Below are 144,179 nucleotides of genomic sequence, written 5' to 3'. Positions count from 1 at the left end.
ACTAAGACCATGGTCCTCCAAGGTTAAACTGGACAGCTGTCTGAATGATTTTCAATTATACAGCCAGGAAGCCCCCGACAGCTTTCTGGCTCCCACCTCCCCCTCTTGTCTCGCAGGATCATTTATAATACCTAACGCCTCCCATAGATAATTATGTATCACCACCTCCACAGTGTTATCTCCATTTTCAATTTCCGATCTTGAAGCACCTGGGATCTTCTTATAAAGCCTCAGTTTGCCCCTGCCGTTGCGTTATAAACTGCCTTTGATGAAACATTTTGACAGAGAAATCTCTGTCCAGTAGTGATGAATCTGTGTTATTAGACTTTTGATAGATGTAAAACTTTGAGGGAATATTTAGTCTCATAAAAGACATCCACCCTTTTAATATAGTTTAAATGTCAGTTATTCTTTTTTAGGAACAATTATTATTTTATGAAATCACAAATACTTTGTGATCATATGCAGCTCCCCACATCTTGGTTACATCATACTCCCATGATCACTGTTGTGCTGTCCCTTTACCCTTGGGTCTGCCAGATTAATGGCTCATTTAAGTTTCCATTACATTACATTAGCCCTTTCAGCCAGCGCACACTGTACACTGTATGCACTCCCCAGCAAATAAATCACATCATGAAAATATTAATCAATCTCAATAAGTGACTGCACATAATCTGTTTGATGTTAAAGACTATGACAAAGGTTTATACTCAGAGCAGCAAATTACTGTCACTCACAGGAATAGACCAACTCTAATAGCTCTGGAGCTATTTAAGTGATTGGCTTATCATAGCAATGAGGCTGTGAAGCTGTGGGAGGGAGAATATTCTTGGGTGTTACTGCTACCAGATTTTAAAACCAGAAAGCCAAGTATGTCAGTGTGAGAGAGCGTATTACACTAGTCAGTGGTCTAAACCGATTCCTGTGGTTGGCTGGTTTTGCCAAAAGTCACAAAATGCCACAAAACAATGTTGCTTGTCCAAGCAATTTTAGAAAAGTGATTCTGTGCTGTATAATAGTATGACAGTGTGGCTTCAAAAGAATTCTGTAAATTGCAGGCATTGAAAGGCATAGGTGTGGTGTGAACACACAACAACACCGTTCCCAGCTGGAGGTTAATTCAATCCCAGCGCGTTCCATTTTGAGCCTGCTGTCAGGCTCAGGTCTGCAGTGTGACATTGTGAGCGAGAGGTAATTACATTTTGGTCCAGTCCAGCGACTCAGCGTCTATTCGGAAGGTGCTGTCAGTGCCCTCCTCTTATAGACCACAGTCACTAGAAGAATGTCCAGCTCTGGACACACTGCTGTGGACAAACAGCTTCACGGACTGAACCCCTATACTTTACAGTACAGGCCACAGAAGAGGGACTTTATCAGCACACTTGCCTTTATCAGAATTTTGTCAACACACTGACCTTGTTATGTTTTACGGTAGATTTCAGGGGCTTAACATGTTACTTCAGGTAATTAACAACTGGAAAATTAAAAAATACTAAGCTCTAAGGTTCATCTTACAAAACACAAATTAACAATTACATTACAATCATTCAAACTTAATTTCAAACTATTCTCTGTTAAGTAAAAAAAGATTTACCTAAATTAATGCTATCAGTCAAGTTGCTTCGGCTCTATATCAGTCTTAAATTGGCAGCCTGGAACAGACATATGAGCCTCTCACACAGCTCCTCTGCAATCAAGTCACAAGTTGTGCAACAGATCTGTCTCGTCACAGAGTGATGTCATGGTGAAAATTCTGAATGTAATCCAAGAGTGTTTACTTTCAGTGATGATTTGAAACACAGGGAGGACCCATATGTCAGAACAAATTAGGGAACACACACAACACTTGTTAACTGTCGTCCTTGCACACTGTGTATTAATATTTTACAATGAAATGCAACTGGGCTATTAGTCAAGGGCTGTGGACTTTGCAGTGGAAATGAAACACACCCAACAGTTTTTATAGTTCCTCTGCAGTCAGTTTGAGCACCTGACCACAACACTTCGTGATAGATTTACAGCTTTGCTGATGCTCTCAGTTCATGTGTGGTCATGTTGTACTTGTCCATTGTGTACTATTGATCAGGCCCTGGTGAAACTTGTGACTAAAGCTTAGTCCTATCCCAGCAGAATAAATCACGGTATTGACCCTGTGGTTATCAATAAAGGTAATGACAAACATCTGGCCCCACCTTTAATGAAATCGACAGTCTTCCTGGCAGCAGCCCAACATTGGCCATACATAGATTGCCTTGATCTTTCCAGTGGGAACCCACTCTTAGTATGCAAATGAGAGGAGAAATGCAATCGCCATCTAAAGCTAAGCAGTGCTGCTATTGAATTAGGAACTGAAAATCTACATAAACACCAAAGGTAAAACCTTAAAATGTCTGCTGACAATAAACCTGTTTAGACTGACTAAGATGTATTCTGTTAATGAGCTCTGACACAGTGTATCTATGTCAATGGAGGAATAAGAGAGGAGATAAAATCAATGGTCGCTACACTGAGGTCCAGAGGTGCTGAGCTGGACTTATGGAGCAGCTTGCAGAGGCAGCACTCTGTCCTGTGTGTGTCATGGGTGTGCCAGGCCTCAATCTACACTAGATATCTTATTATTAAGGCCAAGGATCGCCTGTGACAATATGCTCTACCTAGTAACAGAAGCTATATCCATGGGTTCAAATACGAGTGTGGCTATAGCATTATTTGCGCAAAAGAGCCACATTGTCCCTCTGACCTTGGGATCTATGAGTGGCTGAGTGAAGCGCACTGTAGGAAATGTCTCTGTTTTCTTATTTTTACAGACAACAATGAAGCTAAACAGAAATTCATCATATTAAAGGGACAGCAGCAACTGAAAACACAAAGCAGATGGATAGTCAGCAGCCCAGTTAGCGTTTCACTGCAGATGACAGTAAATGACACAGAATTGCACTCTATTGACAGTATTGCATTCCTAAAGGTACTGCAACAGCAAGCAATTACAGCTCTCTATCACATACAATTTGAAATAGCATACACGTAATTTCGCTGTGAGGGAAATGTAACTGACATTTTCCTTCAGAGACAAAATGATAACAACAATCTGGTGTGCCACACAAAGAGAAAAGTACTTTAATTAGAGAAATGCTGAATTTATGCAAAGCTGAAATATGCAAAGTATTAATGTAAGATAGATGTAAAAACAAGAAAAGAGGGGTTGAATGTCTCAAAATGAAAGAAAATAAAGCAATAACATGCTTCAGTTATATCTTTCCTGGAGTTATCCAATGAGACCAGAGCTAGTGAAATTTTATCAGCATGTCATAAAATTCAGTCATGTGTCTCCAGGTTTCTATCATCATTTCTTTTGGGTTTCCACTTCATTTAGTGGATGGCCTGGAGCCCAATGAGCGAGTGACTCATAAAGTAGGGATGTACACACACAACATGCAGGGGGGGGAAACATAAAGGTTTACTAGAGCAATTTCATTATGAGAGGCTTTGGGGCCTGCTGTGTCTGGGATCACCTCATTTAAATCTATGGAGAAGATGCACATGAGCTATACATAAATAAAAGGTATGTTAACAGAACACCTGCAGATAAATACACAGCATGAATTTTCCAAAATGCAGTTAATTCAGAAAAAAGGACAAAAACACACTAGTGAGCTCAGTCTGCTTGTAAAGAAAAATGCAATGAACACAGTGGGATTATCCTGAAGTCTACAATGAAGATGCCAAAGATCAACAATGTTTACACAAACTTGTCAAACTGTCAAGTTTATCATTTTATTTAGTAGTATTTTACATTTGCTTCTGAGCTGGATAATCTGCAAACTATCACATAAAATAAAAATGTTTTTTAAGATGTGAAGTAAACTTTTTCCCCCCAAAAAGATAATGTCTTTATCTAAACAGAATCACTTGAAGAGAATCACTAATCTTCTGTTTGTCTACCAGTAAAACCAAATTGTTTCAGAGTAGATAAACAATACCAAACTCAGGGTGAATATTTTTCATCATTTTGTGTGATTTCTTTCATTTACGGTAAGGTGAGGCGGCCCTGAACCTTCCATTTGCCCACCAATCCTGTTACTGCTGGGATTTGTTCTGCTGGCCCTATAAAGGATTAGTCCTCGAGGAGAAAGAATGGACTTGATTAGCTAGACAGCAATTTAATGGGATTGTCAGAGGGCCTACAATAAATCAGCTTTTGTGATTAAATGGGATCTCCAGTAAAAGTTGTACGTCTCCAAATCAATAACTATTGAATGTTTTTCCCTTTGTTCCAGGCGAAGTTAAAAGCGAAACAAAGCCAAAATTTCCGGTGGCTAATGACCCTGCTGCATGTTCAGTGGGCAGGTGGAGAGAGAGTGCAAGGAGCCACTCAGCCTGGAGACCAAAGGGGAGAGAGAAAAAGAGATGGATAGAGATTTGTATTTAGAATAAAGAAGAAAGCATCAGGGAATAGTTGGGACATTAAGTAATAGCAAATGGCCTTAAGCAGATGTTTTTTGTAGAGTCATAATTGGCAGATACTGTAAAAGCTCTAGACATCTTTGTAATGGCTAACCACAGACAGCTCAGCCGGTCTCTGTTCATTTGCTCACAGGGATGAGTCAGGTCAAAGAGACTCCATGTGTATCTCTCTCCTTGTGATTGAACACTTGGAGAAAGAGTTGGGCTTTGTCTATTAGTAGGAAATAAAATGGTGTGGAGGCACAGAGTCTCCAGATGGCCCGTGACCCTATGCAGCGATGGAGAGCTGCCCCGGTCAATTAAGCAGCAGAGCTTTGATTCCTCCATACATATTAACCACCAAACACCAGTGAGACCCAAAAGGTAGTGCCCATAGATCATCACACCAGGTTAAATAGAAAATATCATTGACCAACGGGTGCTTTTTTGGCTAAATAGATATGGGATTTGGATTTTGCAAGAGGTATCACAAGGTTAAAAGATTTATTGACGTTCTGAGGTATGTTGTGCTTTTTTGCAAAAACACAAAAAGAGAGCATCCATCAAAGAATAACAAATGGTCATATATATCAAAACATCCACACTGCAAGTCACAGACTGCTCTCCATGAAAGTGACCACTTTTTTCTCCATTTCTTCTTCTTGTTTAATGCCGGTTTAAGTCTGGTAACCAGCTGTATGTCTGTGGCCCTGGTCTGTATCTGTATCTCGGGTGCTGTGTGCAGTGCTAAGCTCTGATTCACCCCTCCACTTCACACATCACATCAGATCAGAGGGTTAGAGGAGCGTTCCAGGTCCTACCAGCCCGCCGTACATTCCTGCTGCTTTGATACTGGGGGGGGCTCCCCCGTGTCTGTCCATCATCATCCTCTCCCCTCTCCTCTACCTCCAAACCTCCTCTAATCCCCCCCATACACACACATCACTACCACCACTCACTCTCCTCCCCCAGCTCAGAGGCATTCTCCAGCTCTGGACAATGTTTCATTTCTTCACAGGCCACATCTTTGATAGCTTAATGGCCCCCACAAAGAGGAGACCATGCACTGAGAGACATGGAGCTTTTGAGTCATATCCTCCATATTCAAGTCATTCAAGTCAAAGCTGTATTACTGTTGTGTGGGCCTGCTTGTCACAGTGAAACAATGTGCAATAGCACTTTCTGTTTGTGGTTGGAGTGTGCTGACTTTCTTTCCATCCAAGTGTAGATTGTTCAGCAGACTCTGGATGTACCTTTCACAGACTGAAGCTTGGAACACAAGGACAGCGCACAAAGAAAGAGCAGCTCTCTGTCCTGCAGCGAGTGAAAAACATTTTAAACAATCAAGCCATGTGCATGTGCCTGAACTCAATTGTATCTGCCTATTCACCTCCAATTATCATTGAGCCATGGCAGCTCTGCTCTTTGTCAGGGCCATTTCACTACCTTTACCTTTGACATCACCACAAGACATCATGCACGCCGTCTATGTGGCCCTCTGCACTTTGAAGGTCTGTTCATTTTCTAGGCTTAAGGCATAGCACACAGAAAGCGGCCATGCACATTAATTTTTCCATCTTAAAGAAAGGCAGAAAAGCAATGAAAATCTCTCTCACTATAAGAATTTGCAGTATGGTCCTTGACCTCATAGTCAAGTTATTACCCATTACAGTTTTACTGTACAACTGTACACAACATCATAACTGGCATCACGGTCAAAGACAATTAAAGTCCAACTGCTAAGACAAATAGAAAAGATTTAAATAGATTTAAGAAAGATTTAAACTCGCTCAAAAAGAGCAGTAGAATTTGGTTGATGAAGTGGTGCATTTGTGCTAAGCAAAGACAGCTGCCGGTGTTCCTGGGAGAGGGTTAGAGCACAGCTGGATTACCGTGGCTGGCCACTGACCTTCAGGTGCCATTTCAGGGACAAGTCCATGATGCTACTTTTACAGGGTTGTCACAGATGGTGCTGGATGATCTGTTAACTATGGCCAGGCCAGAGCTCTGTCAAGGACATTTTTACTGCTTTGATCTCCTTATCTCACCCTTACAATGTCAATCAGAACTAGTCCTGCAGAGGTATGGCTTGTCTTGATTATTCCATTTTCTGTAGAAACTTTCTATCAAGTGACACCATATAAATATGTATTATGAAATGGCTGATAATCAAATCTAATGGAAAACAACATCTTGTTCTACAACAATTCTTTTTAAGATAATTTTTTGGGCATTTTCAGCCTTTATTTTTTGACAGGACAGCTGAAGACACGAAAGGGGAGAGAGAGGGGGAATGACATGCAGCAAAGGGTCGCAGGTCAGAGTTGAACCCAGGCCCACTGCGTCGAGGAGTAAACCTCTATATATGAGCACCCGCTCTACCAACTGAGCTATCTGGGCGCCCTCAACAACAATTCTTATCCAACAGCCACACTTAATCATTCTTACTCTGATTCACTGACCATTTTCAAAGCTGCAACTTACTACACAGAGACTGAGGTCCAAAAGCTGAAAGTAATTGAGTCAAAAAAGGTTTTAACATGCAGAACTGTACACACTAAATTAAGTGCGCTTATCAGATGTCACGCTAACAATCTCGGGCTAATAGTTAGTAGTTAGAGTAGAAAGCAGGATAACAATATAATATGTATGGTATTAAATAATCATATCATATTTTTGTACAAGCCTATTAACTGTCCAATACCTCAACAGTGTAGACAGTGAGAATGCATAAATTCTTCACTGATACCTGTTTCAGTGATTTATATCACGTTGCATACCATAGATGTGTGTGTGTGTGTGTGTGTGTGTGTGTGTGTGTGTGTGTGTGTGTGTGTGTGTAAAAACATATAAGCATTACATTCCACTACTTTGGCATTGCAGTAATGCAATAAAATACATGTCAAGGTGATTTCTTTTTTCATTTCCTTATATATAAGGATCCTAATCCTAATCCTACACTCTAAATATCAAAGTAAATCACTCAGTTTAACTGCAGTTCATCTACCATGATTTGCCTTGATTGTTGTGCTCAGTTGTACATGATTTACATATTAATTACTGCATTATAACTGCAATGAAAATCTATATCTATACTTTTATTGTTTTATTGTTACTGTGTGAAAGAGGTTTTTTGTTATAGCAATATCACAGCAATTTTGATGCTACCACACTTGCACAAAGACAAAGCAACAGCAGACAAGTAGCCCACACAGAAACACAGACAGAAAGCAAGAGTGACAGGGAGCAGCAGCAGAATGATAAAGGTCTGTGCTTGCCTCTCATCAGAGCTATTCCAAGCAGCCGCCCTGTCAGAACACGCCCCAGATGAGGTCTCTCAAAGCAGAGAGAGAGCTGTCATAACAGGACGCCTGGAGGGCCGTTCGATCAGACAGGCAGCTCGGAGAGGTGTTAGACACACACAGAGGACCTGTCTGCATGTGAGAGGTCCTAGTTATAGCCACAGAGTACAGCTCTGCTGACAGACAGCCATCAGTCAGGGGGGCGTTTTTCTTTCTCTCTCTCCGTGCCTTTTCCCCCCTTTTTCTCGCTTGTTTTCTCCTTCCTCCGAGAGAGCACCGGGATGGAGGGGGCCCCACTGACAGGTTTACTTAAATATTTATGCTGACAGGGAAAAGACAAGAATGTTATCTCCAACAAGACGTGCTTCCATATCAACACATGCTTTGACTCATCCACTCACATGAAACATTTGCTTCCTACTACCCCTCCACCTTCACTTAGAGCTAGTTAAAATGTATGTGCACTAGTGAAAAGATTGAGAACCCAGATAAGATAAAAATTGATTTAGCTGCTTTCATCGGGTGCTGTGAATATTAACATAATCTATGTGATAAAAATGACAAAACACAAATGCAAAAATGTCAAGGCAGGAATCACGACACTAATAATACTTAAATCACACACTTTACCAACTCTCTCCAACTACGTGAAATGACCGGCCCCACCTTCAACTTATTCAGACACACTCTGTCCTGTTGTTGGGTTCATTTGGCTCTCTACTTACACAACACAGATGGGCTGGTGTTACAGTGCACTGGGCCTCAGGGACATATGCGCAAGAATGAGGCAGCACTGTACACAGATGCCACATCTCATGTGATGCACATCCCATTAAAAAGGAAGGGTGGACAGCTCCTCCAATCAACAGATCACCTTTTCAAACAGCCCTTTGTTCCCCGACCCCCAGCAGCTGGCAGCAATTAGCTGCCAGGACAGGACACAGCAGTCCAGCTTGCCAGTCAGTCCATTATGGAGTAGGGTGAAGCATGGGAGTGGAATCACAAGCGCCTGGAGCTGTAAATTAGATCTGCAATGGATGCTGTGGAATCTCTACTCCCTAATCATACACACCTAACTTGGAAACTTTTTAAGGCTGGTCATACCCAAAGCAGGGCAACACACATGATATTAGTCTTCATACACAGCTGGTTCCTGCTTTATCAAGTTGGCACAGCAGAGGTGATGAGTTCAGTTTACCCAGTGAACTGCCAAGTTTCCCCTTGAAAAGTCTTGTTGCTGACAGCAATAATAAATTGCAATCTGACCAATCAATTGTAGACCAGCTTGAACCCCTTAAGTCCTTAAGAATGAGAGGCTGGGGAAAAATCAATTTGCAATTTACATCAGGCTGATGAGTGTTGAAAACACTACGAAAGAGACAGCTCTGAGGATCCAAGTATAATTACATCTTAGCCAGTGCAGAGCAATAACATAATTATGGGTTTGTTAAGCAATGGCACTGAGTAGAAACTAACAGTACCTACAATAAACTTGTGTCATTCCTGTGCACAGACTGCTCACCACACTGCCAGGTATCACACAGGGGAAATGATTTGTGTCGCATCAACGAGCAGTAAGTGTGTGACGACAACCTCTCAGTGGCCTGGCTTCCTGGAAACGTGGCTACCTGGCTGAAACACAATGGTGCCGGTGGGAAGAGGACACTATTGAGGTTAAGGAGCATATTGAGGCGGGATTGTATCTCAAGTGCCAGAGGCTACTGCCATGCTGTGCTGAAGCAAATGGACTCACATGTGGCGAAATCAGATCTGTTGGAGTGTCAAGAGAGCACCAGACTGTGAGGCTTTTATTTTATGCAGAACAGGATGAGGAGTACAGGAATCGTTTCCATCCTATGTCTCTCATTTCTCTGAAAACACACACACAGCACATAAAGAGGGTCTCAACACATTCATGCAAAGAGCGCAGCGCACAGCTAAAGACAGAGCCAAAACTCATAATGAAAAACAGAAGCAGAGGGCGGTGAATGAATAGTCGCGGTTTCAACTATGTTTTGTTTTCTAGTGGAGACAGAAAGAAGAGGCAGAAAAAGGAGCAGACTCGAAGGGTTAAACGTTGGCAAAAAGCAGGGAGGGGACAAAAGGCCCATTGTAAGGGCCAGAAGTGTCCCCGGAAAGAAGGGGAGAGAAAAGAAAGCCACCACTGGCTGGTCACCCGGACCCATTGTAAGCTAAGGGGAGTGCAGCCACGCATGACAGATGTCCCTGGCCATTGTTTCCCCAGCAGCCTCCTCTCTGCCTCCTGCTCCAGCTCTGGAATTCCATGAGATGGCCTCCGCCTGTGAGAGTCGCTCAACACGCCTCGTCTCTCGCTCCTCGTCTCTCGCTGCTCGTCCCCCGCCGCCATCCTGGCCGTGCGCAGTAGGTGTATATGGGGACTCCACAGGCTACACTTCTTAGGATAGGCTCTCAGTGTGGTGCCAGAAGTTATTCTTACTAGACACTGCTGTTCCCAGCGGCTGTTATAAATGGTATTGCACTTACCAAAGTTGTGTGAGTGTATAAACATATAGTCATTACTAGATACAGAGCAGCTGTATGTATGCACAAAAAAGAAATTCACTTGTACTACATAAGTCGCTAAGACCAGGACATGAATTCTGACATTCACCAACTTAGAAATCAATAACAAAAATAGATCAATTGCATTTGTAATCATCTGAATTGTTTAAAAAAACAAACATTGCTCACCATTTTATTTTAGCCTCAGGGTTGTGACGCAAAAGCAATTACTAAAGTGTTAAGTGAAGCGCAGGTGAAAGCTTTTTCGCAATATAAAGAGTTGAGGTAAGCTGTTTTTACAAAGCAGTGACGTTTTGCATTCCCCATTCAGCGGCCCACCATGTGGCAGACCTACAGAGGCGGCTTGTCGGGCTGTCAGTCACAGCAACAGTGTGCCAGTGGAAAGTGAGCGCAACAATGGCCATGTCTGGTTAATGGGTGAGAGAAATATCAGACAATGCTTCATTTCTATGCCTTACTACCACACTGTCTGTAACCACATTCTACCAACACTCGCTCACTCAGACTCCAATCAGTTACCCCACCCCCGCCCGCCTGTTAACATTCATTTCAAAAACACACACGACACACACACTCGCATTCCAATGCATAAGCATGAGAGAGTGTCAGAGAAAGAGAGAGATCTCTAAATCAAGTGGAAAATCTCTTTGAAAGCAATGAATGTTTACCAGGTGGATCAATGGCTGGCTGTTAAATCATTTGGTGAAATATAACAGTGCTGAGAATAGCTGCTGCTGCAACACCCGGTAACTCTCTGCGGTAATGTCTGAAGCCTTGCTGCACTGACCACCAACTAAACACTGCATCAGCACAAAACCACCAACTTGCCATAAGTGGGAGTTACTTCCAGGTCATAATGAACAATACACATGCAACTTCCACATATTAGCAGAATAGTCCACATTTCTGACACAGATGCTAAAAGAGGAACCGATTTTACACATCAAAGTCTGTTTGCAGGTCTTGGGGAGTTCTGCTGCTTATGTGAAAAAAGTTGCATAAAGCCTTTTGTGGCTCCAGAGACAACTGTGTGAAGTCTGATAAATTACTGTCACACACCAATGTCGGTTGGAGCTGAAGGCTACAATTTTGAAAATGAAAGAAATCTGGGAGTGTTGAGGTAAGTGAGGTTACCAGACCTCTGTAATCCTCATCTCTGCTAGAGGCTAGATAGTGCCTAATTAGATGCTACTAGCATAACACTCCTAAATTATTTGAAAAATAAGTTCCCAACTGGGAAAATTCACACTACATTAATATTGTGAAATAGGGCATGCCTTGGTGGAGGTCTGCACTCTCAGAGTGACCTTCTAGTTGAAAGTAATTGTAAGGGCATTTTGTATATTATATTGTGCTGTTAAAATGATGGCGGTATACATATCAGAATGTATTTGTGTTTTGTGCTTTGTTGTTGTGTTATGTCTAAATAATTTCACGAGAGATGGAACATGGACCATGTAAGTGAAATGAAAATAAAACAATTAATTCATACATAACACTATAATGGGGCTGTACTCAACATTCAGAACATTAATATAGCAGCAAACAAATATTTGCTATGTAAAGATATAGTAATGGTGTCCTGAGCAGAGAATGAAATCACACTCCCTCTGTGTGTGTTCCAATCCAATCTCTCCTGTTCTTTGTTTTGAAAGCCAGTCCGGCCGCGCGTGCATGTTAATGCATGTGGCCGTGAAAAAAAGGAAGTATTTCTAATATTAGGGGAACGGTCTGTGAGAGCCCGGAAATCCCACCCCACTGTTTTTTTTAGTATTTCAAGTACAGCCCCTTTAAACCCCAGGGCCACCAAGATGCCCCACAATCTCAATTTAATTGCAGCACTATAGTACCCAATAACTACAACTATACTACTAGTCATACCTAAGTTAGACTCTTGTCAGGGATGGCTATTAACTAATTAACTAATTACAAGTACTCAATAATTGTTCGTGTTATTAAGTCGTTTCAAAAAATACAAATAAAATATGTATTTTTGTGTTTCATATTTTTGTATGTAAGTGACAGTGATTTCAGTAGGATCGTCTACTGACTTTTCACCTTTGCCCTCAAAGCTGAAAACAGATCTGTTTGTTTCTCTTTCCTCTTGTTCAGTAGACTAACTTTTTATCCCTGGTGCTCTTTTTCTTATCTTTTTCAAGCTCAACTATTTACCATTTCTTTATCTCTGTTCTTCACTGTCACATTTGGCTCCAGATAATTGCATGACTGAAACACTGTGCACGATATACTGGCCTATTATTTTGTCATGACTGTCAGGTTAATGTCGGAGAACGGAGAAGAAACATTGTCCTATATGTTTCTCAACCCACTCATGTTAAGAGCCATGTCTGATGTCTTAGCTGAAAGCCCAGAGCCAAAACGAAACGACCTGCCCACAAAGAGTATTTATTCTAATTAACTAGCCTCCGTAACCTGGTGGGTCTGACCTTCAAACCAGTGGAGAAGAAAAGCATGACATATGGCCTTGCCTGCCTGTCCACAGGAGGACCCTGGATTGGGCCAGCAGACCCCTGGGTAAAGTAAAATGAATGCATGTAAACATTTAGCCCCCTGCGCACTGTGCCTTATCCCCTGCATGGGCTTAGGGCAATTTACAGAATGACCAGGGGAGTATTTGCAAGGATTTGGCAGGAATTAGAGATGCACCAATTGACCGGCTGGTGACCGGAATTGGCCGATTTTCACGTGATCGGCCATGACCGGCGACCGGCCGGTCAGTCTGACATATGCCGATTTTATGCCAGTCAAATGCACTCGGGCGCCACATGATTAACATCGCGCAACATTTCCACTATACGCATGTAGCAGTAGTGCACCGCCACTCCATCAGCTGTTTATGAAATTAATATGTCATAAAGTTGTAATTATACACGGCTCTGCAGAGCCGTCTGCTCTACTGATCTCAGGCGAACAGTCAGCCGCTCTCTTCCCTCTGCAGGCTGAACAACTGGAATATGAAAACCGCACTAGGTCCCGTGAAATATGACAACTACAGTAAATCGGAAAATAGCGTTGGGCACACTGACTTTTGAGAATTTACTGTTTATCAGACCCCAGATGAGACAAGAAGCTAACGTTAGCGAACGCTGCGGTCCCTCCCGCTGCAGGAGACGCTTAACGTTACTGTTTAAAACGCTTTCCAGGTTAGTGGGGGTGCATACCGCTCAAAACCAACATTAAAAACGTAGTAATCTTCCCCCAGCGTTTAGTTTTGTTGCTAAACTGTGTGTAAAATGAGCGGTGACGTTAGATCATCTGTTTCAGGTAACGGCACACTAGTGTACAATCTATTTGCTGGATTGTTCCGAGGTAACCGTCGGTAGCTAACGTTAATAGCAGATAAGCCCGTTGACAGCAACGGCATTTGTTCATATTTATGCACAATGACAAAAAAAGGAACTACACACTGTTTTCAGGTAACGTTAATGTTGACGTTCAAACAGGCCTGTGTGTGTGTTTTGAGAAATATCTTTATACTGCAAGGCTATATTTATTTTATTTTTATTTGTTATTTATTATATTATTTTATTGCCATTACCTGTTTTCCCTGTTTTCATACAGAAGTTTAGTTTGCTAAATATATCAAAAAAATTTTGTTGGATATTGGATGTGAAAAGAAGGAAATGGTTCTTCCATAACATTGCACTTTAGCTGTGTGTGAATTTCCCACACCAGGAGCAATTTATATAGTTCTATTTTATAGCGATCGATTACCTGTTCAAAAAATGTTCTATGTTCTATGCAAAATGTAAAATGTTCTATTAAAGAAAAGTGTGTGTGCTGTAAAGTGGTTAGAAAAAATGAAATCGGAATTGGCTAAAATCGGTATCAGCAGGTCAAACTCAATGAAAAATCGGAAATCGAAATCGGCCTAGAAAATTGTAATCGGTGCATCTCTAGCAGGAATATGATATAACAAGATGAAATGCTTTTTTGGTTCAGTTTAGATAGCCCAAATGGTCACCGCCTCCCACAAGAGTCCAGTACAAATTGTACTATGACAATCCATAACCTCTTTCTTACAGCTTAGCTAAGCTCTATCTCCCAGGAACATGCATCAACTAAATAGACAGACATAGAATTACTGTTCTGACAGCTGCAGGGACAGCATTACCCTATTTTTCTGCATTCTGAGATAAGAACTATCAGCAGAGTACGAAATGCAGAAGCTGGTCACGCCTTCCCTGCTGTAACATGTTGCAGTTAGTATGTTGTCATGCTGAGGTTTCAATCTATCACAGCGGCAGAGCTACAAACCCACAGAGCTAATGACAGTTAGCAAACACTAACTCCTGTGATCCTGTCTGACTGTCAGCAGGAGCGCTGAGTCTGTGAAAGCACTGTGCCTGCATGGGCATAAACACATGTAATCATATGCACACATTCCCATGCGTGTGAAAAAATATATCCATTATTATATAATATAGAATAACAGCACGCTAGATGGTACAGTACGTATCCTCAGATGCGGGTGGCTGTCAGTTAAAATGTCTCGCTCTGACAGCCCTGGCCCCTCATTTCATTACCACTCCTTCTCTCTGCCAGACACTTACAATCCCATTTCCTTCTACAGCTCAGCTCCGGCCTGAGCCAGAGCCTCCCTACATAGACACAAACACATTGATCCAACATCTGAACTAGCAAACATCAAGGGCAGACACAATAAGTCCCAGATTCACAGCCACACAATCAATAGGGAAGGAAGTGTGCATGTCTTCAAATTCAAATTCTGACAAGTTATACCAGTCAGATTTTACAGACATTAAATGTGGATTTTACTTATGATTGACTGCCTCAAACAGGCAGATGACTACCATATTTTTGGAGTGCTGGGAATGAATGACACAGAATGAACTATTTCTAAATAAATCTCTCCCCGCTCTTGTCATGACAGGCAGGTGTTTTCAAATCCTCAAATCATAGAGACTAAATCAATAAATTAATCATCTTTTAAAATTCACTGAAAACATGTATAGATTCAAACTGTTCTGAAATTCCATCCCTTGCTCTATTGTCTCGCCAAGGAAATGACATAAGGCTATAAAAGACTATGAGGCAATAACTTGTTGGGTGAGGTTTGAAACCACAGTTGTCCACAAGCACCCTTCAAAACTGCTGTAAATAGACTTCCTCAGCTGTTCTACAACCATATTCACCCAAGCTACACCACCCCCTCCACTTAGTCCCCCTGTGGACAAAAGGCCTGACTCCATGCTGCAAAGCATTGTTCAGTATTTAAGTTATAAGGAAGAAGGAAATCAAACCCCTCCTGTTCTGGTCTAAGATAGCACAAGACCACCAGGCCTGTCTTTCTTTTTCATTTGCATGGGGATTAGAGAGGACAAGAGATGGAGTAAAGGAAAAGAATAGAATAGGAGGCAACAAAATGTTGTGAGTTATGCAGTGCATGGAATCAAATAATGCACTGAGACAAAATTCACAACTAATGTAAGCTTCTGTGGTCTTGCAGGCTTCCTTTCGTCTCTCCCTCCTCCCCACCCCCGCTCTGCCTCCTCTGTCAACCATGGCCGAGCGTCCATGCCCCGAGTGCGCCCGCTGGAGCACTGGGCTCTGCAAGAATGGAGCCTATTCAACAGCCTGCCTCCAGATGCTCGACAAAACAGTCCTCCAGGCTACAACAGGGAGCAGAAGAGGGGAGAGAGCAGGAAGGGGAGATAGGAATCTGATAGCCTATCATTAACAGCCCAAATAAATGGAAAGAAAAATCTCAGGCTAAACCACTGCCCTCAGTCGTGATGTTTATAGGTGATAGCCTTATTGTTTTGTCTCCTGTGGCATCTCAAAGACCTGTTATGCCTCGCCAGAGAAGGTGTTTGTTGTTGCAGATAAATTATCTAATGTGTAGCGTCCACTGTGATTCACAGACATTGCCCTGAAACACCTAGTGAGGCATGACCCATATAAGAGCACTGTGTGGGAGTTTCTCTTCAATGTAATAATCTTACAGTTTATGTAACATCCACCCTGATGCTAGGTACATTCTTTGTCTTTTTATTCAGATGTAGCTTAGAATAATGACAAAAGGTAACATCTTAATTTTTGGGGTTCTGTTTGTGATCGCCCCCTTACCTAACTTTTATGTGATGCGATGTAAAGGAGTGCCCCTTTGTGAAAGAAAAGGCACGGATCAATGCAATATTAATGTACCAATCAGTACCAGGTTATCATGCAGCATCAGAGAGAACAGCAGTGCAGCCCCTGTCAGCATGACCTTCAGTTATATGATCCCTGTACTGAACGCCCTATCTTCTCTTAGTGATAATATATATGGAATATAGACTCAAACATGTATACCCCTCCTCTCCAGGGGTAATGCCGGATGAGAATAGGGAGTATGAGTTGTGAGGTTGGTGTTTATATGTGTATATTTCTCCAAGGATCCAGCACATCTAACTATAAAGCAAGGAATCTCTGTCTGTCTGCCTGTCTGTTTGTCCTTCGCATATCTCAAGACCGTTCATCCGATCTACTTCACACTTGGCAGGTGTATTGCTGGGGACCCAGTGGCGTGCGTTGTGTCGAATTTGGACACGCAACACGTTCAATGTGAATAAAGCACAAGAACACAGAGTTGGTGTAGCTCCAGGGCCATGCGGACTGACTCATGTCAGTCTTCACCTTCACTCATGTCTTCACCTGGCTGTCTTTTGCGGTTTTAACTTTGCTGTGTGGGAGTGGGCAGTCAAAAAATAAAAAGTAAACTGATGGAGTCAAGAAAAAAGGTTTAAAAGAAGATTAAAGTAGGTCATGAACCGCTCGCCATGTGCACTGTCCTGCTCTAAGCTGGTGTCTATATCAGCAGAACTCTGTTAAAACAAGGAAATAAAAACAAGGGAAATAACAACGTAGCTCCAATTACCGACCAAATATAGGCAAAAAGCATGTGTATTTTAATTATTTCCAGGTATTCACCCCCCACCCCACACACCGTGTTTCTCATTAACGTGAAATGGACAGAAAGGAAAAGCAGTCCGGGGAGAGTGACATTCTCTTCACAAACAGCACTTTGATACAACACAGTGTCTTCCTGATTTCAGCAGCTTTCCCTCATCAACCTCTTTACAAAACTTCATCTGAATTTATTATCATTTTGTGGGTTTTTGTTTTGGAAGCCTCTCGCCATCTCCCGTGCTGCAACAAAATAACTCCTCTAATTAAACCCATGCTCTAACGTTACTTTTCTAACCGCTTGGGTTATAAGCATTTAAGCAACTATTTGGAAATTAATACATTCACTAAGTGGGACTTGGGTGCGTTTTTCAGAGGCGTATTTGTTTTCTGAAGTAAAACTATCAGTATTAATAGTAGCCTACAAGTATTAATAGCACACAGTAAACGTCCTGCTGCTGGTTGGCTGCTGAAGTGAAAAGTGAACGAGAGGCATTCAGCACAATGTGCTTAAATTAAAGGTGGAGCTTTCAATTCTGATATAATGCAGGATAGTTTAATTAATAATAATGCATCATATTTTAATTGTAATATGTTGTGAGTAAAATCTGAATCTGCAACGTAACAGTAACATTTCTATGTCAGGTAAATGTAGTAGTACAATGTTTTCCCAGAAGTAGAAGTAGGTAGTATACAGTTGAGTAACATATTGTGCTTCGTGGGCCTTTTGTAGGTCACTTTGGGATATAATGAGTTAGAAGCCTAATTCATTATTTTTTTAAACATCATAATAAATCTACAGCTGTTTGGGGCCCAATACCAATCGACCTATTCCGAACAGGCATGTTTTGAATGGGCACTGCACTAGTGCTTTACAAATAGTAGGCCTACTGTATATGACTGCACCATCGCAACATGTTACCAGAGCTTCTTTAACAAAGCAAACTGAGCAAATATTTGCCTTTTCCATCAGCGCTTCTATCTCATTGTGTCAGGCATCTAAAAGTCCAAATCAACATCCGTACTAATCAGGTCTTTGAACCTTTAAGCTGCAGATATTAGAGCTGAGTTCCACATGCTTTAGGTTTAGGACCCACATTGCGTTGCTTGAAAAGTAGACAAGATTGCTGGATATGCCTTCAATGGATATGTGTCTGTTTTCTTTGTTATAAAAGTAATATAAATGTTGAAGGGTATCAACATTTTTGTATAATCCATCTGTAGTGCCCTTCAAATGGTTGGTTTGGGTTGGGAGACCTCGCTGCAGTACTGTGGTCAAGTCTGACACCTAGTGGCCATGGCCTAGAATTACGCAACATACAGACTGCGGAACCTTAAAAGCAAGACTAAGATATCTATAACGTTATTTCCATTAATAAAATAAAGAGGTTACTATCTTCAGCTAGAAAAGTATTTGTGGCTGGCAACCTATTTCTACCATATTCTGGTGTTGTTCAACAGAAATGACTATGAGTGACCTCACAGGATCTGAACAACTGTTTACCACCTGTTAAGACCAAATTGATGGTTTAAGTTATTGTGAAAATGTCACTCTTTAAGGTGAATAGTCAGGTGTAGCAACTGCCCTCACAGGATAACCTATTTTTAATTGTGAACATTAAAGAAAAAATAATGTTATTATATCTTTGAAGTGACACAAACATCTGAGACTGATTCCTTTTTTAATCATGGCTACTTGCTAAGTTTTAGTCAATTTTGAACAGAGAAGTCAAACAAGCCAGAAGGGTACATGTAGTTTGCAAAGATCAAAGCTAGCACAACTTTATTGAAGAGTCAAATGTTACCCATTAAAGAAACCACAAATCACTTGTGTAAGAGGCCAATCAGGTCATTTCAACTCTCTATAACTTCTCATTAGACTATACAGTATATTTTAACAATTTTAACCAAATAGGCAGTCTAAAAAACCATGACGTGATGATACTAAAATTAAAAGTCAAACTCTCTCAACTGTGTGAGGTATAAAAATCTAATCATGCATGATGAACTCATAACTAGAGCTTGTTATTTAGAGTATAACTGATATTTGGTGCCTGATTTTGTCTTTTGATTTAAAAGGAAACTTGTGAAGGGTAAGAAATAAAGCATGGAAACATAAACAAATCATAAGTGTGTACTTACATTGTTCAGCTGGGTTGAGTGAAGCTTTGGAGGCTGGATAGGGGATGTCATCCCAGTTCTGTACTCTTCTCCTCTACTGAAGAACAGGCTGCAGGTCTGCGGGGGAGTCCAATTCGTTGCCTAAAATTCAATATCAAAATATCAAGTAAATAACACCATCCTAAACTTCCTTACCAGGTATATAACAGCAACATACATATTCTGGTGTAAAGATGAGTAAAACAAATGGCACGGGAGTTACATATTTAAGTTTGCTAACTTTGTCTCAAGTGGCCGGGTTAGCACAGTTGGTAGAGCAGGCGCACATATGATCGGGCGGCCAAGGTTCGACTCCGACCTGCGGCCCTTTGCTACATGTCATTCCCCTTTCATGTCTTCATCTGTCCTGTGGAAATAAAGGCCTAAAATGGCCCAAAAAAATAATCTTTAACTTTGTCTCAAAAGCCTGGAAAAGAAGGCAAATCATTAGTTGCTATCCTCATTTCTCAGTAACAATACAGTATGTTTTTGTCAATGATTTATGATTTTTGTATAATAGACAATGATGGTCTGAAGATTTGATTGTGAAAGATGCTGAAGTTGCTTTTCTATTTTTGGCCCATGTGGGCTGGGTAGAGTTATATGACACAAAACTAAATTAAAAACCTGCATACCCATCAAGTCCAGTAGTATCTACGTTACCTGGGTAACATCAGCTGATTAATGGGCACCTGCCAGGACCAAAATAGGGACTTGTACTGCAAAACAAAACAAAAAACTTAGCTAACATTAGCTAGCTACAGTATCACGCTAACCTTAGCGAAATTATTAGTGCTAGCTGGATAGCTGTTACGCTAGCATTATAAGTTACATTGTTTTACATTTAGATAGGCTACGGACACAATATTAGACATGCCTATCTTGTTTTCTCCTACAATTAAAGTAAACTGGAATCAAAAGGCTTCATAAGCTACTCTTCAAGACGAGCTATGCGTGGTGGTGTTTGGCGGTCTTGTAAATTCTGCCTGGTTGTTATTGCACACTGGCACACAAAATTGATTCGTGCACGACAAGATGTCTGTGTGATAATGTGCAAAGTTACAAGAGATAGTAATATGTATTTGTGCATGTAATCATGTGCCATTGGAGACCATTTTTGAATAACATCATTGTCTACAACTTACATTGCTGCCCTGGCTTGTATTTATGTTCAGTCGAAAGTTAATGTTGATGTTCCTTATTGGGTCAAATATTGCAAAACCAGTCATCTCTATCTCACACGTGTTTCAAAGGACTTTACAAATGTAGAGTAAAATCGACCTATTTGTCTCATTATGAACAAAAGAAAACCTGACCGTTGAATGGATACACACACACAGGTGAGGTGGTGATGGAGGTGGAGGAGAAGAGGCTCAGGGGAGGTGGTTTTAGTCACCAACATCAGAGATGAGGCTGATTGTCCTACATTAGGCCCTATTCTGGGCTTGAATACCTTTGAGTAGCTTCATATGTTGTCCTTTGCAACAGAATATCCGATGATGAAACTGCAAAGTATTGTAATGTGTTGCATTTTATCAATACAGCAATGGTTGGTTGTCGATAAAACTAGACCGGCAAGGTGTGTATTCAGTCTCTTTCTGTATAATTGGATACTGGCATGTTCAGAAGTTGAGCAGCACGTTTACATGTTATATGACTGAGCAAAATAGAGACATTCTGTGACATCAATATTTGACAGAAAATGACAGCTTCAATAAATACATTAATAGCCTACATTTAGTGTAGCCATTTTTAATGAAAAAAACAGACAAAATAAAATAAATATACTGTTGTCATAGATATTACATACAGTATCTGTTATTAAATGTAGCGGTACAGCGCTACACGCTCCTCTGTGCTTCCTTCGGAGCAGCCACCCATTCATAATCCCATAACTACGGTGTCTGTTCCCCGACTGAGATCGGTAAAATCAAACGTAAACCAACAAGGTGCTATACCTAACAACCTAATTGGAATTAAAACAACCACTGCAACGACAGAACAGAATAGGAGAATCAAATGTGGACTACTAAATAATAGATCTCTGTCTTCTAAAGCAATATTGGTAAACGGTTTGATATCAGATAATCAAATTGATCTATTCTGTCTTACTGAAACATGGCTGGGACATGAAGAATATGTTAGTCTAAATGAAGCCACTCCTCCCAGTCATATTAATACTCAAATTCCTAGAGGCTCAGGCCGAGGAGGGGGAGTTGCAGCCATATTTGACTCAAACAAATCCTAAACCTAAACTTAATTATAACTCGTTTGAAAGTCTTGTTCTTAATCTTCAACATCCGATATGGAAAACATTACAGCCAATTATATTTGTTGTTGTTTACCGAGCGCCAGGCCCGTATTCTGAATTTTTATCTGAATTCTCAGAGTTTTTGTCATGTGTAGTCCTAAAATCAGATAAAATTGTAAGATGATTTTAATATGCATGTGGACGTTGACAACAATAGCCTTAGTACTGCCTTCAACTCACTACTAGATTCAATTGGTTTCAGTCAGAGTGTGCATAAGCCCACGCACTGTTTTAACCACACACTCGACCTTGTGCTGTCATGTGGCATCAAAATTGAAGATTTAATAGTATTTCCACAGAATTCCTTATTATCAGACCATTTTTTAATAACTTTCGAATTCTTACTACCCGACTATACGAAATTAAATAAAACCTTCTACACTAGATGCCTATCTGACAGTGCTATAGCTAAATTTAAGGAAAATATTCCAACAGCATTTAACTCAATGTCGTGCTTTAATATAACAGAGGAGCTTTATGTTAACTTTAGTCCCTCCCAAATTGATAATTTTGTAGACGGTGCTACGGCCTGACTACGGACAACTTTAAACTCTGTTGCTCCCCTCAAAAAGAAGATGATGAAGCAAAGGAAACTAGCACCTTGGTATAACTCCCAAACTCGCAAATTAAAACAAATCTCACCTTTGAATGCAGGAGTGCTAGAAAGAACGACAGGACCTGACATATACTTAGACCGCTTTTTTCCTATAGACCTTTAACAATTAATGCTAAAGGTCTCTTCAGCAAAGCCATCTACCTGTCTATTAGACCCCATCCCAACAAGGCTACTTAAAGAAGCGTTATCTGTGGTTAACACTTCATTACTAGATATGATCAATATGTCTTTATTAACAGGTTATGTACCGCAGTCATTTAAAGTAGCTGTGATAAAACCTCTTCTGAAAAAACCCACCCTCGATCCTGAGGTCTTAGCCAACTGTAGACCTATATCTAACCTTCCCTTTCTCTCCAAGATCCTTGAGAAAGTAGTCGCTAATCAGTTATGTGACTTTTTACATAGGAATAGTCTATTTGAGGACTTTCAGTCAGGATTTAGAAAGCATCATAGCACAGAGACTGCACTGGTGAAAATTACTAACGACCTTCTAATTGCTGCTGACAAAGGACTTGTCTCCATACTTGTCTTATTAGATCTTAGTGCTGCATTCGACACTATTGACCATACCATCCTTTTACAGAGACTGGAATATTTAGTTGGCATTAAAGGAATCGCACTAAGCTGGTTTAAGTCCTATTTCTCTGATCGATCTCAATTTGTCAATATCAACGATAAATCCTCCAAGTACGCTAAAGTTAGCCATGGCGTTCCTCAAGGCTCAGTGCTTGGACCAATTCTTTTCTCCTTGTATATGCTTCCTCTAGGCAATATTATTAGGAAACACTCAATTAACTTTCACTGTTATGCGGATGACACCCAATTATACTTATCAATCAAGCCAGACGAAACCAGTCAGTTAGCTAAACTTCAAGTATGCATTAGAGATATCAAATCATGGATGACCTACAATTTCCTGATGTTAAACTCAAACAAAACTGAAGTTATTGTGCTGGGCCCTAAACACCTCCGAACATCATTATCCCAAGATATAATTACTCTAGATGGCATTGCCATGGCCTCCAGCACTACTGTCAGAAATCTAGGAGTTATTTTTGATCAGGATATATATTCTTTAACATCCACTTAAAACAAACCTCTAGAACAGCCTTTTTTCACCTTCGTAACATTGCCAAAATTAGGAACATCCTGTCTCAAAACGATGCTGAAAAACTAGTCCATGCATTTGTTACTTCCAGGCTGGACTATTGTAATTCCCTATTATCAGGATGCTCAAATAAAACTCTTAGGACTCTCCAGCTGATCCAGAATGCTGCAGCGCGTCTTCTGAAAAGAACTAAGAAAAGAGATCATATTTCTCCTATATTAGCTTCTCTGCATTGGCTTCCTGTAAAATCCAGGATTGAATTTAAAATCCTTCTCCTGACCTACAAAGCTCTAAATGGTCAAGCACCATCATATCTTGAAGAGCTCATAGTACCTTATTGGCCCCACTAGAGCACTGCGCTCCCAGAATGCAGAGTTACTTGTGGTTCCTAGAATCTCTAAAAGTAGAATGGGAGCCAGAGCATTTAGCTATCAGGCTCCTCTCCTGTGGAACCAGCTCCCAGTCTGGGTTTCGGGAGGCAGACACCGTCGCCACCTTTAAGAGTAAACTTAAAACTCTCCTCTTCGATAAAGCTTATAGTTAGGGAGTGAGGAGTTGCAGCGTTCGCCTAGACCGGTGGGGGTGGGTGTGTAGCCACAGTCATGGCGCACCCCCACCCTATCTCTGATTCTCCCCATAGAAAGCTTACATATACTTAGGGAGTAATGAGTCGCATCGTTAGCCTAGACCGGCAGGGGAAGGTGTGTAGCCACAATCACGGAACATAGCCTCCCCATCTCCCCTTCTCTGCAGCTCTTAGTTATGCGGTTATAGTTCTAGACTCTGCTGTGCTCTACGACACCATGAACTATTATAACTAGGGCTGTCAATCGATAAAAAAATGTAATCTAATTAATTACATACTCTGTGATTAATTAATCAAAATTAATCGCATACATAATTAATGGTGCCTGAACCGATACTTTTTAAGAAAGTAAAAAAAGAAAAGAAAAAAAAAGGATACTAAACAACAGTTGGTGATATTAAAGAACGGCTTGTTTATTGCTAAGGCCATATGGTCAAAATTAAATGATTTAATAATAATGTATAACAATAACAATAACTTATTTCACTAGTAAATTGCTGTTGAACAACAAAAACAACAACCAGATAGGAAAAGGACATTTACAATAACTTCAAATGCACCACGAGGCTGTAGTTTACCAGTTTCATTGAACTGAATTGGCTGTGTTGTTTCTCCGACGGCAGCTGCAGATTGTTACATACCGGTGTTGAATCCTCTACAGTAAAACACAGTCACACTTTACACCGTTAGCTGTCAGCGTTTTAACCGTGTTTAATCCAGCTACTAGCTAGCGGTAGGCTAACGTTAGCTGCTGTTGAGTTTTTTGTTAACTAGCGTCACGTGCAGCGGGGTTTGTGTTTCCTGTAACGTCTGTTTCAGAGCATCAGAGAGAAGCGCAGACATATCAGTGGCACCAGATTTTCGTCTGTATGCAAACGTCAATATGGAATGGAAATCTGCGTTCATTTTTTTAACGCGTTATTTTTTCTCAGATTAATTAATCGAAATTAACGCGTTATTTTGACAGCCCTAATTATAACTATTACAATATCTTTATTGTGACTATTATTGCCATTGTTGATCATACTCGCAACCGGCACCGTCAGACACCGCCTACCAAGAGCCTGGGTCTGTCCGAGGTTTCTTCCTAAAAGGGAGTTTTTCCTCGCTACTGCTGCACTAAATGCATGCTCTTGGGGGAATCACTGGGATTGTTGGGTCCTTGTAAATTATAGAGTGTGGTCTAGACCTACTCTATCTGTAAAGTGTCCTGAGATAATTCCTGTTATGATTTGACACTATAAATAAAATGTAATCGAATTGAATTAAATATCTATATATACTGTCAAACAGTTACAATCATTGAGAAGAATATTAGTCAAATATTTCCACTTTTACCAGTAGTGTAGAGCAACTGAACATATATGTGTAATTTTAAACAGTTCACATGTTATGTAAGAATTTTAGATCAGACATATCTTGGTTTTTGTTTGGCTTCAATTCCTTATATTTTACTTGCAGGTGTCATCAAGACCTGCTTCACCTTGCAGCAGAAGTTTAAAACAGCCCAGATTACATGTACTGTATGCCTAATACAGATAAAAGAAGATAAATCCTCTGCAACAACATAGAAAGTATTATAAAAATGAAAGGCACATTTTGTACTTTGCTGTTTCCAAATAAGCAACAAAGTGAAAAAAGTAATCAAGATGTTCAATTTCTTATCTCATCTTACTTTTATGTTATTTATTTATAATCTACAGGCATACTGTTACTTACAAATGCAGTCATGTGAGATACCGACACAAACAGAGACTGCAGGCTTGATTTAGTTTTTTGCTTCATATTTTGATTTTCTCTGCAGTATAAATAAACTAAGATGCAAGATGAAAAACATAACTTGAGATAATGAATTTAGGTTTTTTTTCTAAATGCATTGTGAATTCCCCTGTATGCCTTTGCTGTTGTAATGCACATAAATGTATTTTCAAATTAAGATTTTAGAATGAAATGTTTTGTATTGTCATTGTAAATTGACTATTGACTATACTGAAGTACTGCTTACACTATCCAAATGAAATACACAAGGCAGTATTTAGTGATTTGTATAAAAAAGACACAATTCTTACATACATGGGGCTGACCAGAGGTGGGTGCTGTTGTTCAGCAAATCAGAAACATCAGGCAGCCAAACATCTCAGGCTCAGCATAGGCTGATTTGGGAAAGTAAAACAAAAGGCAGTGTGTGGGTGTAAAGGCATCTGTTTTGTTTCCTTTTTCAGTGCATACTTTATATAGCATACACTTTGTTCACAAACATCTACATTGTTGCACAATAAGGTTATGCAATGGGGCGGGCAGAAAAATACAGTAAGTAATCGGGTTAACATTTAATGGAAAAGAGGCTGGTGAAAAAAAGGTAGGTGGAGAGAAACTGGGCTATAGCTGCTAGTGGTGGTGTAGGTTTTTATGTATATGCATGTGTTGGTAATGGATTGCAGAGGCATTAGTTATGTGTCTGCCTGGTTTCTCATTGAGAAATGTAAGCTGTATGAGGGTTCAGCTGTTGTGGGGGGCTCTTGGCTTCTGACCATGATGGAGAGCTCCCTCTTTGGGCTCCATCCTCCCTCCTCAGTCTGACTCTCTAGGGAGAAAGGGAGACCTGTGGAGGAGGGAGGGAGGAGAGGAGAAAGGGAGGGAACACCCATTGATCTCAATCAAGGGTTGAAATGGCATCAGATAGTAGGAAAACCCCTTTTTACTGTTGGCTATCTGCACTTACTGCATGTCTGACATTTACCAGCAGGACTGCAGCAAAATGGGACAGAGCATTCCAGGTTTCGCATCCCAGCATTGTATTGCAATGGATGAAAATTCCTTGTAAATGATGTATAGCTCTCATTAGTGATTTAAGGACTATAATAATATAATATATACTGTGACCCGTGTAATCGTTATATTTAGCTACGTTCAGATCTACCCACAGAGAAACCACATGCTATGTGGCAACATGCTTCAGAGGAAGGGAGGTGGGGTAAGAGGAAAGCGAGCAGAGGAGGAGAGGGGAGTGTAGGTGTGGCTGTCTAAGAATTAGGTCGAGCTCTTCCGCACTCTAAACACACATTTTATGGTTGGATTTAGCTCCACGACAACCCGCGCTGTCACCTTTCCATCCGATCCCACCCAAGAAACATCAGGGCCGGGTAGAGGATGTTCGTCGGTCTCTGTACCACCTCCAGCACCAAGGACAGCTCCTCTGCATAGCGCGCAGCTACACCGCCTGCCGATGGTGCTTACCCGCTCTTTAGACGTCGTTAACGAGCCCAATTTTGGAATGAAATGTCCTTATTTCGGTGTGATTTTTTTTTTTTTTGCGTGGGAGCCGGTCTCCTAGGGAGCAGTGCATGGCCACACACCGAAGGAGGCACTGGGCCAAACTGGGAGTGTGCTGCTGACTCAGCCTCGACTGCTGCATTAATTTATCTGCACTGCAGTGATCCACCACCTCCATTTCCCTTCTCTTTTCATTACCTCCCCCCATCCTTCCTGACTCGCTCTCTCCTCTCCATCTCACTGCACTCTCACACAACCTTCCTGAAGCATGGCAATGAAAGGTGTTGGAGAGAGAGGAGGTCGATAGTCAATAAGGAGCAGGTTTCCATTGCCTACATGTGTAGATGATAGATAACGGAGAGACACATAGATTTAAAAATATCATATAGAAATCCAGGGAGACAGAGGAAGTGCGGGGGATGAGGGGAAGTAGAAAGAGTCCATGTGACTGAAGGGAGGGAGAGGAGCCAGGGAGACAACATTTTGTCTTGTGACAAAAAAGGGGAGGAGAAAAGGGGAGGGTTGTCCATGGAGAATTTGCCAACTATTCAGTTTCTGAGGACAACTCAATGCATAATTTCCATACAATTCTCCAAAAAGAGTTTCTTAACCCCCCCCCCCCCCTTTGAGAATCACAAACAGATCAATATCCCCCAATGTGGCTATATCATCCATGTTCTAATGAGGATATGAGGGTGATGACTGTAATGTCATACCTCTAGGCTATTTGCTTTATGATGGACCACAAACAAGAGCATCACAGTTCAGATGGACTGCACAATAATGAATGCGGCTATAGTCCATCTTCTGCCTGTGAGGGGGATGTTAACATGGTGCTCTTAACAAATTCAATAAGTCCATTACATTTGAAAGGCTGCCTTTCACGGCCCCATTACCACAACGCCACTCAGCTCCATTTCACAGGATGTTTTGTAATTCACTTGCATCCACATACAGCACTACAAAAGTACAATAATCTGCACAAAATGGTGACCACTACTTAAAGTGGAGACAATTAATCAGAAATAAGCCTGAAGTAAAGTTGAGAAGGAAAATGGAAAATCAACACACAAGTTGTAACTGGAAGGCTGCTTTATTGGTAATAAAAAGGTTCGTGCTCAAATGAAGACAATCTTTCATATATTCTTACCAAGAGTCCAAGTGGTTGTGCAACACACCATCATATTGTACTGTATATCCTCTTTTATCATGGTGTCAAATGATAACTGTTTGAAAAGCACTTTTTAATTTTTCAGCAAAAAGAAAAAACGCCCATAATAAACCATGCTAAAAAAGAATGAGTCCTATAATCAAATATTGATACAAAAATAAATTTCAGATGGAAACAAAAACATTGAAGAAATATAGAAGGCGAGCTGCTTTTTCACAAGCCAAGTGGGTGACACACATAGCACTAAGAACAGGACATTTTTCAGTTAGCTGATTTTCTGTTAACATCACACACTGTTGAATATTAACATCAAGTGGGGTGTCTGGATGATCCTCTGGCAGTATTTCTCACTCAGCATCCCTGATTAATGTTGTGCTCACCCCCAAACCTCCATCCTCCACAGTTTTTCTTGTTTTTTTTTCCTTTTTCTTTTTTTCAGTGTGGAATCGACATCCAAATTTGCAGAAAAAAAAGGCACATGCCATTGAGTGGAACACTAGAAACAAATCATTCAACAAAAGAAATGTGAGGATGAGAAGCAAGTACATGATTGTGCATGTTGAGCTGTAATGGCACTGATGTGTGGGTATGGGAAAAAGGCCTTGGGGGTAGGTACCGTCTCAGTGTGTATGAGGCAGTCATTCACACCAGCTGACGTCCTCAAGGAAGAGATCACTGGTAAAGTTGATTGGCAGTGAGGAGTCACCCATGTGTGTGTTAGTGTCCGTGACTGTGGGTGTGTCCTGTATACTCAGTGAAGGTGAGAGATATGACAGTAAGTGAGAAATGTGCTGGTAACATTATCCTTTCTTCATGATCAGGCTACAATCCATGGCAAGCAGCTCCAGTAATATCGCACATGAGCTATTCCCCAACATAGAAGGGTGCTGGAAACAACCAGTTTTAGACATCCACTGAACGTGTTGCACATAAATCAAATGTGACAAACAGTGTTCTTCTGTTTTATGTATATACATATAAACATATATGTATACATGTATATATCTTTTGTATTATATAATATCTATATTTCATTCAATTTCCGTCAACAAAGTGAAAAGTGTCTCAAAAAATCCAAAAGGTAACAAATGTGACAAAGGGCATAGCTGGAAGCCATTCTATATTATTGTTATTATTCATTTTTTGATTATTAGTAGTAACATTTTTAAAATTCTGTATTTACAAAAAACACAACAAAGCATGCCGATAAAATAAAATATAATACAATATTTATAGTTTCTCTCAAAAAGTTCGTTCTTTTTCAGCGATTGTGCCATTTACATCATAGCCTGCACTGTACATATACTGTATATGTTTTTGTGTTTTTTGTTTATTTTTTTTGTTTATTTTTCTCAAGTGTGAATGTATCATTGTAAAACGTTACATCCAAGATGAATATGGGTAAATTGGATGACATTACTCACTACTCCTGTGGCTCTCATTGGGAATGTATTTGGTTTGAGTGTGCAGCAGCCAAACTGATTCGGAGACTTCATATTGTAAACAGACCTCAGTTATTGTTACAGACAGGGGGTTCTGGTACAGGCAGTGTTAAACACACCAACATGGCATTAGTGGTGTGACGAAGGATGCCAGATTTATGTCCAGTCATCCACTTATAAATAGGACCATCACTCCTGTGTAGAAAAGAAATGGCAGGAACACATAAAGAGGCAGTTGTGTCTTGTCTACCACTTGACGAAGCCTCAGGTTTTTTTTTTATGAAAAACACCCACAAAGCTTATTATTTAACATAGCTGCGTCGATGTGAGGCTTGCTGATGTTTAATCTTGGCGAGTGTTCGCTTTTCTAGTTATTTTTGAAGCGGGTGATCGTACTTGAAAGCCTGCAAGTATGTGAAAAGATGGTGCGAGCCTGGGTCCAACACCACACAGTGTTTAAGAGGTCCCACAAAAGCACAATGATACACTGACAGACATGGGACTTTCAGCACTCCAACTCAGACCAAAGCACTATTGTCTTTTTCTGCTCTTCCATTTTTCTCTTGTTCTCATGGCAGTCAGTCTAAAACCCTGAAGGGAGGGGCTCTACCTATTTATTGGTCCACGTTTGTGTTATTTATCACCCATCCAACTACTTGAAATATCAGACAAAATCCATTTGATTCTACAGTCCAAACCACAAGCCCTTCATGGCCATCCATCTTCCATACATAGGCACGACAAGGCATGTCCTTGTGACAATTCTCTGCTCACTCTGCTGTTTCAGATGGTCAGTGTCACTCTCACTGATCAAATCCTTTTCTGAGAATGATTGCATCACAAGGACATCAGAGAAGGACTTCAAGGTTTTGTTTTTCTAAAGCTGGCAACTCAAACTGTCCGAAAAGCACTACCTAAAACATCACTCACTGGGAAATGATGTGGGTCTGACCGAGTACAAAAGAGGAACTTGAAATGAATGAATCAGTAAGAATACAGTCTGAGTTTTTCATTTTCACTAGCCCAAAACAAATCAACGAAAAGATGATCAAAACAAAAATAAAACCATATTTTCATCCCTTCTTCTGGAACTACAGTAGTAGAGGGGATACCTATTGAGAACACCAGACCCTTACTAGTGCCAGTTATGGATTCCTTGGCGTTAAACATCACCTGCTCTCATTGCTGTAATAGGGACCACAGGTAAGTAAAGAAAGTGACTCTTTGATGGATGTAAGTAAACAAAGAGATGTAAGCTCCAGATTTGGTTCAGGACAACTGATGGTCCTCCAAATCTGTGCATCCTCATCGTGAGGATATTCTGCTTCCTAATACTCATACACTCCACACTCTTTCTGTACTACTAACATTCAGAGCAGCAAAAACAACTATTTTCTAGATTGTGTTGTTGGCTGATCCTACTGAGACTTTGCCTTTGAGTGCTTACATCCTTCATTCACCTGAAATTTTAATGAAGGGCTAAATTTAAAGATCTGTCAGTTGAAAAGCAAAACTAGTGAAGGGCAGGATGATACGACTATCACTCCCCCAATATTCTATCTATCATTATCCAAAATCTTCATAGTTCATAGTTTATTCCCCAGTGGAAAGCCTCAAACTATACTCAAGCCACTGCAGTGGTTGAGAATTAGAGTCTTGTGGACAATGATTACTCATGCATGATTCCTGATCAAAACATGCCTTCATGCAAGTCATTTCTACGCATTGAACGAGCACAATAATTATTATTTATCTGGAACTCGGCCTGAGCAAGTCTCCTTCAGCCCAAGTCAAAACAATAACTAATGACCCCTACCCAGTCAGTGTGAAAGCCCATGTAGAAAATGTCTTTTTCAATGTCAGTATAACAAAGAGGAGATGAAAAGATGAGTGGCATGGGCTGAATGTTATCTGTTTTTGCTGCTCAAAAAATGTAAAGATGCAAGTATACTTAGCGCAAAACAAACAAACAAAAATCTTTGTCTACGGTTCTGGGTTTTCCCCTCCCGCGCTAGCTAAACTTGCTTGGTTTATTATTGTTTTCTTCTTGATAAAGATGGTAAACACTGTGTTACAGACCCTCATTTAGACTGCTAATACAGTTCTAGTAGGATCTGTACGATCCAGTCCCGCAGCACTGGCATTTTGCTGCGGAGGTCCACACTCGGTGGTGGCAGGGATTTTGCAATTTTTCGATCATCTAGCAGAGATTTCTGGGCCTTGGCAGTTGGTCCCCAAAGAAATGTGTGTCATTGGCCAGCACACTGTGAGTCATTTTGTATTTGTTCCTCATTTCTATGAACTTGGTCACTATGCAACAAAGTTCCGTGGTAAACTGATTGTGTTTCGTTCAGCTGTCTTTGACAACATAAGAAACCACATTGCCTCAGTAGCATTGAGTAATTTTTTTGTATGTTTTTGTTTTTTTTCCTTTCTTGCAAATGATCACTTTTTTCTACATTTGTTGGGATTGAGCTCAGAGTCTCATCTTGCTGTGTTTTATTGACTTTTGTGAGTCACTGAACCCTAACACTTTGATTCCCACTCATCTTTTTGGTTTTTGTCCTTCTCTTTCCTGGCCCAGTCCTCCTTGTTTTCATCCTGTTTCTCCTTGTCAGGTTTGGTCACACTGTCGTAGGAGGGGAGAGAGGCTGTGGATGGTGTGCTCTCCTTCTTCTCTTGGTTGGTCCCGCCATTCTCAAACTTATTGTTAGTAAAAGTACGACGCTTGAAGATGATGCCGCGTCGAATAAGGTGGACGCGGTAGGCATTCTGGATAGTTCTGGCAGAGACATCCTCCTGTTTGCGGCGAAGAGTGGAGGTGATGGGTTCATACGACACCTTGGAGGGGTTGGCTGCCACAAATCGCTCCTCCATCTGTTGCCTCAGCATGTCCAACTCCCCACTGTCACCCAGCACTCGCTTTGTGAAGGCAAACAGGATGTCTAGGCAGTGAATGCGATCGCCACTCACCATGGGCAAATCCATGGCAATTAGTTCTATAGTGTTGGGCTTTGGCACACGAAGTGGGTGCTCCAGTGCGTCGGCAAAGTCAGAGAGCTTGGCAAAAGTAATGAACTGAGAGGCAGTGGGGTCAAACTTCTCCCAGATCTCGTAGAAGGTCTCAAAGTCGTCCTCACTGAGTGGATCAGCACTTTCCTCTGTGGCCACACTGAAGTTCTCCAGGATGATGGCAATGTACATGTTGACCACAATCAGGAAAGAAATGATGATATACATGACAAAAAATAAGATTCCCACTGATGGGTTACCGCAGTCACCCTTCACGGATGTACCAGGGTTCTCCAAATTGGGATCGCAGTCTGGTGGGTAGTTGAGGATCGGCAGCAGCAAGCCGTCCCATCCAGCTGACGTAGTGATCATGAACAGAATGATCATGCTGTTGCCAAAGGTCTCAAAGTTGTACAAGTCATCAATTCCCGCTCCGTGTTTTACATAGCCAAAGTTAGACATGCCGAAGATGGAGAAAATGAACATGACCAGGAAGAGCAGTAGGCCAATGTTGAACAGGGCTGGCAGTGACATCATCAGAGCAAAGAGTAAAGTGCGGATGCCCTTAGCTCCTTTGATCAGACGCAGGATACGGCCAATACGAGCCAACCTGATCACCCTGAACAGTGTTGGTGACACAAAGTACTTCTCAATTATATCAGCCAGGAACATACCTGGGAAGGAAATAAGAAAATAAGAAAGGAAGAGAATATCATCAGAATACAACAGACGCCTATCTCAAGCTACTTCCTAATTGCTTTGTGTTTTTCACCTCCCTCACTCACCGACAATAGACAGGATGACCACCACCACATCAAAGATATTCCAGCCATTGGTGAAGTAATAGTGGCGAAGGGCGAAAAGCTTTAGCAAGAACTCGGTGGTGAAGACTACAATAAAGATGAAGTTGACCCAGTAGAGGACGTTTTCTGTTTCATCTGACTGATCGTCCGTTTCCACCATCATAGTAACCATGTTGAGACAGATTAAAATCATGATGGAGATGTCAAAGACCTGCTGCGTCACAAAGTCGAACACCATGCCTTGGACCTTGTTCTACATGAGAGAGAGGACACAAAGAGGGATGGAGTTTAGATTTACTGAGGTTACAACCAAAAGCATCATATTTTGAATAAGCTGAACAAAATAGGAATAACCCAGAGAAACAAAATACCTGTGGTCGAGGAATAGGTTTTTGTGGCTTTTTGGACCCCAGTTTTTTCATGGCATTGTAGTACTTTTTCTGTTCCTCTGTCATAAATATATCCTGACCTCCAAAGTAAAGGGATAAAGAAAGGTTTGGTTATAATCACATTCTGACACTATAATGGAAACTCCCAAGGCAGGATAAAGGTTAAGGAGACAGAACGGGTCTTATCTTTTTCTTCTGCTGGTTGAAGTTGTCAATGATCACACCAATAAAGAGGTTGAGGGTGAAGAAGGAGCCAAATATGATGAAAACGACAAAGTAGATGTACATGTAGATATTGACTTCATAGTCGGGCTGGTCTTCCACCTTGGAGGGAGGTACAATGTTAAAGGTAGTGTTGTTTATTATCAACACAACTTTAAGAAACAAATTGACACATTTGGAAATGCGATTATTTACTTTCTTGAGTGAAATTACCCCCAGCAGCCAGCTAACTTAGCTTTGCACAAAGAGTGGAAACAGGGCAAACAGCTAGCCTGGCTCTTTCCAAAGCTAACAAAATCCTTCTGGCAGCACCTCTAAAGTTCACTAATTAATACCTGTTTCTTTAATCTATACAAAAGTCAAAGGCCATGGTCTGGTCAAGAAATAAGTTTGGCAGTAGCTTCATACTCTTCTCATCTAAGAGTCTTTCCCAAATGTCAAACTTTTCCTTTAAGACCTGTGTTAACAGTCTTGCATACAGTGAAAAAAATAAGCATTACAATATTTATTGAAGAAGCAATAAACCTACCTCTCTGGAATCCACAGCTGCATACATAATGTCCATCCAACCTTTGAATGTGGCCTTTCAAAAGAGAGACATGACTAAATACATTTGTAGAAACCAAAAAATCAATCAAAATCAAAGAAACTCAAACCGAAACCGATGCATGTCCTGTAGTACAGCTCGTGTATGGAAAGAAACAAGTAGATGAAGAAAAGGGCATGGAGAAACACTGAATATATACAATGAAATATTTACAATGAATAAGAACAGACAGCCTCAGAGTACTGTGAAAGCAAACAGAGTTTGAAGCAACAGACCTTCAGAAACAGAAAAGTGCATAAGAAAATAAGAAAAGAAACCATGTTAGCATGAAATAAGAAATGGAGTCAGAAACAGAGGAGACAAGGAGCGACACTCTCACCACTTGCAGCAGGGCCAGGTAGCCGGCGCCCACATTATCAAAGTTGATCTTGACGTTCTTCCACCTGACCTCGGTATAGTTTTGTTGCATGAGGGCCTCACACTGGGTCTTGTTGTTGACCACGTCGACAGGAAAGTATTCCTCTGATGTCTGATTGAAACAGTAGTAGTACTTGCCCGCAAACAAGTTGACCCCCATGATACTGAAAATCAGCCAAAAGATGAGGCAAACCAGCAACACATTCATAATGGAAGGGATGGCACCCACCAAGGCGTTGACTACCACCTAGAACAGACCAGGAAAGACAGGATATGACATGAGAACCAGGAATCAAACAGCTCTTTCAACCCCTCCGAAAAGACACTACATACTGTTATGGCGTTACACTGGGTACTTAAAAAAGCTGTTCAACCCTTTGTTACAGGTGGCGTTAAGAGCAGCAGTTCAATTCTATAATGATGTTATGTAGTCGAAAATAAGCACTGCACACCATTGTGATGTACATACTGAAGTGTGGGGAATTATTGGGAGGGAGAGCCGTTTCAGTCCCTTTCTAATTGGAGCAGCACTGATGTGACTCTGAGATGCTCTTTGATCTGTCGAAGCATGTGGCTAGAAGTGCTTAAGGGACACACACACACACACACACACACACACACACACACACACGTTGTTTTATAAAGCTTTATCTATCCAAAGACTCACAAAACTGTGAAATACTCTTCTATACTATACTAATATTATTTCACCTTAACACATATTTATTAAATAAATATAAATCCAAAAATAATATGATTAAATAATAGGAACATTTGACTGTGTTGTGAGAAATAGTTTATAATTTAAACAAAATAGCTTTTTCACATAGACTTTATAAAGCTTAAATGTCAGTTAAAAAGAAATTAAGTGTTTGCCATACCACTATGAAGTGTCCACTCTTACCACCCCAACCTTAGACAGTCAATATTCTTAATCTTACCGACCCTTTCCCATAACTAGTCAAACAATATAACACTATAGCAGTAAAAGAAAAATCAATTTAAAGTTTAATAATTCCCACCACCAACCCAAAATCTAAACCGTTCTAACAATCCAATCTGATTTCCCCGTAGATTTATCATAGCCAGTAGTAAGCTCAGCACATAGTGAACTGCTCACTACCAGTGTTAGGCAGGCCCATCAGCAGCTCTCAGGCAGACAGCTGAGCATGCATGTCTTTGGCAGACTCGTTTTATGGAGCCATATTCCCTCCTCATTACAGACAGACAGGGAGGAGCTCTAGAGCAGGATTCTCTCAGCGTGTACACAACCTTCATAGGCTGACTTGTGTTGAATCTTACATTTGTGCTGTACAGAGGGCACACTGGTAAAATATTGTTTCTAATGTAAAATGCTTTATGTGATGTTTTTCAAATACAATTATAGGCTTTAAAACCACTCTTTCCCTTACAGTGTTGCCATTGCACTCGCTGAGAGAATGATTCTCTGATGCTTGATCTGAAATACAACTGAAACACTTTCAGAAATTCAGTGTTTAAAAAAAGAATTAGGCCATGCTGTGTGAAAGCATTCTCAGAAAGAGGGAAAATGGCTTTCAAAAATGCATAATGTGCATCGGCAGTTATAGTACATGCGTGTTACATGGCATTGTGCAATCTCAAGAACCGATCAAATCAATAACTCAATAAATAAGAGAAATGTGTGGATAGAGAGATAGCGGCTAAAGAGATAATGGTTGAAGTCTAGCTTGCTTTTGCGTCTGACGAGCCATTCTGATATTTAGATGGTTTGTATGGGTGTCTGACAAATATCTACAGCACAATATGTCTGAACGCTTATATATTATGTGTTGGCCTGCTCATCGTGAAGACAAACCATTAAAGTGATTGAGGTTCAGAGCTTTCATCTAAAGGCCCCATGATGACTAATACCTTTAATAGTGGGCAAAGATGAAACTACCAAAAACATTGTCATTTCAAAATCTTTGGTGGATTAATTTAAACGTCAGCACGTTCGTCAGGAAAAAGGGGGATTTACTGAAAGTGGGGTTAATATGGCAAGAGATACTGTCATTCCTGTATAATGCATTGCTTAATCAAAGTACGACCGAGTTTACAAAGCAGCATTAAGAGAAAGAGAGAGCAAAGTACGTAGTCATGTAGCCCATATCATTGCATGTTAAGCAGTGCAATGTGTCCAATTGAAGCTGCACTGCTTGCTCGGCACTGTTGAGTTGCGATGCGTCTTAACGTAATACTCAACCAGCGGGGATATAAAAGTTCTCATCATTCTAACTTATCACTCATACTAATCTCCTTCATACAGTGTCATCTCTCCATTCATGTACTTCCCTATTCATTAATTTATTGCTTTGACTTCAAATTTTCCGTTATCAGTTCAAACAAAATGGTAACTCAATTGATGAACATATACATTGTAGTAAAAAATGTATACAGCAGGATCAAATTCCTCTGTTTCCCTTTGCGTGACTGGGCTACCCTCACCTCTCTTACCACATACTGTACACCCAGTGAATGGGGTCATTCATAAGGGGCACTGGTATTGGCATTATTACACTCTATTAAAGCAAATGTGTGATGATTTCCAACCCCAAAAATGACATAATAATTAAGAGGTCTATTTCCCCTCCCAGAATTAATAAAAATTATACCCATAAAATTTCAGTGAAACATTCATGGCAGCATCCATAGAGCCTATCCAGGGCCTAAAAGCATTGATGTCTGCTTATGTGCAATGGCATCACATTTTAGTCGCTGGATATCTAGTATGAATGAGACTTCACAACAAATATCCACCCACTAGATAACACAGGCCTTCTTCTCCTGCTGGTCTGTCATTTTTGGGATGTACTAAAGACATTGTCTGTCTAGGGTTGAGAGTGTTGTCCGAACGATTTAGTGCTTATCAACCTATGGGCCACCACCCACCCAGACCCAAACTCAAAGTCAGAGTTTACCTGGGCCTGTTGTTGCCTCCCAGTTTCACTTCCTGTGGGAGTGGAAGGCAACATGAAGCCAGGGCCTGCTGTATGAGCTACAATATGTGGTGCCATGACATGGCAGTAGTAATGCCTTGTGTGAAATGTCAGCCTAGCATATTTGCTAAACTTCTGCCTGCATTCCTGAAGGAAGGCACTAACAATGATTATAAATTATTTCATTTCAAGTAGTTAATATGAACAATGTTTAGAAACATTTACAGTAATATTCTGCCACCAGAATGGACTGTTAGCAGATCTGTCGGTCAGATGGTACGACCTAAAGTGCTGACACTGGCAGAAGCTTAATAAATATTTTCCTCCCAAAGCCACAACACTGTAAGTGTGTGGTTTCTGTCTCAGTCCCTTATGCAGGAGAGTGTGGTGACCCTCCAGCCGAACTGGGTCGAGGTGGAGTGAGTAGTGAAAGGGATAAGGGGGTGTGGAATAAGAGAGGGGGGGGGGCTGCACAGTGCTGCACATGTGGAGCTTAGGAGAAGGTGGGGAGGGGCTGAGGTGAAGAGGAGAAGCTTAAACTAGAAGACAAGGCAAGCACACCAAGAGTAGTGAGTAGTAAAAGAGAATGAGGTCAAGAGTTAGAGAGAGAAGAAGAAAATGAGACAGGGGGGACTATGGGTGACAACAACCAGGTGCAACCTATTGCTACCACCAGTCACAGAGACAACCAATGAAATATTTTAGGAAGAGACGGCTGAAGCAACCAGAGGTACTGCCAAATTCCTCTGAATGGTTGTTTGGCAGCCGTCCTGCATGCATTGTTTTGGTGTGACTGGTTGGGCAGAGGTTTTGATGTCCTGCAGCTCCATTGTTCCTGCTGGTTGTTGTCGATGCAAGATGCATTGAGGGATGGCGTGGGGAGGGGTGGGGGTAGGGGTTGGGGTGTGTGGTAGGGGGTTGGGGGGGGGGTTGTGGGGGGGGTGCATGTGGAGGGGAAGGGGTTTCTCAATTAAAAGCAGTGGTTGAGAATTAGGTCAAATGAAGAGCTAATTGTTGATTTGAATGCTCTATGAAATTGCATGTAAGTTTGGTTAGCTTTGACCAATTTTCAAGAAGAAACAAAGTAAGATGAAATAATCAGAATTTCTAGGTTGTCACTTATGTGATGAGGCAGCTTTGTGAAAAAATATTTCTGTTGCTCTTTGGGTATTTTCCATTATGAAACATCAATTTGCATGTAGATTGTTTTGTTTAAGAAATTCAATTGAAATGCATGTTGTTCTGCTGGCAATACAACTTAACTGTTACTTTACTCAGTCTCCCAGCTGCATCATGACTTGTTCTTTTGCTCTAACAAAGGCATGGTATAGGATTGCGCATGGAAAGGTGACTTCTTGGCTTTATCTCCTGGTTTTAAAAACAATCCCCCAATATTTTTGAGTTTTTAGTACTCTTAGTTTGTTTTTTAGAACAGTTCTAGCATGCTTTAAATTGTTGAATGGGCATGCGGAAGGATCAGCTGCTTAGCTTTGGATCTTACCCTCATCCCTTCAAAACGTGACAAGGCTCTGAGGGGTCTCAAGGCCCTTAGTGTCCTGAGTGATTTAATGGGCCCTAGATCGGAGTAGCCCAGCGCATTAGCTACAAGGCTGACTATAGACACCTACACAAAAACAGAGAAGCAAAAGAGGTTCCAAACTGTTAGAAGTGAGAATATTCACTAGGAAAGAGAGACGGCCCTGGCATAGGCGGAGAGTTGCTTGACATACACACATAAATCTTTGCATGTATATGCATGTATAATATTGCATTTATACATGTATATACACTGAGAGAGAAGGTTAATGTTTAGTATAGGTCTTATGTGCGTAGTATTTTTAGTATCAGTGCGCCATAGAGATTGTTTGTCTGTTATTTTGGGGCAGTTGACGAGATGTGAAAAGTCCTTTGTACCTGCAAAGAAATTTGTGGTTGAGAGAGAAAGAGAGGAGATAGAGACATAAGACTCAATCAGAGGGTAAATTAGGCAGAAAGTGCTACATGATTTAGTAAAGATACAAGCAAAGGGAGTGGGGGAGCAGAGGAAGAGGCGTTGGGGAGGGAGGGAAGGAGAGAGGTTACCCTGTAAAAGCTGATAAAAACCCAACAGACTTGAGAGCCTTACCCTTGCCCCTCTAACATTGTCTCTCCATGTCGTTCTTGGGCTGAGGCATAAAATCCCATATAATTTAAGACAGACAAATTAATGGAACCTAAGAGAAAGAATACAAGTAAACATGTACAAATGTGTCATTTTGCCATTTTCTTTCTCAGACATCAAATCAGATTGTCACACAGCATTGAGAGTCAAATAGGAGAGACACAGTCACATGAACCACGCACAAGAAACAGGGATGGAGGTTAAGGGCAGACCGGATATAGTTATTAGCACTGGATGGCACTGAAAGGACAAAAATACACAGTCGAGTTACACACAGTTAACAATAACAGCACACAACCTCAAAGAAACTGGTGCAGCCCCTCTCACATCCGGCAGCAGCCACCGAGGCATTGCTGAAGCCAAAGAATGCTGCATAGTGTGTGATCAATAGTTAAAAACTCTCACTTTATCATTAAATGAGGTCATTAATTCACAAAACTGTATGTTCCACCATTCACAGCAACACAATAAATGTTAGAACTCTTAGCGCCATAATAAATCAATGTAAATTTAGGAATTATGGTTTGGTAATTGTGAATCCCCTATAGCTGCTCTAAGCTAAACATACATATACAGTATTGAATCTTTAACAAATGAGGAAATGGACAATGGGGATTGTGGTGTACAGGAATGACTTGATCGAGTCACCGCCAGTGAGGCCATTACAAGCTGTCTGCTGCACAGGGAAGCTTTGTAATGAAGGATTATTTGGCTGAATGCACATTATTCTAGATGCAAAATGCAGGAGTGGGCAGCTGTACTAGAATTAGGTCAAATAGAGATAATTTGTTTGTTCAAAAGTTAGTACATGAACAAAGAAATTGTATCCTCAGGAAGTCTTTTTGTTTTTTCCAAACTGCAATCACGGTTTGTATGCTGGAGGGACTGAAACAGGGGGAGTACCAGTTCCTTACAAATAAGGAAAAATATCAACAGTGAACACATGTGAAAGCACCTCCAACCAGCCAACCGGTCAAACTCACCGCAAGAAGTACACAACATCCAAAGCTTACCAAAGTCACGGAGGGAGGTTTGAAACAGGCAAAATCTTAATTTTGACTGATGCCATTATCAACATGGATTAGAAGAGACCAACCTTTTAACCATATAAGGGTGGAATTAATCAAAACGATGGAAAGAACAGCAGAAAAGGTGGCAACACAGATTCAGACTTCTTACTGTACATGTGAATATTGGACCATGTTCAAACATCGTGTCCAGGGTGTCCTGGACAGGGCCTTTATTTAGATTTTGTTGAGTTTTCTCCAAGTACTTACTTTTTGGCACAAAGCCCCTATTTAAATCAATAACATTGTCTCTCAAATAAGTTAACAGCTGTTCTGGTGGGGAGACAGTAAAATAAAGATTTTGCCTTGATCTACACTACAGTGTTTGGGGTAATTGTCACCTTCAGCCTGACCCCTTGGAGAGCCCCCCTTTGGGGTGCCTGGCCTGTGGCCCCCTGCTGGGCCAGCTGTGTGGGTGTGACCTCAGCGCCTCAACGTCCTTCTCACAGAGCTCTGCAAGGCAAGGCCAATGACATCTGGGGCTGTGATCCCATGATGACGCCAGCACAAACCAAACAGAAATAAACCAAACTAAAAACAAAGGGAAAAACACAACAAAACAATGATAATAATCTGAGTGAAAAAGAAAGATGAATGAAGTATGACACCTATCATCCTCACATTCACACACCTCAGTATCACTAGTGCACTAGTATTACTCCCTATTTTGTCACTTTAAACAGCTAATATGAGTAACATATGGATTATTCCTCCTACAATATGAATTATGTGTCCTACAATGTAAGCAAAAATAAAGTAAAAAAAAAACTACTTCACTTTAAAATAATTGGTTGTGTTCTCCCGTAACTATGCTACAAGGTTAATTTTTTTTAACTGATTTAACAAAACACTTTCTAACATTACATTTCTTTCCCCATGCCATTTTAGCCAATACATAACAGTATACAAAACACACTCTTATAATGAAAATCAAGAAGACACTAATCAAATGGGTAACAGAAACATACAGTAACACAAGGGAAATGAGAAGGAACACACTCACACAAAGAGCCAGGCACATCCACACTCAAAGAAAAATACAGGCCGGTCTAATGATGGTGCCCCCCCTTTCTGAGTCCATGGCAATGGTTTCACCCCACAACACAGGACAGTAGAGGCACAGTCAGGCCACAACACAACCCAGACTCATCAAGCAAAAGTCTAATTTTTTTTTAGAGGGGGAGCGCTAGTGAAGACCAAACTTACCGCCGGCCGCCTGTCACCCACCATCATTACATCTCAGCACAATATCACCACATTCCTGAGGTTACACTTTCAAGAGGGAATGAAAGGAGGTTGGGGAAAGAGGGGAGGAGGAATGCCACTCCCTGTGACATGTTCACAACTTGGGAAACGTAGCGCCCTGCACTGTCCCAAATGTTGGGCTTGACAACACACCTACAGGGAGGGAGTCTACAATGGCAATAACCAGAATCAGTACAGTGTGGTATGATTATAATTGCTACAAGCTCTACGTGTGCTGTGTGTCAACCTTGAACATATGATTTAAAAATACCCGTTTACTGAATCTTTTGAAAGTCTTATGTTACAAAAGGCTACGAAGCTAACCTGGGCTCGTTTAGCAAAGAAACACAGCTACTAAAGGCTAACCTAGCGCGTAACATTAATGGTATTGTCTCCTCTCCCTGTGTGATGCATTGAACGTGAAAGTGAGACCTAAACTGGCCTGGATGAGTGTATACTTTCCTACCTAAGAGGGGTTGTGCTGTGTTAAACTGACTCACACAGCCGCTGTTTAAATTCACGCTCTGGAGCCAGGCCTGCCTGCTTCGCCGTCTTGAGCGACCTTTGCTCTTGGTCTGCTTTCCAGCGACCTTCGTCTGGACTCCGCGAGCCTGCTCTCCGTGTTGTAGTTCAGGATTTAAAAAGGTGTATTTAAAAAAACTTGTGTTGTTGAAAACAAGAAAACAGTCTTCCAAAATGTTTGTCTGGCCTGTCTGTATGTCTGTTATGTGTGGCCTGTAGCGACCGTCCGCTTGAGGCTCTCCGCTCTGCTTTTTGAGTAAATTCCTCAATCAATCCTCCACACACCTGCAATGGCTGCGTTAAATCACATCAACAACCCCACACCCCCTCATGTGACGCGTCAGTCTGGCCCTGTCCATCAGCTTACCATGCCCACTTCTCTAAAAACACTACACTGATATCATAACACTTAATATACATATGTGTAATTTTGAGCTGTACAAACTATTTATAAATGCATGAATGTAGAAAATTAGATGTACGTTGTCTATGGTATGTAATAAATGTATGTTTGCTGCATGGAGTCTGGGATAGAGGAGCTTATAATGAATCAACATGGCAACCTCTGGCCATTGAAAGGAGTCCATTCACTGTTATTGCGTGAGGTGTTGGACACTGCGGAGAGGTGGTTAGTTCAAGGAGAAAGTCAGAAATCAGGGAAATTCTTATTCTATCCCAATTCTGCCACTAAGTGCAGATTACCTCTTGATTCAGCATTAATGTAAAATACAGATGCTTTAAGCTTCTAGTCATGAAAATGGTCCCCTTTATTTCTTTCCCAGGTTGGAATCTCATTGAAATCCCTCACAGTCTAAGGTTACGTCATTTTAAAAATAGACAAAATCAGATTAAAATGTGATAATATATCTAACTAACAAAGAATAGGTTGAAGAATTTCCCATGTTCCTGTTTTCAATCTTGACTGACACAAGGAGCAGAGAAGTACACAGAGAAAGAGGACAAAGGCACATCTCAAACATCTTGCAGGTCAGAGACACAGGCAAAGACAGCTTTACAGAGACACATCTTTGAAATGTCCTTTTGCTCTGAGCATGACTTGAATATGGTTTTTATCAATGGTTATTGATTGGCTGATTCAAATTTGTGTTAGTATCCATGCTTAAATAGCTTTGTGTTCAAATTGTAATTGTTTATTTTAATTCTGCCTTAAAACATAATTGGTGTCTGTACCAAGTAGTGAAAAAGACAAACAGTTTATTGCTTGTGGCACACTGATAAAAGTGTTTTAATTCACAAGCAGAAAAATTATGTACATATTTAAGCATCTCAGACTGATAAACCAAGTACAGAATAGGGATTGTTGCGTTTTGGAGTTGTAAAAGGTGACTCCGGCATGAGTGCAGTTGAAATAGACAGACTGCAGTACAGTCTTGTAAAACACTGTCCTTATAGCATGAGTAAACCAAATAAAGAGGCTTCCTATTGTATACAACATGCCATCTCACCTTATGCATGCCATGACGCAAATATTCAATTGATAACCTGACCTTTCAAACCTAACCACATCCAACAGACAACAACACTTATAATTGTAACATCATATCTGGTGTCCATATAGTATATGTAGTGCATATGATGTGATTCATAACAATCTAATAAGGCAAAAGACAAATTATTACAGCAGAAATTAGCCTTAGCTCTGCTGCTTAATAAACTGTATCTTTATCCCAGTGTGTTGCTGTTGGACCAGGGTGTGGTTGAGGACCAAATAACTGCTCATCTTCTCTAATAGATGGAAACAAGAGCTGGACTTACATCCACAATGAAGAAGTCCAGCCAACACCAGGCATTGGTGAAATACTTGACAAAACCGTACGCGACCCATTTCAGCAACATCTCCAGGATGAAGATGTAGGTGAAAACCCTGTCGGCGTACTCCAAAATTATCCGAATGGTCTTCCTCTGCTCAATGTACACATCCTCAAAGGCCTATGGACAAAACAGGAATTAAACGTCAGCCGTGACAAAGACGACAAGGGAAATATTACACCTAATGATTTATGATTCCACTAATGAAATTGTAAACAGCACTACACTAACCGTGATTTACCAAATTAAAAAAAAAATCTGTTCTGCGTGAAATATTTCAAATAACTCCACAGCAAATGTAGATTTGCAGCAGTCTTTGCTCTTATTTTAGTAGCATTTGACATGCTTGAGAACAAGGTCCCACTCCATCCCCAGAAATAGATCCCCTGTTTGATAAATGGTACAGTCCATTAATCACAGGCACTGCTGGCCCTTCCCCCAACACAGCAGCTCAGGGACTGACTGCACCACGTTTTACCTCCTCATTGCCATACTGTACTGTAGACACACACTGGTCTCTGTGAAGTACCTCTATTTTTAATGAGTCATCTTCATTCAATCTTTATCCAGTTTGGATTTTCTCAGGTCAGTAGAATGTGTATTTCATTTGAAGATGAATATAATTTGTGCTCTGGAGCTTTTCAACTGTTTATGTTGCTTTATGTTTTAATTTTTTATGTAACAAGCCTGTAGTAGGCCTCTTTACCAGGGCGCCGCTACTGAGGAGGATCATGAAGATGATGAGGGTTTCAAACCAGTTGTGCTCCACAATCAGGTAGCAGGTTTTTCTCAGGTACCACCATCTCTTCCACCAGCCCGTAGAAATGTCAACATCGCAGCACTTATACTTGGCCACACAACCTGAGGACACAGGAGGAGAGACAACATTTGATACAGTATAGTTAGATCAGTTACAGTCCTGTGTCTAGAATTGTTTAAATGTTAGTCCTAAAATCGATATATGGGTTTTTGAGAAATTTTTTTCTGCCTAGTGCAATATTTCTATTTTATTGTATTTTATTGTCATAATTTTTATTGCATTGATTCATCTTTTTAATCTATTTCATGTAGTTCTTACATCTAGTTTTTTTCACAGTATTTTACTAATATTACTGTTACTTTTAAATCTATTTTATTACATTTTCATCATATTTTAGTGTGCTGTCTAAATTGTTATATTCTTTTGTCTTTTCTGTTGTTTTTACGGTCTACACTCCTGTCTTATTATCGGCTTGCCAGTCATCTTCAAAGGACTTAAAACTGCACCTGTATGAAATGTGCTATACACAATGTTTGATTGATTGATTGATTGCTTTATTTCTATAGTGTAGAACCGCAGTACACCCTCTCCAATGCTAAGGGTTTAATACTTTGTATTGTTATCCTATTTTTTTTTCTTTACAAATGTTTTGACAAAGACTTGCCTACAAAAATCCTAAAGATTAATTTACAGTTTGGAATTACATCTATCAAAATCCGCCTATTTTTAATCAGTTTGACCAGTCATCAGCTTTTTTAGACAAGATGCTACTAGATCCCATTGACAAACTGGAATTGAACTGTTGAAGTGTTAAGATATCAATATTCCTGATTTCTATTACTGATTTTTTTAAACAGGCTTTATCTATAAATAATTCTCTGTAAAGTTATATGTATTAGTGTATCAGTGTATTAGTGTGTAAACAGACAGACAGACTGATAAATAGATGGAGTCTCCATGGGTGAGTGATCCTTCATAATGAATCTGTCCTTCACACCTATCACTGCCCTATCATTTCCAATGAGTCCAAGGGAGTCTCTGTGCTATGGAGTGGAGGTAATGGGTGCCATGGGAGCAGTGGTCTCACCATCTGTCCAACACGCCTCGGGTTCCAAGTATTCCTCCACTGGCTCCACCACCACCTCCTCCACAACATCTGGCTTGATGTCGATGGTACTGCCCTCCGACGAACTGGTGTCATCCAGCTACAGATACGCAGACATATGAGCACACACACAAAAAGAAACACAGGAACAAAGTGTCAGTGAGTCAGAACCATTTCAGTTTTTATTGCTTTTTATTGGAACTGCTCATTGTGGAGAAAGCTGACTCGGGAAATGTCAGTTTCATGTTATGTCATGTCCATTTCCATCCAATTGTGTTGACTTCGTCTTTAAAAAGGATAAAAAAGATCCTCTGCTCTGAAAGTCTTCTAAATGCATTTTGTCAAAAGGCATACGCCAGCAGATATCCATTTCACTCCAGCCACTCTAGACTCTTTTGAGTAATGGAGTTATATCAGTGTCTGAACAGGGCAGAGTAGCCAACCCCACCCATGGCAATTGTACTGTGTAGAGTAGCTGAGGATTATAACAACGAAAACACATGGATCATCACATTTTACATGTTGTTATTCTAAAAGTAAAATAAATTATTTAGCAGTGTGTATAAATGGTTGTGTTATTGTGTATGCTGCAGATTCCAGTCTGTTTTGTGTCATTGCCTGCCTTGTAATACTTATAAACTATTGTGATAAACTATTAGAAGTGGATAAATATATGCACTCCTCTCACTGACCTCTTTGCTGTTCTCATTTTCCGACTCGCTGCTGAAATCCTCCGTGTTAAGGTTCTCAAAGTCAGACTCTCCCACAGCAATGGGCACACAGACGGTCAGGTTTGGGTTGTGGATGAACGACATGTGGTCCTCATCAATCATATACTTGCCCACACTGCTGCCAATACCGCTGGTGGTGCCGTTACCATTCTTGACATAGTCCAGGTCACGGTTGATGTCCACCCCGGTGTGGTTAGCAATGCAGTTCAGCTTCTTGTCATACATGTCATCTAAAGGCTTCTGCTCGTCCTCCATCTGTGGTTTCTTCAGCAGACTGGCCACCAATATCCGCAACTTCGCTTTGATCCATGCAATGCCAATCTTGATACGCCTGACAGAAATCTGCAGGTTGTTGGGCTCACCGTCGTCATCTGTTGCAGCCAAGTTGTCAGCACTGAATGAGCTCAGCAGCAAGGCAAGGAACAGATTCAACACCTTTGGACACAAAATGAGAAATCAGTAACTTAGAACTAAGAATGCTACTTTTTCCATCTCTGACCACATTATAATTATTTAAAGATGGGTTAGGGAGCCAACAGTCTGTTGTTTCTTTTTTTTTTTTAAACTGCACACCCTCCCAGTCTAGACACTCACCACCAGGTTACCGATAACCATGACCATCATGAAGACAATGAGGCACATGGCCTGGCCCGCCACCTCCATGCAGTCCCACATGGTTTCAATCCATTCACCGCACAGCACCCGGAAGACGATCAGGAAGGAGTGGAAGAAGTCATTCATGTGCCAGCGAGGCAACTCACAGTCAAGAGAGATTTTACACACACAGTCTTTGTAGCTCTTGCCAAACAGCTGCATGCCCACCACAGCAAAGATAAAGACGATGATGGCCAGCACCAGAGTCAGGTTCCCCAAGGCTCCCACTGAGTTTCCGATGATCTTGATCAGCATGTTGAGGGTGGGCCATGACTTGGCCAGCTTGAACACTCTCAGCTAAAGTAAGAGGTGGGTGAAAAGAGTAAAAGGGATATAATTTAGTTGAAACATTTTCACTTTACTAACTTGCTGCACACGGTGAATAAAGTCAACTTTGCTAAGATGCTAACTCTGCATGCTTTCTCTATTTAGAAAGAAACTAAAAAATTTGCATTTACCAATCGAAATGACCGCAGCACAGACAGGCCCTCAACGTCAGCCAGAGCCAGCTCCACTAAACTCAGCGTTACAATGAAACCGTCGAAACAGTTCCAGGCCTCCTGGAAGTAGTAGTATGGATCCATAGCAACCAACTTAAAAAGCATTTCCCCTGCAAAGATCCCTGTGAACACCTGGCAGGTAGGAAAGAACACAGATTGAAACAAATGGATTTGAACCAACACCATATTTCACAGGACATGTGAGAATGTGAAGCATGATAGGTAGTGAAACTTGTTGTGACCCATTATCTGAGTTATGCATTATAGATCCATCACATTATAAATTATTCCCATGGTAACTGTATGTTAATAAATTACCAGTAGGATATATCCAATTATTTAAAAAGGCAGCACATATAGTTTGTGTGTGTGTGTGTGTGTGTGTGTGTGTGTGTGTGTGTGTGTGTGTGTGTGTGTGTGTGTGTGTGTGTGTGTGTGTCAATGACTCACAAGGTGACCTACAAATTTCCACCTGTGCCACCCATTGGCCTTTTTTGGTAAATTACTCTGTATAATACCTGTTCACATTCTCACACACACACACACACACACACACACACACACACACTATACAGTGAGTGTTCATTATTGCAATAACTACATGTCAGCTGTGACACATCTCGTTTTAGGACGCTGACACAACATACGTTAACAAATGTGATACTGAAAAGTAAAACAACAATCATGGTCCCAGAGCTCAGATTTACTCTGTTTCTCTAAAATGCTAATAGTGAAAATGGTCAGGTTGAGTTATCCAAGCCATTATTCAGGCACCATGAAAGAGAGCAGCTCATCGATCAGGCTCCATGAAATATTAATGTAGGCCTCCCACCAGTCAGCCAACCAGCAGAGAGGCAGGTTGGTCCCAACGAAGCTAACAGCAGCTCCACACAACCAGAGGAGAGAAAGAGAGATAGCAGGAGAAGACAGGGAACATGTTTTACATACAAACAAAAATTAAAATGGATAAAAGAAAACAGAAGTGGGTTTCGAGAAAGAGATTTTTTTTTTTTACTCCTTTTAACTCTGAATCAGCAATGAAAGAGCTGCCAATTACGGTTCCAAAAGTAACAACTCTCTATGAGCTGCAAAAGAAGAAGCAGAAGAGATTCTTAACCGGCTATTCAGATAAAAATGAAAGAACAAAAAGATCGCCACTCACCAGATTGCCTACAGACAGCATGTCTTCAAAGTCGGGGGTCATGGGGTAGTGCTCCATAGCCATGAAGAGGGTGTTGAGGACGATACAGATGGTGATGGCTAAGTCCACGAAGGGGTCCATGACAATCAGGTTCATAGTTTCCTTGATCTTAATCCACAGTGGGGAGCACTCCCAGATCAGGAATGTGTTAGAAAATTTATACCAGCATGGCGGACACTTGCGTTGAGACTCCTCCAGTTCTGAAGACATAGCGCGGATCACACATCAAAACCAAACATAATTGCATGCTTGAGCATACCGCATGCAATGGTATCAAATGATAGACAAAATTGTATGCATTGTATGTATCTGGTACTTTTGGATATGCAAAGCAGATAAGCAGGAAATCCATGTCAAACTAATCAACCAATGAGAGCAGCCCTAGTTAAAGAATAATGAGAGAGCAGGTTAAAAAGCTGGGTTAAAGTGGCAGTACCCTCCACTAGTGTGTTGGTAATGACGCTCATGACACTGTTGGCCCGCTCTTTCCGCCCAAAGGAGGTATTGAGCTGGTCCACAGACACCATCAGGGAGCCCGACAGCTTCTTCTTCACCTCAACCTCAGTAGTCGGCTGTCAGGAATAGAGGAAGAATCAAGCACCCATGGAGAGGACATGAACACCATCCCATTTCACCACCGGTGGCCGGCGGAGGGAAGTGCACCACAGCATTGGCAGGAAAAAGTAGTTGATGATCAGATTTTTGGGATGGGGGCATGGTTCAATCTTTTCTATATCAATGCTGGTTTCAAGGAAGATGTGTGTATGCTGTAAATGCATGCAGGTCTCAGCCAAAGTGGGAGCAGTGGTCTAGGGCTACTTGACCTAATTGTGTTTGAATGTAATTAGTTTGTCCCGATTAAATAATAAATGGATTGTGCGATATTGTGTGAAGGAGAACTGTTTCTGCATGAATGCATTTTCAGTCCTGTCATGCAATAATGGAGGCTTTGCTGCCATTGCAATATAATCATTAGGTTAATTTACAAAATGTCTCCCAAATCTGGCCATTTTAATGTTACTTGCAAATTGATGCTACTGAATATCTTCCTACAGTACTTTGAAACCATACAATTTATATTGCAACCATCAAGTCAAGAGCATTGTAAAGAGATCATGTGGAGGCAGATAGTTCAGATCCATCCAGTTGTCATGCATGAGCATGCTCCAAGTCAAAGAGAAGGAGAGGAAATTACAGACACCATAGCCATTGTTCTACTTGTCTATGTCATGCTTGTTCTAATTTAGGGTTTAATCTACCATGCTAACTAGAATGAGACACAGCTGATCCACTAATGTTGACCAGGGAGATTTTGGAAAACAGAGAAAGACAGACAAGGACAGCAGCCCTCCTTTTTTCTTAAATTATATATTATTAGGGCCTGATAGGATATTACTTGTGTATCTGCTTTGGGATATTAACAGTGTATCAGGGAAGAAGATAACAATGTCTGTGGCTATATAGTGCTGGTCCCCTCAGTTTCCTCCGCCTCCTACTCCTACCCACACAGGCTAGCATCGGACCTGGATGCCTGGAGGAGGAACACATCAACACACTAGAGCATGTTAACTCATCATTATATGTTGTTTGTTAACAAAAATTGTGTTTTATTACTAACGTGTGTTAAACAGGAACTTTATGACATCCCACAGTTGAATTTTTGTATTAAATATTAATCAGGCTTTGATATATGTGCCAAATTCTTATGGGCCAGTGGGGATGCAGAAGAATAATAGAATCATGTCTGTTTGATTAGTGCCTGTATAATAGTGTGAGTATGGTGCATGTATGAATAAATAATTTGATACGAACATTCAAAACATTGACATTCATCGTTCAAATCAAACAACAAAATTGCCTGGAAGTCACTGACAGACCCAGTTTTGCTAACCTATCAAATACACGGTTGGCTATAGTATATTCAATATAAAATGTATTTATTTCTCCATCCTTTGCCTACTGTTGGAGGGCAGCATACACTGCAGGGGGTGGGGGAGGGGAGGCGCGAGCGCTTAGCCAAGAGATACATACGGACTTGCAAAATGAGAGTAGAGTATAGAGAGCAAGAAAGAAAAGGAACGGACGAGAGGGGGGCCATGCCTAGATAGGTCTACTCATTGACTTCCTTACACTGTCGTCAGGGGCTGCCTTATCTATTTTCACCTCAGGCAGAAGGCGTCCACCGTGCCCAGGGCCGATGAGCGACACCACGCCGTTGCAATCCACCGTGCTGTTCCTCTTCCCGTGGTATCCACTGTAGCTGCTCCGCCGATAAGGGCTGAACAGGGAGCCCCGGCGCTCCTCGCACTCCTCCACCGTGCTGTGTTCATCATCGGCAAACTCGTTCTCCGATCCCACGTCCTTACCGCGCCCCTTAAAACTGAAGATGCTGCTCTTGCTGTTGTGGCGGGACAGGAAAGGTGAGCCAGGTATACTGAGGAGGGACTGGAGGTAGAAGAGGGATGAAGAGAGGAGACATTAGCGTGACCAAGGTAGCACAGGGTGTTTCTGAATTACAACTGATTGCACCATAATTTTAATGCCGTTTGTCACAATTTCCGGAGGTCATGATAAAGGCAACATCTGTAGGGTGTGAGAAATGTAATGCAACCAGGAAGCTTTTTCCTAAGGAGGCATATTCTGCTGGAGCAATCATGTGAGTTATAAACAAGAGGGAAATACATAAATAGTTCAGTGATAACCTACACTGTCAAGGTCACACACAGGGCAGAGATACAGGGCGAGAGCTGGGTGATATGGAGAAAATCAAATATCACGATATTTTGAACCAAACACCTCGATATTGATACTGTAGGGTTGACTATTGGTGCTTTCACAAAATATTTACACAATGAGATTTTTGACAAATACTCATCAGTAATGTGGATATATATATATATATATATATATGTGGGTAAAGGCAAATAATAAAAACAGCTAGAGCAGCCTGGTAAATTCAGAAAATTACATCACTTTACAGTAATGCAGCCTTTAAAAACAGGAAAAGACAACACTTATGCCATATTACGATATAATGATATCCACAATCTAAGACGATATCTAATCTTGTATCACAATATCAATATAATATCGATATTTTGCCCATCCCTAATACAGGCATCTGAAAAAACATGGAGAGGACCATGAGTCATGACAACATCAATCTGGGCTGCTGCTAGTATTGATCCAAATATTATTATAGCTGTACACAGAGTGTGCTAGCTCAACTGGAATCAATCCTCTGTTAAATAGGGCCAATGTTGCCTTAAATTATTTGGTAAATCCTGCACTATAAAACACCCTATAAGAGTCGGCAGAACGCAAGCGAGGCCTAAGCAAAGCTGCAGGATTTCTCCCTTTGAAACATTAATGTAATCACTGTAAATAATTCAAGATCTGGACATGGGTTTCTATATCTCTGGCCACTATATGCTCCTCTATATGCAAGTTCATGCAACATCACACTGTACAAAAGCCACACTCTCAGTCTGAAATATTCCTCATCTGACAGTCACAAAACATTTTAAAGCAACAGTTTTCACTGACATATATATTCTATTTATAGAAATAATCAAACATCTATGTTTCAATTCTGTGGCTCTGATGTTATGGTATCTTGTTTGGTCCCTTTGTGTTTGACACTAGTAATCTGAGTTTTTAAAGAGCTTAAAGGGTCAGTTTATAAATGGCGTGAAGCCATGCAGCCATGCAGATAGTTTCACTTTAATATGCTGAGGTTTTGTCTGTGAGATGTCTGCCACTAACCCATTACAATGGAGGTCAGTAGAATTTTTATGCATGGAGCTCAAAGCATTTAAAATGTACACTGAAAAACTCAAAATCATGTACTGTATTTCCAGAGAAAATGTCCCAGTGACTCAAGATCATTGATAAATATTGCTGTTTACACTGACAAAACAAAATTATGTTCACCAAGATTCAAAAGGCTCCGCTTATTAAACTGTTTTTGTCATTTTGGCTAACTGACCCTTTGCATGATGCTGAACTACAAAAAGAGGACTGCAGAGAAATTACTAAACAAACCCAGACATTATCCTTGTTTACCTCACCTGGTTCATAATGGAAGACTTTCGACCCAAGCGATTATCAGGGAAACGGAAGCGGCTCCTCTTGCTGCCATCATCTGACTCTGACTTGACAAACTTCTCACTGTCGCCTTTCTCCTTCTCTTGCTCTTTCTGCCGCCACTTTTTCTTACGATTACGCCGTTCTTTGGCACTTTTGGAGCTGAGCTTTGACATCTCAGAGGAACTGCATGACAGATGACCTCCTCCATCGTCCTCTACTGCGTCCTCTGACACAGTACCCGCAGAGGTTGCCATGGCAGCCGCCTGCAAAGAAACAAACACATGAAGGGAATCAGAACAATGATATAACATGAATCAGGAATCATTTCAGGCTCCATCCTGCCTGGGCTGACCTGAGCGTCTTCCTGCTGTTTCTTGAGCTGATCCAGCATGGCCTTGAATTCCTCCTCCTTCTGCAGGGCCTCTTCCATGGTGGCCTGGTTCTGCTCCTCGTAAGCCATGGCCACCACAGCTAAGATCAGATTCACCAAGTAGAACGAGCCCACAAAGATCACCAACACAAAGAAGATCATGTATGTCTTCCCTGCCGCCCTCAGGGTCTGTTGGGAGGCAGTGCAGCAGAGATGAGGGGAGAAGGGATGGAACAGACAATAATGACATCTAACACATAACCTAAATCCCAGAGTCAAGCTCAGTGTCAACCTCACTGCTCATGTCTCACAGTGACTCATCAGAAATAAACAGTCAGCTGTTGGTGGTGAAAAGAGAACAGGCTGAATGGTTCATTTAGGAACAAACTCAGCCTAAACGTCTGTGGCTTTCTACATTTAAATGTCTGTTTCTGGTATTAATATGCTGAAATTAGTTCCACTCTCATCTCATACAATGATGAAGTGATACACAACCATCTGTTCTTGGTCTGCGCGGGAACAATCTTCGCTGCAGAGGCACGGCAGAACAAGTGAGAACATTCTGGAAAAATCTTGAAAGAACTGTTTTTTTAACGTTTTATGTTTTTTATGCACAGTATTCAAGAGGTTCTTAGTGTAACAGAGGGAAACCACATTTCAGTTGTGTCACTCATCAGCCTCCTTTGGTTCCACCCTCTAAAGACGAACTAATGCTGTCAGGGAGCACAGCAAAAAAGAGTGGGCTTCCTTGGATAGAGAAGAGAAATTCCCTTACAAATCAATTATGAATGTAGTTGACATGTTGTGCTGGGAACTGTACATAACACAACATTCCCAACAAGAGAAGCACAAACTGATTAGCAGTCCAAATCATTGTCTTTAAGTCCCACACATCCCTAAATCTCATGTGGGCAGGTAAAACAAAAACTTGAAAAATACTAAATAATGAACAGTAAGATCTCGGCTCTGCCACGTCAATTTCATTTAATTTCTGAACATGTGACAAAGACACATTCACCATCCCTTCCAAACACAGCTGAATATACAGTACACAATAGCAATGAGAGCCTGTAGTTAGGGGCTGAATTTCAAAAATAGGAACAAAAATAGAAGTACGGTATGAGCTGGAATGCTCCCATCAGGGCTCATCCCCCTCACTGGCCATACTGTAATCCTGAGCTGTTAATATTTCATACTTCCTTTCTCCGTATGTAGAGGCAGGAGTGTCTCCACAGGCTTTGTGTGGAACAGGCTGATAGACAGGACAGAAGTGGCCTGGCTACAGTATGCAGATGAGGCGAGTCAAAGTGGGAACAAGGGAAAAGCTAGAGGCAGAATAATCCTCAATTTTCTGTCTAAAGGTTAAGGTTACAGCATGCACACTGTGCATGACAACACACACAAGAATGAGGAATCAGTGTCTTTTCTGCAGGGGAACCCAAGTCTCACAGGATATTTGCTACCTTTCTTTATTTAACAGGGCTGCAATTATATTTGCATACCGGTATTTGCATATTATAATTTGTATTATTGATAAATCTATTGAGTATATTTTGAATTAATCAAAATGTCACAAAATAGTGAAATATGCCCATCACAAGTTCTGAGACCCCAATCCTCAAATAACTTGAATGGAAGGTTTTTAGGAAAGAATTTAGTTGTTTTGTTTGACCAACAGTCTAATGCTGAAAGACATTCAATTTACAATTATATAAAAAGTATTTGAGAACTTACGTACAGTATGTGTTGTATATGCCACCTATGAAACATGATAAACTTGTTGACACATCCACTTTACCAGCATGTAAAGGTTTTCCCAGAAGTCCTGTGTCATGAGTCGGAAGAGAGCCAGGAAGGCCCAGCCGAAGCTGTCAAAGCTGGTGTAGCCGTAGTTTGGATTCCTCCCAGCTTTCATGCATGTGTAGCCCTCCGGGCAGCGGCTGAGGGGTGGAGAGGGAGAGGGAGAGGGAGAGGGAGGGAGAGAGAGGGGGAGAGAGAGAGAGAGAGAGAGAGAGAGAGAGAGAGAGAGAGAGAGAGAACAGGGCACCAGGCCCGAAAATGACTCAGCAATATTTCTCTACAATGTAATCTGACTTCAGGCAGATAGAAGAGCTACAGCAGGTCTTTAAAAAGGATCAGCAGCATTCGGAGGAGGGCAGAGAAAGCAACTCACCCAGAGTCGGAGCTGTTCCCACAGAGAAGAGCATCCAACTGGCCAGGCAGGAAGTAGAAATTGGCTGAAAAAAAAACAAACAGCCATAATGAGTAATTTTGCTCACATCCTGTCGCAGCTACAGTTGTTTATTCTACAACGGTCTGTAAATCCATTCAGACCAATTTCTGACTTCAGTTTGCTCATAAATTTTCAATTCCGTGCAGTTCATTTCAAACCAATTCCTTTTGTCTATCCAGTGCCAAAATGACATATTGTTTTGTCGTTCTACCATACGGGCTGACTCATACTCATAGATCACTGCCAGCGCACCGTTGGCGAAGCCTGGCCTCTACTTACTTTCATTCATGATGTACTCATTCCAGTCGATGGCCTTGGTGGTGTTGATTGGCCAGATCACACACTTGTGGCGCAGGTTGCCCATGAAAAGCTGGAGACCAATGAGGGCAAAGACACTCAGGCAGAAGACGGTCAGGATCATCACATCCGAAAGCTTCTTCACAGACTGGATCAGGGCGCCCACAATGGTTTTCAGTCCTGGAGGGCAGTCACGCACACACGTACACAAACCACACAAATGATGCAGGAGATGCTGATGCCCCAGGTATGAATATTTGGAGCATCTACTTCTACTACAAATTATCTTATACTGCTAAAACGCTAATCCCTTTTAGGGATGGAAATATCCAGTTTTGACTGGATTTAGCTCAAAAGCTAAAAGCACCGTACTGCTTTCAATTAAAAGTGATTAAACTATTAAGGAAATATATTTTCATTAAATTTGTAAATTATAATGTAATAATATACCTAAATGTTAATATGTGATATTGTACTTGGGGAATTTATATGAATGAAAGCTTTAAAAAAAAAAAAAAATTAGATATAGGTAGTAATACATTTTGGACAAAACAGATTACAAACATAACATCTCTAGAAACAAAACAAACAGGAAATATTTAGTAGCCTTCCCACTTTTTTCAGATTTATCCAGACAGAAAATATTGTAACAGAAATCAAAAAGACTGGCCTTTTAAACTGAATAAATTTGCATTTCATTGCCAATGATAGACAAAGTGAGCAAAAGGGGGAAGACTGTAGAAAAGTGAGAGGAAATCCATAAGGAAGAGAGCACAGCAGCACAAAGAGGGGCCATGAGAAGGACAGAGGCACAGGCAGGGGGGGCTGTAAACCACATGCAGGTCATTTAAACTCCAAGGCTGAACAGGAGCAATTCAATGCCAGTGCCAGTGTGGACACTTTCTTGAACTGTCTTGTATAAGGTGTCATTGGGCACCGACGCACTGACTCCCCATACCGTGACCCTGCAGTCTGTCTCATCCACACCTTCGCTAAAGACAAATTCGTTACCTTCCAGACAGGCATCCTCTGGCAGTGTTCACATGGGTCCACAAGGAACTCAAACATGGAAGTAGGATGACCTGCACCCTCTTTTCTGTTTGATCTCTAGAGGTACAGTGTGCTCTACCAGCTGTACAAACTGTATCTTCTTGTAAAATGTGGTCTAAATTAGGCTTACACATTTGGACAATCTTAGTAAAACTTGCTTGGCATTTAAGAAAAACATTCAAATTAAAACAACTTTTCTTATCTAGACGACAAGATCTCGTCAAGCAAAATAAATTAACAAAGTATATTAAATAATCAGTTTTAGTAGGGTATTATTTATTAAAGTTATTATTATTTATTAAAATACCCCCCTACCCTGTTACGATCTTTAAAAATCATGCCCTCCACTGCACATAAAATATTCTCTGTTGGACTAAAACTACAATATAAAAGCTACATTTTCTCCATTCCAGTGCTACAGGCCTTCATGAATTAATGTTAATAGAATAGTTCAGTTAAAAGATTAATACCACTCTCGTGTCTGTCTGTTAAATATAAAGCTACAGTACAGCTAGCAGCCAGTTAGCTTAGCTTAGCATGAAGACTGGAAACGGGGAGAGCCTACTGCACCTCTAAAGCTCACTTATTAAAACGCTATATTGTTTTTCTGGATTCTCCGACAGTTAACTGGCAACTGCTCAGAGACAAGAAACAATCCGGCACATAACCCCTCGTTAAAGGGGAACTGACATTTTGACGCTTTAAGTTTTTATATAAACCAGATGTTCATTGGTTAATCCTAATTAAGAGCTAAGAGCTGGTAGGTGGATTGTGTTGCCTTTTGGACAGAGCCAGGCTAGCTGTTTGCTCCTGTTATTAGTCTTTGTGCTAAGCTAAGCTAAGCTAAAAGCTCCAGACACGAGAGTGGTGGTAATCTTTTCATCTTACTCTCTGCCAGAAAACATATTTCCCAAAATGTCTAACTATTCCTTTGAATACATCAAATATCATCCCTTTTTGTTTGCACTTAAAAGATTTCCTTTTTTCATATTTCCAAATGAATATGCTGTTTAAAAAAGCCATTCACAGTGATTCTTTTGAGTAAGCACGACATCTGTTCCACATCCTCTATCAATAGATAGATGGATGTGTGGTCAATGTCATTCAAAAAGGTCAAGAGGTCATTCAACCATCCCATCTGTGTCCCCAACCTCTACAATGTGAGCACACCGTTTCTTTCTCTATGTGGTATATCGTTCAAGTAGGTCGTAAAGAAGACAGATGAAAGAAAATCAATAATCAAACTAAAAAACAAAAGAAGGCAAATCAAACTTTCAATGCCATTTGTCAGCCAAGCTCTTGTTAGGCTAATATTGTAAAAGCAAGTGACTGAAAAGCATCATGCAGCATAAGAGATATGTTCACAAACTAGGCTTGGCAGTCTTCATACATAAATAATCGATGTATTCTGTGGGATCTCCCTAAGAGCAATGCCATTTCTCATATGAACATATAGACAGTATATCATATACACATATCAACATACAGTATAAAAAGTTTGCTTTTGGTCCCCAAAACATGGAATCCTTTTATTTCCAATTTAATCACTAGTTATAAATGTGCACCAAAATGATTGATCTTTTGATTTCATTTCATTTTTGTAATAGAAGAACTAGAAGGATTTCTGGCAAATTTGAGAAGCTATAATCTATTCTTAGCTGATACAAATTCCATATATAATAACCTGATTTATTTGTATTTTTCTTAAAATGATAATATTATATCAACAATTTTCTTTGCTACATCACTGGGTATTTGCTTATTCCTAAAGTTGGTGACAAAGGAGTGGGTTAAAGCTATTTCTGAAGAGAAACACAGCTGCCTTGGAAATGAGCCTCATAATGAGAGTGCTACTGGGGCAGAAGAGAGTGCAGACACTTTGGAGAGCCCTAGAGGAGACTGCAAAGCCTATCAAAAATGTATTAGTACCATTTTTGATAATTTTGGAGGAAAAATAAATCAAAAAATGGTTGTCTCCAATTCTTTTGTTCTTGCTTAAATCATAATTGTAATCATAATAATAGTGAGTAGAAAAGAAAGGGTGAGAAGATCAGCCTTAGTGTTTAAACTGAGTCTCACCTGGAATGACAGAGATAGTTTTCAATGCTCGGAGAACTCTGAATGTTCTCAGCGCAGATACATTGCCCAGGTCCACAAACTCTGTTATATATCTGAAATAGGGGAAGGATCACACACAGAACAAACACGATGACAATAACCACACACGCCAAGAGCACAACACCACCGAACCAGGAGGAAACGACGCCACTCACAGAGCCTGTCCACTGAGGAGAAGGGTGGAAGGTAAAAAGGAAAGAAAGACAACACACCTAACACCGACCCCGCCCAACCATCCCCCGCCCCATCCTGTCTTACCTGGAATTACAGAAATAGTTTTCAATGCCCTCAACACCCTGAACGTGCGCAGAGCTGAGACATTGCCTAGGTTTACAAACTCTGTTATATACCTGCAGGATCAAACCACAGTTACAAAAACTTGTTATTTACATGAAGATATGAGGTGAAAAGGTAAATTCACACACAGGCGGGCTATATGACAGCTCTACAAACAACAAAGATGTATTTTGCAAAGTTCTGATAATGAATGGGTATGCATTTGGTCATGTAGAGGCAGTTAGTATAAATACTGGCTGATATATAGTTGATGGGGGGACACTGGGTTCTTAAATTGAATGTTGCAGACTGAAAGAGAAAAGGTGAATGAGAGAGTAAGATGCCAAGAGGAAGCTAAATTGGATGAATGGGACCGAGGTGTGGGTGTTGTCAGGGAGGCCGCAGAGTGTCAGATGGAAACCTTCAATTCCCAGAGAGAACGACCAGAGATGTCTCAGATCAATGGAGGAAACACAGAAGATGGGTTATCAGACAGAAATAAATAAAGGAAAAAGTAAGAAAGATGAACAATCATCTGTAGCACTGAAAGCTGACTTTCTTAACCCATCCCTCTTTAGCAAAACAATGGCAATATTTGTGCACCTGATTTCATTTTATCATCCACCGACAGTATGAATCACAAGAAAAAAATACTTACGCCATCGAAATGACCATGAAATCCAGCCAGTTCCATGGATCTCTAAGGAATGTAAACCCGTCTATACAGAATCCTCGTGCCGTGATTTTAACAAGAGACTCAAATGTATAAATTCCCGTGAATGTGTACCTGCAAGAAAAAAGCGTTGTTTACCAGGCTGGATTAAAGCGCACTCACATCTTATTTTCTGTTATGACTAAGTTCAGCGTAGGAATGGGAATGGGAAGGGCACAGGATAAATTTGAGTGAAACAGTCAGTTAGATTGTTACATATATTGTTTTTAACCAAGCAAATGTTTTATGACGGAAACTATTAAATTGGCATGGCATTCCCTAGAGTTAGCATGGCTAGCTCCAGTTTGTGATTCTCTTATATTACCATTACATTCTGGGCTTTTCAAAGATTTCTGGGTATTTATTTATATTTCGGACAATCTGATATGCTCTGTGCTCCAATGTAATAGTAAATAGTAAAATTAGGTCTAGCGGTTAGCATGCATTCATACTATTGAGTGAATATATTAAATGTGTACTTACTCTACTTGTTTTGACCACTCAGGAGGATCACTAAAGGTCATGAATATACAGTTGGTCAAAATAGTAAACATAATGATCATGCTGAAAAGAGTGAGGAGCATGTTAAGGAAAATATGGATTATAAAGGCAATCACAAACATCATAAACCCAATTGGAAATGTAAAACACAGCAATAGAAAACATCTACAATACCTACAGTATGCATCTAATGTGATTTCTCCATGTAAAGTGTTAATGTAGGAGATCGCACAGATAAAAATGACTGCTGCATCAATTTTGATACTTTTTTTTCATTGTCCGTCTAAGTCTGGCATTGTTATATGAGTGCAATGCTAAATCGGTAGAGTGCTCTTTTATACTTAGACTGTCTGTTGGTCAAATATGTCATAACTGTAGCCAGTGGACAGTTGCTGTATGGGTTCCAGTTTCATGTTATTTTCATTGTGCAGTAAATCAAAAGGCAGATTTGACCTACTTTGTGAAAATGCTGCTTCGATCGTCTGCATCTTGTTGTCTAAAAACGACTTCCTTCCACCTCTTGAGCTTTTATATAAAGAAAGTTATAGGCCTACATCCTTCAAATTTTCGGTCTGGGTACTGACATGGATGGCACAGTGCTAAACCATAATAAGCTTATGGAGGAGATCCAGGCTGGTTTACTGATAAGGATGACTCATTATTTGTGCTAGCCTTCCCTTACTCTTCTTTCATGTAAAAAAAATCATAATTTTCTGTAATCTGAGAGACTATTAGTTTCCATCTCCATACCAGTTTTCTGTATGCTCTCCTGTATTTACAGCCACAGGAAACATCATCAATAGCAGTACGAGCAGAAAGACAGAACATATCATCATGAATAATATACATGAACAGGAAACCCTTTTGTCCCTGCTATTAAGACACCATGTCAAAGGATATGCATGTATCAAAATTTTAATAGCTACTCGCCTAACCGGATTTAAAGGACTTATGAAGTACAAGGCAGGCGTGGCACTAAAACGGAAGATTGTCTTCCCTCTATTTAGCACTATAAATGTCTGTGGAGATAAGAAAAAAAGAGAAAGAGAGAAAGAAAGAAAAAAAGAAAGAAAGAAAGAGAGTATTAATCACTTAATCAGATAAAAATACACATTTCGGCAAATTCAGAATGATCATTAAAACATTTATGTATCATGTAATCTTTTCAGCATGCATATATCTCAGTATACATAACGCATATACATATGTAGATAATATGTACAATATAATATGTGCTTGTGCTCATAAATTAGTACATTGTGTATTTTCTGTCACAAAAGATTATTTGAAACACATTTCAACAAAGGGAAAATGGCTGCCTGGATGTTTCTAATGTTGGTATGTTGTCCCAGTCACTCATTGGCATCCAGCACATCACGGCTTTGGTGGTTTCAAGAGAAGGAAACGAGCAAAACCGAGAAAAGTGGGCAAGCCTCTTTCTGTGGATAACCTCATAATTGCTTAAATAAAACATGGCGATTTGCATGAAACTTTAATGAGACTCTTGCATTTGCACAAGTGATATGGGCCCTTGTGCTTTTAACAAGGCACCACTCACTATATTAAGCCCTGCAGAGCTACTGGCTCAGGGCTGAAGGATGGAAGACAGTGGAGTCAGAAGGGAGAGGAGGAGGAGGAGGAGGAGGAGGAGGAGGAGGAAGAAGAATGGGAAGAGAGATGTACAGTAAGAGGCCTTCTAAAATAAATAAGTTTCATGTGTAAAATGTTGTCAACAAGAAATGTAAATATCTTAGAGAGCAACGTGGAACCTAAATGAAGAGCCTTTTCTGCCCGGAGGATGAGACACATTACCACACGACCTCCCTGATATTAATTTGACTGAGATCTACAGACATCTCAGAACAAGCCAGCACAGTTAAACCTGATTAGATCATCTTACTCTCTAGTTACTATTATAGGTCAGAGCAGCAGCCTCTCCCGAGTGTTAGTACTTTCATGTATACTGTAAACATTCCCAGTCAGTGATATGGTAAGCCATAATGACACACATGGAAACATCCCAGTTGCTGGTAGCATGACATTTCAGTTAAATACACATATGGTGTGTGCATATCCATGACAAATACACATACACTAGTGCGCAAGCACACACATAAACTGAAATGTGCACACAAACCAGAATGCACAAAGCTTGACCAAGGTTGACATCCATACACATACACATGACTGCTATATAAGTATGGAGTCTTTTTTTGTAACACATGACTAAATTGCTGCAAAGCTACTGAAAATTTCATAATCCAGAGTGGAGCAAAGAGGAGAGCAGAGGAGAGGAAAGGCAGAAAACAGGGGAGATGGAGAGGGATCGAAGCAAGCAGGCAGCAACTGTGGCAGCAGCAGGCTGAGAGGAAGCAGGGCAGAGGGAGCCAGAGCGAGGGAGCTGGGCAGAAGACAGAGAAGAGGGTGGGAGGGGGGATGGGCGGGAGACAGAGAGGGAGAGAGAGCGGCTTCAACACAGAAGCATCAGCCATCAAGCATGGCTGCAGCATCTGCATCCATGAAGGCCACAGCAGCCATTCAAAGAGCCCCCTTCTTTCAACCTATATGGTAAATGAACTGCATTTTATGGATCCTTTTGCCTGAAGGACACACACACACACACACACACACACACACACACACACACACACACACACACACACACACACACACACAGGTGCTGCACATATGTAGGTGCTAACCTGCTCATGCCTTTTCCCGAGCAAATCTGTGACTTTTATGAAAATGTAACTGCAAATATTCATATTTAATCCACAGTAAGGAGGACAGGTCAGCAAATGTTATACTTTGACACACGTGCACAGGTGTGGTGGAGAAAAGCATTGATTTCCCTGATTTTACTTAAACTGTTTTGCACCTTCAGGTCTTTCCCAAAAACACATTTCAGTGGCTGCAGCAAGAATAAGACCAAATGTGCTCAGGCATCCCTGCACATGTCGTCCATTTCATCCCTGTCCTCACTTAATCTCTCCCTCCCTCTCTCGTTCCCCTCTCCTTGAAAATGATCTGTTTCACCGGCCTTGTACATTGACACCAGGCTCAACGTGGCCTGGTTCGGCTCAGTGTGTCTTGCCCTTGCTCCAGCCACCAGCTAGGTAGGGAGGGCTGGATGCTGCATCATCACTGTCCTAACTATGACACAATCTCAAGGAGCCATGACTGAAAATTTGTAATAAAGAAGATTAACTGCTTTTTTTTAACAGTTATTCCCCCTCCCTTGCAGCAAATTTTTCCAGAACCAGCCCGTCGCCTCTCAGTGACAAAGACATACAGAGCAACGTTCTTCCATCAAGGTCACCACCTGATCTGACGTCACGGCTGCTCGAGCTGCCAGAACCAAAGCAGCATCGGCTCCCTTTGGTATTAGAACGAGATTAGTTTGAGGGCCATAATTAGGTTTGCCTGAATCTAAGAGCTGACAGGACTGCTGGTAGAGGCAGGCGAAGAGACGAGAAGCAAAACACGGGAAGCACAAAGAAGCTTGCGTGACTTACATGCATCTGTGACAGTAATGCATGGACGTTTGTGGAGAAAAAGACTAACGCGTTGTGTGTTAGTCAGTGAATTTATCAACAGTCCCACATATCGATAGACATGTTTGCCACGTGTCATCTGAATCGTGTCTCCTTCTTGTGCACTGGACTGGTGCGTTACATAACAGTCAGCGTGCACGGTGTAAAAACAGGGAGGTATGAGACAGACGGAGAGACAGATAGTGTGCACCTGAATGCACACACACACACTGATGATGACTAAACAGATTATCACAAGCTTGTTTTTGCAGGTAGGACTTGCTATATTTTAAAGTACACTGTGTGGACAGGCACTGACTTATACAACACCACAAACGTGCAGCAGCATTTAAAAGAATATGTGATTGGAGGAGACCATTTTGAATAAAAATGCCAATTTTGTTACATAAGTCTTTGTTAAAAATAGACAACAAATGATGTTACCATGGCAGAAGATATTGCACTCAGTGCTCACTCAGTCCTGTTTATAAACACACCAGCATTAAACTGACCTCACTACACTTTGCATCTCGATTAATTCCTAACTAAAGATGGACATTTTATGATAGTATTCTTGCATCTTTTTAAAATAACAAACAGGTTCACACTGTAAACACAGATACAGCTGTACTAACAGTGCATAGCTGGGTCAGATTTTCCAAAATGGCTTGAACTTTCCTGAGCCTTCATTTCACACTCTATTAATATCTGGGAGTAATGGCTTTTATATCTTTCATTATTTTTGTATATATCTTTTATTGTATTTTGTGTATTTTGCGTCTCTTTGTCAGAGGCTGATTGGTCCGACAAGAGCAAGACACAGTCCTCTGGCATAGATACAGTTTCCTTTAACAGTTTTGGTTGGCAGGTACACATGACTGGGATATTCAGGGACTCTCAAGGTCACCCAGCCATCCTCACACTGAGCATCAGGGGATGACAGAAACCCCAGAGAGACACGTGTCTTCTCTAAGACAACCAGAGTCTTCTCAGCCTGCTGCTGCTGCTGTTTTTCTCTCCTGCCACAGATTCATTTTTGAATAATTAGGAAAGTCTGTCACGTGGAACAATCTTTCAACAGTTCCTGCGTCTGACCTTTTCCCCAAAGCCCTATGAGTACATCAGTGAGATACGGCCCACTCAACAGCTTGAAAGGTCTTCAAGGAGGAAAACATAATTTAATTCTGCAACCTAATCATAAAATTTAAAAACTGTAAACACAGCACACCTGGAAGCCAACCCTCGCAAATCACACAACGTCTCAACTTTGTCTGGTTAAATTACAGCCATAATGTATGACTCACCTCGACGTCATGAGGCCACTCATCTACTGACCATTGTGTGAGATATTAATGTGTATGTTTGACTCTACTGATATACAAGAACACCTGTCTATCTGCATGAGCATCAACATTGGGGTGTATGCTGATCAAGTAGGGGTGAAAAATCACCAGGACTAACTGGTCACATTTAAATATATAATAGATCAAGATAATCATCTTGATCTTAAAATGTCCTAAACAATGTCCTTGTTATCTATCAAGATGCCACACAATTTGTATGCTTGAAGCAAATAGGTAAGCATGTCCAAATGCCAAAATCTGAAAAACCGCATTCTATTGACTTTGCTATCAAAATTAAGAGATGGACAAGACATTGTGAATGTGATGCAATGTAAACATATTCTAGTTTGCTAATAGAGGCAATATAGAGGTAATATTAGAGAGGTTCAGTCGTAATTTGAGTTTTTGGATGCCTGAGGTACAGGGACAAATACCATTCATTAAAAGGACTAGGTATCATTTGAAATTTTGTGATACCAGTGTTTCAGGATTATACCCCAAAATTGAGAAATACTGACCCAAAGGTTTTAAAAGATAAATGTTATCTAAACATAAGCTGCAGTACAAGAACTGGTAAATCAGGTACTATCTTATCAAGGAATGTACTATCTTATCAAGGAATCAGTAAACAAGACTTTGAATCTGACCAGACATTAGATGCCACCTTTTGATACTCTTCATTTTGGATGCTACCAAAAAGTACTGAGGTTTGATACCCAGCCTTAGAAACATCCTTTGATTTAAACAACTCTAGTGAATGTGAGTCGATAACGTCACTTTGCATGTGTTTGTTTGTCTGTGTGTTTGCAAACTCACTTTCTGAGACTTTAGGTAGTATGGGTCCAGGTCTTCCAGTGGTACCGCCACCAATCCCTTAGGGATGTCCCCGTAGATGTAGGGCAGGCTCTTCCCAGCCTCCAGGTCGCTGTTTGGCTTGGGCTTGTTCTCGTCATCATCGTCACGGTAGCTGCTGTCCTGCTTGGGTGGCTTCTTGTTCTTTTCCTCATTGATGCGCAGCTCAAGTGTCACCAAAGATTCCAAAGTAAACTTCTTGAAGCTATCAGGTCCTGGCGGTGCAATAAGGGGTGCAGCCATGTTTTCATCCTGCAGCTACCTGGTCTTTAGGTTTGTACCATCCACAGTAGCAGCTCTGCAGGAGGTGCAGACAGAGAGGAAAGGTTAACCAAACTTCTGCAATATTTTTTTTACCAAATTATTTATTTATAATATTCCCATTTTACAAATTGCTGTTGTAGAAGACTACAACAAGGAGACATTGTAATTGTAAATTGTAATTGTAAACCATGATAGTTTTCTCTACAACGTTTGTACATTTATCAATCCACAAGTGCTCAGCAGCCAATAAGATGCAGGAATGTTTACTTAAGCAGTCTCCATCACTCACTGCCTGTGGACAAGTATTTGTAATGTCTCACTCTATAATTATAGATATAAATAGATACTGTTTTATTTTGTGTACAAAGGTATAATGTGTACTACAAAGGCGGATGGCTGCCAAAAGTTAAAAGCTACAGTAAAGTGAAATATCTCTATGTTAAGCTCCATCATCCTACAGTCTCTCCCTCTCTTTGCCTTTACCTCAGTTAAGACGATAAGATGAACCGAAACATGAACAGACTTGTGTTCAATGATCTGTTAACGTCAACAGAGAGAAACCTGAACAATGATACATCTGATATAAATTGTCTATGTTTATACAAAATATAACATATTTGAGAGACATTTTTCATCAGTTATGCCAGGTCTTAGGTTTAGGTAACAACCGTATATAGTAAAGGTGTAAATAAGTATGAGCCAATAATTCCCCCAAAATGTTTGAAACAATGTTTGGGTCCTACAATAAACCTCTGACAACAAAGACCCGTTAAAGGATTTTACTCCTTATGCTTTTTTGAATAGCAGCGGAAACGCTACTCAGTGCACTTAATGGCTGCATGACTCAATAGAGCCTTTTCCCAGCACACTTGGATGTAAAAAAGGGTATGATGTTACATGACAACTGTTCAAGCTGCAGGACATTTCAGGGTCAATATACTAATGTGAGGCATTGCTGGAGGAAAGTGGAGGGAGCTAAGAGGAGAGGAGTTCAGTGGAAACACAGCCACACCTGAACTGAGCCATTGACTATTTGAAAGATGGCTGAAATCATTTGATTTTGTGGTATCTTTTCAATATGTCATCCGTAATCCCATTGTCCTTACACACAAACCTTTGTTTTCATCTTAAGGTGGTGGAGGGAAAGGGGGATGCAGCCTAAATAACGAGAACACAACCATATCTGAATCACAAGGCCTTCACTTTCCTGTTCCCACAATAACACAACCCACAATATAATAAAAAATGCTCGACGTGTAAAGCAGATATCATACAGCAGAGATTCCACTCTTTCTGAAAAAAAGACATGAAAACATACAGACTATGAGCCAAGACGTCTGTTATAAAATGGACCCCGGAACCTCGCAGTCTCTGAGCGTTCTGGTGTTCTGCTGGCGCTGTCCGCTTCAGCACCACACGAGCGCGCACATGAACGACTGCATACATGCAGGGATGATAGAGAAAGCAATCATAACCCATCTCACTGGAACACCCATTTTGCTGGAAACCTAGATGTCTAGCTGAGCTCTCCCATCGACGCCTGAATGTGCCTGCAGTTTATCCTTCAATTATCTTCAATGTTAGTAAGTCATGATGACAACACTCATCTTGGTGAGTCTCAGCCTCGTGGGTTGCACATTGCTTACATCCAGGTTCGGCAGTGCAACCATTTTTACGGATAAAACAGGCACATTTTCTTGGCATCTTCTCATTCACAGAGACGCATGAGAAATGAAGACTTGTTTAGGCTACTTAACCTGTTAAGAAGGAGGGCCTGTGGACGCCATGGTGTGCCCCTTTTTCCTGACATATTTCATTAAATTAAAAAAGTGCTGCTCGGCCACAGAGAAAAGCAGGAGATTATACTGCACAGAGAAGTGGTCCGCTATACAACCAAATTGGCTAAAGCAATATTGCTGCAGTGGGTGGTTTGTATGTTGAAAATGTCACGCTGTGGTAAACGCAAACGTGGATTTGTCAAAGTCACAAGTGTGATGTCGATATAGCATAATAAATCAGAGCAATATGTCGCTCTTGATTATCAGCAAACAAGCAAATATGATTGATGTCTTTTCATGATTTTTTCTTTTCGATGTTATTCTGTGCCCTTTTTGCGCGTTGCCTCGGAGGATGTGCACCACACCCGTGAAGCCACGTCGACTGCCAAATCAATAAGGGCTCCATCTGTGCACGAGATAGCCCAGAGTATGAAGATAAACGCAAGCATAAAAACACACAAAGTCTAAATATAAGGTTAAACATAACAAATAAGACGATTAGAGAACAGTTATGATGCTGTCATAACAAAATCACCTGGAGGAATGTACATTTCTTGGCTATTGATGGTGGAAGGAGGATCAGGCTACTCACATAGCATCGAAGCGTTATGGTGTTTCAAGAGCTTCATCCTGTAGTCTGGAGGGTAAGCTATGTGAAACCAAAAAAAAGTGGCCAAAATTTGAAGAAAAAAAAATAGGTTTTTGGCTTTCTTTTGGGCTGGAGCAGTCAGACGGCGCCCCTACCTAAAGTCTAACCTACGAGGCATTTTCTCTCACAAAGGTCTAATCAATGCCTTGGATGCTCGACGAAATGGTTAATCCGATAAATTCCTTGCGATCGACATCAACTGATTGATAAATGTCTGTGTTCGTGCTCTGGTGCAGCCCATAGATGCTCAGCAAACGTAGACACCCTCTACTATCCCGCTCCAAAAAAAAAAGACCAGGGGCAGTGTGCAGCTCTGCGACATTTACGCAAGGATACCGACAGCGAGAAAATCTACAGTCACCTATATCAACATTTGCACCATTTTCTTAAACGTTTATAAATGAAGGATACTCACTTTGAAAGCGTTACAATGAATCCGGAAAGCCGTTGCAGGACAGCAGGTTTGGAAAAGACTGGAGAGAAACTGCGGTTGTCGCCATATTGTTGCTGCTGTCTTCCCCCTCAGCGCGAGCAGTTTCCCTGCATAATTGATGACTCTCAGCACAATGTAAGGGAGTGTCGGCAAGCGTGTTTCGTAAGATCGTAAAGGTAATTTAGGCCTGCAGCCCCTAAACCTCAGTGCGTGGTTCACAAAATACATTCCCCATGATGAGATTGTGCACAGAAAACACGCACAAGGTTGTGTGTTCAGTATGGTGAGTTTGTAGTGCAGGAATTTATTTTGCTGTCAGGCTGTGGTCATTCAGTCAGAGACAGCTTCCACAAGACCCCTGCATGTCTCATATAGTGATACATCATACCTTTAAAACCATACAACAAATGCCAAAAACATATTCCTCTAACGTTACATACAAATACACTTTTACTTTCCCAAAAGCATTTAAAAAGATTTGTCACACACATTTTGAAACATATGGAGCATTTCATCTTTAGGTAAGTGTTGGGACGTCTTACAATGAAATAGTTACATTATTATTGTTATTTTTAATTATTATTTTGTTGTATTTTGTCATATTGTTATTACATTTCACTTACGACGCACGTGCCCATGAGGCCATTGGCCGGAAGGAACTGGAGTTGTTTTTGTTTGTCTTTAGGAGTTTAACGTTAAACTAAATGGAGCCTAAAGTGCTTGTGCTGTTTTTGAGTGCTTTGTGTTTGAGTGATCTGACTTCACCACAGGACAGTGAGTAGTAGGCTACAACCAGGACCAGGGGTGGGAGGAAACTAATCATGTAGCTACTAGCTTAAAAAAAAAATATTCAGCTACTTTTGAAAATCCGGCAGTTACAGAGTAGCATCAGTTAACTTTAGCTAGCTTACAGTAGGCCTATGTGCAATATGCTGCCATGGTCACTGAGACTGGTTGTTACGCAAATAGACATAAAGCTAATGTAAACATTGACCATTTAAATTAAGAATGAATACTAACTTACAGAAGTCTCAAAATAGCCATTTTTTAACACTCCCACCTTGAGTAACGTTAGCTGAAAAGTTGACTCTTTCTTCTACCTTAGTAACGTTAGCCTAATATTTAAAGTGACACTGTACCTTTTTGAAAGGCGAAATAACATTATCCAACTATAAATGAAAATTTTAATTTATTAGCAATAAAACGTACACTTTCTCAGTTTGATGCACTCAGGTTTTGCTTTACATCCGGTAGCAAATGTATAGCAAGTTTAGTAACGTTAGCCTTTCTGCTCTGCTCTGTTTTTCGGAAAATCCTGCGAAAATCATGGATAGCGTTAAATCAGTGAACTTTATTTTATAAAAAATTTAAAAAAAATGCCCCCTCACAATTTTTAACAGCCCCCTAATCAATCATCTATACATCTATCTATTTATCCATCCATCCATCGCACTGTCCCAGCAGCAAACATGCAGAAAAGAGGTTGCAGGATTTTAAAACAGGGCAAATACTTTTTTCTCAAGTGAATGCATTTCACTTCCGTACATTACTGAGTCAGTTTGCTGACTTTATGACTATGATTGTGCTAGTGTTATGCTACATTTTAGCATGTAACAGAAAAAACATTTGAATAGTTGTAGCTCAAAAGTTAAAAAAAGAAGGTGAACACTACGTACCTAAACAGGAGACATGTTTGTTGTTTCCTGCTTGTGGTCCTGATGTCACCTCTGGGCTAGTCACTGCTCCTCTAGCTTCTGTGACACAATAGGGTTTATGAAAAGTTAAACAACAATTCATTTGTGTAATTAAACTAGAAAACTAACTACGGCGTTGAAGTGGCCATACTTGCGTCATGATCATTTGGTTTCTACTATATCCACTAACTTTTTATTACTTATTACAAAAGTAATTTACATCATCACACGTTCCCACAGCCTAAGTTGCCACATTTACATTTCTTGTTTTGTCTCACCAATTGTTTAAAAACCAAAGATGTATACTTTACAATGATATAAACAAAAAAGCAACAAATCATCCCTTTCGAGAAACTGAAACCAGAGAATTTTTGGAATTTTTGCTTGATGACAGATTTAAACGATTGATCAGTTATCAAAATAGTTGATGAATAATTGACTAATTGTCACACACCTCAAATGCATCTACTGTCACACAACTTCCTCCAACAACGTAAACAACAGGATGTAATTTTAGATTTAAAAAAATGGAAACTTTATTTGATTGTGTTTGTGAGGCTGTGGGCAGCGGTTCCTGGTCTCCCCCCCTGGTGCATTTCGTATAGTGGGGGGGCGGGAAGCTCCTGAGGGGGCTTGGCCCTGGCAGGTCAGCATCCAGATCCAGTCCAGGCACCACTGTGGCGGGACGATCCTCAGCAATCTCTGGGTGCTCACTGCCACACACTGCTTCCACAAATACCTGTGAGTATAACTTACACACCTTACTGATGTGACTGACCTGCACTCAGTCACATTTGGTGTATAACTCACCCTGTGTTTGTGCACATGGAATAGACAAAATTATGTAAACACATTATGGAAAACGTTGCTATTGAAGTGAACTAATTATAAATAAAATAACATGTAAAAACAGGTGAGACAGTGAAACAGTAAAAACACCATTTTCCAGCTATTAATGAACACACTAACATGAAACAACTGATAAACTCCAAAGAGGCCAATTAATCTGTGACATAAGTGCATGTGCACAGGTTAAATATAAGTAAACTAATAAATATGTGAAGAGAAATTAGCCTGAAGATGCTCAACACAGAAAACCCCGTGGAAGAAACAATGGTCATATGATGTTACATATACATCACACATATAGACGTGCATCTGGATTTACCATAAGGGTGTCCTTGACGTAACCAGAGGTCCATATGAGCAGATGTCTAATAGTGTTATTTTACACAGATTTAGGGTCAGTTTTCCAAACTGGTGACTGTTACTGGTGATGAAACATTATTTCAACCATGAATTCAGACTGAGAAATGCAGCTGTGATTTGGCCTAGTTTGACCGAAGTTGTAGCAGTGTGATTTCCACCTCTGAGCTGTAGTGGTTTATTTACTTTTTCTCTTTTCAGAAGTATTCATGTTTGAATTTTTTTCCTTCTCTCAGCATGTGTGTTATACTGTAATTGTGTGTACATGTACAGTAGGGCTCGGTATCATAAAAAAAAAAAAAGTATACCGTTAACAATACCGTGACTTCTATACCAGTTCCTTAACGATACTTTTTCGATACCAATTTTATAAAACAAAAAGAAATAACATTACACGTTACAGCACAATTTCTTTTATTTTTCAGCTCCTACTACATGAGCCCCGTCTCTGTGTAATGTAGAGGTTTTGCTGTTTGTATTTACGACGTGTAACTTTAGACAGCCAATCACCAGCATTATTAGATCTTGGTAGAAGCATGCTGCATGCTTATTGGCTCACTGACGCTGATGAGATTTACTCCTTAGGTATTGAAATTGGGTATTGAATGACGAGGCATTTTTCGATACTCCATACGTTAGAGGCAATTCGGTCGGTGCCTAAAAAGTTTTGAATTCGGTACCCAGCCCTAATGTACAGTATATCTGTGTACTCGTACATTATATTTAACATGTTCAATACAGAATACCAGTTCACAGGAACTAATGAAACCAACAGTGTGCTATTTAAGATGGGGAAATGGATAGGTGGCTTGGTTTGCAAAGAGAAAGGCAGTCAGAGTCATAAACAGTCACATGATTTCTGTTCTGTGTCTAGAAGGATCATCAAAAGCCATTTCCGTGTGGTGGCAGGACTTAATGTGTTATCTGCTCCAGGAGATCAAACCCAGATCCGCTCCATCAGGGAAGTCAAAATGCACGAGGACTACGATGGCATCACGTCTGACAACGATGTGACACTCTTGCTCCTCAGCTCTCCCTTCAACTTCACTGACCACGTCCAACCTGTCTGCACTCCTCATAATTTGACTCATGAGTTCATCCTCAACTTCAGCCACTGTTTCATCAGTGGATGGGGGAGCCCCTATTACAGAGGTTAGTTTAAAAACTCACTGATTCTGCAGCGTTGTTATGAAAGGCATAACGGTAAACCCTGAATCCTTGCCGGCATCTCTGACTATCTCAGACTCAGTGGGAAAGAGAAAGGTACAACTTTATAGTTTTTTATCGCTTTGGTACTATTATCGCAAGTAGGTAGTAAAACCTCACAACTCTTAGTAGAAAACTCAAAGCAGATCATCAAAATGGCTGTATTTTCAGAGGTTCCTGTAAATACTGTAAAAACAAATCTTCTTTGATCACAACTCCATTACACATAGGATAGATATTATGGAAATTATAGATTCTGTTAATGTTGGGTAATGTAAGTGAAAACTGTAATCTGTCTTTCACGCTGCTGTAGCATATTACTTTCAGCTCTTCTAACGGCGATTTGAAACATGTATCTTGCATGTTTTGTTACCGGATTTACTGGTAGTTAAAACGACTAAACTGAAAACATATCATTATGGTGTGTTTTGGTGATTAAACCATATGTTCTCATGACATTTCACAAAAACTTATATTTTGAATCAATCGTTGTGAGAGATGTTTACAATCCAAATGAATGCACAATGACAAGTTTTAAATGAAAGACTGGCTGTGTACAAGTGGGATAAGTTTGGAGTTTTGTACTAAAAGTTGTGAAATTGTTTCACATAATTATGATAATCGTACCAAAGCGATCAAAAAAAACTGTAAGACACAATAACCTTTACTTAACCATAAAGTATTCTGAAATTAAAAATCATAAAAAAAAGAGATTTAGCATTGCACTTTAATAACAATGTCAGACTCACAAAGGACAGTTTTAACAGAAGGAGCAGAGCCAAAGATATCTGTCTTCTTATTCCCCATATTCTTCTTCTTTGTCCAAACCTGGCAACTACATTTCCCACGTTGCAACGTTGGAACCCATCAGCTATGGGTCTGACAACGATTTAGCCTCTGGGGGCAACGGGCAATATTTGTTCCGGTGTTTGCTCTCCACACGGACTGTTTACCTGCATGCAACCAAAAGCCCGCTCAAACATGATTGGCCAATACTACTTGGACTACAAACGGACTACAGTCGGGAACTAGAATGCTTCCGATACCATAATCTTGTCCCATTGCCTATAGATTCTGCATTCATATGCAGATATTTGTTTATATAGATTACCCACAATGCAACTTGACTTTATTCACTTAACTGTACAGCTTCGGGTGTGTTATGCTAGTAGCGGCTAATGCAACCCCAATCCTCATTTATCAGACTTTGTGCAGCTCCCTCTGAAGCCACAAAATGCTTTGTACAACTTTTTTCACATATGCAGTGTAACTCCCCAAAACCTGTAACCAGACCTCATCAGTTCCCCTTTAAGGGAGACCTGGCCAAAATTAAAGTTACCATAATTCTAAAATTAAATGTTTATTGACTGCTTAAAAATGCTAAACAGTGGGTTAAAGTTAAGTGTTGCCTTTTTCTCCCGTGTTTTGAAATGTTGCTCTCATATATAATTGCTTAGCCCTTTATAAGTAAAGTACCATTTTGGTAAATGTACTGCAGGCAGACTGATGAACAGATTGCAGGAAGCTGAGGTGGTGCTCATTGACAGGATTACGTGTAACCTGATCACCTGGTACAACGGTCTCATCACTGAAAACATGATCTGTGCTGGACTGGAGAGTGGGGCGGCTGATTCCTGTCAGGTAATGACATTTTTAAACTCGCTACAAGCTACAGGTTTCATTTCAATAAGACATGACTGCTGTTTGTGTGTGTGCCTCAGGGTGACAGCGGGGGGCCCCTGCAGTGTTACAGCGAGGACGAGGACAGGTTTTATGTGGTCGGAGTCACGAGCTTCGGGCACGAGTGTGGACTTCCTCACAGGCCGGGGGTGTACGCCAGAACCAGCAGGTTTGCAGGTTGGCTGAAGACGAGTCAGACAGCATCAGTGTCTGCTGCACACAGACTGAACACAAGACTGATCTCAGCTCTGCTCAGTGCTGCTCTGATGCTGCTCTGAATCAACCATACAGTCTGTCAGCAATAAATATCACTGTTATATACGTACATCAGACTGTTTAGATGTTCCACTAACTTTACCAGTCAGCGCGGTTAGCCTGTTATGTCTATGAGAGCGTGTTTAATGGCCTAATTGGTTTCTCAATCAGCGTCTTACTCTGAGTGGTTTACAACATGAAAATGTTCTGCCAAAGTTAGACTTTTTTTGTTGTTATTTCACGAGGCATTTCTGTATTTGCGTTTTCAACAAATAAGTGTACATAGTACGTCAGGTACATAAGTAAGTAAGAGTTCTGATAACACAGTCAACAATATACTATAAAGTATTTATAAAAGAGAATATAACAATAGATTGAATACATTAAAAGATAAAGGCAGTAAGTAAGTTACATAATGAGAAGAAAAAAACATAAAAAGGCTATTCATTTTTCAATATTTTCTATAATGTAAGAACTGATTGCTTTTGTTCAACTCAATTAAGAGAAGAGGGAAGAAGGTCGGAAACCAGAATATTTTAAATAAAGAATTTTTCCAATAGAATAATAGTAATAAGAAAATCAACATGTTTGTTCTAGAAAATTTGTTCTAGAACAAATATGTTACAGGCAGGACACTTGCTTTCTCTATTCAAGCTTTTAATTAATCAGGAGTCCTCCTAACCCTTCAATGGACTGTTAGACCCCTCATCTTCTGGGAAAGGTTTTCAGAACATCTGGACCAAAATCTATCTATTAACAACTTATTAACATTTACAACAGCATATTGCATGGCATATTAGAAAGGGACAAACCCCCAAATTGTTGGAAATTTAAGACAGAGGACGGCTAATTACTTCATGTCCTATGGTCCTGTGATAAGGTCCAGGAATTTTGGACCGGGATACAGTGGGGCAAAAAAGTATTTAGTCAGCCACCAATTGTGCAAGTTCTCCTACTTAAAAAGATGAGAGAGGCCTGTAATTTTCATCATAGGTACACTTCAACTGTGAGAGACAAAATGAGAAAAAAAATCTCGAAAATCACATTGTAGGATTTTTAATGAATTTATTTGCAAATTCCTCGGGAAAATAAGTATTTGGTCACCTACAAACAAGCAAGATTTCTGGTTCTCACAGACCTGTAACTTCTTCTTTAAGAGGCTCCTCTGTCCTCCACTCGTTACCTGTATTAATGGCACCTGTTTGAACTTGTTATTAGTATAAAAGACACCTGTCCACAACCTCAAACAGTCACACTCCAAACTCCACTATGGCCAAGACCAAAGAGCTGTCAAAGAACACCAGAAACAAAATTGTAGACATGCACCAGGCTGGGAAGACTGAATCTGCAATAGGTAAGCAGCTTGGTGTGGAGAAATCAACTGTGGGAGCAATTATAAGAAAATGGAAGACATACAAGACCACTAATAATCTCCCTCGATCTGGGGCTCCACGCAAGATCTCACCCCGTTGGGTCAAAATGATCACAAGAACGGTGAGCAAAAATCCCAGAACCACACGGGGGGACCTAGTGAATGACCTGCAGAGAGCTGGGACCAAAGTAACAAAGGCTACCATCAGTAACACACTACGCTGCCAGGGACTCAAATCCTGCAGTGCCAGACGTGTCCACCTGCTTAAGCCAGTACATGTCCAGGCCCTTCTGGAGTTTGCTAGAGAGCATTTGGATGATCCAGAAGAGGATTGGGAGAATGTCATATGGTCAGATGAAACAAAAATAGAACTTTTTGGTAAAAACTCAACTCGTCGTGTTTGGAGGGGAAAGAATGCTGAGTTGCATCCAAAGAACACCATACCTACTGTGAAGCATGGGGGTGGAAACATCATGCTTTGGGGGATGTTTTTTCTGCAAAGGGACCAGGACGACTGATCCGTGTAAAGGAAAGAATGAATGGGGCCATGTATCGTGAGATTTTGAGTGAAAACCTCCTTCCATCAGCAAGGGCATTGAAGATGAAACATGGCTGGGTCTTTCACTATGACAATGATCCCAAACACACCGCCCGGGCAACGAAGGAGTGGCTTCGTAAGAAGCATTTCAAGGTCCTGGAGTGGCCTAGCCATTCTATGGCCTAGCCATAGAAAATCTTTGGAGGGAGTTGAAAGTCCGTGTTGCCCAGCGACAGCCCCAAAACATCACTGCTCTAGAGTAGATCTGCATGGAGGAATGGGCCAAAATACCAGCAACAGTGTCTGAAAACCTTGTGAAGACTTGCAGAAAACGTTTGACCTCTGTCATTGCCAACAAAGGGTATATAATAAAGTATTGAGATGAACTTTTGTTATTGACCAAATACTTATTTTCCACCATAATTTGCAAATAAATTCATTAAAAATCCTACAATGTGATTTTCTGGATCTTTTTTTCTCATTTTGTCTCTCATAGTTGAAGTGTACCTATGATGAAAATTACAGGCCTCTCTCATCTTTTTAAGTGGGAGAACTTGCACAATTGGTGGCTGACTAAATACTTTTTTGCCCCACTGTACATGGTAACCTACAGTGGTGTGAAAAAGTGTTTGCCCCCTTCCTCATTTCCTGTTCCTTTGCATGTTTGTCACACTTAAGTGTTTCGGAACATCAAACCAATTTAAACAATAGTCAAGGACAACACAAGTAAACACAAAATGCAATTTGTAAATGAAGGTGTTAATTATTAAAGGTGAAAAAAAATCCAAACCATCATGGCCCTGTGTGAAAAAAGTGATTGCCCCCCTTGTTAAAACATACTATAACTGTGGTTGTCCACACCTGAGTTCAATTTCTCTAGCCACACCCAGGCCTGATTATTGCCACACCTGTTCACAATCAAGGCATCACTTAAATAGGAGCTGCTTGACACAGTAAGGTCCACCAGAAGATCCTTAAAAGCTACACATCATGCCGAGACCCAAAGAAATTCAGGAACAATTGAGAAAGAAAGTAATTGAGATCTATCAGTCTGGAAAGGGTTATAAAGCCATTTCCAAAGCTTTGGGAATCAGCGAACCACAGTGAGAGCCATTATCCACAAATGGCGAAGACATGGAACAGTGGTGAACCTTCCCAGGAGTGGCCGGCCGCCCAAAATTACCCCAAGAGCGCAGCGACGACTCATCAGAGGTCACAAAGACCCCACAACAACGTCCAAAGAACTGCAGGCCTCACTTGCCTCAGTTAAGGTCAGCGTTCATGCCTCCACCATCAGGAAAAGACTGGGCAAAAATGGCCTGCATGGCAGAGTTCCAAGGAGAAAACCACTGCTGAGCAAAAAGAACATCAAAGCTTGTCTCAATTTCTCCAGAACACATCTTGATGATCCCCAAGACTTTTGGGACAACATTCTGTGGACCGATGAGACAAAAGTGGAACTCTTTGGAAGGTGTGTGTCCAAGTATATCTGGCGTAGAAGGAACACTGCATTTCATAAAAAGAACATTATACCAACTGTAAAATATGGTGGTGGTAGTGTGATGGTCTGGGGGCTGTTTTGCTGCTTCAGGACCTGGAAGACTTGCCGTGATAAAAGGAACTATGAATTCTGCTGTCTACCAAGAGATCCTGAAGGAGAATGTCCGACCATCTGTTCGTGTACTCAAGCTGAAACGAACTTGGGTTCTGCAGCAGGACAATGATCCTAAACACACCAGCAAGTCCACCACCGAATGGCTGAAGAAAAACTAAATGAAGACTTTGGAGTGGCCTAGCCAAAGTCCTGACCTGAATCCTATTGAGATGTTGTGGTATGACCTTAAAAAGGCCGTTCATGCTCGAAAACCCTCTAATGTAACTGAATTAGGACAATTCTGCAAAGATGAGTGGGCCAAAATTCCTCCAGGACGCTGTAAAAGCCTCATTGCACGTTATCGCAAACGCTTGGTTGCAGTTGTTGCTGCTAAGGGTGGCCCAACCAGTTATTAGGTTTAGGGGGCAATCACTTTTTCACACAGGGCCATGATGGTTTGGATTTTTTTTTCACCTTTAATAATTAACACCTTCATTTACAAATTGCATTTTGTGTTTACTTGTGTTGTCCTTGACTATTGTTTAAATTGGTTTGATGTTCGAAACACTTAAGTGTGACAAACATGCAAAGGAACAGGAAATGAGGAAGGGGGCAAACACTTTTTCACACCACTGTATGTCGGATTGCAGGGACCCGGGTCCATTCAGTCCAAGATTATTTGTTCTGGGAGATGGGTCAATCCTAAACAGGATGGATAAGCACATAAGAAGCTGGGTCCAGACTAGTTTACTGATAGGCAGACAGATTATTTTAAGAGGATGGAAGAATGAAGGGGTGCAGTCAATCCAGGAGTGGGCTTGTGAGATGGCTAGGGTGGCGGCGTTTGAAAAATGTCATATAAAATTTTTTAAATAAATGGTGTGCCAGATTGGATGTCTATACTAGAAAATGGGGAAAGTACCTGAACTTTCTGGACAGCTCCTAAGAAGCTTTGTGCTGGGGAGACGTGTATGATGGGTTTATAGTGTTGTCATCTATACATATGTTTATTTGGTTTATGATTTAATGTCTATTTTGTTGAATGGTTTTGAATATTGTGTTACTGTCTTTTCTTGATTTTTGTCTGGGTTGGTGGTGATGAGAGGGGGGTATGGTTTTCACACTGGTTGGCTGTGATGTTAAGTGTAAGTGATTTGTAGCAAATAGGGTAAATAAAACATGCAAAACCACTAATGCTTAGTGAAGAACCTGTCAGCCAGTTAATAAGATACATTTTAGTATTATTAATGTTATTAAACTATGAAGTGAGAACTTCTAGTGAAAATGATGTTTATGTGAATATTTGTAAACTCACAGAGGGAGCAAATAAAAAATGTCAAATGTAGTTAAGACCGCCATCTGGTGGAAGGAAGCTATTTTCCTTTAATGCAGCAGATACTTCCGCAATCGTTCTAAAGCTTCCAGAGATGTTTGGAAGGGAAAAAAAAGAAAATAAGCACAAGAAATTCTGACAAAGGATATTTTTTTATTATTTGACATGAAACACATCCAATGACAGTGTGACAGTGTTTTTTGTCAAGTAAGACATGTTAGAAGTTATCGCACCATTGACTAGTTCAGAATGTCTTTGCTGCAGCTCGACGATGCATAGTGAACAGACAGTCGTTGAGGTATACATTGTGGGCCCTTGAGTTTTTTTTTTGTGTGAAATATCCTAATTTCATTACCTCACATGTACATTTACATTTTGTGCTTAGAATAATCACTTTGGAGGTTTGAAATGTACGTCATTCCTCACAACACGACAACTTGAAAACTGAAATAAATATTAAAATGGAAATGGTAGGATATGTCGAGTTGCATTGTCCATGTTAAGTTGCCTGTTGAGAAAGTTTTCATCAAGTCTCAGAGCTGATGAAAACTGGCGATGATGACCAATTTTAGAACCGAGCAGTGAGTGAAATGTTGGCTTGGAAAAAGAATGACTTATTTTCACACAAAAAGGGCATCCAGGAATAAACCTTCTTTGTTATGACATTGGAGGACAAAAGTCTGTCAACTTTCCCTTATTGAATAGCACCAATGTCTATTGAAAAGGCTTGAAGGCCAACATGACATTATAAAACGTTATTAAAACTCGTTGGAGTCAAACAGTAGCAACAAAGCAATTGTCACACAGCAGCTCAGAAGCTTCACTTTGTTATTTATGAGTAACTCCAACGTGCCCCAGATACTGGCTCGCATACATGTCATCAGTGTCTGTCACTGAATGAAAAGTGGTTTATTGACGTGATGTGCTGTAAGTCAAGCTGCTTCGAAATCAAAACAGCTCTTTGCAGAAGTTGAGCAGTTTTAAAGAAAGATATCAGGAAAATATTAATGAAACCCCTATAAAACATCTGATTCCGATCTTGAATGGAAAGACTTAAAATACAGTGGCGGCGACATAAAAGAAATGTAAAAAAAAATGGTTCAATATTCTGGGATAATTTTCTTAAAAAAGACAAACCTTGTTGCACCAGAAAAGCCAAATATCACCGTTAAACTGGACACGCACGCACACACACACACGCGCACACACACGCACACACACGCACACACACACACGCACACGATATTGGGAAAGTGCACATTGTTACTGCCAAAAACAATCTGAAACTTTTTTTTCTCTTTTGCAATGTGAGATCATTAAATTAACAATGCAGAAAAATGCTGTCAAGTATGAAAGATCAGTCAAGTTTTTATCAACAAAGTTACACATTAACACCAGTAATATTTGACCTTTAAAATACAGTATACAGACAACATCCTGACCCTCATTTATTACCTCCATTTTTATAAAGGAGGATTCTGCCATTTTTAAATCACGGGTTGCTTACGGAGTGTTGTTCATTCCTAATTTAATTTTTTTTCAGTGTTACAGACATTCAGAAATAATTGGTTTAAATGTTAATGATGAAATGACAAAGGCATGACCGCAAACATCTTCGCAAAAAGAATGAGACCCCCCCCCCCCCCCTTCTTCTAAAAAATGATATACGAGTGTCTATTGACTTATAAACTGGCTTCTGATTCCACGTATGAAAAAAAGTGGAATAGTCCTTTACATACACTAATAGTACAGCTAGAAATGAGGGATTGAGCATAAAAAGTACTGAAGTTCCAAAGGTTTAGTAAGGCAAAGTTATGTCCCCATTCTTGATATCTTTTAAGAAATTCAACAGTCCATAATCATAAATGTCACCATGGTGAGCTAAAAGTCACTGACTTGCCTTCTGATGATCTATGTTTATCTAACCGACTGTAACGCTAACATTAAGTGAAAGATGCTCTTTGCTTTAACGTGGGACACTGCAGGCAGACTGAAAGCTAGCGGCTCGCTTCAGTTCAAGCCATTAAACTGGTAAATTATCCTTTATTTTTTTGCCTGCATCTTGATATTGATTGCATTCCAAATTAGCATGCACACCTCAACACCAGTAATCGCTTCAACTCTTCTTCAGAAAATCTGTGCTTTTGAAAAAAAAATTATTAGTACTTCACAAACATAAGGACTAACTAACGGACCAACTTGCACCGAAAAATGAATCTGTGTTTCCGCCCGTCAATGATCACCTTTAATATCCAGGTTTTTATGTTTAAGAAGCAAAGTCTTTCATTCCCCACACCAACAAATAATTTGAGTGTATTTTTTTAGGACATTTTGTAACGCATGAATGCCGACAGCATGTCTGCAGGCAAATCCATGTGATGGGAGGTGAGAGCCGAGGTGCACCTGGTCGAAGAAGGTTATCTGTACTCGCTGGTAGCACTTTTGAATACTGATGTGGATTTGCTTTAATGAAAGCAGCAAACATGGGGGGTGTCCCCCTTGAGGCAGGGTAGGCAGGAAGCGCCTCAGAGGTGCAAGGCCTAAAAGTGCAAGAGGGTGAAAGTTCAAGCTCCTCTCAGCAGTTCTAGTGCGCCATCCTGCCTTCAAGAATTGATGGGGTTAAGAAGCACACGAGGATGAGTGGTTCAGGATATATCCAACCAAGGAATGGAAGGAGGGGAGGATTTCTTTTTTTTTTTGATGAAAGCATGTAATTAAAAATGTCTTTAAAAACATGAATTGGAGCTATGAAGGAGAAGTGGGATGCATGGAGAGGATCAACATATTTCCTCCATATGACAGGTGGATCTACTATCAAGACGAGAGAAAAAAAACGTCCCACTCAGTAGATCTCAGTGAACCTGGACTGCAGCGATTGAGCAGGTGGAAGAAAAGAAGAAACAGTTTCTGAGAAGGAAGCACGGGGGAAGCGCTCTTCTCACATTGTTTGGTGTTCTGAACATGTATCTGAGCTTAAACATCGGGGTTGCTACTGAACGCACGCCCCAAGTCTGTCTCCCTCACGTCTGTTCCCAGAGCCTGGCTCAGTTTTCTGCATTCTCATCAGTTGGTGAATCACATGTTGTAGGCCACATAGATGGGGTCCAGTTGGTCTGCCAGGAAGGAGTCTCGCAGGTGCATCCTCTGCTTCTCTCCTCTGGAGTTGATGGGGATCACCCCGGGGTCCACGATGACCACCACCCCGACGATGAGGTGGTGCTCCTCCAGGACCACGTTAGTGACGAGGGGCACCAGGTCCAAGGCCTCCTGCTCCGAGCCGCTCAGCTCCGCCACCACCACCAGCAGGTTGGTCCATGTAAACACAGCACTGAGGGGCAAGAGTGTTCTTAAAATATGAATTGTGTTCGGTCACATCTTTTCCGTGTTACCGTGTGAACTACGGGCTATGGTCTCTCTCAGTGAGTGTAAAGAAAATGATGTAGCATAAAAAAAAAATTTAAAAAAAGTGAATAACTGAAGAACCTCACCTTTCTGCAATGCAGCGGTGGGCTCGGGACACAGACGTCTCGATGTCTATGGGGTGATAGCGTAGCCCCCTCAACTCCAACGTTTCATCAAGAGAGCCCACCACAAACAAGGCATCATGACGATCTGTAGCAGAGAGGAACAAACGTTTTTGATTATTTAAAGTTATGGACTTAACTAGGTGACAATATATACTGTCAGACACTATACATTTGTCTGCCTTTAGACATTTGGCATTTTTACTGTTTATGCAGTTATCTATCTATCTCTGGTAGTATTTTGGCATTGCAGGCAATGTTGCAAATCAATTAAGACAACTGCTTCATACCGATATTATACCGATCCAGTTATTTACTTCATTGGATTAGTTTATCCATCAACAATTAGACAAACAAACTACAAAATAGATTTTGCATAAACTTTACTACATCATGGTATATGTTGACATTGCAATATATATATATATATATATATATATATAAAAAAACGTGTATATACTGTATAATGATAGTGTTATCGATATTGCCTACCTCAAGACTCAAGAAAACTAAAGCAAAGAGGCAGTGAATAAAGTCCTCTCACCTCCGCTTGCATCCAGGAGCTCAGTCCTCTTGATGAAGCCCAGGTAGCCCGTCCTAGCCCAAAGAGTGTGGGGCTCCCCAAAGCTGAGTCTTGTGTTGAAATGATCTGCCTGCAGACTCTCCTCCCCATAGATGGTGTAGTAGCCACTGGCACTGTGGGGGCTGTTCACCCAGATCTGAACAAAGACCAAACAAAATGGCGAATGAGGCCTGGAGTATTTTTGTGTGTGACCTTTTAAAGTCTGAGCTTTCACAGTAAATCCAAGATCACATTCAAATGAATCGATGTTTGTGTTGAGTAGCTGCGCTCACTTCGCTCTGTGCAGGTGAAACCACCCAATATGTTGCAGAATCATAAGAGGAAAAGGTAAAATGTTTAAATATCAGGATCCCATGATCCTCTCTGCCCACTCACCTCCCCAAGATGTGAATCTCCCAGCGGGCCTCTGGTCTCCGGGTTGACTATGATGACCCTCACTCCTGGTAGGATCTTAGAGGAGAACATAGTGCAAGTGTAGCTTTAGAGATATTACAACCACTTCTATTACCTCTCTGGGTCTGTGGCCAGTAAGAGCATCGCACACATTCGTCTTTTCAGTCAATAATCAATACTTACAGTGCCAGACTCCATGAGTGGAATACTCTGTGGCGCTCCTCGTTCTACCAGCCTCACCCTGAGTGACACAGATAAACGACGGCCTGTAAATCATTCTGTCCAATCTGACCGACACGCCATGTTTGTTTTCACCAGGCGGATCATGGGACAACTGCAGTTGTTTCCAGTCTTACCTGTCGTGGCGCAGAGACTTCATGTCAACGTAGACCGTGGAGGGGTCTGGTCCAGCAGTGCCCTGAGGTTTCAAAGAGGAAAAGAAATACTCTGAAATGTAAGGTTGTTATAGAAAAAGATTTCTGTAGAGCTGAATATAGAAACATGCACATGTTAAGTAAACACGTAACAAAAATAACTAGAGGGTAAACAATTAATGATAATAAAATTAATTAAAAATTAAATTATTATTAAATAATAAAAAGATTAAACGCTGTTGACAAAAAAAAAAAAATATACATACGACGAAGTAGTGTGGACTCATAAGATAATTGAGGGTGTGTCCGTGTGAAACCAACCTGCAGGCAAATGGCCAGGTTGACCCTGGAGCCGAAGGCGGTGCTGACGGCGCGCGGCGACAGGCCAAGATCTTTGAAGAGCTTGGAGAAGGACTGCGTGAGAGCGAGGCGAGGACGCTCCTCTGCTATCACCACACAGCTCCGCACACACGACAGATTCAGACCCCGTGCCTGCAGACACGCACGGCTTAAGGTTATTCACACGAAACTCAGCTGGACATTTCTATTCAAAAGTGCTTTGAGATATTGAGCTACGCTGAAACACAAGAACCAGATTTATGACTTTAGATATAAACTTCTACATGCGGTAAACATTAAATAAGTATGCAATTTATTGGTAACAAGACCTGCAGCTTGGTCAGGTTTGAATGGTCTGGAAGTATTGACAATGTACTGAAGTTTACTTTTTCTATTTATGCGCTCTCGCTCTCTCTCTCTCTCTCTCTCTCTCCCTCCCTCCTCAGTTTCTGTTGCCCGAAAAATAACAAGTGTAATTGTGTGTAAGTGTGTAATACTGTAGCTGCCTTCACAGCAGATGAGATTCCTGTGCATCAAATGTATCAGTGTGTTGCTATAAGCAATACTTTTAAAAGGAACCACATGTTGCATAATTATTTTGGGTGTGTATGAGTGTGATTTTAACCTTCAGCATCTCTGTCTGGGTGCCCAGGCCTTTGGTGCAGAGCTCCATGACAGAGTAGGAGCAGAAGGTGTCTCTGATCTTGTACTGACTGAGCGTGCTCAGCCACAGAGGCAGCGAGCTCTCCAGCTCCAGGGGAGGGATAAGGATGGACTGGTGACCTGAGTAAACACTGGGCCAAAAAGACACTCGCTACAGCAACAATGCCAAATTTACAGAAACAGCATGTTATGTTTAATATGATATTGTAATATGGTGTGTGTGTGTGTGTGTTACCTGGAGAGGCACCACAGGACGAAGCCCAAACCACAGTACGGGTCCAGGCAGATGGCTATTTGGCGTGATGAGTAGAGCTCACACTGCAGCTTAATGGAGCGGCACAGAGTGCTGACTGCGGCATGGGACATCTGACAAGAAATAGACATAAACTCTTAAGAAATACTGTATGCTGTCTTCAATCCTACACAGTAAGAGCAAATCAACCTAGAAGTCCCTCTGACTAAAGTGATTGCTTCATGTTATAGCCGATATGATATGCATGACTAGTGAGAGTAATTTACCTTGACTCCAGTCAGCATGCCTGTGGTGGACACACTGAAGTCCAGATAGGCCAGCATCTCAGCTGTAGGAGGTTTATAAATGTGCGGAGGCCGCTTTCTGGGAAGATCATCTGAGAGAAGAGCATAGTATATTTTTGTTATTTTCATACAGGGCCAAATATCTTACTGTAAGTGTTGTTTGCTTGCTATTGGGAAATGTGCTGCAACCTGCAGCAAGTTTTTGTATTTGTCATATGCAGCATCGACTCTGTTGCAACTTGCTGAACATATGTAAGACTACAGAGAGTAGCTTTTAGTCCACATTAGGTTTCCCCAACATGTTCAAAGTTAGACAAACAGGAAACCTTGTGGCCAGAAGGAGAACACGTTTCTTAGGCTATGTTTAGACGGAAACGATCTGAAGAGAAAACGCAAAAGTGGCGTTGCGTTCTCACTTTTTATTCCGCGTTTAGACGAGCATTATGGGGGGGAAATCTGCGTGCATATGGTGACGCAAAAGTGTATGAAATGCGATCCACCAAGTCCGCGCGCCTGTGTAGAACCTTCCTTCTACTTGTCTCCCTCTCCTCCTCCTCTCCTCTCCATAGTAGTGCGAAGCGAACAACCAAAGCTGACAATTTTGTCTGGACAGACGCGGAGGTGGAGTTATTGCTCCAAACAATGCACACACACACACACGGCACACACACACACACACACACACACACACACACACACAGAGTTGTTACCCTTTAGACGGGAACGCGATGGTGGAGCATTTAAGATTTCCACTCTGGAGGGTGGTTTTACTTTTTTGCATTTTTAAGCCCCAAAAATGCTGTCGCCATCTAAACGAAAGGCACATCTGATCAAATATTTTGTCGTTTTCACCCACGAGCGTATTCGTGTAAACAGGGCCTTAGTCTCATGCTTTTTGTGCTAAATCTGTACGCTCCCAGAGGTGTGTCCTAAAGGCAGTAGAGTACACAATGCCACACTTATTACAACTGGTCAGCTGCTTCACGTCATGCCTAATGCCTCTAAGCTGTTCTAATGTGAACAGATCTCCAGCACCTGTATCGATGATAGTGGGCCACGTCTTGATGTTGACGCTGGCAGCAGCCTCCCTGGACCTGAGGATCCTCATGAGAGGCTGAGTGGTAAGGATGCAGGCTGCTTTGCTCACCTGTAACACCAAACAAACATATAAAGAAGTTCATTTATTGCTTTAACAGTGACCTCTGGTACAAATCCTCCAGTCGAGGCCTCACTCAGATAAAAGGGCATTTCATTATTGTTATACTTTATTGATCCCTGAGGTGAAATTCAATTGTATTTGCTTCCTTCCAGGGAAATCACTGTCAATCAACAGCAGAGCTCCTTCACTGAATCTGTTTAGGACTCAGTGACTTGCTTAAAGCTTTAGTGCGTAACTTTTTGATATTAATGAACGTCTGTTACATTCAAGCCATTGCCAAATGAGTTGCTACAAAGCTAATTAAGACTATCAGCTTCACAAAACTCTCTCTGTATTTCTCAGTATGGCTATGTTCAGAAGATTGTGGCGTTCGGTGACTTTCCCATGCAGAAGCTCGAGTAAAGACAATGACCTCTTCTGAAGAGACCACGGAAGGCTTGTATCATGTGGACACGCCGACAGTTTTGTTGTCATTACTTTGAATTCCTCATGGGGGCGGCAGAAACTACGCACTATAGCTTTAAGGGCAATTCAAAAATGAATAATAGATCTCTCAAGTGGTGCATAAAACGTAAAAGGTTCATATTGCTTTTGATGTATATGATAAATATGTTGGTGCTTGAAAGCAATCTAATATTGACAAATTAAAGTGGTGTTAGAATGTTATAATGCTCGGTAATAAGCTTCTCTGGCTAATTGTACAACATGTTAAGATGCACTAACCCTTTAAATAGCTGTCTAGGATGGAATAATGCTAAGAGGATAATTGTACATGAATTACTCCATTATGCTTTGGTAATGCTTGATTGAAAAACACTATAACAAAAGCACCATTAATTACAAAATGGTGGTGTGGCGTGCACTCACGTCGATGATCATGCGGACAGTGGGAAGAGTAGCAGCCAGGTTCTGTGGATGGGGCGGCCTCACTGTCACAGGGATGACGCCCGCATAAAGACAGCCATAGAAGGCAGCTATCAGGTCAATACCTGCAAAAATAAAAGACAGACAGGAACCTTGTGAACTAAAACAAAAGGCAAATTAAACAGCTGTACTTTTTCCACTGTACTGTTTATTAAATGGAATAACGAAAAAGGAAAGATAGCCGTCTACAATGATGAGGAATGTGTGTATGTGTGTGTTTACCTGGGGGATAAAGCAGCACCACATTGTCTCCTGTGTTGAGGCCTCCTCTCTCCATAAGGGTAGCTGTGATTTTCTCTGCTCTCTTGTGCAGCTGAGCACAAGTGGCTGTGCACACTGCCACCCCCTACAGCGAAAAGAGAGGAAGTACAGCTGAACTCACACCCAACAAAATGGATCGTTAGTACCATTACCAAAAGTAAAAGAAAGACAAGTATGCATTATTTTTGTGTGTTACTGTAAACTCATTTCCACATGTATGTGGTGTGTATGTGTGTGTGTGTGTGTGTTTAATCTACCTTGGCATTGAGCAGCACATATAGGACGTGGTCTGGGTCGGTTTGAGCTCTCCATTGCAGAGCTTCAGACAAAAACTGGTGCTGGTAAAGAGAGTGTGTCATCACATAAACATTAATGATGGACTGACTATACTTGTATTGCACATTTAAAAAAATAAATGATCAAAGCTGTATCTGTGGCAAATAATTATCCATTTAAAAATGGTCTAACAAGTAGAAACGATAAAAGATAACATAGTAGCACTTCATATATCATCCAACCAACAGCCAAAAATAAACGGTTCTCAGTGACAACAGATACATTTGCTCATTTCAAACAGACTTTGTGTGGAATAGAGAACATAACACATATTCTGTGAAGCTTTTGACCTCTCACACAGAGACACACAAGCACACAACAGGAGTATGCCCAGAGAATATTGTTTGTGCCAAGTGCAGAGTCATGCTGAGACCATCTGCACCTGGAACCACTAACAAGCTATGGGCCTTTCAAACAGCTTTAAAAACAACCTATTAGTGCCTGTGTACGATTTATTAAGCAAAATTGCTTTAAGGGAACGATAGCTATTTTTAGAATTGAACACATAGGCAAAATTAAATGCATTATTAGCTTATTGGTTAAGGGTGGGAATCACCAGAGGCCTCACGATACAATATCATCACAATACTTGTGTCACGATACGATATTTTTGCAATTTTAAACATATTGCAATATTCCGCGATATATTGCAATTTATTACCTTTTTTCCAACTTCAAATTTTTCCCAATTTCAAATTATGTCCCCAAAAGGAAACTTTGTCAACATCTGTTTTATTTAAAAAGATATCTCACTTCAATTTTATTGCTGCAAAATGGGATTGTCAAGCAGACAAACTGACCAACACATATATAATAAAAGATCAATACTTGGCGTCTGTCTATGATACAGTATTGCCACGGAAAATATCGCGATACTATGCTGTATTTCCCCCACCCCTACTATTGGTCAGTAGTGTCAATAAGCGGAGGAACTGGCAGGTGCACAGAATCGAAAGAAGAAGACGTGAAAACAAAGAAAGTCCGTTAAAGGCAGACACCAAGTGGACATGAGGCAACACGTAAAGTAACAGAAAATTGAAAACAAAGATAATTTGTCATATTAAAATCACTGGCCAAAGTCATCCTTTGTGCCACTCTCTCTCCCAGTCAGACAACAGGCCGTGCTCTGGTCAATGAATCAGGAGTTACATCATGCAGACCGGCTGCACTGACCGCTCATTAAGCCATGCTACACATGGGAGCATCACAGTGAACACAGCGAGCAGAGGTGCACACAAAAATGTTCCTAATTAATACTTTTATTCCTGGGTTTATAGCAAGATATTAGCATAATGCATCAAAGTATATGATTACATAGTCTTCAATGGTCACATATGGTAGGAGACCGTTTATAATGACTTGTTCAAAGTCTCCATTACGTCCTTAAAGCAAGAAAGACAAGAAACTTTCATTCACTTAGAGTAGATGAATGTCACTTATTTACTGCTGAGCTTTTGGTTTGGCAAAGCTAGTAGGCTGCTGGCAAACTCCCGTCTAAAAAGGTGATGGCAGAGAGTCTGTTATGGGATACAGAGGGGCATTTCACTTTATTTTTAATGTAATTCTGTATATTGGTTTAAGTGTGTGGACCCCTGCTGGCCAAGGAACCAGCCTGGACAGTCATATCTCTGTGTCAGGCCAAAGCTGTTGCTGGTGCCATCAGGCTGTCGCAGCTGCAAAAGCCTGACTGACAGAAGCAGCAGAAGCAAAGACCGGGGGCGCACGCTAGAGCCTTACCATCATGGTGGGCCACATACAGAGCTAAAGCCCAACCCAGGCAAAGTTAAAGGCAGAACAACAACAGAGATTTAGGATCAAACATCAGCATCCATTGTCCCCTGACTTTTACAGGGTCATCTTTAACTTGGTAAACAGTTACACATCAGTTGACTTGAATAGACTTTACAGCTAAAATTTAAGATTATTTTCATAATCAATTAGTTATTTTCTTGATTGAGTGATTCATCTGAAAATAATAAAAAATGGAAATCCCAATTTCATAGAGCCCGAGGTCATCAAATGTCTTGTTTTGTCTGACCAACAGTCCAAAACACGACGATATTCAGCTTACAATAATGTCAAGACAACATCACATTTTTGTCTTTTTTGCTTGATAAAAACAATTCATTATCAAAATAGTTGCAGATTATTAATCAACTTATCACTGCAGCTCTAATATTGTGTGTAATGTACAGGGACTAAGACTAGCAACAGTATAACGTTTTTTTAGTATAAATCTTGTCATAGATATAGATTGCTTTAGTAACAATTTATAGTAGTAGAAATTAAACTGTTTATAAAAAAAAAAGAAAAAAAAAGGAGTGGTTCAGTTTCCTGACACCATGCTGAAAAAGGCCAATAATTATTCTAGTGTCAATGTGGTGAAGTGTGGTTCATGGTCTGTGTGGTAAACAATACCTTTCGGATCAGATCCTGGTCCTCCACCACACCCAGCTCTCTGCCTGTAGCCTGGGCGATCCGCTTCCCTGCCACCAAGTTGCCAACCAGCATAGAAGCAGGGCCGACATCCACTGAACATATCAGAGACAATCAGAGACCACTCAGTGACATACTTTCAACATTGAATTTCTTTGCCGGGATTTTATAGAGTAAGCATCAGTAGCCAGTTAGGGCTGGGTATCGCCAATGATTTTCCGAATCGATTCGATTCCGATTCATAAGGTCCTGAATTGATTTTGATTTTATTTTTGATTTGATATTATTATCTTGAATTAGGTTAAGAACATTTCAGTTACAGATTCTACAAATTCAATTACAAAAGGTTCTCTCTAACCTAGTGCATTCTTTTTTTTGGCCATTTTAGGCCTGAAGACATGAAAGGGGAGAGAGAGGAGGAATGACATGCAGCAAAGGGCCACAGGGTGGAGTTGAACCTGCGGCTGCTGCGTCAAGGAGTAAACCTCTATGTATGGGTGCCTGCTCTACCAGATGAGCTACCCAGGTGCCCAAACCTGCTACTCATTCTTAAAAGTATCAATATTTACATTAAGAACTGACCCCAAAGCAGTGACATTAATGTACTTTTTATTTAACATGAACACAAAGTGCAGCTCTCAATACTCACTGACTACAGTCAGTGAGTATTGAGTGACATTTCATTCAGATATCTTGAGGTGACAGAGGGACCCCTTTGAAAATGGCCATGCCAGATTTTCCTCACCAAAATGTAGCATAACTTTAGAGGATTATTTACACACAAAGATCAATTCTTGGATTTTATGAATCAATTTTGGATCATTCAAATATAAATCGATTTAAAATCGGAAAAGCCATTTTTTAAACCCAGCCCTAGTAGATGTGGTCTAAGACGGCCTACCTGGTTGCTTCTGGCGTGGCTTGGGCATGTTGGTAACACAGGTGTGCGGGCACAGAAGGATATTACAGGGGTGCAGGTTTCCCTCCAGAAAGTTCTGCTTGGTTTCACAGATGTGGATGCCTCCAAGGGGCGTCTTTGGGAGGGTGTTGGCCGGGACGAGCGCAAGGCAGTACAGGCCGACCTGGTGGATGCTGTCGATGGCCTGTGAAGAAAATAGGCATTATGTTATATTGTTAAATAAACGCAAAATTAACACGATTATCTGAAAATGTCCTTTTGAGTGTTGTTTCTCTTTGTCAGTACAAACAAAGTTATTCAAACTATCGTGACTTCATAAGGCACATAACTAAAGGCATAAAAGGGAGAATCTGTCACATAAGAAGAGTCAGTACACACAAATATCATCATAAAAAAGAAAAATATTTATTGAATATTCACACTAGGCGACATGATATGTGATTTTACCTGCAGTACTCGACTCATCCACTGGAAGCTGTCTTCCTCACTGGCGTCAGGCCTCTGCTCTGCCACAATTACTATCCTCTCATCATAAAACACCGTCACTGAGAACACAGCGATCCTGCATGAGTGACAACAGAGAAATGAGCACTTACACACAGGGAGAGACTGCAGGATGGTAAAGGGATAGTTCAGTTTGGGAGGAGATGAACAAACCAAATTATTATTGCTTAGGCATCCATGCACCCTGTCATTGGGTTAAATTGTATACACACACACACACACACACACACACACACACACACACACACACACACACACACAGGGAGCAGTGAGTGTCTCACCTTCCCCTGTAAACTGTTTTGACAGGCTCCACTGCCAGCGCGGTGGCCACCAGGTCATCTGCGTTGTGGCGTCGCCCGCTCACCATCAGCAGCCCCTCGATCTTCCCCACAACAAACACCAGACTGCCCTGTGGAGCAGACAGTTTAACTCAGCAAGGAAAACCAAAGTCTCGCCTTATTTATTTAATCAAATTTCAGAAAGCAAACTCTTTATTTCTGTGTGTGCCTTACCGGTCCTACAAATCCAAGCAGACCAGTCCGACTGAAGGGAATTTCTCCTATGGGTGCTCCGGCTTGGTTGACGGGAATCACCTACAGATCAGCAGAGAAATAAAAGAATCACATTATATTTCAAAGGAATGCCAAAATAATTGTGATACTAGTTAAACGTTTAGAGGTGGTTTATTGCCTTTAAAATATTTAAATGAAAAAAAATGTACTGGACAAAAACACACTTAGGACTTAGGAGAATAATTGGGAGGGTATGGAAATGAATACAATGTAACAGAGTGTTTCCTCTATGTTGATTTTGTGGGGGGTTGTTCGGACAGACCTGCCCCCACTGCTAAAAAAAAAAAAAAAATCCTCAAGGAAACACTGTAACAGTTTCAAGATGACAGTGGCACCATCTAGTGGATCATTTAAACCTGTGCTTCTTTCCCAACCATCCATTTTCTAAACCAGCCTATCCCGTGCAAGGTGAAGGGGGACTGGAGCGAATCCCAGCACAAACTCGACAAGAGGCAGGGGACAACCTTGACAAGTCACTAGGTAGATTTAAGTAGACATTTCTTGTCTCATACCAAATATTTATTTAACAGCAACAGCATGTTACGAGTTTTTATACTCATGCTTCACTATTTTGGAAGTAATTCTATGTAGAGATTAGTGTGTCGAGAACAGATGTGGAATAAGTCGTATAGGCAGTTCCTAAAATGGGTTTCAAACTTTGACAGACCTCAAATGTGTTCTTGGTGACACCAGGAAGGCCGTAGTACATGGTGCCTCCAGCCCGAGAGTTGATCACAATCTCTCCTATTTCATCTGTCTTGCACAGCTGAGGAGGCCCGTCCGGTTTCACAATGCACATCAGAGCTGAAACACACAAACAGGTCACAATATTACCTATGTTTAGGTACCTGAGTTCTGAGAAGATAAAGTAAGAATGTACAGTAAATGGGGTAGCTGCAGTGCCAATAAAAGCCAACTCTGGTGGCTAACCTCCAGGCATGATGTGGCCCACATCCTGAACAGTGAGAGCAGAGTTCTTGTCTTCTGTGTTCACCCTGATCACACCGTGGCTCAGCCCGCCCATGGACAGGATGGCCCTGGCTGGTAGAGGAGCTCCTCGTGCACCAGGCCTGCACGGAAGGAACAAAGATAAGTGATGGTGGGAGAGAAATAATTATGGGTCAGACAGAGAGGCAGGAGAAAGGTAACACATTGTTGAGGTCTGCTGATGCACAAAGTCTCAGTCAGTGCAGGGGTTTTAGTGTTTTTATCTTGAACAAGGCAGAAGAAGAGGTTTTGAGTTGATTTACTTAAATTAGTGACATTATTTTAGCCAAGACATCATTTTTAACTTGAACTAAGAATAGTATGTCATTAAAAAATTCCCATCCCTAATTATAAGACACACTAAATAAAAGTGACTTGATGGTGAAAAGAAACTCCTGTGGTTTGCAGGCAAAATTAGTTTTGCACTAGTTTTGAACTCCCTTGTATCATCAGAGTGTCTCTTCCTAGAGCATGTGAGTATGCAGATGTGGTACCTGCGTATGGCCACAGTCAGAGCCTCAGGAGAGGTGGCACATGGACAGATCACCTCAGGCTTCAGACCATGAGACTGAAACACATTCAGGAAGGCATCACACGACGACACAGACCCTGATAACAAACAGTGGGATAAAACCATTACCAAAACAGAGTATAAATAGTCATACATGTAAGTTTCATACCATCGTAGTTCTTTATTACAAAGCGTTAATGTTTGTGAAAGAGTGACTCACATGGGTTTGCTCCATCAGCCACAATAAGCATACGTATGGAGGACAGGTTGGTGTCCCGCTGGTCCTTGTGGGCCATCATGGCCCAGTGGAGGTCACGGCACTTCACTAAGGCCACGCGTGCTATCAGAGGGTAAAAGGAATATGTTATATATGGTGCACTTACATACTGTATTTACAGTTTGTTTCATCAATTATGTTTTTTTTACTTAATCTGCATTCTACCAGTTTACACACATATATATATATATATATATATATATATATATATATATATATATATATATATATATATATATATATATATATATATATATATATATATAAAATGACATAGGCATTAAATAATAAAACTATACAAATATGAAATATAAAAGTAAGACTGGACATTGAACCTTTGTGAATGTGGACCCTTTGCACCCAGGACATGGGACATGCTTTCATGACAGCATATGGCACAGTGATGGTGTGGATTCTGTTCATGACACTCTGGAAAAAAATACACATATTGTCAATATCACATTTTGCTACATACCAAAAGGTAAAAAGGTCAACTAGTCTGTTGTATTGTTGAATTGTTGCATTCAATCTCACCGTTAAGACGCCATGCCACATGCCCATATCCTTCTTGCAATCTAACACATTGACCAGTGTCTCACCTAAAACAAAAAACACAAAGACACATAAGCGGGTATGTGTGCAATCACCAGCTAACTGTGTAAAAGATGCATAATTTGGGTTACACCAAAAATTTAATTTTATGGTCCATTATAGTGTTTATGATCCTCAGCTAATCTTCTCTGATGTGCCTCTCTGCTTAAGAGCTCAAGACCTGAGCACTGTCGAACTTGTAAAAATAATTTTTAAGCTTAGTTTATAATGCTAAAGTATCTCACCCTTACACACGCAGAGAGAGTTAGCTTGAGGCCGTGTTCGGATAGCATTTTTTATGATCTTGAGTGCTTTGTGCTAGAGCTTGTTGTGGGAAACAGTTAGCCGTTACACAAACTCCTGGCCAGTTAAGTGCTTGTATTTCGTTTTTCACCTTCATAGTGTTTTAAAACGTTCTTGTGGCAGAGATAGAGACAGTGATGTTTACTGTACGGGACTCTCACACCGCCTCAAAATGGACTGACTAGTCTGATCAAGGGTTACATGATTTGCCACCACGACGTGGAGTTACGTTTCTCCAAAAGTTGAATCCGTCTCAACTTTTTTTAGGCCACCCCCTGCGACCTGCACCGCCGCAGTCTAAACACACTCCCTCTATTAAAAAAAAAAAAAAAAAGCGTTTTCACCGGACCGCCTGATCTAATCTGAACACGGCCTAAGAGAGGCAGAGAAGCAGGAGAGGTATATGTTACATAAGGCACTGAGCTCTGACCTTCACAGTAGTTACAGGCCTGAGTCAGGGCTTGACAGTGGGTCAGCATGGAGGTCTTGGACACAGCAACTCCCATCACTGTCCCCTCCTTACTTGCTTTGTACTGGTGGAACACACACACACACACACACACACACACACACACACACAGTTAACAAAGCACATAATACCTGGAAACAAACAATATTAGTCATTTCTTTACCAGGCATAAAAAAAAGGCATTGATGCAAGAAATCAGATTGCAGAGATTTTAAATTTTTTTTAGAGTCAACTAAGAATTAGAGTGGAGAAACAATGCACAATGAAACACACAGGATAACATTAAACTGTAAAGGTATTATATGTTTTCCAAAGTCAATTTAAAAGAGAACATGTAATTTATAATTTCTCATGCAGGACAATCAATCAAAAGTAGAAATGCCAAAAGTGTGAATGTATGTTCTGAAGGGTACCTCTATGTAGGCGGTGTCTGTGTTGGCGGTGGGGATGTGAGGCTGCCAGTCTTTGGATGGTTTGGTCAGATACTTGGTGTCTGTCACTACCCATTTCATCCTTGGCCATCCTGGTTAACAGAATCACAAAGAAACACATATACATATTTTGCTTTAGCACAAAGCAAGAAGAAAGTGTGTTTAGGTACACTCATTTGGAGCTGCATTAAATTGACATTGTTCACCTTGCTTACTCCACCAAAGGTTGATACTTTACAAGCAGAGTGACGACAGATCCACCCGTTCACACACAGACGCTCTTAATTGGCCAGTCAACATCACAATGTATATTTCCTTTAATGAGTCCGTCTGATGGCTCCCAAGAAACTAAAACAGAGATGTCTGCTGCTGAGCAAGCAGCATCTAAAGTACAATGGTGCATTTGGGCTGACTGACCTTTGAACTGGATGATTTCTCCACTTGGTGTCTTTGGCAGTCCTTTGAGACACAACTCACTGGTCAGCGCCAGACTAACACCACAGCTACCCAATAGGAAGCCAATCTGCAGGCTGCCTGCATCCTATGGAGAGAGACAAGGGTCAAGAGGTTCATGACAGATACAGAGAGGCCAGTATACAAATACTGTGTGGTTAAAAACCACACAGACATTCTAGCGGTCAATATATTTGTATTATAATAAATCAAAATGTATTATATGACTATATGAGCAATGAGGCAATGTATTTACCATATACACATTGATAATTAGAAGTACATACATGCATTATAGGTAATACATAAAATAGCTGCTCAGTTACAATTGACCTAGTTTAAGTGCCACACAAGTCAAGATAACTAAGACTGATATTGTCATAAAATCTGATTTTGTATTTCTCAGTGGTCACCACAGGGGAATTAACAGTGACATTGTTGTACCTGTCGTGACAGAGGTACCTCAATGGGCACAGGGATGACCTCAGCTAACAGGCAGCCATAGAAAGCCACCCAGAACATGCCAGGGTCGCTGTTGGGATACACCAGTGCCACCTAAGAAACAGAAAGTTATTTTCCATGTTCCTTCGTACTTTGAATGAATGATTGAATGAATGAATGATAACTCAGACTCTTACCCGATCTCCAGGTTGTAGGACAGGTTCTGTCTTGGTGCCCAGTTTATTCAGCAGTGTATAGGCCAGTTTCAGACTGCGACTCCATAGTTTTCCTATGGAGAAGAGAAGCGAATGATGATTTTGAAATGCCCTGTTTGTTGTTTATTTACCATGTTGTATAACTGATCCAGGGTAGTTCAACACCACAACCCACTGTAGCTCCTGTAGGAAATGTACTGTACATGTAGGTGTTATTCAGCTCAAGACAACAAATATTTATTCAGTTGAAACCAGCTCATATGCAAGAGATAAATCTCCCATTTGATCTATTTGATGGACACAATAACATGAACAATAACTTTGGGCTATACAAAGCCTTTGCTGTTTACTGTCTACATTGTCATTTCTATGAGTAGAGGTGCTACTCACCATATGTGAGTGTGTATAGGGGTTTGCCAGTGACGTCCAGAGCAGTGAGGGCAGGGCTCTTGGCCTGGGTGGCCCCCCAACGTGCCAGGGCAGCCTGCAGGGCAGGAGGCCAGTTACTGACCACTCCAAGGGGCTCCCCCTTCACTGGGATGATTTGACGTCCCTCTGGCTTCGGGGTGTTGGGGTCCGGCTGGGGCACTGGACAACAGGAGAGGTACGAATGAGAGGGAGGGCAGTAGATGATTAGGAAAAGCCAAAAACATGCAACATTTATTCTTTAGTGTAGTTTAGTTTAAAATAATAGTTCTAATAATAAATTCCTTATGACCAGTTATTTTATGTTGAGCGTCCGTTAATTATACATAAATAGTATTTACCAGTTATGTTAGCTATGTCAATAGCTGTATAAGTAAACAAAAAATTCTAACATTACAAAAGTTGATATCAGAAGCAGCAAAAAACAGCACTCACAATCAGTCTGAATGAAGCAACAAATATTGTTAAACAGACTACGTTGGATCGTGATATGCATGCATTATAAATGTGCTCACATGAATAAGTGAGGGTATATACCTGTCATTATTTCAGTTCAACCCATTTTTTCTAACAAAAAGAAAACATGAATGCATATGCCCACTTTGTGTCTCACCTTCTACAATTTCCTCAGAGTCATCGAGGAAGAACTCGCTGAGTGGTGGTCTCTTCGGCCGTTTGAGTGTGTTCAACAGCTGCTGGATCTTAGTGGACACCCTGCTGTTGACAGGAACACCTGGACAAACACCAAGACAGCAGCCACTGTCACAAACATATGAAAACAAACAGCCAAATAACACAAGCACACACCCACACATGCAATTCTATAGTAACACAAACACTAATCTACTTTATCACGCACTCTCACACAGGCAGAGCCCTATGCACAAGCACGCAATCAGGACCAGAATCAGCAGCAGGAAAGATTCAAAAGGGAAATTGGTAGAAGACACAGATTGGAAGATCTTTAGGAAAATCAAACATAAGAGGTTCTCTACATCTAAACCTATGACACGAGACAAACAAAGACAGAGATACAGACACCAGGCTGGAAAGCAAGCCAATTTGGGCCTCTTCAGCATCCCTCCCCTTCCCCGATTTCGATTTATATTACCTTTTCTTTTTCCTTTTTTAAATGAAAGGCAAGACAGGGACAGGATTAATGGACCCAAAAGAAAGAACACAAAATATCTGATTAGCAGCATTCACCACACAGTGAAATGAGGATAATGTTGAAGATGATTCTGGATGACCACGGGCAGATCGTTTATGATTCAAACGCATCAGCTTCGTCACTGCAATGCTGTGAGCAGTATGGTCAATGCAAAACAGAAAACATCACTCAACTGTCATGATTAGCACGTGCAAATGGTTTGACCTCCCAATCTGAAGAAGAAGATCGATAACCATTTGACAGTAACCGAGTTCAGCACATTTCAGGGATAGAAAGCTACTGTGATTTTTCTCCACACAGTACCGGATATGTACACCCTGTCCTGATATATACATTTATACCACCACAGACATGTAAAAACATCTTCGCTTGTGTGAGTGTACCGTCAGCAGTATCCAGGATGCTGGAGCGGCTCTGTCCACGGCTCATGCCCCTTACCGCCGGAGGCAGGTCCACCCTGGACCCTGTTTCCTGGGGAGTGGAGGATGTCACATCTGGGGGGACACTGTTTTCTGGAGGAAAAGAAGGAGGAGGTCATAAATAGGAACAACAGCCAACCATCACTGTGATGTATCTGTTAAAAGTGGAGCTATTAATCAGTGTTTTTTAAGTTTACCAATGCGTGTGTGAGCCAGTACATCAGCCAACAAGGAAACAGCAGGTTGGGGCTGGGGCTGTGGCTTCGGCTCTCCATGGGAGAGGGTGGAGGAAGCAGACGAGGACGTGGAGGAGCTTTGGACCGAACGGTTGATCCAGTAATCAGGGCTCTGCAGGCTCTGGGCTAGCACTGCACTGAGAGCTGCCTTTCTGCGCAGTGAACCCTCATCCTCTGATGCAGAAGATGTGTCTGATGGAAAGAGAAAATCATAAATATTTAGATGATGTTTTACACTATTCAGCATCAAATGACACATTTATTATGTTGCTTGCCCTCCTTAAAAAGGGGTATCAAAAGGTAGAATCAGCTACAAAGCAGCACTCTTACAGTTGGCAGAAATACAGAGTCTTTCTCCAGAGACACTTAACGTGAAATGTCTTAATTGTCCAGAGGGACCATCAGCTACCCATTGAGTGTGAGAAATCTAGTTTACCTGGAGGTGTGCAGGTTTCTATGGGAGACTGGACAAAGGCTGAGCGTCTCTTGGTTGGCATGGGCAGTGCCATCTTCTCTTCTTTGTGTTTGGCCAGTGCTGCCTGCACAGCCTCTGTGTGGATGTCTACATAATCAGCAAGAATAAACAGAGGGACAAACAAGTGAGCTCAACCGAAAGAAAGAGAAAAAGTATATTAAAAAGAGTAAGTCGACAAGGCTGACGATTTGTTATTGCTGGATGGTATTTATTTAATGTGTTTTATGATTCGTTTAAAATGTGTTTTTGTTTTTTTTACGTTCGCTGTATAGAAGCTGTGTACCTGATCTGTAGCGGTCATCCCTGGCCCCTCCACTGCGGTGTGCACGGTGGTGTCTGGAGGCCGAAGATGTGGAGGGGCCCGGGGCCTCAGGACTCGGACTGGGGTCGGCACTGTGGCCCGGGGAAAGCTGTACATCTGGCAGAGACAGATCTACAGAACAGAAGCAGGTATGTGCAGTCAGTTGTGACGGCCCTCTTACTAGAGCAGGGCCTGCTGTTTTTCTCTGTGCCTTGCAGGTCCATGGGCGGTGCCAAATCAATGCAACTGGGAGCACCTGGCCAGTCTCCCAGGACTCCTTAAGATCTGGCTGTGAACCGCTCACAGTCTCTCTCTTCATCCAGCCGGCACCATGCTTTTGTTTAGTTGGCTTCGGCCTGGTTAATAGTTTTCATTCATGATTACTTTAACATCATTCCTTATATATTTAGTTATCTTTGTTATTCCACTATGGTTTCTTGTTATATTATGTAAATAAATGGTACACCTTTTAGTTGCAAACCTTGTTTCTTTTGTCATGGCTCATGAGCCAGGTCATATGACACAGTGAAGACACATGTAGGGCAACATCAATAAACAACAAACAAACATGAGCTTTTGGAAAGTTGCACATTCTTGCTTTACATAATGCCTTTACAGCTACATGTAGGCATAAATATTATATTATACTCAGAGAAGCTCTCTAAATTTAGCCTCACTACAGAGCCTCTGAGCATGAAGTAAAATAAGGACATGTACTTGACTGATGCAACTTATACTGTTTACGCAGTACATAAAACTAGGCTAGATTTAAGCAAATATATTTTTAGTCAACTCCTCTCAGAGGGCCTTGGCAACAGAGTCCCTGTGTAGATGAGGGTTCAGAGAGATAAGGAGGCCCGATGTGATGCTCATAACGAAGCAGAACACACTAACAACCATGGTCATTTAATTCAAGTACTAAATATGGAAATTAGCCATATGATATTTTGATTCCTGCAGTCCAATTCCCTATGTGCGTAATCACTTCATTATCAAGTGGTAGCTCAAGCCAAAACAGGCGAAGGTTAAACTAGCAGGAAAGGAAGTGAAGTATTCCTCTTTTTAAAATGAGCATACAGTGAAACATGAAGAAAGAGTCTTTCTTCATTAGCAAAGGCATGCCAATGCTAATGTGGTGCAGTTCCTTATGAGGAAACACCACACCCCCCATGTGAGTCAGCTGACTGAGAAAAACTGAACAGATCATCTTACGAACAAGGACACAGGTGACTGGCTCATAGTAGTACAGGGAAACTCTGATACTTCCCTACTTATGTGACTGCTGGTAAACCAACACTGGTTTGAACAAATTGTGTTCACATGTTCAACTCTGAGGCACATAGTGGTTTTGTTATTCTGGGATTTTCTACAGCGGTGCAGTTCTAAGAGAAGTTGTTAGTTGTTACTGTATTTTTGTTATCATATGTACAATACCCATTTTGGCCACTAGAGTGCCACAGAAAGCCAGAGATTCTCTTGACATCTTGGACAAAGGGAATTACAGTCACACAGGATCTTCAGTGAAGCTACTTTTTATTTGAGCTATTTGAAAAAAATCCTAAAACCAAAGTTTTTGTCTGAGTAATTCTCTATACAGATGGAGAAGAACCATTATCTGAAATGCAACGTCCAGCATACTGAAGTCATGATTGATGAGTTCTTCTGCTGCAATTACTTTAAGTTTCCACATCGCAGAGTGACAAGCGCCAAAAATGCTGACAGAGGAGGTGAAGATTACGCAGGCAAGAGGGAAAGAGGTGAAATGAGGAAAAGCAAAAAAAAAAAAAAAGAAAAAAAAAAAAAAGAAGTTGGTCTTACTTGGCAAATAGGGGATGTAGGAGGCCAGCAGTTTGGCTCTCTTCTTCTCATAGCCCTTCTGCGTGATGTCACCTAGGAGAGAGGACAGTGACACCACACCGTTATGTTAGTTATAATTACCACACAAACACTGGACAACTGCGCACACAGACACACACACATAAACCAGATAAAGTACACACAACACTGCTCTGACACACACAAACACACAGCCTCTGCTTTAGCTAATACATTTGCAGGGGTTGAGTCATAATAATAATCCTCTTTAAACCAAATCTACTGAACTCCACATGTTGACGGCTCAGTCCATTTTACAACTAGCAAAGGAGATAACACCATTGTTGGGCCTTACATTAGCCTCGGCGAATAAACATGATGAGTGCACAAAAACTTCCTCTAAGCTACAAAACCCAAATATGATTACGGCAACTAGCAGATAACCTTGCGAGGCAGAGAACAATGCCAAAACTGAAGGCTATCGGGAACAGTTAGGATAGTAAGCAGAGCTAAAAAGGAGGCCATGTGAGCCGGTTTCACATGGGACTCAACAATTTATCTCCTCTACCCTCCCCCCCACACCCTTTTTTCCCCACTGTGCACCCAGCCCCACCCCTTTTTCATTCGGCCTTCGACTGGCAGGACTCCCACCGCTACCAGAGTTTGTTGGAGAGCAACAGAGGCAAGACAAAGTCTTGCCTCTGTTGTGTTTTTTGGGACCTCAAAGTCTTGCCTCTGTTGTGTGTTTTGGGACCTCAAAACACACAGTCTGCTTGTGCAGCAAATATGCATGCAGGACACATCCTATCCAGTTCACTAACATACATACATATACACTCCCCTTTTACATACACACAAACAATCCCACTACAGCAAACTCTCTGAGTTATTCCCCTTCCTCTGTGTCCAGTGATATCACTGTATGCTATGTCAAGTGCAATGTGCCAAAGGACTGCTTAGCCTCAATCCTGGCACCTCCTCCACACTCTGACCAGTGACAACAAGGAAAAACCTTATCCAGCCAAGTGAGAGGAGGACAAAATGAAGAAAATCAAAGATAAGATAGGGAGGTGAGGGTTGTGGGGGTGAGGTGATAAACACATGGTGAGAGCCACTGGCAAAAGCGAGAGGGAACATAGGCCGGTGTGTGTATGAAACAACAATGGAAAGAAAATGAGGAGAGAAAAGGGGGAGCCAAAGTTCAACAGCAGATTGGAGGGTGGGCTGGATAAGCCGGCACTGGGTGGGGAGTCCCATTTGTAACTCAGTTTCTGTGCGTCTTAAAGCTTTCTCACACTCTGTTCACTATCCGCTGGTGTGGGGCGTTTGCCTGGAAAAACAACTGAATCAAAAAAGGAAGCTCCCTTTAGGATTGAGTATGTAGATTGCCAGTATTTGAGTTTTGCATACTGTTATTTCTGATCCTTTCCATGTAGGAAACTTGATTCACAACACTGTGAAATCATGGGAAACAGGGGAAGAGAGAGGGAGCACATCATTTGCAGAAGACAAAAGTGCAGAAATAAAGTCAGGCACAGTTTCAGAGAGACAGTGTGTGATTGAGTGCTGAGTGCTTTGTCATTCTCTGCGTAAGAAAGCTCAAATAGGGTAGCCAGCAGTCAGCTCTGACTTCATGCCTGGGTACACACACTGGCCTGAAATGTACTTAGGATGAAAAACACAGCAGCAAATGTGTGTTACAGTCTATTTTCCTTGTTTCTCCTTCTCTTAGGATTACTACAGGCTTGTAAATGTGGAGGAAAACACTCAGAGACAAACATGCAAGCACAGCAATCAGCAGCAAATTGATTGTAGTGGACTGGAATGTCATTGTTGTTGGGGACAGGGTTCTGTCAAGCCTAGTCCTGGTGTCCAAGTGGTGCCCGGAGGGAGGAAGGAAGGGATGGAAAGATAGAGGGACCAGGAGGGAGGGTCATTAACACAGACAGAGGAGAGTCTGTATTAGTGTGAGGGCATAACAACAGGCGTGGACTGGCACGACCACACTGGCTCTGTGGCTGGCAGTGGGCAGAGACACAGAGGGCTCTGGGTTGAAAGAGTGTCTGTGACAGCTGCTTCAAAACAGAGGAAAAGCTGTATGTTTTGAGAGCAAGAATGTGGTGTTTTGAGTATGAGCATGAGGAAAACAGTACAGTTACTGTGTGTGTGTGTGTGTGTGTGTGTGTGTGTGTGTGTGTGTGTGTGTGTGTGTGTGTGTAATTTGAGGTCAGGGGACAGGATATGAGCGTTACCCCACCCTGTGTGCGCGCTGCCAAAATTGTCTCCCTGTGTCTGTCTAGAGAAAGAGGAATGTGCTGATTGGAGAACACCATGCTAACAGAGAGGGCCAACTGGCCAGAAGAGCTAGCCCATTGGCCAAAAAGTCCCCTGAGGTGCAGGAAGTGAATGTATTTGTGTGTATACATGTGTATACACAGCTGGTGCAGGTTAAAGGGTGCTACAGTACACAGAAGATTGAATGCTGACTGAGCCATGACCATAGTTGCATTACAGGCCTTCTCTGTGAGATGTGTGTCAGTGTGTCAAACCAGAATCATGTGTGTTTTGTTGTCCAGGCATGTGCTGGACCTGCTCATCATAGAAGTAGTAGTAGAAGCAGGTTTAAAAAAGTGTGTGTAAACATGTCTCTTGGATGTATACAGTACATTTACTGTCATCTATTTTTTGTGTAAGCAATCATCATAATCCTTCCTCATGTCATCCAGTCTTTTTAAAGTTTGTCTTCATCAACCTGGTTGTGTAAACATGCCGAGCAAAGTGGCCGTTTCAGAGTTCATTAAAGTCAAGATGACAGTGACCCTCTGACTCATCCTTTAAACTGCTGCTGGTGACCTCTGACCTCAGGACAAGTCAGATAGAGGGCTTGATCCTCTCACAGCTGACAGCACAGAGTCACAGAGAGGATAAACACACACATAAACAACATTCCCAGTTACACCAATAATTATAGCGAGCTACATTCTGACATAAAAGGATTTACAGGTGTACTCTGTCCAGGCATTAGGGACCACTTCAGTTTTAATCTGCACTGGCATTCTCCGGCACATTAGAGCCTTTTGTGTCTGTGCATCTTATCTGTGTGCACACAATGATGGTTGATGCCATCAAATATATATTTTCAGAATTCTACAAATCTGTGATTTAAGCTTATAGGTGACAAGATGTCTGTTCTAAAAAAGTCTAAACTTTGCCTTTAAAGTGTAATTTTCCAAACTTTCCAAGATGGATTTAGTATACTGGTGCCTTAAACTCACCCTGTTGGGTGTCCAGAGTGGTGGATCTAATAGTGATAATATTCGTGGCCACAATCGTGAACATGAAAGGAATACCAAAAAAAACTTGAGCTGTTCAGTCGCATCGTACTTAAAGGGTACTAAATATTAATGTCTTAATAAACATTTTTTCATGGGTTTTTCCAAGCAGCTGATATGTTGAATCATCTGACTGACTGGCTGGCTGTTGCTGAAACACTTAAAATGTTGTTTCTTAGGTCATTATTAACCATGGACTGCATATTTGGTTTTCTCAAACAAACCTAAAGAGGAACACTAAAACCACATCAATGGTGAGTAAATGACTGACAGCACACAGTCAGAGAAGGCTAGGAAGGAAAGACAGGTTATGGTTATAAGCACACGCTGTGTGGGGGGAATACACAATGAAACTCAAACAAACTGGGACAAATCCTCACAAGAAGCACCTAAAACCGTATGAGGTCATTCAGCAATGAAATTAATATTGAAATGAGAAGAGGACTAGAAAGGATTGTTTTCGGTTTGTGTTACTTGAACAAGCAGTTTAATTCCAGCTGCCTTTATCAGCAAACAGCACTTTGGTACAATTCTCAGACGACTACGTAGAACTGAAACAACAAAGCCAGTGTGCTTCCAGGCTATTCTTTCGATCAGGGTAACACCTGCTGCCAATTTTTATACTGCAATGTTCCTTTTACTTCTTAACTGGTATTACTTGGCTCATGAAAAACTATTCTCAATTTTGGAAAAATGCTCTTCTCTGCCTGAGAGGCTTAGTGAATTACTTTTTTAATGCCAAAGTTTTCCATATGTTTTCTGGTCAGAGCACGTTTTCTTAAATGAAAAACCCACTGGCAATTTAATAAACCAAGAGTGAAAGTGCCTTTAGTTGTCTTAAAAGTATAGAGTAGCAGTTTGTGTTATACATGAATATGGCAGTATGGCAGAACATGTTTCTGCCAGCAACCCAGGGACCAGATGATGAAAACACCCCCAACAGTGTACCAAAACAATACATATGAGAAGCCAGCAAAGTTTCTGGGAGTCTCATAAATCATAGGTCACTGCTGGGCTAATGTTTGCTCTCTTAGAGAGAATTATGAGATTATAGTTGATGCTAACAGACAGGAGAGAGTCTGAGCTGTAGTTAACACCCGCCCATCCAGCAACCTGCCCAACACACACAGGACCAATCAGATTAAAGTTAGTAAAGTACAGTGCAGAGGTACAACATTTGTGTTGTGTGTCCGTGAGGGGTAGTAAATGGCTTTAGGAATCAACTAATTACCCTGCCAGTACCTCCAGCGACACTAAGATTATGTATGAACAAAATAAATTTTTTCAGTTTTTCACTTATCTGTTGAGAATGTGGCAACAACACTAAAGTCTCATCTCGTTAAATATGGTTTGTGTCGTTTTCTGTAGATGATGCAAACACAGAACACATCCATACTATGTACTGCGCCCCCCTTAAATACACACATGCATATTTATCCCCCCCACTGGTAGAGCCCTGTAATTACTTTGGGTAGATTAGCCTAGTGTCATCCAGCTCTGGGAGGAAGTAACATGACTGTTTCTGTCACCCACGATTTCCTCTTGCCTCACAGTATCAGTTCCTCTCCCTACATGCACAGACAGGTTACTTACTGTACAAAAAAAACACAAACGTCAATGAGGATAACTACCTAGATTACACAGATAGTGGTAAATGAAACCTCTTTTTAGCATTGTGAGAAACATCTAGCATTCGCATTTTTAGCTCGATCCTAATCTGTAATCTGAGATTACATCTAACCTAACAGATTACATCGCTCCGTCTGGACATTTGTGACAAAAATGTATGAACTGAGGCTAGCCTCTGAGCCTGTAGTGTAGAGCTATCTTCTAACTCTGTGAGGTCATGGTCGGGCCTTAAGCCAGCGATACTGGTTCGATATGCACAAAGCCGTCTCTGTTTATGAGTGGTTTATTGTCTGTGATGAATTAGAATGCTAACATGCAACACTGTTACAACTCAATTCCATGAGAAATAGATACCAACAAAAGTAAGCTATTCTCCCATAGGGTCTTGGTGAGCAGCTGATAGTGAGAATACACACAGAGCACAACCACAAACAGAGATACTTACACACACAGCCACAGTACGCACATTTACATGTAAATATACACATGAACACAGGGGCTGAGAGAGGAACTAACATCACCCACAGGATCTTATTTATAGAGCAGAAACACAAAAACAACGGGCAGACTGTGCTGAGAACATGGGTAAATAGCACTCTGCAGGAAATGCAAATGAATAAGCCTGACACCAAGGCCATTTAATGGCACCTGGTAGTTAGTTAAAGCGTAACTCTCGCCAAAATGCAACCTAAGATCTTTTTGTGAATGTACCCGAGTCAAACATTCGTTTAAAAGCATAATTACGACGGAAGCGCCACTTTTAAGATTTACCGTATCTTCGTTTTTGGGTCAAATGGCCTTTTGAATGGGAGAGCTAGGGGCACTACTATGATCGATAAGTCAAGTGACAGAAAAATAAATAGCAAGTATTTTGATCACTAGTTAATAATTCATGTAATTTTTCAAGAAAATGTGAAACATTTCCTTGTTCGCTCTTATTAATTGTGAGGATTCACTGCGTATCTTTGTCTAATACGATAGTACACTGAATACCTTTTGGTTTTGGAGTCTTAGCCAAGCAAGCGACTAGATAACATCAATTTTAGGAAATGGCGTCAATGGGCATTTTATTTACATTTTCATAGACAAAACAATTAATTTATTATTTGAGATATTAATAAGCACATTCATTTATCAATGAATTAGTTGCAGCCCTACTCTAAACACACTTTTGATCAGGTTGTCTGCACTTATACTTGCTTGGCCAACTGTCATCCTCACAACAATATTATAAGAAATACAGAGTATTTTTGATTTTCTAACCTGGCCCTTGTGAAACATTTATGGATGTAATGTTCCTTATAGAACTTTTTTTTGGTATAATAAATCAAACATAATAGGAATAACTAATCTGTATTAGGTCGGTTAAGGTATTGTAGCTTGAAAATAACCAGAAAACTGAAGTATCCACACCCTTAGGACTGCGTATAACTCTCAGATCCAAGTCTGCAGGTACTTTTTCTCAGTGGATCAGCAGCTGAATGACAGTTATTAATAAGTATCATCAGAAATGTGGTCTCACTCAGGGGTTTTTTTGTTCAGAAAGAGAGCAAAACATTTATACAAAGGCCTCTCAACTCCAGGACCAATGTTTTCCACTCCAAACGCTGGCCTAAAATTCCTCTAGGACCCAGCTAGCCCATGTGGGGGGTTTCCAGGCAGACACAGAGGATGAATTTATCTCTGGATGGAAGAAGAAATCTGCCATCCAACTGAGAAAAAGGCCAGGGGAGTGTAATTTCTCTTGACAGAACCTACATTGGAAAGCGAGATTGGGTTTGTATTTGGTTGCTTAACGGGTGGAGCCTGCAGGTCTTGACAGTTTGAAGTTTGACAGAATTGTCAAATCATGATTGAGTAGGGCTGTGCAAAAATATGGTTGGTTATCATTAGGGCTGGGTATCGTTAAAAAATGTTTTATAAAATTAATTTAAACAAAACAAAAAACATTACGGTACAAGTCTTTTATTTTATATTTTTTTCAGCTTATTTACACCTATGTCATGCACACTGTAGTCAAGCCTCTTAAAGGTGAACTATTATGCTTTTCCATATTTTCTGTCATATCTATAATGTAATAATGTTTCATGTTAAACATGGCTATATTTGTTGCTGTGCAGCCATTTTCTACTAGAGGTTGGTGTGGCAGATCATATTAAAGCTCTTCCTACTATTCTGAGGCATTTTCTTCAAAAAGAAGAATATGAATATGCAGACGGATCTCTGTAAGCACAGATCAGCTTACAATTAAGCATGTGTAACACCTGTATTTGCAAATATATGGGGAGTAATGAGTTTAGGAAGTGAGCAGCGCAGAGGATGTTAACGAAAGGTGTGAGTAGTATTGACAACTGAAAATGAAACCATTAAGTGGCACTGGCACTGGTAGGACAGCAGCAAGGTGGGGCTTATAGGACAACATGGCATCATGACTTTGCATAATCATACACGCCACTTTCCTAAAGCCAAATGGCGTGTTATCTGTACGCATTTTGAGTAGTCTACGCTGTATACAGCGGATGTAAAGTTATTGCGAGAACGTGCCGTGCTATCGCGAGAACGTCTTTCTCGTGAACTCTCTTTTTAAAAAAAAAAAAAAAAACACACACACAACACATTGGGAAAGGCTTTAGTAACACAAAAGAACAACAAAAACACGATGGTGACCAACGTCACACGCTTAGGGAAACAATAAACGGTTGGGTTTAGGAAAAGAACATTGGGGAAGGCTTTATTTAAAAAAAAATAAAAACAACAAAAACAGTTGACAAACGCCACACGCGGGACGTGAACCCAGCCCTCCTGGGTGAAAGTCTTGCGTATTACCCATCCGCCACCCCAACCAACCTCCGTCCTTTCATACTACTCGCTACGGCGATAATTCACATGTAATGTAGGTCAATGGAGGCCAAACCTAAACACCTAATCATTTCATCAAATCACCAAACACTTCATCTTAATTGTGTTGGTCCTACTGGGATCAAAATTAAGATTATTCCCACTATGAACTGAAAGAAACATCCAGCAATCAGACTGGACAGTCCGCATCCTGAAGTTGTTTTTGCCAAAGAAATAAAACTAATGTTCCTTCCAAGCTTTTAAAGCATTCATATTCTGTTTGAGTGCAGACTGAGTATTGCCCTACTTCCTCCATTACTTCTATTACATTGTGCATTTTATATTGGCAGAACACTCTTGGGCCAGCTGTGTGAATAAAGTGGAGTTTTGAGCTGGGCACAGTTACAGCATTGAGAAAGTCAAACTGAAGAATAGAGTACATTCATAAACCCAAAAGTCTAGAACACTATTTTGTTCTCCATAAGCCAAGCCATATCGCAGATTCTTGACTACTTACCTTTCATTAAAATTGAATAATAATAATAATAATAATAATAATAATAATAATAACAACAATAATACTACATTTTATTTATATAGCGCTTTTCATGGTACTCACTGATACTTTACAGTAAAAACCAGCACATATATCAAATTAAAAACAGATAAGCAATAAAACCAACACATAAAACAAGCATATTAAAAGCAATTAAAAACAATAAAACCTGTAGCTATCAGGTGAGTAATGTGAGACTATTGTATGTGGAAAGCTAATCTGGATGACACTCCCCTCTCATCTGTGCTTCTGTTAATATACTTTCACACACTAATTTGAGTCACAGTATGTCCCCAAAGACAATGCAACAGGCATGCTGTACAATCTTGGCAGCGACAAGCTGTTTTATAGATAAACTCAGAGCACATTACTTCTTCAAAGTGATTAAACTGGTGAACAACTGTAGATTGTTCATTGCTGAGTCAGACAACTGACGTCAGAAAACCACAAGTTGATTAATGTAGTTTATTCTTTAGTCAGGCTGATTTTAAGCACGCTATGACCGCAATGAGCTGTTAGCTAACATATTGCATGTTTGTGGTGTTATGTGTACAGATGAGTGAGACCACCTGAGAAGAGAGGCCAAATCCCAGATCCATTTCTGGTCAGGTTAGCTAGCTATCCTGTCACTTACTGTAGAGATTACTAGATTAGTTGTCACGTAGAGCTACTGCACAAAAATTACTTCAACTTGTATTGAATTGGGACTATCGCAATAATCTGATCATTTATAAATAAACCATTTTCAAAGGACATTTTGATTTATCATAGTGGTTAAAGCACAGGTGTCATTAATAATTATTTATAACACCTGTGCTTTAATGATTTTAATGTCATCAAAGCCCCGCCGCCACCACAAATAGACTGTAATTCTGTGGGAAATACTGCAGAGCATGCTTAGCAGTGAAAGTAAGCCAGTGGTATCGAGTTTCACTGTGGCAGTGTTGTAGTTAAGAGATACAGGGGTCAGAAGTGTAGACCAGGCCTGACCGGAGGTTCACTGAGACTTGTACATCAAACTGAATTGTCATTTCTCTGTTCTGTTGCTCAAATGTGGTCATTGAGTACACAAGACAACATATCTGCAAACCCCTGCCATTTGAACTGAGCTTGGTTTAGCAACATCCTCTCCATGTTCCATCTCTACATGACATATGCACCAATGATGCTCTTTGACTGTGCTTAATTGCTTATGGATGATGGGTTAAAATAGGACATTAATGTAGAAGGAGGAATGTTAACCAGGCAGCTGACTCATTAAATCAATATTATAAGCACATAACAGGCCAGAGTGGCCATCCTGGGGTGTTGAGTCTACAGCTGACATTGAAACTGCGCAGGCCTTATTGCTTACGTTCCACTCTCTGGACAGCTCATGGTCCTGACCTCCCACCACCCACTGCTCAGTGCTCACAGTCACTAAACAGCCTGTCATCACGATAGGAATCTATCGCCGCTCTGAAAATGATGGCTCTGAATGTGTGGGGATGCTCAACAAGGTGCAGCAGCAGAGGAATGTGTTAAAGAAAAATGCAATGTGGTAAAAAATAGACTGTATAAATGGCTGTCAAGTTCTAAACACACAAACCTTTCTGTCAGTGAAAACATTTCACTTGCCTTCACATGGAACTGAAGGTGGAATATTATTATATTAATGAATTATATAGTAAAGCATGAATTTGTTATTTTATATACTGCTGGGTAGCTTAATCTATAATACTACATCACAATTTATTAGTGGATTATATTTTGTATTAATAATCTAAATCTGTAAAGTAATGTCATGACAGGTGTATTGCTCAGGACCCAAGGCAGTGCAGTGTGAAGTTGTTTGGATGAGCGGTTTTCTAGAAAGCTGAAAGAAGCAATACCACAGGCCAAGCAATAGACCTGTTGGCACTGCACTATTGCAGCAAACAGCTTAAAAAAAATAAATAAAAAACTTTATCTTCACTAATGCAGGTACATTTGAAAACCACATGGCCAGAACTTTCTATGCAACCACAAACAATTACTCCAAATTGATCAAGCGGTTTTAGAGAATGATTTGAAATGCTATTCAGAAGTACTGTAAACCTGTAACACATAAATTAGTATTGACATGGAGTCAGACGTGACATACTCACTTGATGACACCACACATCTGGCAACAAGTCGCTGAAGTTTCTGAATAGCGACATTATCTACCTTAGCTGTCTCAGATTTACGTATATGCCAACTAGTGTGCACAATGGTTGTGCGAGTGTCAAGAGAAAGTTTAGTTGTCAAATCTCGGGATATAACTTTAATTCTAGTACACTGTTTCATCACAAACACAGCCAACTGATTTTGAAAACATCCAGACAACAGTCATCAATGTGTCGTCACTGTCTGTGGGAGCATGTAGCACGACACAAATCTGCTGTAGAACGAGGGCCTCCCACTGATAGAGGAGTGTGAGAAATACTGTGATGATACTGTCACTACTAGCAGTGGCATGTGGTTTATTTTTAGCTCCACAAACCATCTAAACATAGTCTAATTCAATGCTAGGCTAGCATTATGAAATTTAGTCCAACATTCAACAGTCATAGCAACACAGATCAGGCTTGGCAGTAAACAATCTGAAAAAGCAAATCTCCATGAAATGTCGAAGGCCAGCCTGTAGCTGTGATTCAACTAAGTGTGAAAATATTAACCTAATGTTTCCATTCAAGACTATTAACATACAATACATGCGACATTCCCTGTGCTATTCACAGTTAAGGATTATAAGTTTGAAGCCCCACCCATCTGATGTGTTTTCATGGCCTTTGTTTTACCTTTGTCTCTGGGGAGTTGAATTAAAGGGGTCCATGACAAGAAGCCAAGCTCCAGCACAATATGTTCTGAGGGGCCAAGAGGGGAGATATCCATCAGCTTGTTGAGGGGGCTTCCTGAGGACTTCTACTCACTGGTATTTTCTCGATAACTCTTTGGCTCCACACAAGAATTAGGAAGAGAACTATTCAAATGTGAGGCACAAATCCAAAAGAAAAAACTAATTCAACAACAACCCAATGAGTGAATGACAGAGAAAGCAGTTGACCTTTTGGAAACTTTCATTGTACATATACAGCAGGACTGCTTTACCCCTAAGCTCTGGTTTCCCATCAGCCCTTCCTGTGACGCAGGCCTGCACTTTCATATATAGAAACTGACCAGCTGCTGAGAAAATACCCCGTGTTCTACACACCTACTTCAAAGGCTGTAATGATCAGCTGAAGAGCCCAAGTAAGAGACAAAGACAATGAATAACATGATTTACAACTAGGGGTGTCATGATTTCAATTATAAATCAAAAATTGGTCGAAATGAGCTTTTGATTTCGACTATCGAAATCAGAAGCAGGATCTGCAATTCTCTTAATATTTTCTCCACACCTGCCTACTTGTGCACGCCCGAAGAATAAAAAAACAAAACAAAAAACAGACACAGCGTAGCTTACCAGCTGGTAGCATGCAGCTAAAGACACAGGTTAACGTTAGCTTACCAGTAGCATGCAGCTTGACTATTTCAGACACCATGGCCACCGCCGGAGTTGGAGATGACGGATAAACAACAGAAAGTCCTCCTGGTTCCCTGAAGCCACCGGTGTGGCAACATTTTGCCTTTCCCATGAGCAAGTTATGTAAACAAACAACGGTAAGGTAAAGCATGTGGGCTCCGATGGGACTTCATGGTGCCTTCAGGTAGACGTTAAACTAATGGTGCATTCAATTGCACTATAAAAAAAACTCTGAGAAACTCAAACTGCTGTTGCAAAGTACCCTTCTGCTATATCTAGTGGCGTCCCTGTTGAAAAAAAAAAGTATAAATCGAAAATTGAATCGTGGATTTGTGGTTTACGGTCAGATGCTCTGGTCATTTCAGTTATACCCAATAGTATAGCAGTTACAAAAGGCATCCTTTTTTGAAGTCAGAAATCACATCGAAGCTATTTTAAATGCATTGTTAATATAATTGTATTACTAAATGGAGAAACAATGTCTATAAAAGATCCAAATATCAGAAAAGTCCCTTTAGCCTCCAAGTTTCAGGGGATTGTGTCGAAAAAGGACCTCACAGTTCCATCTAAAACATTTACAGATACATTTTTGAACTGTTCAAACTAGGGCTGGGCGATATAGAGAAAATCAGATATCACGATATTTGTGGCCAAATACCTCGATATCAATACCGCAACGATATTGTAGTGTTGACTATTGGTGCTTTCACAAAATATTTACACAATGACATTTTTGATAAATAATCATCAGTAATGAGGATATAGTGACTAAGTGGGTAAAGGCAAATAATAGAACAGCTAGAATAGTCTGGTAAGTTCAGAAAATGACATCACTTTACTGTAATGCAGTAAGTTAAAACCAGGAAAAGACAACACTTATGCCATATTACGATATCCAAAATCTAAGACGATATCTAGTCTCATATCACGATATTAACATAATATCAATATATTGCCCACCTCTAGTTCAAACAGCTATCTAGCCATCTAACCTGCAAAATGACATTAGTGAACTGACTTGTCTGAATGCTTGTTTTTCAGCAAGCCAAGGGGCAGTACAAGATATGGGTCCATGCTAGTAGATTAGATGGTGGTATATATGCTTAAAGCTAGTTTTTTTTTATGTTTTCTGTTGTTCATACTTTATGGCACTTTTATGCTGCTGGTCAAATATTTTGACTGGCTATATGCAAAGATGTAATCCATTTATGTAAATCTACCCAATGCGACTGATTTTTAAAACTATTCCCTCATGATGTGTTCAATGAAGCTTTGACATCTGATGCTAGTCAGGTGCTAAAAATCACTGGTTATGTTATCAAAAAATCTAATCTGGAAGCAAACCATCAAATAAAAATGAACACAGTGAAAGCAACTATGTAAATCTGGTAGTTTCTGGACTCACAAAGGCTGCTGCTCAAAAAATTCCATGTTTCCCTCAAGCAGTTGGACACACCAGCAAGTAAGGTTGTAAACACTCCCTGCTTGCACCTGCATTACCACACAATAACATGACCAAATATTCCCTGTGATAAAGTACTTTTTTCACATCATATTGGCATGAAAATGAAGCCAATAGCTGCCTACAAAATAGGAAATCCCTCTTAACACTTATAGTCTCAGCGAGAAGGGAATACACACAATTAGGACTGACTCTTTGGGACTTTGAGAGGGTGGCCTCCACTGCAATAATGGCAGAGCTTTTGTGTCAAAGAGATGCTTGTTTTATCCTCCTCAGGCATGAAAGCAAATTTGTCTTGCCAGCCAGGTCTATTTATATTCACAAGAGCATTCTTCAGCATTAGCACAGTCGCATGGCCTGCCGGGCAGTGGCTATAGCCTGGTGATACACTGGAGGGGCTCTGCATCAGCTCCCACAGTCTGACAACACCAAGACTTGATTTCTGTTTTGCCATCAATGACTTCATCATTTAGCCTATGAGGTATAAATCAGAGTGTGAATCAGTCCACATTTTCTGGTGTGTCACAGCCTGGGCCCCTGACTAAATGACTGCAGGCAACAAAAGAACAGAGTGATTGTGCAATTCAACATCAGAGAGGTGCTTCACCATTGCTGTCAGCCCAGTTGAAATTACAGGTTGGTCAAGCGGTGAATGAAGGTGGGTGTTGTATAGACAGCGAGATAGGGTCTGATGTCACATAATCCCCATTCATTCTCCATTTATGATGAGTCACTGTTTGCATCAAACTCAGTAAACAGCCCGGTGAGAAAGGAGGCTAAAACAGGTTCTCTCACTTTGTGGTGGATTGATGTGCCCCTGTGAAGAGGACACACCTAAGTGCAGTGACTCACAGAACAAGGTGGAAACAGGCCTGCCTCGACTGTTGTATTTCTGCAAACTGTGAGATACACAAGTAGGCTACAATATCACATCAATGAATGAATGATAAAGTTTACTGTAATGTGAACTTTTATTCATAGACTGTAGGGAAATTCTCGATAAACTTGCCTACCTCGACAGGTAGGTCAGATAGGACCTATCCAATAAAGGCAAAAAAGCCCAGAAAATACTCCTGTTTTGTAAGATGTCTTTAAATACGTAACTGTAGAAGACATAATTTCATGGAACAGTATTAGAAGAAAGTAATCTTACTAATATTGTTAATTTGTGCCATATTGCCCAGCCCTACCTGACATCACACGTGAGCTCGTTCAACAAGTGAACAGCCTCTACTGTAGAAAGAGATGTGCAGGTCAGAAGGGTTGCTGAGTGGGATGTCAATATATCTCCTGGCACTAATTCAAAAGGAGTCAGGTTGGTGTTGTTTATCCTATGCATGCCTCAACTTCTACCTGGGGAGCGTAAAGAAGTCACGCTCACAAACCACCCACACCACTCTGTGAGGGTTGTCCTGATAAATAATGAGAGCACGTGAATAATTCAACCTACAACAGGTCTGGAGGAGGAAAGAGCACTGGAGCCATCATTAACTATTCACAGTATAACAGTATTATCACACACACACACAGACACACACACAGACACACACACACACCTTTTCCAAGGCTACCAACCATCTGCTTGGACCTAAGGCCTTGGCTCTGAAGATACGAGTATTTGTGCATTTTGGGCGCTAACGGATACATATACTGTACTACCCACATATCTAAACAGAAATATAACTTGATATGTAAACTCTTTAAACTGTCCAAAGCTCATTTAAATGTGGTGAGAAATGATAATGGAAGGTTAAAAAAGTTGTCTTGCAAGTAGGATTGGGCAATAAATCAATTTTATTGTTTATCATCCATCTTTATAATAATATTGTTACAAAACGCTAATGAGAAAGTATAATGGTTAACAGTTGTTGATACGTCTAAATGCATAAGAACATCAATTTTTTTGAAAATTATAGCATTGCAACGTTCCAGAAAACACTATAAACCTAAAGGAAGTATTCGAGTAGCCTGTAATTGCAATGTTGCAGATTTCCTTTGGCTGGGGTTTTTGTTGCATGTCATTGTCCCCTATGCCCCTCCGGCCTTGTTTCCTGTCTCTCTAGACTGTTAATTGTTCAATAAAGTAAAAACATATATATATACACAGTCTTCAAAAAGACAAATTATTGTTAACTTATTATTATTAAATAGATAATAACAACGTCAACTTTGAACATATTGCCCCCTCGACAAGTGCTCTAACATGTCTTAAAGCATGTTGTGTCAGGCTTGCAAAAGTCAAAAGCTGCGAAATTATGTCATTTTGGGAAGAGATTAAAATTTTACAATCAGTGGGAGAGGCCCTTATTCCTCTTTTCATGCCAGCACAGACCTCCACCGTAAACAACAGCTCTGCACCACATTAGCTTGAGTTTGAGGAAGTCTATCACACGTCTGTAATGTGTCTCAAAATAAGCACTTTGGCTGACGATTTACCAAAACAACAGTTTGCTGCGTATCACATCCATTCAACACAAAGAGAGAAGACATATGTTTTCACAGCCTTCCTCCCTGGTTAGGAGGAGAGTCTTCCTCAAGGATCCATCAGGCTTTGGCTTACACACGGTCACTGATGGCCAGGGTCAGGAAGATGGATGGCTGATACAGACTGGGTCCATATCAGAGTTGTCATCCTCTGCTGAAGGCCCTCTCTCTTAATACAAAACTGAGCAAAGCCGGTTTCTGCTGCTTCTGAATGCTAGCTGGCTGGATGATTGGCCTAGAAAGGAAGCAACTGACAATAATATGTACTCTCTGTGCACATACTGATATCACAGAATGATGCAAACAAAGAGTAAGACTGTATCTCCAAATATACACAGGCACAAGCATGTGCACCCGAGACAGTGTTCCAGAGTTTAAAAACGAAGACTGGTTGTATTATAATTTCAAAATGGCATCTTGGCCTGGACCACCAGCTACTAACCCACAGATGAAAAACTAATCTGTGTGGAATTTTGCTTGTGTCAGCAACATTAGACTTCTGTACATGCCTGACAGATGGTGGGGGATGTCAACCAGGTAGGCTGTTTCCGGGGGAAGAACCAGACAAGACCTTTTACCCCTGGCTCAGCTGAGAGATGGCATGGTGAGAGGGGTGAACCACTCCCCTCAGGAGTACACACACTACACGTCACCTTCTTAAGTATGACCAGTCACCAGCCCCTCCCTACTCTTTCTACGGAGGCAGCTCATTCCAACATGCACAAAGGCTGGGTTCAGCTGAATGGCCTAAATGGCAACAGAGCTCCTGGCCACGGCAGCTCAGACCAGCTGAATGGTCCTCATTGTGTCCCCATGGTCACAGGGGGCTAGCAGAACTGGGTTGTTTTTTAAGAGGCCATTTGGCAGGCCTGTGTTCTTATCCGAGCAACGCGGGAACAGGCATTTCCACTTAGTTCAGAGGAGGGCTTGTTATGGACTTACGAAAAAAGATGACATGATGACATGCCACATGCATCCAGTCATTAAGGGGCTAGTTGGGGTGCGCGCACGCACACACACACACACACACACACACACACACACACACACTGTCAGCAACTTTTTAAAAGTACCTATGGAGTATCTGTGGTAATTTGTCAGACTGAAAGTATAAACCCTTTGAACTTAATGGGCTAAAACATCTAAAACCACTAACATGTCAGGCCAACACACTAATTACTGATCTACATCTGAATAACACATTAACCTTAGAGGTCAGACAGCTCTTAAAATACCTAAAGATGCACTAAAACATTAGCTTACTTTCAATATTGGCTGATATGAGCTGTAAAAAGGCATCAATGGTCCTACTCCAATATTTTTATAACTAACAGTAATACGCTTGTAAATACGCATTTGTAATTCTTTTATTGGGGTATGACATGTAATATAACTGTCATATGCCCACAAAAAAAATTGTCATAGTCTTTTATTAGTACCATGTTCCTTTTTAAGGTCTTATTACAGGCATCAATGAAATAGTTGACCTGCATTTGTATTAAGAGTCTCGCAAAAATGCAAATCAAATACTGGTTAACATTTTCAGAAACCATATTACACCCCTAAAATAACCAAACATCAATCAGCATGGATAAGTAGACACTAAGCGGTCTCTGTGCAGGACGACTAGATTCGGTCACCTCAGCTGGAAGAATGTAGCCCAGGTGCCATCAGGAGGCAGGAGAAGGGGGATACTGTCATTGGGATGTGACAGTGTGTGTCAATGGGTGTAGAGCAGGAAAGGGGCTAACAGCTGCTCTGGGGGAAGGGGGGGTTTGCACTATGCTGTGGATGAATGAATGGTTGAGATATTTGCTTACTACAATAAATAGACACATCCATCACCAACCTACATCCACAAGAGCAGAACAAAAACAGCGTACACCTGACACAGATCTCACACAATCTGCCACAAGATTGAGGGTAGTGAAACCCATGATGAGTAGCGCACATAGGTAAACCTATAATTCCAGTAATAGCTGGTTTACATTGGTTTCTAAGGCTCTGTAAACATCTTGTTGATCACTGAGGTCATACACTGCGTTTGCTAATTAGTGACAGTCATTCATAACAGTCTGCATCTTCATATGACACCAGAGCAGGTGATAACTGTGGGCCTTATTACATCTCAACACTAATCACAGTGACTCACAGTTTCTACTGCAATAAAACATTTTCCAGCTGAAACCTGAGCACAGATGTACAACACAAGGCTAGTTACGATGTAAAACTGGAAGCCATGTGGTCACAGACGAAGCAAATTCCCACCATATGAAGAAGTTTAACTAAGATGACAGGAGAAAGGTCAAGCCCTGATAGCCAGCCAGACCTTGCGTCTGGTCATCCCCGTCAGACAGCCACACACCGCCAGCTACACACACACATACACACAAACATAACTATGGTTTTGACATTCAATTTTACAAATAAGTAAATTTGGTACAGAAAACATCTTAAAATCGATGTTTTGCTTTACATGAACCACTATATAATTTGAGATAAAGCAGACACGAGGAAATGGATGAAAGCCTTTCTCTTCTTCTGCTTGTCATGCACTGCTAGCTCGCGTGCCCACATCCTGTATTAGCACAAAATAAGCTAGCTTCAGCGCCTGGCGTAAGCTCTCATTCAACGTATTATTAACAGAAAGTAGAATAAAGGGAGGGAAACAGTCGATGCTGGTTAGCCCAGACAGCTGAGACACATAGCTAGCTTGGAAAACAGCTATAGCATCTCTCCCCCCCCCCCCCAATCAGCCCATCAGCCCCCTCCCATCCTTTACCTTCAGACAGCTCGAGATCCAACTCCGACAATTGGTCTCTAACCTCTTTTGGCAGGGCGGACAAATCCACGCTGCGGTCTGCCATGACTTCGCCGATAAACACAAGTGTAGTCTAGTTGAAAAGGAACGAGGCCGTTGTGGGTAAATGTAAAAAAATAGAAATAAAACGCCCTCCCTCAAGACACAAAACAAGCATCAGAGTGGGAGAGACAGTCCATCCGCACGGCTGGCCCCTCCGCCATAATGGGAAAAACTCACCAACGGCATCGAGCGGTCACGTGACTGCCTTTACCTCGCGTGTTCGTTAATTCACTGCATCCCAGAAAAACACACCGAAACTGTTGCTCCCCCTGGCGTCTCACTAGCAGAAACACACACACACACACACACACACACACACACACACGCGCGCGCGCGCGCGGTTTACGTTAATAGCGTTCTCTTAATACATCCATGGTTAATATATTGTGTACTGTAACATAATGCCATTCTCACTCTCATTATATAATAATATAATATAAACCTATAGACTTCCAGTGGATCCTTGGCCCCTCAGGGAATCCCAGTAGAATCAACATAAAAAGTTAAACTATATTATGTTTAATGTAACAATGTTCTCAGATTTAATTAATATATATATATTTCAATGTGTGGAATGGTTTGGGTATTGAGCTTAAGCAAAGTCCAAATATAAATAAATTCAAGAAGACACAAACAAATATTTTTAAGAGATATAGGGATGAGAAACGGTTGGTAGGATGAACGTGAGGTAATTGTTTAAGTTATAGTTGATTGACACTGGTTTGATATTTGGGTTGTACATAAGAGCATTGGAATAGTTGTGAGACAAATACTAAACTAAAAGTTGTGTGAAGGGATTTTTCACTTATACACCTAAAGCCTAACACTGTGGCTAGCCATGGTGGAAAAAGTACCAGAATATCCTACTTAAACCTGGATTAAGAACAGGGCAGAGCAGGCAACTGCCCAGGGGACCCAAAAGTTCCCAGGTTTACTGTGAGGTAATTGGATTAATTGGACATTTGAGTTTACACAAGTGATCATAAAAAGAAACTGACTGGGGCACTAATGCCAGCATAGGAGCCTACTGGTTGGTTTTAGGGGCTTTTGGCAAAATACAATATAACATTACCGGCATGTATAGACTGTAGAGCTGTAACTAACGATTATTTCATTATCAATTAATGATAGTTAAAATATTGAAGAATGCCCATTACAAGTCCACAATGATCAAGATGATGTCTTCAAATGACACCATGTTTGGCACTTCTGCTTAAAGGTCCCATGACATGGTGCTCTTTGGATGCTTTTATATAGACCTTAGTGGTCCTCTAATACTGTATCTGAAGTCTCTTTCCTGAAAATCAGCCTTGGTGCAGAATTACAGCCACTAGAGCCAGTCCCACAATGAGCTTTACTTAGGACGTGCCATTTCTGTGTCTGTAGCTATTGAGGAGGAGAGAGGGGGGGAAGGTGGAGGGTGGGGGTGTGGCCTTGACCAACTGCCACTTTGCTCGTTTGAAAGCCATGATGTCTCTCTCTTTCTCATGGGTGGGCCAAATTCTCTGGGCGGGCAAAGCAGAGAAAGGGGAGGTAACCTTGCTCCTTATGACGTCATAAGGAGCAAGATTCCAGATCGGCCCATCTGAGCTTTCATTTTCTCAAAGGCAGAGCAGGATTCCCAGGGCTCGGTTTACACCTATCGCCATTTCTAGCCACTGTGGGACCATAGGCAGGCTGGGGGAACGCACATTAATGTTAAGAAACCTCATAAAGTGAAATTTTCATGCCATGGGACCTTTAAAAAGTAATTGGCCGTCTATCGACAGATCAATTAACAACTAATAGTTTTAGCTCTAACTTGTGGACACTTATGAGCAACAGTGTTGAAATAATCGATGGTTTGTTGCCCGAGAGCAGGTTAATCCAACCCTGGTTCTACCTGAGATATATCACTTGATTTTAAATTGTACCTAAATTCATGTAAGAAAACTTCAAAAGGCCAATGTGGCATCATGACTGTAACCATTATAAAAATAATATACCCTTCCAAACACTCCCTCTGCAATTAAGGGCTGCTTACAAAAAGTTGCAATGATGTTTTCCTTATAAGAAACATGGACGTTGCCTTATGAGGACAACACACTTCGAAGCAAACTTGACATAAAAGCATAATTGTAGGCTACTGTGTTACTTCTGTGCCGTTCCAAAAGTACTTGACAAAACATCAAGTTAAAAGCAGTGCCATAGCAAGGATTTGAAAAATACTAAGGTCACGAGTCTAGCCTCTAAATACACACCACACTTTTCCAGGAAAATGTAATATATTTTTAAGTTAAATGCTTGATTATATCTTCTGTAAATGTTATTTCTCAACAAGGTCAAAATGCTGTTTCGAAGCCTTCCTCCACACTACCAGGACTAAAATCCTAGATACCGAATGATATATCTATTTCGGTTTTGGTCTAAAAGTAGTCAAATTTAAACATTTGAGGGTTAAACAAAACTAGAATCAGTCTATACGATACTCACAATGTTTACATTTTTAATTGCAGAATATAACCTTAGGCTGCTACATGCTCCAAAGTCCCCAGAAAAATATGGAGGACATGACCTCAGAGTCCTCAATAGTAGCTACGGCCATGCTTCAAAGAAAGTTGAAGAATTATAGAATGTACTTCAAAAGTACATGAAACAAATATTCAAGTACAGAAACCAGAGTACTTATAATGAGTTATTTTGCTCTTCTCTACACAGTCATTAGTAACAACACAATCATGTCAGTCAATGACTGAAGGGGGAGGGAACACTGGGTACAGACAACTATGAACAAAGCAGGCAGTACAATGTCCTTACATACAGTATATTCTCTCCTATTCAAATACACTGCCTTTCATACCACATTTTACCAAAAACTGACTAACTGCGAGTCTCCAGTTATGTAAGATTACAGCAAATTTATAATAAACAACTTTTTGTCATTGTGAATCTAAACTGACAACAAACAAACCAAACTTTATAAATGTTCATTAAGATGTAGTTACTTTAATTAAAACTGCAGCACTGTAAGTGTTCATAGTATTCCACTTGGACATGCATGGAAAAGTAAATATATTCATATAGTACAGATATGTACAATACAAAGACAATTTTTGAAATCATCAGTCCAACAATGGGAGTGTGAGCCACTGTGAGTTAGTATTAATATACTATGTGCAACTTTCATTGTTGCATTTTTCATTAAATTGCTCACAACAATTCTAGGTAATAATAATATGCCAAAGACTGTAATGACAATTGTTAGTTGACCAATTAAAAAAATAAGTTAAAAGGACAGTCAAAAGACATGACCAAATTCATCTTTAAAGATATACTGTAACAAAGGGGATAAATTCACTTTTTGAAAAAGGACTCATGACATTTTTCTGTAGAGAAACCAAAACTAAAAATAAATCTGTGTTAAAGAAATTAGTTTCTATATTCATCAGTACAATCAAAAAGTGATATGACAAAGGTTGTTTAGTGCTGAAAATAGCACACAACAACAGAAAACAAGAAATGACAAAAAAGGTGCCAATGACATGAAATACATGAAAGCTAAATATAGTTAGACTTTTCGTTTCATATGAACAATCGTCTATAAGGGACTGCCAAATATAGCGCCAGCTCCAAAGTACAACAAAATGCCGGGGTCGCCATTGGAACTGAAGGACAAGAGGTTCAGTCAAAGGTGAAAGGTTTTAAAGTTGCTGAGCAAATTCCCATTTAGGTATACAGTACAGATAGGAGAAAATATGATTATTTTTTTAAAAGGATCCGATATCTCTGAAAAAGACCAAAAGGACAAGAGAACTGGAAAACTTTAAATGAAGAGAAATACAAAGCAACAATAAACTTGCATTATTTTAGTGCATAAAACATGCCCTTGTGGTAATGGACAGATATCTTATTTTTGAAATATAACATCTTGCAAATATATGATCATATCAGACAAGTGAAGGGAGAAACATATACAGGAAAAAAACAAGAAAAGCAAACCGCTTGTTTAGGTGTTGTTATGTAAAAATACACTATCTTGGTAAAATATCTTGGTGGGATTTCTAAAGCACTGGAGACATTCAGAAACTTTTTCCACTCTCAAAGCTTTTACCAGTAAAGATGTCTTTGCTGTGTCTCTCCACCAGATGACAGCCAAGTATGGGATCATTTTATGTCACTGAGAAGAGACCAATGGTTAAATGAACCATTCATTTTAAAGGCTTTGAGGAATCTTCAACAAGTAAATCGTTTGTTCCTCATTGGTTGTTTTTCATTTGATGAAATAAACAAATCATGTCAAATATATTATTCTAAGGCTCCATTGTTTTTTCAAATGAGCAAAACTGTGTTTTTTAGGGGGATATCGGAGGCACCAATGTGATCTTAAGGCAAAAATGATCAGACACTGTGTGTGAGATTGAGTGTAAGTGCAAGTAACAAGCAGTGATATACTGTAGATTGTGTCACTGTGACCTCTGAGTCACAAAATAACAGAACTTCCCCCAGAACAAGTACATGGTGGTCTTTGGAGATTCAGATATCTGATTTGTGGTCATTATGGCTTAGTTTAGGTTTGGTAAAGAGCAGAGAGACCAAGGGGTTCATCGCACTTCCAACGAGCAGCAAGGATGTGCAACCATCCTGAGAAGTGTGAAATAGCAGTTACAGTAAGTCCAGGGCCCACACAGAGAAACACAGTCACTAGAATAGTTTCATATAAAATAGAAAACGCATCCAATTACAAACCAATAAACAGCAAAACTGTTTAAAGGAAAGTGAAGATGAGGAGGAGGAGGGAGGGAGAGGCTGAATTCCCTTCAGGTCAAAACAAAATTGCTCACACAAACTACTTTTAAGGTAATACACTGTCAATCCAACGTATTTTGGTTCTGTGGACTAATCTGGGAGGATGTGCCAATTCATTTTAAAAAGTATAGCTGCACATAGCTGTATCAAGAACATAACACCCTAATAGAAAAAGTCACATGCTAACAATCCAGCTATTAACGTATCAGATCAGGAGTAGGCAAACTGCTATGTTCTGATGTATATAAATATATACGCACAGAGCTTATCACACACACAGTTTATTAATTTTATCATAAATGGGAGTAATTGAGGTAAGGTTTTTGGGTCCATGATGAGATCGCCTTGGAGGTGGAACCATTATTAACCATTAACCATACAAAAGGTTTGAGTGAGTATTTGAGATCTAAGTCACTGACGTCTAGACAACTACTGCATCTTTGGAGCTAAGGATGTATAGGGACGTATGCTGTGATGGCATGAGTGGGTGTGTGCGTGGCTAAAAAGTTGTGGAGCACAAGGCACTATTCCCTGCTGAAAACAGTGTAAAGCCCTGTGTGTTGTTTGGTATGTGATTTGATCGAGAATGTTTATCCACACGTTTGTGCAAACTGTTCATTACGGCAGTACACTCAGAGTGATGCAGTCCTACAGTCCAGTGAAGAGCCATTTTGACTGAGGGTGGGTGGAGAGATGAGTAGGGAAGCACAGAGGGGGAACAATGATGGGAGGTTGGAGTCCAGCCCCTGTAGTCTATGGCAAAGTGAACAGGAAGCTCTCTCAAAAGTCTCAGTCCATTCCCAGAAGGCTGCTGCTGAGCTCCAGGCCACAGCATGATGGCTCCACAGGAGGTCAGAGAGAGCAGAGGAGCACAGCGAAGGGGGAAGATGAGAAATTTGCACTTCTAGATTGAGGAAAGTTGGGAGGGGCGGTCCGCTGCTCCTTTTTACCCCTGGGTGTCGAATGTGAGCCAAGTCTGGGCCGGGGTGGCATCGCTCATCATCTGGCAGCAGATTGAGACTGTGCAGCCATGATAATGTGAGAGGATCCACTCTCAGCCCTCTGATGCTGGCCCATTCCTGCCAGCACAGACATAGCCATGGCCTCAGCTGCTGCCCTTGAGCTCAGGCCATTGTGCCCTGCAGAGGGGCTGTGCGCCAAAGAGCTGTGCTGGATCACTGGGGCAGGGGAACCTGAAGGCTGTGAGGTGTCTTTCATGCTCTCTTCTGCAGCTACACAGAAGAAAAAAAGGACACAATTACAGATGTATACTTAAACTGGCAAAAGCATTTCACTTTAAAGCTTTAAGACAATCCCTACCAGCTTTACTGAAAAGCTCCAGACATTATCTTTGTTGTTTAGCAGTTGCACCATTTAAGAATGACGTCCCGAATAACATGACGATACCAGGTGAGTAGCATGGCATCATTTTAAAAAGGTTCACCTAAGTAGGCAGTCTTCTTCTGTAGGGTGGTCACAGGACAGTCCTTGTGGGCCAGCAGCAGCTGCTTCAAATGAGCCACCTCGTTCCGCAACAGAGACACTTCATTCTGTGGGATCAAAAAATAAGGACTTACACTTTTCAGAATTCACATTATAGTTAGACATACAGTTACCAAAAAATGGGGTCAAATTATTCAAAACAGAGAAACCTTGCACGTTTTTCAGCTAAGAAATGCTGTTAAGGGGTAAGCAGTCTGGTTTCCACTACAGTACAGCTGGCAGTGGAGAAGTGGTCATACAGTGTAAAAAAAAACAACTTAAAACCACAATTTAACACAATAAAGATATGAAACAAGTTGTAATGAGTCCCACGGTTTCAAGTCCTGTGACTTTAACCATTTGAAAAAATGACCTAATAAACTGATGGAAAACACCTCACAAACTACCACGACGTGTTAGTGTGACCATGCACACTAACACAGGCCTCCCACAATACACATTTCATCCCTCCCCCACCCACCCACTCACAGACAGTGAGACGTTCAGGTTGCAGAGCTCCTCAGCCTTCTTCTCTAGGGAGCTGACCCACAGTTTGCGTTTCTGTCTGCAGCGCGATGCAGCGGCCCGATTCCTCTCAAGGAAGCGCTGCCTTCGCTCATCTGGGTCATCTTCTGCCGTCCGCCGCCGACGCCCACCTGTAGGCTGTGCTGGAGACACCTAGAAGGAGAACAGGGTAAAGGGTGAGGAGGAAACCGAGAGACAGGGGAGGGGAGCGGAAGAAATACAAGAAAAAAAGGGAAGTTTGAGTCATAGTTTCATTATTTTAGTCAGAGCACATTATAGTCATCTCACCACAAGACATACAGCCCAAGTTTCTAGTGATAAGCTATACATCATACAAGGTTTATCTCAGTTACTTTTGGACATTTATTAGATTTTGACGTTTATCTTGGACCTGAAAATCATGTTACCGTCAGGTCCTTGACTATAGACAACACAGTGTACCTGAGGTTGTGCAGGTGATGGAGCATCTGGATGTTGGACAAGCAGCTGGCTCTGCTCTGCCCTCTGAGGTATCATGGGGCTGCCGCCCATGGACATGACCCCCATACTGTATCCTGACGGGCTCTGCTGGGACAGTGCAGCCTTCAGACGCTACAGGGGAACAATGATATGACCAACATCAATAACAAGCACAGGAATTGGAATACAAAGTCCAAACCAACAGTATAAATGGTATACATTAGTATGTAAGTATAAAAGAAAAAGGCTTTATCACTGGCAAAGAAAAGGCAAAGAAAGCAGAAACACAGCAGGTCAGATTCAATAGCACTACTTTTTTGTATTTTATGTCATCATTTGCATACACCGCACCATCATAGCAATCCCAATCTACATAGACTGTACTAAGTTGACTCCATGTTAACCCATCAACTCATTTAAAATATCAGGAAAAATAACTTGACTTAAAGCTTAGTTACTAATCTTCAATACAGCCTAAAGTAAGTTCTTGATCACACTTGTGCACCAGATACACTTTGGGATGAAAGCTGATTTATCTCTAGTGACACATTTTTGTACTGCTGCTCAGTTACACATTTTACATGCAGTACATCGGTGTAATGCTAGATCTCTGGTGTTTTAATAACATAATTAAATAAGCAGCAGGTTTTACTGCTCTTTTCCTCAAGAAAGTTAAAAAGTACTCTAATTCTGCATCTGACATCTGAGCCCATGCTGACCTGACAGTGTCACACAGTTCCAGCCTGTTTTCAGCAGCACATTTATGTGTAATCCTGTTCTCAACCCTTTTGTACTGGGTTCAGCACTGGAAGCTTTGTAGCTGATGTGAGACAACTAAAGTTATATGTTCCGGGAACAATTTTCAGATGATGTTGCTCTGCGATATTGTGCTTTATCCAGCTGAGAGTAGTGATTTGAAAATAACAATTTGTGGCAGTGAAGGCATACAACTGGTCAAGAGCAAGTACAAGGCAGCATTTTGACAATAATTACTTGGTAGTAACACGGCTGTCCGAAATCACTCAGTCCCTGCATACTGCATAGTGCACTATATTTACTGTCCATTATTTTATTTGACGGTCTGAGTGTGTAAATGTTGGGGGTGCACGATTCAGATTCGATTTTCAGTCTCAAGATTCGATTCAAAATCGATTTTCGATTCAAAAACAATTCTCGATTCAAAAAACGATTCACAGTATGTAAATGCAGTTACTATTCCCATGTGATTGCAGTAGACATACAATTAAAAAAAATAAAAAATTAATTTAAAAAGAATAAAATATGAATCGATTTTTGGAATTCTATGAATAGATTTTTCAGCAGTTTTTTAGATGAATAGAGCTTGAATCGCAGTTCGAATGTGAATCGATTTGTTTGCACACCCCTAGTAAATGTATGCACTTAAATATAGTAATAACAATAATTATTATAATTTTGGGATAAATAAAGTAGTTTGAATTGAATTGAATAGTGCCCTCCAAAATTCCACAATGGAATAAAGAAAGTAGCATCAATGGCATGTACACTACTTTCTGTAAACAATCCTACGATGCAACGCGCCACATTTTACAGATGCAAAACTTACTGTTATGTGACACTTATCAGTGATAAGTACAGTCATGTGAAAAAATTAGGACACCCATGTAAAGTGGACTAAAAAGAGGAATAAAAAAAAATCATCTTTTGGAAATTGATCTTAATGCCTTAATTAAAAACAATGAGGAAAAATCCAACTTTAAGGACACCAATTTTCTTTGTGAATGAATAATGTATCGTAATAAATGTCTTCCTGTAAAATACAGGGGGCATAGTAGTACACCCTATGTTAAATTCCCATAGGCAGGCAGATTTTTATTTTTAAAGGCCAGTTATTTCATGGATCCAGGATACTATGCATCCTGATAAAGTTCCCTTGGCCTTTGGAATTAAAATAGCCCCACATCATCACATCCCCTTCATCATACCTAGAGATTGGCATGGGGTACTTTCCATAAAATCATCTCTCAATGCAAATCAAACCAGCTATTAGACTAACTGAAATAAAACCATGCCAATCTCAAGGTATGATGAAGGGTATGTGATGAAGTGGGGCTATTTTAATTCCAAAGGCCAAGGGAACTTTATCAGGATCATAGTATCCTGGATCCATGAAATAACTGGCCTTTAAAAATAAAAATCTGCCTGTCTCTATGGGGATTTAACATAGGGGTGTACTTACTTATGCCCCCTGTATTTTAAGGAAGAACATTTATTTATTTACATTATTCATTCACAAAAAAAATTGGTGTCCTTAAAGATTTTTCCTAATTTTTTTAATTAAGGCATTAAGATCAATTTGCAAAAGATGATTTTTGTATTCCTCTTTTTAGTCAACTTTAGCATGGGTGTCCTAATTTTTTCACATGACTGTAGGTGTACGAAATCTCAAATTACTGCTTACTAGAGTAAACTGATTATATAGGAAGTAGTGACTGAGCGAACCCATGTCCATGTGTCTGACTATGTCCACAAAACATTCAGCACACCAACAAAACTACTATAAGTAAATACTTTGTGCATGTTGTAATACTGTAAACAATAACCACACTAACTCAGTCTCATCCGAAATACAGTTGGAACGTGGAATCCTTACGTAGAGCTCAGTGTGTACTTTGCAGTATCATAGAATCAGGACCAATTGTGGTGTTGTGTTGGAAGGGTTAAATAAACAAGTAACTGCAGTAAGTCATATGATGAACAAACTAAGCCAGTGCAGAGGAAGGCTGGAGGGTGAAGATGGAGACAAAAAGAACAGATAAAGAGATAAAAATAGAGAGCTAATCTAGTGCTGACCATCTTGGCCTCTGAGTGGATGCTGTAGCCAGAGGGGGAGTTAGAGCCGCTGCTGCTGCCTCCCAGAGGAGGCCCGGGGATCCCAGGAATGTTGGGTACCATGCACATGGGTCGGGCCAGCTGGAGACCAGATAAGATGCACAAATATACATGTATTAACAACTTCAACTAACTTCTCTTAGCTATAAAAAAAAAAAAAGAAATACAACATGTTTAGACTGCTGGTCTGGCTTACATTGATGACAGAGGGCATATGTACTGGACCAGGGAGCACAGGCACTGCCTGACCAGAGGGAAGCATCATCATGGGGTAGTGGCTGGTTGGCGAACTAGCCAGACAGGAAGTTAAGTCATAAACATATGTTTATGTTTGTATAAATTACAATTTTATACAACAACGTTTCTGTAAACATAGCAACTATCACCATCAAGAAAAATAATTTCCACTTCAACCCCACCAAATAATCCACACTTACATCCATCATTACTCGTCCAAGCTGTGCATACAAAGACTGCTCAAACCCAGAGATGTATATCAAATTTCAAAAAGGTTTTAAATACAGCATATGTCAGGTTAATGACGGGGAAATGTATTAAAGTTGCACAAAACAACTAACATATTTAAACTTGTGCAGCCACAAAAAAAACGTGATGGCATCTTGAGTTTGAAAGGTTTACTCATAAGCATCATATAGGTTCAACATAGTGTTGGAACCAGCACATCTAGAATCTGGGAAATGTGGATTGTATGTGGAAAATGTGTTTTTTTAAAAAGCTTAAAAGCTACTTAAGGCAAATCAGGGTTAAAGCGGTCATCAGAGCTCATTAACAGGATGTTGAACGTTACTCACCACAGAGTACGATTGGAAGGTGGTGTCTGTGTGATGACAGAGGTGGGTGACGGCATGGTGGGCTGAAGGGCATCAAAGCCCAAGTGTAGTGGGAGGGAACCTGGACGCACAATAGTCGGGGTGGGGGCTGAACTCCTGGGTGGTGTGTCCTGGGAGAATAGCGATGAGGTAAGTACATCATTTAAGGATCCACCCTCCTCTCTATACACTCACGCAAACCCCTCTCCTCCAGCATTCTGTCCTACCTTTCCTTTAACCAGAGGCTCGATGCTGTTTTCTGAATCTTCAGAGAAAGATTCAGGGCTGCTTGGTGGCGAGGAGTCGACCTCTACAGGTGCCTCTTCTTTCACCTTCACGTCGGATGATGCCTGCACGCTCATGTCCACAGCCACAGAGTTGGGAGCAGGGAGCTGAGAAGGACAGAGACAGTGAAAGTGAGATAAAGAGTGTAAGTTCACATGACTTATCAAACAAACTACTAGACTACAGTACATCAAAAATGGAAGCTGGTATTTATCACACAAACCAAACAACCATAGCATTAGTTAACACTATTTTAGGTGCAATAAACACACACTGAACCATTTTAATAAAATTATCGTAACAAGCTATTGCAATAGTTTCAGTTATGATGATACACAGACAAAGTGCACAAAGCAGGAATTTCTGCAAGCAATCATTTTTTGACTCATTAAAAAGAAGGAAGTAAAAAATAATCTTTCATTGTGTGGAAGTCTTGTAGGAAATTCCATTAGTTTCTGTAAATAATTATACATAAAAGGCATAAACACATGCATGCACAAAGATGAAAACATTGACAAACTCATCATCCCCAAGCATTTCTTACAGAGTTTTTTGCTCTCTTGTCATCATCGTCTTGTTCGAAGGAGCTGGCCAGCTCATTGAACAGACCAACCTCCTCGCAGTTCTTTAGGAAGCGGGTGGGAGTAGGTGTCTGGTCTGGCAAAGCAAATGCATAGAGACAACTATTCAAAGCAACATTTTCACACGTAGTTCACACAGCATTGACTATAGAAACCCATGTCATAAATGTGTCTTTGGAGCTGCTTTTCTTGAGATTGTACTAATAGTGTTGGAACACGCTGAACAGTCTTCAGCTGAGTGCAGGGAGAGGATTTTTAACAAAGAGGAAGAGGTACGCTTTGCGTTTGTCTCCAAGGCAAACAGTACACTACCGGCAATGATGACAGAGTCTGTCCTGGCTGGTCCAAATTTCAGTGTCATCTCATGCTTGTGTTTGTGTACAGCCAAGTGGTCCTCATTGGTAAACCTCTGGAACAAATGAACAAGAAGAAAGAGGAAAGATAAGTACATCATATAAAGCAGCCTACAGGTAATTGTCTACTTGTTCTGGTGACTTAAGGAAATAGCCTATAGAACCTTAACCCAGATATCATATTGCAGTAATCACATACAGATGATCTCTTGGAGTACATCTCCAAGAGATCATCTTGCAGCAACACATGCAGCCTATACTGTACACATGATGTGACAAACCATAAAAAGCACTGTATCTGTGGTGTACAATTCCTTGTGTCTAAAAGCACTAAATGGGCCCATTATAGCCGCAGAACATATCTTTACACAAAGTAGAGTTATCTAGAAAAGTGCTTAAATGATTTTAACAGCAGGGAATGAATGCATGAATGAATGAATGAATGAATTGCAAGAGCAATGGTTAAAAATGTCAAATTGATGAAGCATGAATACTGTGGCATGGCCAAAAGCAAATGAGCTAACACATCACAACAGAAGATGCAAATGCAACTGGTTTACAGAAGAGAACCTGCTGTTGTCAAGCTAGTCAGTGTGTAAAACGTGGATTCTGCAAACTGAGTATCAGTAAAGCTCTATATTAGCCTTTGCTCTGTTATTTCCTATCAGGTATCTAGAGTGGAAGCTACAGGAGGTCTGGCACTGGCAAAGCAGATCTTTAGTAGAGAGCACCAACAGCTATCGTCTGAGACATGGTACTTCTTCTTTGGAGAAGTGGCGAGGTGAATCAGTCAGAGACGTAGGAGGAATAATCTTGGCTTTGGTACCAGCCTATTCACCATTGGCAGCAGCCTATTTTGGGGACTGTGTTGCAGTTGCGAGTTCAGACGTGAGCGAGTGAAGTGGAAACACAGTCAAGTGTCAAGGGGGCCTATTTTAGCCCTACCAGGCAACATCACCAATACAACTACATGTCTCATTTATCTCTTTCCTCTGAACAAGGCAGCTGGAACTTGCAGAGGAAACTATCTCCAACTAATCTTCCTCTATGAGATACTGGCAGCTAAGATAACCCCTCCCCACACAGTACATACTGGGCATCATATAATGGGGTGTTGTTGTTGTTGTCGTTGTTGTTGTTGTTGTTGTTGTTAACTTGGTAAAAGGAAAACCCCGAGCAAAGCCAGGAGTCATTCATCCTCATTCTATTATGGGCATGATTCAGACTTTCCTGGTCGACAACTGTTGCTTGTCAAGGGCAGAAGTAAAACGGCATTTGGACATAAGGCACTTGTAACATTAAGGATGTTCTGTGTCTAAATGTACACAAATAAATATCATCAAAGATGATAAAAAATAAATGCAGCGCATGTCTAAGTTTCATAACAATTTGTATGTAATGGTACTTAAACTGGTATAATATGTCAGTTATAATATCAAGGTTCAGTCAACCTTGATATGTTTTAAAACCAAAGGTTTTCAATCAAATGTTTTTTATCGTATAGTGCATGAATAGGTCCTGAGCATGTGTGTGTGTGTGTGTGTGCGTGTGTGTGTGTGTGTGTGTATGTGTGTGTGTGTGTGTGTGTGTGTGTGTGTGTGTGTGTGTGTAAATTGTAATTTCCCCATTGGGGATCAATAAAAAGTTTTTAAAAAAAAATTTAAATCCCACATTTCTCCCATTTTTGACTGTATTTTATTTAGGTCATTTCATTCTTGTTTGGCTGCTTGTGTCTAGACAATATTTAAAGCTGCACTAATCAATATTTTTACATTACCCATGGATCAAAAAATGAATGTGTGTAATTTTAAATGGGTCACTCGTTGGTCCACTGCTCTCGTCAACCCTGATTCCAGCTGCAGTATGCAGCTTTTATTCAGCACAAAATCCACTATGCGCTACCTGGCCAGCTCCAAACTGCAGACACAAAAAGTTTGCAATGACTTCGAACATAGTGGAGCATTTAGCAGCTACAGAGCCAGATATTTCCCTCAGAAGTTGACAAAGACCCCTTTCACGTCTTCAGCTGTCCTGTAAAAATAAAGGCCGAAAATGCCCCAAAAAATAATCTTAAAAAAAAGAAAAAAGAAAAAAAGACCAAAACAGAGTGAATATTAGATTTACATTTGTCACATGTACAGAAACATGACTCCAAATGAATGATAATGTTGCTCCGTGTAAAAAGGCAACTGTTTGCCAACATGTTCACCATGAAATTCATGCCACAGCTATAGACCCGCACTGTCAACGTCACTTCGCCTTGAAAAGCTTCCATGTGATTCTGTTGTTTTAACTGCCAACTAAATTAATAATGATATCTACGAATGAAATATGCAGAGTATTTACATCACAGAAACATGTCAAAGGAAAGTTTAAATGTTCAGGGAAGGGGTCCCTAGGTGTCCATAATGTTCTGAGATGAGAACAACCAAACAAATCATCCTTTATTTATCCAACGCACGCATGTTTAACTGCTTTACAGGCCTGTTGTTCAAAACGCAAATCCCATGTACAACAGAACGCTTCTGATCAGATAATGGAAGACGGCGTGTGAATCTCAAATGTTTCTTCCTCCAGACCCCAAGAGAGATAATTCATCACAAGCTCTTAGGATATCACACCCAAATGAACACAGGATCAGACAGCTAATTCAGCACAACGTCAGACATAATGTCTCCTGTGTTGAATAACCATAAGTCCTAGAACACACTAATTTTAATTTGCTGTGATATCAGGCCAAGCCCCAACACTGCACCGCGTTACTGGCACGTGAGAGCACTATTGGCACTCAACTGAGTCACTGCCGTGGCTCAAACCTGTGTCTGAAGGCGCTAGAAGTCAACAGTGACAGGTTGAAACAATAACTGTGCTCTGATTACTCACTGGAGCTTCCAGTGAGTCATTGCTGAAGGAGACAGCATTGTCTCAAAAGACAGCATGTTAGCTAGAATGCTATCTGTTTGATGTTTATTAAGCATGTTGCCTAAATCACAGCCAGTTAGCTTATTCTGGCAATGAGAACAAAGTGTGATGGCAGACCAGAAGTCTTTTCAGGGTTTTCAAGTTCTCTCATTGTATATACAGTTTGAAGCTCTTTCTACTCAAATCAAGTGTCTTTTCAAGTAAAATATAGTTTCCCTTTTGCTTGCTTTTCTTTTAGAAGTAAAATACATTCAATCATAAGTAGTTACAGTCAACTGCTGGAGAGTACTCATACAAGGAAAAAAAAAATACCCCACCACACACATGCACACACCTGAAACCCAGGGCGAGGACGGAGAAGACTTACCTGTCCACAGCCAGGAGCACTGCACACAAAAGGTCGGTCGTCCCCCATTTTTGCAAAGAGCTTGCAATGTAACTGCGTGAGAGGAGAAGAGGAGAACATTGCTGCGGCTTTTCTTGATTTGTGAAGTGGCAAATCCTGAAAACAACAAAACAGGGATGCTGTGGCTTGTAGTCTTTAGTCTGAGCAGGAAGCCGAATGCTATTTAAAAATAACCCTGGCAAGGAGAAAAACATGCACAGAGGCAGCGAGACGAAGTTTCCCTGGTGATACTTCCTTCACACAGGGGGGTTTCTGGTTGGCAAATGAGGAGCCGCTTACATGAGAGCACGACAGCTAACGTTTACACAAAGGCATCTCCCTCTCCTTCTGTCTCATTTCCCCTCACTTCCAATCCCTCCTTCTCCCATTACCACTCCCTCTCCTCACCTCTCTAGCACCTCCCAACCTTTTACCCTCTTGTGCCCCTCATTCAATCGCTCTCTGATTTAGCTGTTTCTCTCTGCGCAAAACTCTCTGTTTCATTCATCTCCATTGACTTCCTGTGAACTCTCATGTGAATCCACAGCACAAATATTTTGGAATTGGCACATTAACACTCATCTGACACTGTACCTCACTTGTACTTGTTGTCCTGGTTAAATCCAACTAGCATACATAGTATGACTATAAGTGTTCATACATTAATGTAAACTAGTGGTGGGTGACAGTCTCTGAGAAAAGAATTATAAATTATTAATAGGTAGAGGCATTCATGTTCAGTCCAGGGAAAGACAACATTTAAACTATTGTTATTATATCTTAACATCAAATAATACATAGAGTAACATCATTACATACATATTATATTGATGGATCTCCCACATCTACCTTTGCTAGCTGGTTGCCTAGATGAATTACTATGAAAATGAATTAAAATAAATATTGAATATTAATTTAAGTAATAATGCATGCTAACACTGTTGCTAGAATAGGGCTGAGCAGTATGATTTAAAATGTATTCCACAATAAATTGTCACATTTAACTCTAAAACATTGATGTCCAAATACATCTCCTAGACTACAGTATATTCCCTTTTCATGTTGGCTCACTTCTGATTGATTACAGTATGTCCAGTTTCAGTTTCTGGACTTTGAGCTAACTGGTCGGTTGAAATTCTGCCGAGATGTGACTGGTTGTTGTAGCTATTCTCATTTAGAATTCACACAATTTATTCATTAAAAACTGCAATGAGAGTTACTTTCAGTAGATAAAATATGTATCATGTCAGCAATTCCATAAATGAACTTAATTTTCCAGCCTTATGCTGTAATATAAAAATATGAAGGCTTTTATTGGGGGGCTATTAACACAGATTCAAGTCTGTTAACACTGTAAAAACAGAGGCACATAAGGTCAGCAGCATTGCTGGACATTTGAATGCACTGGAAACACTTCCAAAGCTTTCCACAGATCTACAAACTAAATGCTGTCTTCATCCCTCTGTTCCTGAGTAATGCTATTGTCAAGAGTTAAATATGCACATGCTTATGTTTGGTTTCTCCTCCTGTTGCGCCTGAAGCTAAAGTGACAAAAACTAACGCTGTGGGAGGCTCACTGCTTCTATCAGCTGTCTCCACAGAGGAGAGTAACCACCCCCCCACACACACACACCCCCAACTCCACCAAACCAAACCAAACCACCCCACCCTGTACTGTTCTGCACAGCTGAACAACACTCCATGTGAAGACAAACTGTGAAGTTTAGAGAAATAACTTGGTTATTGATTCTAAATCAGGGAGTTGAAGGGGAGTTGCTGACGATGACCAAGGGACATTAATGTTTCAGCACTCTCACTGGCCCAACGTGACGTCTGGCAGCTATTACACAACGCTGTCCCACTGACAGTACAGCAACTACCAACATGCATCAAGGCCCTTGCTATGTATACAAGTACAAACCTTTCAATAAACAAAAGCCACTGACTACTGCAATACTCAATAAGGTTTCGCTAAAACACGGTAATGTGTGTTCAAACGTATTTAATACTACCCCTACAAGACGATCCCCCTCCGAAACTTGTACTTTAATGATATATGACAGCCGCTGTAATTCTGTGTTGTTTGACAGCTATTCCACAGACTGGAAAGCAACGTTAGTTAAACATGTTTAGTATTGTAATATAACTGAGAGTTACTGACCACATTAACCTCTGTTGTACTACATGGATTGAGCATGTAGCCTAACATTATTGAGTGGGACAGATTATTCATTATGTTGGCGAGGCATAAATGTCTGAAAGTTTTCCCAGTGTTGAAGTCAGTATATTTTCCCCCTTCCTCCCTCCATTTCTCCCTCTGCTGAGGACAGCTGCCCCTGAGCCAACACATGATTACTGAAGCCTTGCGCTGGAATACGACGCTCTCCCATGATGCCGGGCCTGTAACAGGCCTAACCGTTGTGTCTCTCAGCTCCATGTCTTTATGGAGGAAAGGAGTCTGCATCGTGTTTGCAAGCAAAAGCCCTGTCCCTCTCGGTGCAGATCAAAGGGCCAAAAAAGCAGGGCAGTCTGATTTCTTGCAGACCTCCCATGCTCTGGAGAAAGGCAACAGGTCGGTGCCAGGGCCCTCACAAAGTGCTTACAATACACTAGTCTATTTGGGCAGAGATGTGTCTGCAAACAAGATACTCCATCTAGCTCGTTATACTGAGGGTGTGGACTGTGTGGGGAAATGTACACATCTGGCGTGAGGAATGGGAACAGATTTCAGAGTTTACATCTTACTAAAGACATGCTAGACATTAACTTGGCTGGCTGGCACCAACATGAAAAGTGGGACTTGGTTTTGTGGGAAGTCCTCCATAAATTTCAGATGACAGAGGAAAATACCATTTGTTTTCATAGCTGCCCAAACCAATACCTTAACCTGATTTAAACAGATGTGTTATGGTCTTTTCTTCAGCATCTATTGCTTGACTAACCCTAACCCTAACCCATGGTAAGACAATCTATCTTGAAGGACATCTTCAAAAACTGCAGCTCTATCTGTCTATCTTCACTGCTAGATTCACATAAATAGAGAAATAAATGATGCAGTCAATTTACTAGTTTGACTGATATGTCTCACTGAGAAGAGTAATTAATGTGTTGACAGTGTAAGGTTCGACTGCACACAGTCAAATGCTTTGCTTCATGCAGACCTCAACTCTGTGAGACAATAAATCAGTCTGCTAGTTACATTAGTCCTGATGCACATCACTGATATTTATTACAGGCATGGATATCAAGTCAACCTATTTTCGCCTCCTTTCATCCAAGGTGATATGGAAGCAGTCAAAGTGCCCTAATTCCTGTACCTCTCATTGAGCTGCTGCCCAAGTCCTACCGTTAACTTGGATTTCTCCGACTCAGCAGGTGTAGGGGAACCAGTCCCGGCTATAATCAGCTACAGCCATCCAGTGTTTGATGCAGCCTGCTAGGAAACTGGCTAAACAAACTGTATTAATAGCTCGCGCTGCAGCCATGACTCTGGAATCTGAGGCTTGAATTGCCAGAGGGTAGGGGAGACCCCGCAAAAAGAAAAAAGTAAAGGAGAGGGAGAGAGTGAAATGGTGAAATAGCAAAAGCCAGTCAGCGATTGATCAATTACAGGACCGTAGATATTTACTGGATCACAGGTGTAAATGTGGGCTATGAGCTTTAAAGACCGGAGATCTCTAGGTTGTAGCTGGGTGTGTGCAACAGCCAGTATGTATTTATGCAAGCAAAGTGAACCCGAGATTTGGTAAATGGAACAAATGAAATTCTATATCCATGTCTGCATAACTAACAAGGCCTAAAAGCTAAATCCATGCCGAGCTAGCAAACAATGCAGGACAGACCCAGGGCAGTTTTCTAAAATTAAATCAGAAACACTATGCCGAGGTTATTCGTGGTCTGCAACTTTTGTAAGCACAGCGTTTTGGCTCTATAACAACATGTTCAAAAGAAAAAGACCATTTAACTGGCTGTTTTGTGTTTCAAGTAGAGCCTGCACAGCCTATGGTGCTGTCAATAATTTTGCTAACTCCTTTATGGTTAATGCTCTATAGCATAGTCAGTCAAATGCTGTACAGTATGTATACATAGAAGCATACATGCTAAACATTTATTTTTGAAACAATACATGTATTCAGCATATGTGTAATGTGATAATGTTTAAGTTGCAGCAAAAACATTTCTGTTGCATAACAATCACTACTAGAGTGGGTCAAGATGTTTGGTTAGATAAAACCAAAGCTACAGTTTTCTCTGATGTAACTCTATGTGATGGAATGAGGTACAACTCTGCCAAAAACATGACCTACATTCCAAATGAAGGTGTTGACATGCATGGGGATGCGGATCCTGGGGCGTTTAACAGCTCAAATTGCAATACTATGGATATCATATTTACTTGAGACTTTGACTTCTTTAGAGGCTCTTCTTGCCCAGATCCAGATTATCATTACAGCATTTTTTACCGCCAAAAAACAGACAGGAAAATCTTTTCGTGGGGATTCAGGCATGTAAAAAACAAGGTAAATGTTAAACTGCAATCCCAAAGTCCTGCAAACTTTAGTTCCTTCTTCCAGACAACGCCGACTGACGAAAAGTTTGTCTTTTTTTGCTTTCATTACTGTCTGGCGACGTACGGGCACACTTAGCCATGCCTTTTCCCGTAACAAGACCGCCTTTTCTTTTCAGCAATTGGCTATAAGATCGTCAGTCAACCGTATCTAACGCATGCAACGCTTTGGACCCTGTCAATAACATCGGCTAGCTGATTCTGATTGGTTAGAAACCCGAAATCAACTTTTTGTATCCTCAAAAAACTAATGGCTAGCTGGTATGGCTAGCGTTAACAACAGGCCGAACGCACATTCAAAATGTGTAATAACAGCGCTACTACCAGTTTCAACGATGACAACAAACACACATCAACGCTAATTTAATTATATTCGAAGTGAACTGGTGTATTTTAAAGCCATTACGGACAGTCAAACAATGTAAAAAGGTTGGTTGGTTAGCGGACTGACACTTGAGTGCAAAGCAAGACAGTGGGTCCGAATGAAACGTTGTAACGTTGGCTGCCACAACAGTTTTGACAATTAAATAGAAGTGTAGTTTTAACATTAACGAACACTGAAAAACTAGTGCGCCGATCGCTACTTTGTCATAGTTTAGTGTATTCGACATATCTATGGTAAATTTAAAGGGTAATAAAGTGTTTACAAACTCACCCTTGCGCCCCTCTCTCTCTGGCTCCCCTCTCCTCTCCTCTCTCTTGGAATTTGACACTCCCCTTCGTCGTCAAGTCATCGCGGGAATTCACCTCAGTTCTCGTAGCCACTGCCAGCTCCATGGCTAGACCATATAATCCAGATGTTGAGAGTAGAGGTTTTTAGACACAATTTTAGCGAGTTTCCGTAGTCCTTTAATACCCTGTAACCCTGTCTAAAAAGTATACAATATAACAGCCATCAAACTACATGATAATGACGTTTAATTACTAATCAGGTCACGGAAATTTAACAGTTCGGATTTTTAGTGAGACTCCAGATAGCCAGTTCTGCCTCTCTGAACCACATCATTTTGA

The 144,179-nt window shown here is 40.8% G+C and overlaps 4 protein-coding genes across 6 annotated transcripts; 1 reads left to right on the top strand and 3 right to left on the bottom strand.

Annotated features, from left to right (window-relative positions):
• Nucleotides 1-28,395: 28,395 nt before the first annotated feature.
• On the bottom strand, nt 28,396-67,629 carry scn8aa (sodium channel, voltage gated, type VIII, alpha subunit a). Its single transcript, XM_078253867.1, has 26 exons — nt 67,351-67,629; nt 62,559-62,677; nt 61,641-61,730; nt 61,104-61,232; nt 60,131-60,222; nt 56,984-57,181; nt 56,645-56,708; nt 56,270-56,411; nt 54,454-54,660; nt 54,083-54,364; nt 52,143-52,457; nt 50,449-50,584; nt 49,974-50,212; nt 48,770-48,943; nt 48,252-48,608; nt 47,619-48,092; nt 46,909-47,026; nt 45,768-45,922; nt 45,008-45,181; nt 39,738-39,860; nt 35,242-35,526; nt 34,845-34,898; nt 34,280-34,417; nt 34,076-34,180; nt 33,687-33,957; nt 28,396-33,575 (listed from the first exon to the last, which is right to left on the bottom strand). The coding sequence occupies exons 1-26, from the start codon at nt 67,627-67,629 to the stop codon at nt 32,416-32,418; spliced, it is 5,880 nt and encodes a 1,959-aa protein (XP_078109993.1). The 3' UTR covers nt 28,396-32,415.
• Nucleotides 67,630-71,214: 3,585 nt separating this feature from the next.
• Nucleotides 71,215-76,574, top strand: LOC144520285 (transmembrane protease serine 11D). Its single transcript, XM_078253952.1, has 5 exons — nt 71,215-71,284; nt 72,762-72,945; nt 74,285-74,562; nt 76,115-76,257; nt 76,338-76,574. Exons 1-5 carry the CDS (start codon nt 71,215-71,217, stop codon nt 76,572-76,574), a joined length of 912 nt encoding a protein of 303 aa, XP_078110078.1.
• Nucleotides 76,575-84,015: 7,441 nt separating this feature from the next.
• Nucleotides 84,016-123,310, bottom strand: dip2ba (disco-interacting protein 2 homolog Ba). Of its 2 annotated transcripts, XM_078254914.1 has the most exons (38): nt 123,043-123,310; nt 104,437-104,508; nt 102,601-102,750; nt 102,279-102,404; nt 101,804-102,034; nt 101,571-101,699; nt 100,630-100,749; nt 99,981-100,178; nt 99,573-99,664; nt 99,379-99,489; nt 98,899-99,022; nt 98,464-98,573; nt 98,012-98,114; nt 97,222-97,286; nt 97,023-97,116; nt 96,631-96,750; nt 96,394-96,508; nt 95,843-95,982; nt 95,580-95,716; nt 94,853-94,933; nt 94,622-94,749; nt 94,284-94,398; nt 93,819-94,020; nt 92,900-93,012; nt 90,403-90,483; nt 90,107-90,230; nt 89,828-89,949; nt 88,837-88,948; nt 87,784-87,893; nt 87,500-87,630; nt 87,227-87,395; nt 86,584-86,754; nt 86,245-86,306; nt 86,072-86,129; nt 85,871-85,945; nt 85,457-85,631; nt 84,877-85,000; nt 84,016-84,716 (listed from the first exon to the last, which is right to left on the bottom strand). In XM_078254914.1, exons 1-38 carry the CDS (start codon nt 123,125-123,127, stop codon nt 84,464-84,466), a joined length of 4,728 nt encoding a protein of 1,575 aa, XP_078111040.1. In that variant the 5' UTR covers nt 123,128-123,310; the 3' UTR covers nt 84,016-84,463. The 2 variants fall into 2 exon arrangements, with proteins under 2 accessions (XP_078111040.1, XP_078111041.1); XM_078254915.1 differs by lacking the exons at nt 101,571-101,699; nt 101,804-102,034; nt 102,279-102,404; ... (1 more) ...; nt 104,437-104,508; nt 123,043-123,310 and adding an exon at nt 101,128-101,557.
• A 2,284-nt stretch (nt 123,311-125,594) lies between these two features.
• On the bottom strand, nt 125,595-143,884 carry atf7a (activating transcription factor 7a). 2 transcript variants are annotated; one of them, XM_078254912.1, is made up of 12 exons: nt 143,824-143,884; nt 138,584-138,718; nt 135,254-135,350; nt 134,905-135,017; nt 134,303-134,467; nt 134,058-134,206; nt 133,442-133,535; nt 133,207-133,326; nt 130,357-130,506; nt 129,880-130,068; nt 129,353-129,458; nt 125,595-129,140 (listed from the first exon to the last, which is right to left on the bottom strand). In XM_078254912.1, exons 2-12 carry the CDS (start codon nt 138,680-138,682, stop codon nt 128,908-128,910), a joined length of 1,515 nt encoding a protein of 504 aa, XP_078111038.1. In that variant the 5' UTR covers nt 138,683-138,718; nt 143,824-143,884; the 3' UTR covers nt 125,595-128,907. The 2 variants fall into 2 exon arrangements, with proteins under 2 accessions (XP_078111038.1, XP_078111039.1); XM_078254913.1 differs by having other exon boundaries at nt 138,584-138,655.
• Between the last annotated feature and the right edge of the window lie 295 nt (nt 143,885-144,179).

This window comes from Sander vitreus, chromosome 7 (assembly GCF_031162955.1).
Source record: "Sander vitreus isolate 19-12246 chromosome 7, sanVit1, whole genome shotgun sequence".
Lineage (NCBI taxonomy): Eukaryota > Metazoa > Chordata > Actinopteri > Perciformes > Percidae > Sander > Sander vitreus.
Note: the sequence above shows the minus strand (reverse complement) of the source record. Positions and strands in the feature narration are given on the sequence as shown.

Bases quoted from the DNA above. Each gene is read 5' to 3' on its own strand.
- scn8aa (XM_078253867.1), bottom strand. From the start codon at position 67,629: ATGGCTGCACCCCTTATTGCACCGCCAGGACCTGATAGCTTCAAGAAG. The intron at 45,182-45,767 runs GTAAAGAGGCCT...TTTTGTCCATAG, and splicing joins TCCTCAGTAGCGGCGCCCTG to GCCTTTGAGGATGTGTACAT. The intron at 34,181-34,279 runs ATAAGACCCGTT...TTATCCCTTTAC, and splicing joins TCAACCAGCAGAAGAAAAAG to TTTGGAGGTCAGGATATATT.
- LOC144520285 (XM_078253952.1), top strand. From the start codon at position 71,215: ATGGAGCCTAAAGTGCTTGTGCTGTTTTTGAGTGCTTTGTGTTTGAGT. The intron at 74,563-76,114 runs GTTAGTTTAAAA...AATGTACTGCAG, and splicing joins GGGGAGCCCCTATTACAGAG to GCAGACTGATGAACAGATTG. The intron at 76,258-76,337 runs GTAATGACATTT...TGTGTGCCTCAG, and splicing joins GGGCGGCTGATTCCTGTCAG to GGTGACAGCGGGGGGCCCCT.
- dip2ba (XM_078254914.1), bottom strand. From the start codon at position 123,127: ATGGCAGACCGCAGCGTGGATTTGTCCGCCCTGCCAAAAGAGGTTAGA. The intron at 87,894-88,836 runs GTGCTGGAGATC...CTCTTCTCTCAG, and splicing joins GCCCACTATCATCGATACAG to ATGATCTTCCCAGAAAGCGG. The intron at 85,632-85,870 runs GTGAGTGGGCAG...GTCTTTGTTCAG, and splicing joins GAGATTCACATCTTGGGGAG to ATCTGGGTGAACAGCCCCCA.
- atf7a (XM_078254912.1), bottom strand. From the start codon at position 138,682: ATGTTCTCCTCTTCTCCTCTCACGCAGTTACATTGCAAGCTCTTTGCA. The intron at 134,207-134,302 runs GTAGGACAGAAT...CTATTCTCCCAG, and splicing joins AGCCTCTGGTTAAAGGAAAG to GACACACCACCCAGGAGTTC. The intron at 130,507-133,206 runs GTCAGCACTAGA...GTTCCCCTGTAG, and splicing joins TCCACTCAGAGGCCAAGATG to CGTCTGAAGGCTGCACTGTC.